Source organism: Camelus bactrianus, chromosome 22 (genome assembly GCF_048773025.1).
Source record: "Camelus bactrianus isolate YW-2024 breed Bactrian camel chromosome 22, ASM4877302v1, whole genome shotgun sequence".
Taxonomy (NCBI): domain Eukaryota; kingdom Metazoa; phylum Chordata; class Mammalia; order Artiodactyla; family Camelidae; genus Camelus; species Camelus bactrianus.
Window position 1 is genome coordinate 27,723,628 of NC_133560.1, and position 122,844 is coordinate 27,846,471.

Genomic DNA, 122,844 nt, shown 5'->3' on the forward strand with positions numbered 1-122,844 from the left:
AGCTCCAATGTCTCACACTCTAAGGTAGAGACAGTCAGATGGAAGCCACAGTGCTTTTTATGACCTAACCTCAGAAGTCACACCCCATGACTTCTGCTTCACACTGTTTTCTTTTTCTTTTTTTCAGAAGCAAGCCACTAGGGTATTGCACTCTCTTTCCTTGTCTACAAGACCAAGACCAACTCATGACCACCACATTTGCATTTCAGTCCATAGGACATAGAGGGCAAGCCTTAAACTGCTTTTGAAGGACTGACCTGGAAGTAACTTATTTACATTCCTATCCCATTGGCTCAACCAGTTCACAAGGTGACAGTGAGCTGCGAGGAAGGCTATGAAACGTAGTCTTTAGTTGAGTAGTCATGTGCCTAGTGTAAACTTGGGGGACACTATTGCTGAAAGGAAAATGTAGAAGGTTAGTAGATAGTCTTTGCCACACTCTTGAAGGAATAAATGAACCCATAGAATAATGGATGGAGTGATGGCTCTACTGATGGCTGGTTGGCTAGTAGGATTAGCAGAACTATAGCTAGACCCTGGGTTAATTACCAGCCTGAAAGGCGTCAGGTGCCTCCCCTGTCTGACAGCCCCTTCCCTACATTTTCCCCTTCTCCAGTTCAGCAATGTCACCTTCCTCATCTTTGGGCCTCTCATGATGTTTCTGATGCACCCGTATGCCCAGGTACGCTCCCACTGGGTTTATATCATCTGCATCCTCTTCATGGCCATAGGTAGGTGGGGGTCTGTGACAGTGGGGCAGGTCAGGGGGCAGGAATGGACGACTCCCTTGACCACCTGCCTTATGTCTCTTGCTTCAGGCCTGTTTTCCATGTATTTCCACGTGACGCTCAGCTTCCTGGGCCAGATCCTGGACGAGATCGCTATCCTGTGGCTGCTGGCCGGCAGCTACGGCATATGGTTGCCCCGCTGCTACTTTCCCGCCTTCCTGGGGCAGAGCAGGTGGGTGGGGCCAGAGCCCACCTATCCTCCGGGTCCCCTCCCCAAGCCTTCTCGTGGTCCCTGGGATCCCTCCCCTGGCCACTCCAGAACTTTCTCCTGACCCTGCCTGACCTAACCAGACTTTCGGGGACCCTTCCTCTGGGGGTACCTAGGATCCCTGGATATCCTCCCCTTATCCTCCCTGCTTATTTGGAATTCCTCCCCTGATCCCACCTGGAAATCTGGGACCTTCTCCAGATCCTGACTGAGCCCATCTTGGGGTCCCAGGATCCCATGCCTAAGGTTACTTGGGGCCCAGAGATCTCTCCTCTGAGCCGATCACCTGGGCCCCCTGAATCTTTCATTGGATCCTTCTGGACCCCTTTTCTGACTCACCTGAACCCTCCAGGACCCCTCTCCTAATAGCCTCTGGGACCCCTGCAATTCCTTTTTTTTTTTTTTTTAACGTAAATTGTTATTTTTTAATGGAGATACTGGGAATTGAACCCAGGACCTTGTGCATGCTAAGCATGTGCTTTGCCATTGAGCTATACATGCTAAGGATCAATTCCTTCTTTAATCCCACCTGGCTCCCCAGAATCCCTTGCCTCAACTCACCTGGGCCCTGGGACCCTCTTCTGATTGGACTAAGCCCCCTTGAGCTTCCCTGAGACCCTTTTACCATCCTACGCATCCCACTACCCTGGGGCCCCCTTCAGACCCTGCTTTGCCCACATGGGTTCCCTGGGAAGTTGTGTTGACCCTCCTGAGTCCCTTGGGATCCTTTCCTAAACTCACCTGGGAGTCTTAAGACCTTTTTCAGAGCCCAGTTTGGCTCCTTGTAGCCCTTTCCCTTTTCTCATCCATCTTTGCCCCAAGATCTCCATGGGACCCTGCCTAAACCCCACAGGAACTCCCCTCCACCGCCCCCAACAGCTGAGCCCTTCTCTCCCCAGGCTGCAGTTCGTCTGCCTGGTCTGTATCACCACCATTGTCAGCACCTTCCTGTCCTTCCTGAAGCCCACGATCAACGCATACGCCCTCAACAGCATTGCCGTGCACGTGTTCTACATCGTGTTCCAGGAGTACAAGAAGTGGGTGGTGGCTGCAGGTGCCCGGGGAGGTGGCTCCCTTCCCCACTCCAACAACCTCCCTTCACCCAGTACTCACCCTGTTCCCAAAATAGTTATTGACTTCAGGCTCATGGGGACAATGTCCTTTCCCCAAGATCATTCACCAACTAAGAGCAGGACCAGGATTTGAACCGAAGGCTGTCTGACTGCAGAGTTCATCCCTTTTGTTGCAAACCCCCCAAACATACATACAAGTAGAGAGCATTGCATCAGAAACCTCCATGTGTGCCACTAACCAGCCCGCACAACCGTTAGCACTTTGCCAACCTGCATTCTGTATTCCCCCCAGATTTCATGTAATGTCACCCATTCGTTGTTCAGGATTTCACTCTCCTGATACAGAATTATTTTTTTTTCATTTTTATTTTTGTTTGTTATTGAAGTGTAGTCAATTTACAATGTTAGTTTCAAGTATACAGCAAAGTGATTCAGTTATACATACATATATATTTTCAGTTTCTTAAAAATGGCTCATTACAGGAATTGAATATAGTTCCCTGTGCTGTATGTAGAATTATCTTTAACCCATGCTAGGTCTTAGCAGGCTAGAGAGGGGACTTTCAAATGGAGCTGTTTGAGGAGAGTTGAATAAAAGGGTTATTTACAAAGGAGAGGGAAGACTGTCGTAAACTCACTAGGGATCCTTTAGAAACCCTGTGCTAATAAGGATGGGTTTCTGTGATCATCAGGAGACCTGAGATGGGAAGCAATGGGAGGGAGTGATTGCACGAATCTGGAAGAAGAGAGCTAGCAGGGAGGGTCTCCTTGGCAAGAGCTGTGACCTCTAGTTGTTGGTTCCCTCCAGCCTGAGCCAACCCCACAGGGAGGTTGTGTGGACCAAACCCAGGGGCCCCCTTGTCCTTGGTCTTCTAGTTGGGTTGACCAGTGGTTTCCAGCTGGGTTAGCCAATGGTTTCCAGTTGGGTTGGCCAATGGTTTCCAGTTGGGTTGGCCAATGAGGAGCCTCAAGTGGGAACCAAAGGGTGAGGGGAGGGAACTGTTAGAATATATATTTCCAAGTCCACATAGCTCACCCGCCCCCCCATCCCCTGAGGTGTGAGGCAGAGTGGAGAAAGGTAGGAAAGGATCCAGACGGGCAAGTGGAAGACCTGGCACACACACGTCTCACAAGGTTAATGATCCTTCCCTAGAATAGCGTCTAATACTCAGTTTGCACTGACCTTTCATCAGTTTCCCAAAGGCATCTTTTTATACCTGGACTTGTTTAAATCAGAATGCAAACACAGTCTTAGATCATCTTTATTTCACAGCATCCTTCCCTCCTTCCCTTCCCCTTTCTTCATGCCTCTGACTTTTTAAAATTGAAGTATAGTCCGTTGCAATGTGTCAATTTCTAGTGTACAGCATAATGTTTCAGTCATACATATATATACATGTATTCGTTTTCATATTCTTTTTCATTATAGGTTACAAGATATTGAATATAGTTTCCTGTGCTATACAGAAGAAATTTGGGTTTTTTAATCTATTCTATATAGTGGTTAATATTTGCAAATCTCAAACTCCCAATTTATCTCTTTCCACCCTCTTTCCCCCTGGTAACCATAGGTTTGTTTTCTATGTCTATGAGTCTGTTTCTGTTTTGTAAGTAAGTCCATGTAGGTCTTTTTTTTTTTTTTTAGATTCCACATATAAGTGATATCATATGGAATTTTTCTTTCTCTTTCTGGCTTACTGAATTCACTTAGAGTGACGATCTCCAAGTCCATCCATGTTGCTGCAAATGGCATTATTTTATTCTTTTTTATGGCTGAGTAATATTCCATTATTTATATATTTATAATTATATATAATTTATATATATATATATATATATGTCAAAGGACATTTATGTTGTTCATGCCTCTGATTTAACCACGGAAACTTGATCATTTGTCTTATAGAACATCCTGCATTCTGGATTTGTTTGGCTGCTTCCTGTGGTGCCTCTCAATGTGTTTCCTTATTTTTTCTTTTATTTTTGATATTTCCTACAAATTAATAGATCTACATTTATGCTTAATTTTTTTTTCATTTTATGCATGGTGCTGAGTTCTGCTTGTTCCACCCCATTAAGATCCTCCCCCCATAATGAGTGATTGTCCCACATTTAGTGCCATTAAGTTTGATTAGTGGATTTGGATGGTGTCATCCAGACCCTTCATTATAGAGTTTTCTACTGACCCTTTCACCTGATGATTCCAGTGGCCATTTCATGCTGCCTCCATCCATGATCTCATTAGAGGGGGCAAAGTGGTGGTTTTCAGATTCTGTTATTCCTTCTGCATTGATTGATGATGATCTGGCTTTCATCTATCCTGACAGAAGGACTGTCACTCATCAACCTTGAAGTACGATTTGGACAGGACATACAGGATAGAGCATTGATTCTTTCCCTTTTAAAACTCAATTTCCAAAGAATATTAAAATGAATATATGCATGTATATGCATGACTGAGACATTATGCTGTACACCAGAAATTAACACATTGTAACTGACTGTACTTCAATTAAAAAAAAAACCCTCTATTTCCAGAGTAAGGGTTTGGTACCTTAGCCATCACTAAGAAGGACCAATGAAGTTGTTTTTTCTTTAAGTAGTATTATGATCTCATGGGTGTTTATCTCTCTGATATGTTTCAATCCATTGCAGTCACTATGCTATATTTTTTACTTTTTCTTTTGAAATGATTACAGGCTCATAGCAAGTTGCAAAAATAACAGAGTCCTGTGTACCCTTCACCCAGAGTTCCCTCACCTTGCCTCCCCCAATGGTAGCATCTTATGTATCCATCGTGCAATCTCAAATAGGGAGAAACTGACAATGTGACGGTACTGTTAACTAGACCACAGACTTTACTCAGATTTCACTAACTCTTACGCCTTCCTCCTCCTCCTTCTCCTTCTGTGTGTGTGTGTGTGTGTGTGTGTGTGTGTGTGTGTGTTCAAACCGTCCCATTTTAGGTTAGTGGGCCGGGCTTGTGCTTTTACCCATAAAAGCGTTACTGCCTCATAAATCCCTGATACACTCTTTCCTAAGGGACAATAGGTTAGCTCTGCTATTGGGGAAACACAGATTCTCATCTTGAGTGGTCCCAAGATGTGGCCTCAGAGAATTCACACACATTCTCATGGACACACAGACGTAAGTCCTCATGCACCAATGTGCAGGTGCACACACACTTACACCCCAAAACACAAACCCAGAAGGGCCTGTCGGTTAAGAATTCTGCATTCCGATAATACTGATGCAGACCCCACTTACTAGCTGTGTAACCTTGGGGTGGGGGCTGGGGCATACTTAATCTCACGCACCTCAGTTTTTTCATCTATAAAATGGGAACAATAGCCTTGTGGTGAGGACTGGGTTTCTACCTTTTAGAACCACACCTGGCATCCTATAAGTACTCAGTGAGTGTTGGCACAGATCAGGCCCCTCCCCCACTGCCCCTTTGATCCTTCCCTCCTCCCAGCCTCATCTCCTTGGATGGAGGAATTTCCCATCAGCCCCCGTCAGGCTCTGCTATCGGAGTCAGGCTCTGATCTCCCTCCCTCCCTCCCTCCTTAGGATGGATAATAAAGAGCTGCGGCATATAATCAAGGTCACCGTGGTCTTATGGGCATTTGCCTTCTCTAGCTGGATCAGCGACCGCTTGCTTTGCAGTTTCTGGCAGTGGATTAATTTCTTCTACTTGCACAGCATCTGGTAAGCACCTGTCCTGTGGTCTGGGGCCCTGGGAGCAGAAAATCTCAGATGCCAGAGCTCAGAGCAGGAGCCTGGGGGCAGGGTGGGGAGGCACAGATACGGGGACTTGCGTGTGTGTGTGTGTGTGTGTGTGTGTGTGTCTGTGGCAGATGGCAGGGGGTGGGGGGCAGTGGCTGCAGTTGGGAGGTCAGGTCTGGAAGGTCCCTTTGGAAGGTCAGGGTCCATGAGAGGTAAGGAGATGACCCAGGTGGGGCTGGGGGCATCAGGCTGGCTGCAGAGGCATCTTGTGCCCTCACCACCCTCTCCCACAGGCATGTGCTTATCAGCATCACCTTCCCCTACGGCATAGTCATCATGGCCTTGGTGGATGCCAGATACGAGATGCCAGACCAAACTCTCAAAGTCCGCTACTGGCCTCAGGACACTTGGCCCGTGGGGCTGCCCTATGTGGAGGTCAGTGGTGACCACAAGAGCTGCTGAGGTCCGCCAGCTCCTTCCTACCCGACCACCTGCGAACCCACCTGTGTCTTGAAGGAGCGTGGCCTGAATCAGGAGACTGAGAGACACTCGAAGTTCCTGTCTCCATCTCCCTTTCCCCATCCTCTTTGTCCTGCGCGGTCCCACCCCAAGGCAGGGGATGGACTTCGTGACCTCTGTGTGCGGTTGCCTGATGACCCGGGGAGCTGCCTGGCAGAGGCTCCCCCCTCCATCGCCTGCCCCTGTTCTCTTTCCTTTTCTCCTCTGTGTCCACCGCTTCCCTGTTGTCACATGACCTGGTTTGGCTGGACCACTCGGTGCTGTGATTACGTGGCACTTACTGGGAATGACCTCAGGCTGGGTTTGGTTCCCCAGGGCACCTTATGAACAGTGGAGGTCGCTACCAGTCTCTTTGGACCTGTCTTTGGCCATGTGATGTCCCTGGTACTTGGGGGGCATCTCAGAGAATGGACGTGTTATCCATCACCTCATTCTACGCTCACACGTGTGTGCAGAGACCTCAAAGATCCTCACATGTGCTCACATGCAGCCCGTGGACTTGTGGGCCTGTCTCACTGGTCGACAGCAGAGCAGTGTGGAGGCCTGGACTGGGTGATTTGGGTGCTGTCCGAGCATGGACATCAGGAGGGGGGCTGGGGTGGCTGGTACAGGCTCTCAAAGTGAGGGAAGAAGGGGAGAATGGTTTCCACGGAGGTTAAGAGCACGGGGCTTGGAGTTTGAACCCTGCTCCACAGCTTCCTACTTGTATAATCTGTGGGGAGTGATTATTCCTGCCCTTGAAGTTCAAAGACCTTGTCTGTAAGATGGAAACATTCCTTCCCTCATGGGATTTCAGTGTATGTAAGAAAAGATAATGTATATAAAGTGCTTAGTATGGAGTCTGGCAAACATTCACCCATCTACTTGTCCTTTTATTCATCCATCCTTCCATTCATCCATCCATCCATCTTTTTAACTCTCTATTGAACCATCCATCTATCCTTTAGGTTACCCATCCGTTAATTTATTCATTCATTCCTTCATCTTGTTTTCTATTATCTATCTTTTTAACTCTCCCTGTTCATTCATTAATGTATCATCCATTCCTTGAACTATTCATTGAACTATCCATGCATCCGTCTACCCCTCCACTTATATATCCATCTGTCCATATATATATTATTCATCTTTTCATCATCTATTATCCTTCCATCCATTTATCCAACTGTAACCCATCCACTTTTCCATCCATCCATCCACCCATCAATCCATCATCTGTATTTAGCCATCATTTATATTCATTTATCCTCAGTCTATCCAGTTATCCAATTATTTATCTATCCCTCATCCATCCATCCATCCATCCATATTTAGCCATCTATTTATTCATTTATCCATTCAAATCATTCAACCATCCTCCCATTCATCTGTTTCCCTACCCATTCATTCGTTCATTCATTCATTTATTTATCTCTTCAATAAATATATATTGAGTTCCTACTGTATGTTTGACACTAACCCTTGAGGATATAAGACAATAAAGATGTGCAAAGTCCCTGCCCTAATGAGGGGACACACGTTAAATAAATAAAAAGACACACAACCAAGGCAATTCCAGTCCCTGATGGGTGCTGCAAAAAAGGTAAAGCATGGTGATGTTCTCAAGACCATGAGTGAAAGGAGCAGCCCTTTCAAGTGGCTGCCCTGTGGGGAGCGCACTTTCTAGCTGAGCCCTCAATGCTGAGAGGAGACCAGCCCCACCAAGAGCTGGGCAGGACCATTCCGGGCAGAGGGAATGGTGGGTGTGAGACTCCCGGGGTGGGAATGAACTGGAGCGACAGAAAGAAGGCTGTTGTTGGAGCTGAGTAAAGGAGGGAGAGTTCCAGGTGGTTGGTTCTTAACCTGGGGCCTGGGATGGGTTTCAGTATCCATGGACCACTTGACATTCTCTGCAGAAGAGGAGTGTCTGGGCACGTTACCTAGGCCTCTGGATTGCATCATTCCAGGAGTAGAAGAAAGCGCGCCTGGCCTGCTGGAGAGATGGGGACATTGAAAGGGGAGGGGCCGCTTATATTTACATGCCCATGACAAGCATCACTGAACCGAATACCCCTCCCACACGCCCTCCAGATAGACGAGAATAGTCTCATTTTATACCTGTGGCTCAGAGAGCAAGCCACTTGCCGAAGACTACGCAGCCTGGACTTGAACCAGGTCTGCCCTTCCCCAGAGTTCCTTGCACCGCTAAGTCAGCAGAAAGACTGTGCTTGGATTTCAGATCCCCTGCTTCTGGGTCCTTCTGAATTTCTTGTTCTAGAAACCAGGTTGTTGTTTTTTTTCACATACAGCCCTAGGATGGATTATGTTGGGGGGCGGGGTGGAGGGGGTTCGAGTTTCTGCAAACTTGTGAATTGTCAGCGAAATGTTGTGTGTCTTGGTGTTTTTGGTGGGGAGAGGAGCTGTGCTTCCATGATACTCTCTGAAGGGCATTTGACACCCTAATAGTTTTAAAATTATTATTATTTTTAGTGGAGGTACAGGAAATTGAACCCAGGACCTCATGCATGCTAAGCACATGCTCTTCCATTGAGCTATACCCACCCCACCCCCAACACTAATAGTTAAGGACCTCAATTCAAAACCTTCTGGTGGGGGGCAGAGAGAAAATATCTGGCTTCTGCCCCCACGCCTCTATCCCAAAGCGCATGGCCATGATTTGTTCCCACATCTGTCTCCTGGCCCCTGCTGATCCCTCCTCATGCCTCCTCTAGCGACATGTAGACAGTGGGTAGGTAGGAAGGACATCCAGGTACTCATGCAGTTTGTAATTCTAACTCACCATGTGACCTTGGTAAGTCCCAGTCTCCATCACAGAGGACTCTTGGTGACAAAGGACAAAATGTTCAGCTCTAGCTGGCTGAAATGACAAAAGGATAATCAGCATATATACTTTTGAAGTTAAGGATCAGGCTGCAGATAAGGCTGGATCCAGGCTTCAAATGACGTCACCAGAGCTAGGCTCCCTCTATCCCTCTGGTCTACTTTCTGAGTGGGAGGTGGCTGCCAGTGGCACTAGGCTCATAGCCTTCCAAGCTGAAAAGTACACACTCCAGGAGGATGTGAAATGGTGCTCAGCATCGTCAGTCATTAGGGAAATGCAAATCAGAACCATGGATACCATCTCACAGCCACTAAATTGGCCATATATATTTTTTAAAGGCAGGGTACAATTGCTGATGAGAATGAAGAGAAATTGGAACCCTTGTGCGTCACTAGGAATATAAAATGGTGCGGCTGTGATGGAAAAGAGTTTGGCGGTTCCTTAACAAGTTAAACATAGAGTCACCATGTGATCCCGCAATTCCACTTCCAGGCACATACCCCAAAGAATTGAAAACAGGTATTCAAGAAAATACTTGTACAGAAATGTTCATTTGCAGCACTATTGATAAGAGCCAAAGGGTGGAGACAACCTAAATGTCCACCAATGGATAAACAAAATGTGGTCCAGCCATACGATGGAATACTGTTCAGCCTTAAAGGGCAGTGAAGCACTGACACACACTGCAGCGTGGATAACCCTGAAAACATGCTACTCAGTGAAAGAAGCCAGACACTAAAGGCCACATATTGTGTGATTTCATTTATATGATACGTCTGGAACAGGCAAATCCATACAGGCAGAAAGCAGATTAGTGGTTGCTGGGGGCTGAGAGGTGGGAATGGGTATAGAATTTCCTTTGGGGGTGAAAAATGTGTCTTGGAAAACTGGACAGAAGTGCTGGCTGCACAACACTGGGAATGTTCTAGAAGCCTCTGAATTGTGCACTTTAATATGGTTAATGGTTAGTTTTATGTTATGTGAAATTTTTTTCAATTAAAATCAAATAAAGCTCCCAGAGTCATTCTTGGCTGGTGTTAGGTCATGACCCCCGCCCCCTGCTACCTCCGGTGACCAATACCAGTAACCAGAGGGATGCAACCCTTTGATTGGCCAGATGTGGGCATGCGCTTCCTCTGCAGAGGGAAGGGAGCCTCGCTTTGACTACAGGTCTGATTCGGGGAGAAGAGGGAGTGAGTGGGGGCTTCTTAAGCCTTGTGCCATGTCTTGAGTTGGCATTCTCTCAGAAGGGCTGCCATTTTAAAATTCACACAGAGGTGACTTACAGGCTCATATTGGCCCTGGGAAGGCAGGGAGGTGGGAAGCCCTCAGATCAGGGACTGTTGTCAGAAAAAAAAAGGGGGGAGGAAAGATGCTAGGAGGGGGAACATTGTAAATGTCCGGTGCACTGCCCTTTTCTGGGGAAATGCCTTGTTGCACAGATTTTGGGTCTGCTCCAAAACCATTCATGGTTCCCCATTGCCTATGGGATAAAGATTGAGTGTCTCAGTGTGCCAGTCGAGGTCAGCTCTGAGTTGAAGTTCATCTGGGGTAGATCTTTGACACCCTACTGGGCTCTGTTTCAGCCTGGTCTTATTCAGTATTGCCATGAGTGGTTGTTTGGATGTTTGAGGCTGGCAGGAAAGTGGGAGGTACAGGGAACAGGATGGAGGCCAGAAAGAGGATTCCAAAAAAAATCCGGAAGGGCTGAACTGTCTACAAGGTGAAAGATAGAGGAATAAATGCAGAGTCCTCCCTTTGGGTGCAAATAAACTGGACCACTAGAGGGCGATAGAGACCTAATGTAGCAGTTCAGTTACAGGCTGAAACTAGACTCCTCAGGCCCAAGATGCTGCTTTCTAGCTGCCGGACTTGTGTTTCAAGTTCATTGTTTGTAACATCAGGATAACATGTATCAATCATGCATTCTGCCCAATGATCAAATTACTATTTGCTTTTTTGGGGGGTGGGGGTCAAGTTGTTTATTTGTCTTTTACATGAAAACAGAAAATTGGGCAGGGAAGGGGGGCAATAGATCTCCTCCCTTTACTCGTATTGATGTGTTTAAACAAGAAACATTGTGTCACTTCAAGAAGTCATTTGTCACAGATCAAGAATAACCATAAGTTTAGATACAGTAACAACAGAAAAAATGTTATTAATTGCAGCTCAGTGATTCTTAATCCAATCTGCACATTAGAATCTCCAGCTGAACTAAAAAAAAAAAGAAAAAATGTTATTTGTATTATGAAGATACAGATAACAAACAAGTGGTTACCAGAGGGAAGGAGAGTGGGGGAAGGGCCAAAGTAGGTGGAGGGGATTAAGAGGTACCAACTACTTGGTATAAAATAAATGTTACTAAACAAATAAGTTACAAGGATATAATGGACAACACAGGGAGTAGGACCAAGGTTTTATCATAATTTCATATGGAGTATAATTGATAAAAATATTGAGTCAGTAGGTTGTACATCTGAAACTAATATAATATTGTAAGTCAACTATATTTCAATTTAAAAAAAGGAGAGGTAGGAGAGGCGGCCCCGTCTCACTCCAGTCTAATGAAACCAGAATCTCTGAAGGTGGGCCCTGGCACTTCTCAAGGGACATCAATGAACAGGCAGGGTCGAGAAGCCCTGTACCAGACAGTCACCTGTCCCAGGCTCTGAACTCTTAGCCTATTCTCTTGTCATTAAGGAAGATTAAAGGGTGCCAGAGAGCAGTTTAAGAAACATGAACACCAAGCCAAGACTATCTTCTTAAAGAATTAGAAAGACTAGAAGAGAAATGATAAGGACTTCTCATGATGTGTTTCAGTATTATTTCCTGCCATGCAACAAACATTGATTGAGCTGCTACTATGTGCCAGGCAGCGTGTTTGGGAAACATTAACGAACAAGACAAAGATCCCTGCCCTCTTGGAGCTTCCATTCTAGCCCGGGGATGTAGGCAATGGATTTAATAAATAAATATGTATGTACTGGGAGGTGACAAGTGCTATGGAAAAAGGAAAACTTAGAGCAGAGAGTGGAGGGCTGGGAGCTGGGGGCAGCAGGATTAAATGAAGTGGTCGGGGTAGGTCTTGTTGAAAAGGTGTAATTTGAGTAAAGACTTGGAGCAGGTGAAGGGGTGAGCCAAGCAGATACCTAGGGGGAGACAGCTCCTGGAAGAGGAAAGAGACACACAAAGATGTGGAGGCGGGAGGGTACCCAGTATGATCGAGAAATAGTAGGGAGCAGAATAAACATGGGAAGATAGTAAGAGGTGGGGTTCTGTGCCTCCCTGCCTTCATTTATGACCTTGTAGCTCATTCTACAAACTCTGGGCTTTATTTAATGGCAAATTAAAGTTTATCATTATCATCTATATAATTACCTAGGATCTGGTTTGCAGACATTGGAATTAATGACCGTGGAAGATGGTGTCTTTTCCAGAATGGCTGCAGCAGTATTTCCCATCCACATGCTCTTCTAACAGTGTGACCTTCAAGCTTCTCTGTAAAGGAGCCCTTAAATATGGGTGGGTTTAGACTATGATGGAAGTGACTCCACGTGACTTCTGAGCTTAGTCCCTCCAAGGCAATGCAGCTGTCTCCCGATTCTCTGGGGACACTCACTCCTAGAACCCAGCCGCCATGCTGCGAGGAAGACCACCCCATGGAGGAGCCCACATGAAGAAGCACCAATGGCCAGCACCAATTTGCTGGTATGGTGAGTGAGCCGTGTTAGAGAGATTCTCCAGCCTCAGCAAGTTCACGTCATGAGGGGAGAAGACAAGCTGCTCCTACCAAGCCCTGCCCAAACTGCAGATTCTTGTAACATCAGGATAACATGTATCAATCCTGCGTTCTGCCAGATGCTCTATTACTAGCTGCTTGATGTTTTCCTTTGAACCTACTCCCTTTGCTCACACTGATGTAAATAGGAAACATTGTGTCACTTCAGCAAGTCATTGATCATAGATCACAAATAACCATAAAACTAGATACAGTAACAACAAAAAGTGTTCTGAACTGCTGCTCAGTAATTCTTAACTCAGTCTGTACATGACAATCCCCAGCTGGATTAAAAATAAGGGTTGGGGGGAGGTGACCCTGACTTACTCCAGATTAATGGAACCAGAATCTCTGAAGGTGGGACGTAGGCACTGGGGCCCAGCAATAAATAGTGTTGTTCTCAGCACTCAGTTTGGCGTTTTGCTAGGCAGCAACATACAACCAGAGCAATGTCCTATACCAACTCACCTACTAACTTACTATCCAAACATTCTACCTCCCTCTGAAAGAAGTCAGAATTCACCCTCAACGACATTCAAGTCTTAGCTTCAATCCCCCCTCACCCCGCTTGCCCATCAGGAAGTCCTCCCTGATTTCCTTGTTCAGGAAACAAGTACAAGATGCTCTCATGGGGAGACACTGCTGGTAGGTGTTCAGTTAAGACACAGTGTGACAGATATGTAGCTCTGGACTCTCAGTGGGTCCCTGGCTCTGCCACATACTCACCATGTAACGTTGGCCAACTCACTTACCTCCTTTGAGCCTCAGTTTCCTCACCAGTAAATGGGGGCAACAAGACCTACCTCTTAGTATTGTGAGGATGAACTGAGTTTGAAATTCATTTTCTGGAGCTTGTGCACAGCACGTGTTGGCTATGACATGGCCACACTAGTGAGAAAATGGGGCAGCCCTCTGTTTACCTCCCAGAGGAAGGAAAACTGTGGTTCTATTCTAGGCAAAGGATGCATTTTAAAAATGTTTGCTTTGTATTATAGAAATTTTACACATACAGGAAAGTAGAGAAACCAGCTTGATGAAACCCCATATGCCCATCACTTAGATTTAACAGCTCTTAACGTTTGCCATTATTTGCATCATCTATTTTTTAAATTAATGTATTTTAAAGGCAATGTTTTTGTTGTTGAAGTATGTTAATTTCTGGTATAAAGCATAATGACTCAGTTACACGTGTACATACTCCTCTTCATATTCTTTTTCATTATAGGTTATCACAAGGTATTGAGCATAGTTCCCTGTGCTCTACAGTAGGACCTTGCTGTTTATCTATTTTATATATAATAGTTAGTATCTGCAAGTCCAGAACTCGCAACTTATCACTCCACCCTCTCCTTTCCCCCTCGGTAACCACAAGTTTGTTTTCTATGTCTGTGAGTCTGTTTCTATTTTGTAAATATGTTCATTTGTATCATTTTTTTTTTAGATTCCACATATAAGCAATATCATATGGTATTTGTCTTGCTCTATCTGACTTGCTTCACTTAGTATGATAATTTCCAGGTCCATCCATGTTGCTGCAAATGGCATTACTTTATTCTTTTTTTATTGGTGAGTAGTATTCCATTGTACATATATTTACACCACAATTTCTTTATCCAGTCATCTGTTGATGGAGGTTTATGTTGCTTCCATGTCTTGGCTATTGTATATAGTGCTGCTGTGAACATTGGGGTGTGTGTATCTTCTCGAGTTAGAGTTTCCTCTGGATATATGCCCAGGGGTGGGATTGCTGGATCATCTGGTAACTCTATTTTTAGTTTTTAAAGGAATCTCCATACTGGTTTCCCTAATGGCTGCATCAAACTACATTCCCACCAACAGCATAGGAGGGTTCCCGTAAAGGCAAGTTAAAGGCGGCATCTCACCCCTATGCATCGCTAAACAATAAGGACATTTTTTCTACACAACTGTAATACCATTATTACACCCAACCAAATACGAATTTCAGTATAATCTAATATAATTTAAGTTCAGATTCCCCCAGTTGACCCAGCTGGTTTGTTCAAACCCCAGCTCCATTGAAGGACCTTACACTGCAATTGGTTGTGACATCATCTCTTTGAACTCTGGGCTGTTCTCATTTCTTTCCGTATATCCCGTTGACCCTGGGAAGCCAGGCTGCTGAGAGTTCCACCTTCTGGATTTGTCTGATTGCTTTCCACAGTGTCTTCTCCCATGGTCCTCTATCCCTTGTGTTCCTGCCATAAACTGGAACTAAAGGTATAATTAGATTAGACTTAAACTTTGGGGGCAAGAACACTTTGTTTTTGGTTTTGTGTGTTTCCCATTACACCCTAGCAGGAGCCCATCATCTGCTTGTCCTACTGCGGTGCCGCTGAAAGGGGTCACCAAACCAAGGGGGCCGTGGTATGATGTTTCCACGGTCAAGTTATTTTGTATCTGGTAGGAAATCTGGGAGGAGATCGTTGGTGGACACAATAGTATCCAGTCCTCTATCAACCTTTCGGTTAATGGCTTGGGCATCCATTGATGACTGGTGTCTGCAACGATTAGTTCATCAGGGGGTATAAAATAGCGACTTCTCTGTTCTCTTTTCAATGTTATTGGCTGGCATCTCTCCATAAGAAGGGCTTTCTTTTCTCATCAACTTGGGCTGGTTTCATGCTGTAAAGGCTTGCTACGCAAGGAGTTCATACAACTGTCACCTTCAAAGGTGAAACATATGCTTTGTTGTTGTTCCAATATCATTATAGACTCATGTATATTTATATGTTCACTGTGTCAAATGACCCACTTTTTTATTGTGGTAAAAAAGTATATAACATTTGCCATTTTAACCATTTTTAAGTGCATAGTTTTGTGGTATGAAGTACATTCACACTGTCAGGCAACCATTTCCACAACGCATCTCCAGGACTTTCTCATCTTCCTAAACTGAAACTCTGTCTCCATTAAACAGGGACTCCCCCTCCCCTCCCCCTCCCCCAGCCCCTGGCCTCACCATCCTACTTTCTGTCTCTATGAATCTGACTCCTCTAGGGACCTCATAGACATGGAATTATATAGCACTTGTCCTTTTGTGTCTGGCTTATTTCAATAAGCATAAGGTCCTCAAGGTTCATCCGTGTTGTAGGTGTCAGAATTTCCTTCCCTTTTAAGGCTGAATACTACTCCTTTGGATGGATGGAACACATTTTTTTATACATACATCCATTTTTGGACACTTAGGTTATTTCCCTATAATTCTCTCTGATGCCCAGAGGGTTACACCTGATCTAGTGGGAGTTCAGGGGATGCAGTTTTGAAAACCCTCAACAATTCAGAATGTAACCTAAGGCTAATTTCCCGTTTAAGTGAGGGGGAGGAGGCTGAGTTCCTGAAGCTCCTCTTCCCAGCAATTGTAGATTTAAAGGGTCTTCATGGAAAGCTTCCTTCAGAGACAAATTGCTGCACCCCTCTTCCCAAGCTGGCCATACACCCGGTTTCTGATTCCGTAGACCAGGAGACCAGAATTCGCATTTCTAACAAAGCTCCTAGAGATGCTGAACCTGCTGTTTCAAGATCCACTTAGAACCGCTGATCTACTTATATCCAGTTATAGGATTAAAAAAAAAAAATGAGGTTGTACTCACATTAGAATTGCTGCTTATTTTCTCAGCATGAGCTCCAATCTCTGCCCACCCCCACCCCCAACCCACGCACCAGCTCGAACCGCCCTAGATGAAAAGGTACCGTGTTGCTCTGTACTGAGACAGCGATCTGGTCTTCAGAGTTTTGTCTGGACTTCTTTCCATTCCAAAGTTACTGATTTTCTAGCGCTGTTCTTCAGAGCAAAGCAACCAGCCACACAACCTAATGAATACTTGGCTGATACTTGCATCAGAAATGGAGGGGGGAAAAAACACCCAGGTAGAAAACCCTAATTTTTAGTTATAAGAAAGGATTTAAAAACAACTACTCAGGGGACCTCAAATCAAAGGCAGAAGTTCCAATGTCCAAGAGACAAGTGGCTTGCAGGATCCTGAAAAAGATGGGGCGATATGTTTACGTCCGATCTAAATACAGTTTACAAGTCGTGGTGAAGTGTATCAACATGAGTAAACTAAAAACCGGTTTTTGGAGGGATTAGCATGATAAATTTCCTGATGGTGAACTTCTTAGTTATGTCAATGTAGATTTCGAATGTGTAGCATTCGGATTAACGTGGACTAGCATCACACCGTACTGTGTTTGTCTCCATTTTACAGATGCAAACCGAGACTCAGGGGAAGAAGGGAGTTGACCGGGCGGGCCATGGTGCAGATCCAGGATTGGAAAAATAATCTGCAGTTCCAGAGCCCAGGGTTCATTCCATCACACAGTAGCAACACGTGGCCAGGAAACAAAAGTGTCCCAGGGGATTCTTCCCTAGAGCTCTAACCCGCCACCTCAGCTCCGGCCCGGGGAGGCGCCCCGGGATGCTCTGACTACTAGGCAGCGCCCCTGTGGGCAGCAATGCGCAGGCGCGGCGCGCCCGTCCCGCCCCCGCCCCCCTCCACGTGCGGCGCACACCTCGCGCTCCCCTCTGCTGGGCTCGCCTCGCGCCTCCCTCCCTCCCTCCTCCCGCCCCTCCCGTCCTGGCCTCCCATTGGCTGCGGGCTTCGTCCCTCCGACCGCAGCCCGGCAGGCCCCCGCCAGATCGGAAGTCTCGCCCCACGAGCGGCCGTCCGCGCCGCCGATTGGCCCAGCCGGCTGGCAGTCGGGGCGGCGGGCCCGAGTCGGTGGCGGGGGCCCGCGGTCGGTGAGCGACCCGGGCTGGCGGTGGTTTCCGGTTCCGCGGGGCGGGCGGCCGGGAGCGGCGGCGGCGGCGGCGGCGCCTGACAGACAATGAGGGCGGCGGAGAGGCGCTGAGCGGCGGCGGCGGCGGCGGCGGCGAGCGACGCGGGGCCCGGGGGCGGGGCGGGGCGCCAGCCATGGACAATCAGGTGAGGAACGGCCGCGCCGCCCCAGCGCAGCCCGCGCCGCACCCCCGGTCCCCTCCCTCCTTCCCTCCCTCCCTTCCCCGCCCGCCCGGCCCGGCCCTCCTCGGTCCGGCCTCCCCGCCTCAGCTCGGCGCCCGCCCGCCCCGCTTTGTGCGCGCCCTTCGCTCCCCGGGCCTTTATGTGGGGCGGGGGCGCCCCTCCCCCATCCGCGACCCCCGCCGGGGCGGAGCGCCGCGGACTTCGCTGGGAATCCCGGCCCCCAGCTGCCCAGAGTCCCCTGGGACGCCCCTTGGAAGCCCGGTCTGGCCCATACCTTCGTGGGACGCCCCTTGTGACCCCACTTCAGCCCAGAGACCCCGTTCGTTTCTTGAGACCCCGGCCGGGCCCAGACCCCCCTGGGACTCCTCTTGTGACTCCAGCCCGACATAGAGCCCCCCGGGACATCCCTCGGGACCCTGGCCTAGTCTTGAGTCCCCGCAGACCCCCCGGGGATCCCTCAGATCCGACCTATACCCCTTTTCCTCTCTAAATCCAGAACCGGTTGGTGTCTCCTTCCCCCTCTGGATCCTTGGCCCTGAGTCTCCTCAAACTCCATGAGCCCTCAGCCTGCCGCCTCTTCTCTACATTTGACCTCTGCTGGGGTTTGAGCTCTCCCAGAACTCCTGGGACCTCAGTCTGAAGCCTCCTCCTCCCACAGACTCAGGCCCACCCTAACCTTTCCCGTCATCCTCTTTCAGGCCTGTGCCCTCTGTTCCCTCTGATCCTGCCTCAACCTGAGCGCCTGTTTCTCCTCAAACCCTGGCGGGGTCCTGGGTCTTTTCCCACCAGGACCCAGGCCTGCGTTGAGCATCCGCCTTTTTGGACCTGGGCCTGGCTTCCTCAGATTCCTTTGACCTACCCTGCTGCCTCAGCCCCCTCTGGTTTCAGCCCTAGCCACTCTCCCGTGGACCCCAGGGCCTCAGGGGGCTGTCTCTTCACCTTCAGACCCTCTCCTCTTTGACCGGGCCCAGGGACAATTTCTGCTCTGCCTTGGAGCCCACACACACTGCAGACACCAAATGCTTCACTCCCTCAACTTGGGCCTTCTTTGCACCCGTGACCCTGGTTTATGCTTCCCCACATTTTCCCACAGTCCAGATTTTCTCAGTCTAGTTCCTTTAACTTCAGTTATCCTCCCTTCAGTGAGGCGCAGTCTCTCCAGAACCCCTATGCCTCTCTCCTTATGTTTAGGATCACCTGCTTCCTCCCAGCATCCCCCAGTCCGATGCTGAGACTGTGACCCACTACCCTCTCCCCTCAACACACCTCATTTTCTCTGCCTTCCCCAGCATCTTGGAGCCTCCATCGAAGTCCTTGCTGCAAACCCAAGATGTTCTCCAGCCTCCGTCAACTCTCCCCACAGCCCCTCTCCCTTTGATCTGGAAACCTGGAGCTAATCCTGGTGAACCTAAGGCTGTTCTGCCCACCCTCCACCCCCGGTCCCTCCTTCACCAGCTCTGTGCTGTTTCCTCTTGGGTCCCCAAGCCCCTTCCCCTCCTGAGGCCCAGGACCATTTTGGCCCCCAAGATTGGATCATTTATTTCTTCATCCTCCCTTGCTGCCTCTGGCTCCCAGGGGCGTGGGGCCAGGAAAGGCGGTATGGGGCTGTGGGGGTGGCAAGTGAAATCCCCACCGTAAGTGAGGGCAGGTTGGGGCGTCCCTGGCTGCTGGCGCCACTCAGGCGGCTCTGTCTGGTAAGGTGCTGTGTGGCAGTCGGGTTTCAGGGGTGGGGGACGGAGACCTCCCCCCTGCCCAGTCCAGCTACCCGTGGATCGCTGAGGCCTGTGCTTGTGGCGCCCTCTTGCCATGATTTCCTTCCCTTTTAGCCTTGGTATTGTACCTTTCTTTTGAGAGGTAAGGAATCGTTTATGACAGTTGAATGGTGGTGTGGTGTGAGTTCATTTCCCTTGAAGGGGCAGAGCTTGTTGCTTCCGATCTGTATTAAGAAAGAAAATGAGATGTACCTTCAGTGTCCACTTTTAACTAAGCCCACCTCTGGGAAAGTCTCATTGGGCACCACGCAGGCCTAGAATGTGGCTCCTGCCTCTCGGCCCACCCTCTGGTCCCCCGGGGACATGTCTTAGGCCCAGGTGTGTCCATCCCTGTTGTGATGTGTTGGGCCCTGGCTCTCTGGGCAGTTGTCATTCCTGTACATGGAGCGGTGAGAAGAGTTGGTGGTCTTGGTCTGGGACAGAGGGAAACGGTGGCCTTGCAGAGGTGGTGAGCACCCAGGGCCAGAGAGCGACCTCGCCGCCACCCGGTGCGACAGCCTCAAGCACTCATGACTGTTTCAACTTAAACGGACCCGAATGAGAAAGTCAGTTCTTCAGTCGCACTGGCCACATTTTAAGGGCCCGGGAGTCACCACTACTGAGGTGCCAGCCACATTATGGGTCAGCGCAGAGAGCGCATTTCTACCGAGGCAGCAGGTCCGCAGGTCAGCGCTGGTCTGGATCTCTGCACACATGTTTGCAAGTGAAACCTGTCCCCAAAGGAAAGTATGTGCCGCCCCATAGTCTGATTCTCCATCCCTGGCTGTGTTTTCATGCAAATTTGGGAGAGGCCCAGGAACTGTGTCCCTTCCTCACAGGGACAGCAGCCCCTGGGGAGACAGGAGAGAATGGTGTCTTTTGTCCCAACAGGTGAGCGGGCTGTAAGTGGTCCAGCGTGACTTCTGGTGTGAGAATAATGCTTTGAATCAGCCTCTCTTTCCTCCCCCGGTGCCCCAAGACTAGAACAGCCTCGGTGTGATGGGGACTAACAGGGCTTTCCCCTGAGGGCCTGCTTGCTTTGGGAGGCTCTGGTTCTCTTTCCCTTCCTGTTATATTCTCTAGAACTTTCAGGTCCAGCTGAGAAGGGGGATTTCGCATTTTGCTCTGGGCTCCCAGGAGAAACTCCTTCTGGTTCCTTTTGCTCTGACCGTACCCCACCTGTTTGAGTCCCCCACCTCTTGAGATTTGTATTTTTTGTGGGGGGGAGGGATGATGTATTTGCAGGGGCAGGTCTTTGCTCACTCAGGGGTCATGACTGGGAGGCATGTGGTTTATCTCTAAAGATGGTGGGGAGGGAATGGGTGTGGTTGCAGACGGAGAAGATGCTGGAAAGATGGGAAAGGAGGATGGGGCAGGGGTCGCCTAAGGAGCTGGAAGTGGTGTCAGCATCTGGGAGGTCCTCTTCCCAAAGGACCAGGGAGTCCTCCCTTCACAGAACCATCGGGCCCGGTTCCCGAGGTGGGCGGCCGACCAGCTGAACCACAGTTGTACTGAGCTTGCTGACTTTTCAGAAGGCTCTCCTAGGTTTGGGTTTGGGGACAGCTCCCTGTGGCCATACTCTGTTGCTCTGGAAGGGAGGCTTGTTTCTAACAGTGAGGGTCCATTTTACAGATGCGGAAATGCGGGCCCAGGAAGGCCCCACGAGGGACTGAGGCCCGGTGGGGTGCTCAGGTAGCTCTCGCTCTTTCCCTGACCTTGCAGAGAGAACATTGGAGGGGTGCAGAGCACCAACATGGGTGACGGGCTCCTCCCCCACCCAGCTCTGCAACTATCACCTGGAAAGTCGAGCCTCCAGGTTTTAAAATTGGAAAGTACGTTGTGAAGTACTTGAGAGTGGGAACCAGAGTCCTGATCTCTTTTATGTCCGTCATAGTTTCTAATGCAAAGGTTTGCACTTGGCCTCACCGACTGTTGGTTAAATAGAAGGAATCACTCCCTCTGTCACCAGGCCCACCTGGCCTGGTGACAGATGCCTTTATTGGGGTTGTTCGTGTTCAAAATCTCCCAAAACTGCTTCCTGGAGATCTGGAGACAGCCTCACGTCAGCTGTGTGTGCATCCGCTGCACATCTGTGGGCGTTCCCTGCATGTTTAGTATACATCCTGTGCCAGACCTGGGGAGGGTCAGGCTTCCCAGCAGCCTGACAGCTCTAAGGACTGTGGGTGGGTGTACATATCCTCATGGGCTATACACTTATCCTTGGAGACTTTCCAGTGACACGTTCATTGAGCCCTTTCTTGTCCCTTTGTCATTAATCTTGTGCCTTGGGTCAAAGGAATGAGGCTGGATGGAGGCAGAAGAGGTTGCAGGGCAGACCACCAGCCCCTGTGTGCTAGCCTTTAGAGGACCAGGGTCTCCTGCCACTGTCATGAGAGGGTCCTGACCCTGGGCAGGCAGTCCTCACTTGAGAGGATTGTCATGGAGGGACATCTGTCCGTTCGCCGTCTTTCTCACATTCTGATTCAGTGGCTGCTCCCCAGGCTGGGTACAGTTGGACTTGGCAGAATCAATTCAGGCTGATGAGGGAAAAGACTTTTCAGTGCTTTCCCCTCCTGGGAGGGGAGGGGAGGGATTGTAGCATCTGAGGGAATTAGATGCAGTAGCCAAATTTCAGGCATAATTATGCCACTTGGTGAAGTGCAAATTCCCAGAGGAAAGGGCATCTGTTGAAGTGAATTCCCACCAGAAGATCTGGGGAAGTCTTACGGATGCACTCACTAGTTAAAGACCTGCCTTCTGGGGCCAGGCTGAGGCCAGGAGCCAGAAGGATCTGAGAAAGAAAGGACTTTGGGGAGGGAGTTGCTGTTGGCCCCAGGCTGGCTTTCTGTCTCCACTCCCCCACCCCCTCCATACCTGGAGGGAGCTGTGCTCCTTCCTGAAGAAGTGGCCGGGAAGCCGCCCTCTGGGGTCCGTTTTCCTGGCTTGCAGGACTTAGGATTCTGGCCCTTGGATTCAAACTGCCTGCTGCCAGCTGGCCTGGAGAGGGGGCAGTGTCCGGCTGGGGCCCTCAGCCGAGACGTAACTGTCCCCAGATGGCCCTTGGAGCCCTCGAGTCTCCGCTTCATCTCTGTTGCAGGTCTTAGGGATGATTTTTCAGAATTAAAATGGTTAACTCTTTCCAGAGCAGGCCTGGAATGTTCCCCTTTGTTCTGGGCGTGGGTGGCGAAGTGGCCCCCAAATGCTGGGATGTGGTGGTGACTGAGGCCGGGCCCTGGGTGCCACTTCCTGCCGTCCACTCTGAAGGTTCTGCCGAGTGCCTCCCAGCAGCACGGGACAGGTGAGACTCATCACTCCAAGACAGCCATGAGCTTACTAACCCAGCCGGCAGTGAGCCTCCCGAGCCAGGCGCCCTTCTGGAGAAACAGCTCGCTGATCTGCTTCAGTCCTTTGGTTCTGATGGACGGAGGAGGAGTCCAGGTGGAGTCAGAAGAAGGGGGGAGAACCCTCAGAGGTGGAATTGGCTGAGCCGTGTAATAAATTACCGGGACTTGACAAGTCAAAATAGTTGGTGGGGGCTCAGCTTTGCTTGCCTCCGGCTCAGTGTAGCTTGAATGTCTTACTGAATCAGTGATTTCTTTTCAAATATAGTGTCCCCAAATCTGTGTTATTCCACCATCTTTAATTCTTAGAAGAGTCTAGCATTTGGGGGAGACTGCCTCTCCTGAGTGCCCCACGGTGTGCAGTTGTTGGCACCTGGGGTCTGGGCGGTGTCAAGGCTGAGCTGGCACCAGCCCCCGGGGCAGAGATGCCGCCTGGGCAGAGCTCTAGGCCCGGCCTGCCGGCTGCAAAGATTACCCATCACACTTCAGAACCTTCCTGTTTACTTTGGCCTCCAGAGCGTCTTTTTGGCGCTTCCATTTTCCCCCTTGGATGGAACTGTGGTCTTCCCTTCTTTCACAATCGCTGCTCTGCCGCTCGTGTGCCCTGGGTAGGAACCCCACGTGATCAGAAATGCCGGGAAGGCGGCTGAGCTGGTGAACAGCAGGATCTGCGGTGACATCTCATCACCTGAGGGTTAACTCTAAAGTACCAGTGTATTGTTGTGATTATGCGTGTCTGATTTTCCACCTGTAACCCTCCCCGCAATCCAGGGATTGTCTCCCGATTCCTCAGTGTGAAAACAGGTCTGAGAGAAGGGCAGACAGAGTTCTTTACACACTTGTAAGTGTATATGGTGATTACAGCCTATTCGGATTTATGTAAATATTGTTTGGGTTTGTTTATCTTGAACGTTGTTCATAAACATCGCTCTGCAGATAGAAGCTTGTGATTGATTGGAACATTACGTGTTTATCCAGACGCTCAGTCCTTCACCTGTAGTTTTTGGTGAGTGTTTCCCCTCAAATGTCCCCATACTCCTCACTCTGCCCACCCGGCCAGCCACCACGAGGCATCCTAGCATCCCAGCTGCCTGGGTCTCCTGGTCTCACCTCCATCCACCCTGAGTCCTCCCAGTACTCCCATTTCGGGCCTCTTTTCCAGCCACTTCCTTTGGTTGCCTCCCAGCGGGCTCGTTGTTGTCTGCCTGTCCTTTTCTGCCTTCAGCCTGGACTGTGCACAATTGCTGGGACACCTTCACTCAGCTGCTGTGTCCTCGAACCCATCACCTGCATGTGCTGGGCTGCAATTTCTGTTGTGTCCAATCTAAGTGCTCCATCCCAGTCCCCACCCCTCCCACCAGTGGACCGGTCCCGGCGATCCCTGTTCTTTTCCCTAGGAGCCTCATGGGGACTGTCATCCTGTGCGGGCAGAGGGGAGCTCTGCCCTGATGTCACAGCTGGCTTGCTAAGTACCCATGGTCTCTTGCCAGCTCTTCCAGATGTAGGGACCACCTTGTCCTTATCTGTCATCTTGGCCCTTCCCTCTTGGAATGCACTGCTTAGAACTCACTGATCTAGGAAGCCTCTTTAGTTAAATTCAGTGTTGCTGATGCCTTGTGCAGCATGGTTCCAGCATAGAGGTTAAAAGGACAGTGAGATGTGGCCCCCGGAGACAGCAGTGGATGGTGAGGTGCAGGGTCGGGATGAAGTGGGCACCATGGAGTTGGTTGTACATTGACTGCTTTGGAGACCCCAGGCCTGGTTGGTTCCCAGTATGGTGATCGGTCAGAAAGGGCTCTGGAGAGAGTAGCACCCAGCCAGGGCTTAAGGGACGAGTGGAATTGCAGTCAGCAAAGACGTCAGCATGGGGCACCCTGGGCTGCAGGGTAGGGGCACGAAGGTGGACGGGAGTGGACGCCCGGGGTGTTCCAGGATGGCTAGCATCTGACTGAGCTGGAGTGGAGGGGTGTGTGTTTCCTGTGCTTCCTCAGTTCTATGCCTGGAAGTCCAGCCACCAACTTAGCAACAGCTTCTCTGTGTGTGAACACACGTGTGTGTGGTGGGGGGCCTTCTGTATGTGACATTTACACAGGCTCTGCAAGATCCTCTCCGATTTCTGGCAAGAGAGTGAAAATGAGCATCTCATACTGGAGGAGACGCAGGTGGGAGACGGCAGGTGTGCTGAGGCCTGGGGAGTTTAGTCTGAGGGAGCAGCAAGCCATCAAAAACTTTGAAGCTGGGCAAGCGATAGGATCTGTCTGCCCTGTGTCCCCGGCGGTGACTGAGCAGCGAGAGGAGGCCGGGCCTGAATGGAGTTTCTGGCTCCACAGAAGAGGCGGGTACTGGTGGGCCTGTGGCCCCAGGGATGCCCGGGGCCAGGTGGTGAGAGGGAGGGTGGAAAGCGCGAGTGGGAGGTTTCTGGTCTGGGAGGTGTGGGATCCACATCGCCGGCCGACTCACTCCTGGTTATCTTAGCACTTAGGAGCAAGTGTCCACTTGGCCTGTGCTTTCTTTGTAACATTGTTGACTTTGATACTAGGTGTCAGGCTGTATCTGTGTGAAGTCTGGGGAGGATTTCACAGACCAGCGTGGGTGTGTGCAGTAGGTCCCTAACAGTGGCTTTGGCCAGCCTCGGTGGTACGGGAGCTTTGAAGTGTTATGGCTGCTTGTGGAGTGGAGTGGGGCTGGCGTGTGCTGCCTCGGATCCACGGGCATAAGGAAAGGAGCCTGGCCGCCCAGGCTGCGGGTCCACAGCCCCTGTCCCCAGGTGGCTTCATGCCTGCCTCCCAGCCTCACTGTGAACCACTATTCTAATTTTAAAACGGAAAGCCAGCGTGTATGCAGATGACTCGGGTGACCCCAAGGCTCTCTGTTCGCCAGAAGACTCTGTGGGACAACGGAGAATGAAAATACTTTAATCACGGACTTGGGTGGGTTGGCCAGGATGGCAGAGTGACTGAGGGAGTGACACACACACCTGGGCTTGGCCCACCCTAGCTGAGCCACCTTGCTGGTGCCGCTGGGCAGCTCCCTCGTGGAGCCTTGGTTTCCTCGCTCATAGAACAAGGTATACAGTCTGCCCTCCATATCTGTGGGTCTGCTTCCTCAGGTTCAATCAACTGTGGATTGAAAATATTCAGGAAGAAAATTCCACAAAGTTCCAAGAAACAAAACTTGAATTTGCTTAAAAGTGTCGCAGCAACTATTTACATAGCACTTACCTGTATTTACTGCTCACCTCGCATTTACATTGTACCAGTTTTATAAGTAACCCAGAGATGATTTAAAGTGTGCAGGAGGGTGTTCGCAGGTTATATGCCAACACTAAGCCATTTATGTAAGGGACTTGAGCACCCGTGGATCTTGGTATCCTCAGGGTCGGGAACTAGTCCCCCAGGGATACTGAGGGACAACCGTAATTGCATTACAGGTCACTCTGTTGTATTCCTGGAGATCATGGTGAGGGTTAATACTCTGCACCAAGAGTCACCTTTGATGCGCCAGCATAAGAGCAGAGCAAGAAAACTATTAGGGGGATGATTTCCGATCGTGGGAAATGCTGAGAAGTCAGCGTGATAAAGAGTGATGAGGGGGTGCTTTCAGACTGGGTGGTCAGTGAAGGCTTCCCTGAGGAGGTGACAGTCAGGCTGAGACCTCAGTGACAGGAAGGAGCCAGCTTTGAGAAGGCCTGGGGGAGATCATCTGAGGCAGAGGAAACCACAGGTGCCAAGGCCCTGAGGCAGGCTGGGGAGGGGCAAGGGGAGGATGATGGAGGAGATGCAGGGACCCAGTGTGGGAAGCCATTCACACAGGCCCCATCCCCCAGGGAGCTCTTCCCATGCTTTGGGTGGGTCTGGGGAGTTCCTGCATTTCCTGTGCTCTGTAGGCCCTGCTCTCGGCTTTGCGCTGACCCCGTGCCTGCTTCTGTCTCCCCCAGTGCACTGTCCAGGTCAAGTTAGAGCTGGGACACCGCGCCCAACTGCGCAAGAAGCCCACCACCGAGGGGTTCACGCACGACTGGATGGTGTTCGTCCGCGGTCCCGAGCAGTGTGAAATCCAGCACTTCGTGGAGAAGGTGGTCTTCCGGCTGCACGACAGCTTCCCCAAGCCCAAGCGCGGTGAGTGCCCCAGCCCCGGCTGGCACCAACCTCTTCCGCTGTCCCCAGAAAGGCCCATGTCACCCTGTCCCCGGGTGCGGCCCCTCAGCACAAGGTGAGAGCCCACCAGCCAGGCTAGCCCTGCTCTGATCCTCCACAGGCCTCTGCCCTCCACCTGCTTCTCAGCCGTGGGTCTTGCCGTGAGGAAACCCAGCAGAGGTGGTGACAGTGTCTGCCACTGTCATTACTTAGACTCGAGGGGCTGAGAAGCATCCAGAGGAGGGAGTGAGTGGGGAGGGTGGCAGACGCCTGCCTGGTGAGTGATCAGGACGTAGCTTACTGGGCCCATGTTTGACGAGAGATGCCTTTTCAAGAAGCTGTGATATGGGGGGCAAAAACTGGAAAAGTCGCTTGTGTTGCTCCTGCCTTCCTTCCCCACTCCCCCCCTCGGACTGCCGTCTGTGAAGCACAGAGCCTTGTTTGTGAGGTCCACAAAGAACTGGGTTCCCTGTGGCCACAGTCTGGCCGGGCAGAGGCGGGAACTTGCCCAGCGGGCGGGGCGGGACAGCCCTGCCTGGGGAAGTTGACGGGGAATTTGGAGTGAAGTCTGTGGCTGTCCTGTGAGCTCTTGGGGGGCCAGGGCATGTCAGCTGTTTTCATCATTCGGGCCCCTCACCTCTTGAAGCCCGGCACCTCACAGGCTCCAATAAATATTTCTTCAGTGGTTGTGTAGATAAAGGAATGAAGGACTGTTTGCCAGAAAAGTGCTTCAGGGCTGGGAGAGCTGCTGCTGGGCCCCTGACCCCTCTACCCATAGTTGGAAGGAGGCCGAGCCAGCGTCTTACCGTTTGACAGGGAGACCCCGAGTGCTACGAAGTAGGAACTCCTGGTTCAGAAGGGAAGGCAGTCAAGATTCCGAAGTGGCTCAGTAGCCATTTCTTTTGCTTTTGGTTTCTTCCATCAGCTTTCAGCTGTTCCTTTCCTTTGTTTCTCCTTTCCTGAATCTTCACCTTCTCCCCTTTTCCGTCTTTCCTCTCTGAGCCCCTTGGAGAGAGCAGATCTGGTTACTGACAATAGCAGATATCTGTAAAGCACCTCTTGGTAACAGTAATACATGCCACTTACCGGGCTTGTCCTGCTAAGAAGCCGTTTTCTTGCTCCCCACAACCCTCTTTTACAGATGGGGAAGCAGGCCCAGGGGCCTTAAGCTGCCTGCGCCTTAAATCCCGTGAGCGCGCTGGGGGTGGAGTCTGCCACGCTGTGGGCGGGGCCTGCCTGTTTTTATTGGCTCTGGGCCACGCCCCTTCGTTCTGGGAGCCTGCAGTTGCAAGTGCCCTGTCCTGGCCCGGGCGCCTGCTTTCTCAGGCAGCTGCCACTCCAGTTCCTTTTCCACCTCCCTCACCCTGCTCTTTCCGGGAGGGCCCAGGATGATGATTCCCACCCACCTGCTTATTTCATCTTCGTCCCCTCCGGCTCCATCACCAAGCAGCTGCTCAAAGTAATACTAATAGCGTCTGTTTGTCCTGTACTCGCTCCGCGCCGTGTACTGTGCTCGTGGCCGCTGTGTGTCACAGGGCCTCCCAGGATCCCAGCCAGGTAGATGTGGAAACTGAGGTCCAGAGAGGCCCAGGCACCTGTTTGTGATCACGTGGAAATGGCACATCCTTCAGTCTCCCAGTATCTGAAAACCGGGTTTTGAGTGGAGCTCACTCTTGTGAAGTGTCAGTTTGCCTTCAGAGTTTAAGTTAGTAGCTGAACCGTGCTTGTTTGCAGTGTGTCCGTGCAGCCTGTACACAGTGGGCAGCTGCTTCGCCTGTCAAATGTAAACGCCTACTCACTGTTGTCAAGGAAAAATGGATCAGGTGAAGGAGCCAGTGAGTTTCTTACAGGACTCTGCTCCAGCCTCTGAAATGATACTTTATGTGCTTAAAAAGTATGTTGTAAATCAGATCTATACCCGTAACACACCCAGCAGAGATGGGCCAGGTGGGACATTTCCACCTCCCATTCCGTCAGCAGTGAAACCGCCCTAGGGCAACCTTTCTAGTCCTTTCTGGGTTATGTCCTGCCTTAACACTTTAAAGCAGTAGAAGCCCATTTGCTTCTTATTTCTAGATTTTTCACATTGAAAGTTTTTTTTTTTATTTACTTATTAACATAGAGGGTTTGACTTTCTCCTAAGCTGGGACCTCTTTCACCCACAGTCTCCTCTCCTCGTGTTAAGTGATAATGTTCTGCGGCCACTGTCTCTGTGACTGAGTGAGGTGAGCCCACCTACCTTCGGGCCTTCCACGGAGGCTCTGTCTCCCTTTCTGGGAGCCCTCACCTGCCCGGCTCGCGTGCCCTGTCTCTGCTCAGTACACACCCACACAGCCGCGTGCTTCTTAGCCTCTGTCTGTTATATTTTTCTCTGCATCGTGCTGAAGTGTCACATGTATTACTTACCTATCTTGTCCATCGCCCCCTCCACCGCCCGTCTTGCCATGCAGTTTGCTGCTGTTTCCCTGACACTGAAAGGAAACAGTAGGTGCTGACTAAATATTTGTTGAGTGAATAAATGGATTCTTCAGCGCTGTCAACTTTGGCCAAGGTCTCCTGACTTTCCACCTGGGAAGAGAAGGGCAGGAGCACCTTGGGCCTTACACCCCTCCTCCTGGGAGCTGCACTTGACATTGTTAAGGTTATTCAATGGAAATCTCGAGGCTTCTGCTCCAGGATTGGAGATTAAGTCTAGAAGTTGGCAGCCAGCAAAGGGCACTGACTATTGACTCTCTCCTCTGTTGGGCTGGTCCGGATCCTCTCTGTGAACTCTGGGCCACTCTAAGGAGAACATTCAAGGTCACGTCAAGGTCAGATGGGCCCTTTGTATCATCCTTGGTTAAAGTTTGGCCCTGTTTACTTTGCTTCATGTTTGGCCCGTGGCTTTGTGAACACCCTTTGCTTCTTCTCCCCGCTTGTGTTGTGTCTTCATCAGAGGTGCTTCGCCTTTTTCCCATCCTCTGCATCATTCCATTTATTCGGTGGAGTTTCTCCCCCTCTGGATATTTCATTCTGGTCTCTTCCTCCTCTAATCAGAGCTGGCTCCTCTCAAGGCTGCTTCTTCAGTCATCTCTGTGGGACTTTACTATTATCCTGGGGGGATTTACCTATTACCCTATGTTTTGGTTTATTTCCTGTCTTACTTGGGTAATTTCTCAGGAAATATCCCAAGAGATTAATTACTGAAGCAGTTTCAAAAGAATGGTATGTGGGGAGTAAACTCTGGCTCTCAATATATCTGAAGTGCTGCTGTCCTGCTCCCACACTTGAATGGAGGTTTAGTTGGGAATAATAGTCTAGTTTGAGAATTACTATCACTTAGAGCTTCCGAAGAACTGCTTCGTTGTCTTTGGAGAAGTCCAGTGCTGTTGGTTTCTCCTTCTGTTGTAGGTGACCTGTTTTTTGTTTGTTTGTTTTTTGATTTTTCTCTGAAAACATACAGGATTTTTTTTTATGACATTGTTTCTGGGATCTTTTTTCTTTATTTGTTCAGCATGTTGGACACTTGGTGTCCTTCATTCTAGCTCTGTAAGTTTTCTTCTTCTATTTCTTTGACAATTTCTTTCCATCTGTTTATTTTCTGTTTTCTCTTCCTAGGATGCTTATTATATAACTTTTCTGCAATTAAATCTTTTCATCTGTAAAGTGGGAACAGTTGCATCTGCCTCATAAGGTTGTTGGAAGGATTACATGAGTTATAGTGTACCAAGTGCTAAGAATACTGCCTGACACACAGTAGGTGTTTTATAAATAGTAGCCACTGTTGATGGTTGTTTCATCTGCTGAGTTTTTTTGCGTGGCTCACCTTTTTAAAAGAATATGTCTTTTTGCTCTACATTCTGGGACATTTCCTCAACTTTATTTTCTGACCTTTCTGTTGAATTAAAAAATTGTAAGTACTATGTTTGTAATATCTAAGAGCCCTTTCTTATTCTTTAGTTTTCCTTTTGAAAAGTATCTTGTTTTCATTTGTTGGGCATGTTGAATCTGAGGACATTGGCTCTATTTTTCGTTCTTTTTCCCAAGTTCTCTTGTGGTCTCTTTCCTCCAGGTGGGATTGCATATCGAGTGCTCTGTTTAGGGCAGGATGGGTTCTGTTTACCAGTGGGCTTCTGGTTAGGGAGGTCGGCCTCCAAACTTCCTGAATGGGGAGGGCTTTACTCTGGGGTCCAGTTTTTACATGATAAGGTTTCGCCTCCTCTAGATGGTTGACTTTTCTCGCAAGACATGGAACCATCTGTATTTCCCAGAGGAAGGATGAAACGGCCTGTGCCAGGGTGGGGGCGATGACGGGAGGGACCCCCAGGACTGTTGTTCCCGCCACTAGTCACCCCCGTCTTCCTCTCCCAGCCCCACGCCACCCTCCACGGGGCCTGTGGATGCCACAGCCCCCACCTGCCAGGGCTCTGGCTCCGGCTAGGCTCCCGCCTGCCCTGCAGCACCCGTGCCGCCGCCTCCTCTTCCTGTTCCTTGCCCGGCACACTCTCACTTACTTCTGCCTTCTAGAAATTTCTTGGCTGCTCACATCACCTCCCTCCCCTCTTTACTCTGCTGGTTATCTTGTATCGTATTGGGATCACTTTGGTTTCCGTGGGCCCTGAGGGGGGACAGCAGGCCAGTGCATCTGCTCAGTCTCCCACGTCTGGAAGCCTGTCCTCTGTCCCATCTCTGAAAGGATGAGATGTTTTTCAGTCTTGGAATGCCTGTCGTGTGATAAGCCTTCAGAGAGATTGAGAAACGCTCAGTAGAGTCCCTTCCTTGAAGGGGTTTGTTGTCAGAGTGATCAAGGTCAGAGGTGACACGTATGCTTGGAAAGATAACTGCCCTCAGCGGGTGTAAGTGACCAGAGGTCAGAGTCCAGGGAAACCAGGTCCTTTCTTGTCAGGAGGTGTGCCCCGATGCGGGCCTTAATGGCTGAGGGATTTAGACTGAGAGTGGGTGGGGAGGAGATGGGTGCAGGGGTGGGGTGTGCGGGCAAGCCCCCTGGCGCCCCCTCGCCTGCGCCCTCTGTTGGGGGTTGTGCAGTGAGCTCAGGCTGCCCTTCCTCCCTGCTCTGCTTCTACTCCTCTTCCCATGTGCAGATTTGTTCAGCAAGTATTCAGGTGCCCGCTGGGTGTGTGGCCTCGTGCTGAGTCTGGACACAGAGGGCAGACTGCAGTGCGCTCACAGTTGGTGGGGTTGGGGAAAGCGTTCATGCAGCGGGAGAGACCCCCTTGCTCAGTCTGCTCAGAGAGGATCAAGAGACCCGGGGAGAGATGGGCCATGACCCGGCCTCCCTGTCCAGATTACTTCTTGTTCCTGGACCTGCCTCTGACTTCAGTAGAGGACCTGACAGAGGCATGACATGTGGCCCTCTCAGCAGTATTTGACAGCTGTTTGTTGAATGTCTCCAAGAGGTCTGGCCCTGGTCCTGGCCCTGGGGAGGTCACACTAAATGAGAAGGAGCTTAGGAAGGATTGAGGAAGATGGACACAGTGAGCAGGAGAAGTCCTGTGAGTGAGACATGCAGGATGCGTGGGGGGCGAGGGGGTGCCCAGAGCAGGGGCTGCTGCTCAGAGATAGGTCCCCGGAGGAGGTGATCTGCGATCTGAGAGTGTGGCTGGGTTTTAGGACCTGAGGCTGGGCGGTTAAGAGATGGGGCTGGAGGTGATGGAGCACTTGCAGGCCCCCTCAGTGGGCTGGAAGTCGGTCCTGAGGGCAGTGGGGAGCCATCAGGAGGCATGGATTTGTGATTCAGAACAATCCTGCCTGCAGAAGATGCCTCGAGTGAGCCTGAAGCAGGCCAGCTGGTGAGGTGCTGGGCAGAGACCCCCGTGAGAGGCACGGCGCCTGGCCTGGAGCGGAGGCACAGGCGCCGGGTGGAGGTGTGGTCCAGAGATGTTTAGAGGAAGACTTTATGGTGCTGGGGACAGCAAGCTGCAGGAGAGGGAGGAACTGAGGTGTCCTGGGGACCTCGGGTGATTGGTGGGCAGCCTGGGTCCAGAGCTGAGGGACACTGGGGAGGTGCAGATTTAAGAGGGAATGAAGAGGCAGTTTGGGGGGACTGCATCTGAGGTGCCCATCCAGCACCCATGGGAGGATGTCTGAGGAGCAGGAGACTGACTAGAATAGAGATTTGGGGCTGAGGTCACCCCCCATGGTGTCTCCAGGTTGCCTGGACAACCTCCTGTGGTCTAACAGGCAGGGCCACGCCTTACTTCAGGTGGGCTGTTGGTCAGACTGAGGGTGACGGAGCTTACTCCTGGGGACTGGAGGTGTCCCCTTGGCCTTTGTCATCATCGAGCACCTGACACTGTCAGATGTGGGTCTCGGAGGGGTGAATGACTGAATGCAGTCATTGCTGGGTTTGGTAGCAACAGTGATTCACATGTAGATCGGGAGGTCAGGTGATGGTGCTCAGCCGGGGTCACTGCTGGCCCCCAGGAGGCTGTGCTTCAGTCAGGCCCGTGGTTGTTTCCCCTGGTGGGGAAGTCAGTCCAGTTGAGCAAGCCTCAAACCCCAGCCACGTGCAAGGCCCTGTCCTTGGGAGCTTTCCCCGCAGCGGGGGCCTGGAGCTGGGACAGCCCCGCCGGAGGCGGGGAGGGGGCTGGAGCCTGGCTGGAGGCAGGTGGCCAGAGGGGGCCCTGAGGGGAGGTTCCTGGAGCCATAGCTGGCTCACACCCGTGTCTGTCCCTGCAGCTCCTGTCTGTGGGGCCAGTGGGGGCTCCAGGAGCCTGAGCTCAAGTCCCCCCAACTCTGCGGTTTGCAGCCTGGGGTCCTGCGTGAGGCTTCCAGCCAGCACTGGCCTTGAGGGTCTCTAGTTATTCTAAACTCACCCTCCGCTCCAGTTTTGTTTGCATAGATATGTGAGATATTTGAGGTTTATGATATTTGAAGTTTCTTTTTTAATCTTACAAGATTTTAATTTTTAAAAAGTCACATTTCATTATATTCCATGCATTATTTTCCAGCAATTTCTGGCCCACTTAAGAATTGCCTGTGTAGTAAGATGTGTGTAAAGGTTTTAACAGTTGGCAGGATGTTTTCCTGTCTCCCAGAAGCGGTTGCCTCTGGAGAGGGAGCAGCGGGGGACGGGGGGGATTTGATCTGTACTGTTCTGATTTTTTTCTTATAAGTGGGAGGACAGTATTTTCACGTTACTGACATCAGCATACGTGTCAAAACAGTGACAGTTCATCCTGGAGTGTGAGACTGCAGGAGGTTACTGTAACCTGTATTTTACTGTTCCTCTTAGTCTCTTTCTTTTTTTCCTTCTTTCTTCCTCTTTTTTTTTCTTATTTTTAAATTTCTGGGGTTAATGAGTCTGTTCTTGTCACTTGGGAATGCTTTTGCTAGGTGCTAAGGTGGAACCCAGGCGAGCCCCAGCTGAGACTGGGGAATCTCTGTCTTCATCTTTCAGGGTCGTGTCCCTGACCCCAGCCGGGGCCTCAATCTCAGTGTTTGAGTGGACGATGGAAGGAGGTGGGTGCAGCAGAGTGCGCTGCCCTGCTGGCAGGCCAGGGCCCCAGGCCTGGCACCTGACCCAGGCCTTGCTCACTGCCGTGAATCTTTTGGACTGGTGCAGCCGTCGGCTCTGGCAGCTCTAGCTCAGCTGCTCTCACTCCCCTTCCTGCTCTCCCACTGTGGCATGGCGGGGTCACCTTTCTCCTGCTCAGCTCCTTCTATCCCCTGTGACCCCTTTGACATGGGATGGGGCCTGAGATTTCCGCTCCCGGGAGCTGGCCTCTGGACCAGCCAGCTCGGCCCCAGAGAGAAGGCAAGGAGGGCAGGTGCTTGCTGCTGCCGGTCACTGACGGTGCACTTTCCCTTTCTTTCTAGTGTGCAAGGAGCCCCCGTACAAAGTGGAGGAGTCAGGCTACGCTGGCTTCATCATGCCCATCGAGGTCTACTTCAAAAACAAGGTAGGGTGCCGGAGTAGCAGCAAGGAGGACGCACAGTCCACGAGAGGCAGCGGGGCCGGCGGGGCATGGGTGATGGGCAGATGTTGGAATCTGTAGCAAAGACATTGCGTTGCATCCATCTCTCCTGTGGTGGCGGGGGGCTGGAAAAAGGGGGGCATGTGGTGGCGGCAGGTGGGGGTGTACGTGAGCGGGGCCTCTCCAGGAGCACTGGGCTGGCCATGTCCGCATTAGTTGTCCTGACGGTAGCACGGTCCCTGGCTCAGCCTCCACATGCTGTGTCAGGGCCAGAGTCAGTGGATGGCCCTAGAGGGGTGGCCACCACGAGGGGAGAGAGGCGAAGGTCTGGGGCTTGCCTAGGGGTCCAACAGCAGGTGCGTTTATGCGTCTTCTGAACGGAATCTTTGATGCCCTTGGGGAGAAGAGTTTTTAGTGTGGTTGAGTGAAAAAAGCAAGTTACATGTATATTATTTGTAGAAAAGAGGAATTATATATATAAAAGACAGTAACAAAGGTAATCTGGATGGTGGGATCACATTTCTCTCCATATATATTTTCTGAACATTTATGGTGAAAAAAAAGTAGGAATAGTCTTCGCTCAGGCTGCTGTGACAAAACAGCACCAGCTGGGAGGCTCAGAAACAATCAGCACTCAAAGCCCAGGGCTCGGGAGGCCGGCCCCGACCCTGGGTCACGGGCGGGTGCGGGCCGCCTCAGGGCTGTTGCCTTCTCGCTGTGCCCTCACGTGGGGAGGTGGTGAGAGGTCCGTGCACTCTTTTTTTCTGAAAGCACTAACCCCGTTCCTGAGGGCTCCGTTCTCACGACCAGATCACTTCCCAGCACCATCACTTGGGGGCGTAGGAGTCGACATACAAATTGGTGGGGACACAGTCAGACTACAGCTTTTTTTTTCTTTTAAGCCCAATAACTAACATTTAAAAATTGCCTTCCTGGCAACCTGCCTCTGCTCCTCCTCCCAGGTGCCACCATGAGGCCAGTGGTGACCTTTCCTGGCTCCCAGGTGGCTTGGCCCCGGTGGGGTGCTCTCATCCGGCTAGACTGACTACAGGCAGCTCTGCCGTCTTTCAGGAGCGACGTCTTTCAGGAGCGACGTCTTCCGGGAGGCCCGCAGGGCCACTGCCCACTTTATGAGTCCCTTGTTTATTCTCAGTTCTGAGAACCACTGCCGGCGTCAGGGGCCTTTGGGAGTGGAGCTCAGGTGTGTGGCCCCCTGGGCATCAAGTAACATTTTAGCTGGTGCCACTCAGTGGTATTTGGCTGTGGGGCCTGAGGGTCAACCCCGCAGCTTTCCGGGCATCAGGACCTGAGAGTCCCGGTGCCTGGCCAGTGCTGGGAGGAGAGCCCGGCCTGTCTGCATGGTCCCAGGCTCCATCTCCTCAGCGGGGGGTGCTGTGCCTGGAACGGGGCAGGGGCGGGCATCAGAAGTCGTGCTGGGGGCGGCAAGGCCAGGCGGGCCTCTGGGTGCTCTGGGGGTGGGGGAAGGGTGTGTGCACCGTGGAGGTAGGACCGGGGCTGGGGCGAGTCCCGGGGTAGGTGTGCACTGGCCTCTCCAGCTCCCATGGGGGACCGTGTGAATGGGGTGATGGCGGAGTCCCCGTGGGTGGCTGGGGAGACAGTAAGGCCACCTGAAGAGCATGCTTGGCCACCGTGCGTGGCTGCTGCTTCCGTCTGCTGGGGCTACCGCGCCGCATGAGCTGGACTGCCACGTTCTTCCTCTCGGTGCAGACGCCATCTGCTCTCGTGTGCCCGCATCCTATTACCCGTGTTCTCTGTTCCTGGTGGTGTTGCCCTCGGGGCTGTAGAGGGCAGCCCAGCACCGAGAGCCCGGGAGGCGAGGCCGCCACGGAAAGGTGCAGGGGTGTGGGTCCCATCAAGGTCCTGTGAGGTGCCAGGCACTCTGCCAAGCAGGTGCTTTCTTAGTGCCCAGACAGGTCCCAAAGGACGGTGATCACTCGTCTGGACGAAGGAGCTCCTGGGTCCCCAGTCACCTGGCCAAGGCTGCACATGATTGGCGGAGCTGGGATTTGAGCCAGCAGAGCGTGTGTTCACTTGTGTTCACATGTGCTCACGTGTGCCCATTGCTTAAATACCCCAGACAGCCATGACCCAGAATGACAGCCATTCGTGGATTCTGGGTTTTGCTTGCTTCTGGGTGACAGGGACAGTATTATTTTATGTATCATGTTCTTCTACAAATGTTGTCTGAACGTGGGTCCCTGTGGAAGTTCTGTGATGGTCACTACGGAAGCAGCTCCTCCATATGTGGGTTGCCGTGTGCACTGGGGCCAACATGAACCGATCTGCTGATGACTTTTCTGCCCTGATGTAGGGAAGGGCTCCGGGGGGGGTTTAGCCACAGCTTTTCACCTGTTGGGGAGGTGAGTTGAGCTTTGCCATGGTGAGCAGAGGGGAAGCGACTGTGGCTAGGTCTCTTCTCTGGACCCCGGTTCCTCTGTCCACCAGAAGGGTGCCTCGTCGCATCTGCTGCTCAGGGCCTGTGGGAAGATTGGGAGAGACGGGGCCTAGCGCCCGGCCCGGAGTGAGCGTTTCCCGCGCGTGTTTGTTGTTGTCACCGCTGACGTGGTGTTGCCTTGTCCCAGCGAGTTGGGTGAGCGGGGTCAGTGCAGCCAGCGGCCTGTGCGGCCCTTGGGCCTGGGGGGTCCAGGCTGTACCCAGGGCAGAAAGGGCGCTTTCTCAGATGCGGGACGTTTTCTTGTGTGAGCGTGAGGCATTTTTAGCCACACTTGACTCTGGATGTAGTGCTGGTTGTGAAATGAAGAGGTTCTGTTTCACGTGGTGTTTGGTGCTGGAACTTATCTGAGGCCACATCCTGTTTGGCCTGCTGGCAGGATGTGCCTCTACAGATAAGTCACTCCTTTCCCCTAGAGGAGAAAGAAAGTGCGGAGAAGGAGGGTCGTCTGACTGTAAAGGTAAAAGCCGTGTGTCGTGGGGCTCTTCACTCACACCGCTGCTGACGCCGGGCGCGCAGTGTCTTTCCCGACACCGCTCCTCTGGCTCTGATTCTGCACATGCTGTCGGGGTGTCCAGGGGTTCAGTTCAGTTCTGCCACCAGCTGCTCGAGTCAGCGCAGACCCTACAGGTTAAGGGCTCAGCCCCACGGGTCTGTCCCCCGTTCAGACGACAGTCACAAGTCTGGGCTTCCTGCACCTCTGACAGCCCGGCTGTGAATCAGGGATTCCCACGCCCCCCCTCAGGTTCCATAATTTGCTAGAACAACTCACAAAACTCTGATAAGCACTTAGTTACTGTTATGAGTTTGTTGTATGGGATACAATTCAGACAGCCAGGTGGGAGAGGTGCAGGGGATGTGGCATGGGGTGGGTGGAGCTCCCATGCCGGCTCCTCTCAGCACCTCCGTACTCACATGCTCTGAAGCTCTCCAAACTCTGTGTTCACATGTCTTATGGAGGCTTCATTATGTCAACATGGTCAAATCATTGGCCACTGTTGATCAAGTCAATCTCTAGCACCCCTCCCACACCAAGAGGTGGGAGGTCAGGAGCGGGATGAAAGTTCTGAACTTTTAATCAAGACTGTGTCTTTCTGGGTACCAGCCCCATCCTGAGGCTGTCTGGAGGCCAAAAGTTGCCCCATTAGAACAAAAGGCGCTCCCACCACCCCTTCACTCAGGAAGTTCCAGGGGTTTTAGGAGATCTGTGCCAGGAATTCGGAACAAAGGCCAAGTTCTTTCTATGATACCACAATTGTGAAATAAAATTTTTATTAAGGTGAAATTCATATAACGTATAATGAAGCATTTTGGTGTACAGTTCAGTGACATTTAGTGAATTCCTAATGTCAGCGCTCTCCTTTCAGATTTTTCATCCCCTCCCCCCCATCTTCTGGCAACCTCTAATCTGCTTTCTATGAATTTAGACATTTCATACAAAAAGAATCATCCAATATGTGTCCCTTTGTGTCTGACTGCATTCACTTAGCATATGTTTTCAAAGTTCATCCACGTTGTGGTGAGTATCAGTGCTTCACTCCTTTTTTATGGCTGAATGAGATGCTCCATTGTGTGAAGACATACACGACGTGCAGTCAGTTCTCGTTACCTGAAATAGTTATGTTCTGTCGGGTCACCCTGAACATTGAATTAGTGGAGACTGAACCATTGCTACAAGGGGACTAACGGGTTAAGTTCCCGCAAGCCGCGGGGCACATTTTTGTCAATCAGTGATACATAATTTTGTTTCATGGGTGCTTCTGTTTGAAGACTCCTTATTTACTGTACATTGTTGATTCATTAACATTGAGCTCACAGCCAACAGCACCATCATTCATGCCTGAACAAAGCTTGTCTAATGGACGTGTTTTCTTTGTAAAGCACATCACAGCCTTCTTGCACTTAAGAACCCTGGACAGCATTTCAACCCTGGGCTTGGGGCCATTTCAGATAGCAGAAGCACAAACATTCGGTAAAAATGGCACTGGGAGGAGGACATCTGTTTAGTGTGAGAATCGCACAAGAAGGCCAAGCAGCTGGAGACGAGGGTGCGGGCAGCTCGCCTTTCACAACTCCACATGTGTCTGCGAGTGGATGTGAGAGCCACAAGTACTGATTTGGGGTTTATAAGTGAATTTTAGTGAATAGAGGAAGATGAAAACATGGAATGTGCAAGTAGTGACGACCAGCTGGACCACAGCCCATGTACCTGTTTCTCTCTTGGCAGACATCTGGGCTGTTTCTATCTCCTTGCTGCCATGACCCCTGCTGCTGAGAATGTGCTTGGACATGTGTGTTTGAGTTCCCGCCTTCAGTTCTTTGGGGTATATGCCTAGGAGTGGAATTGCTGGGTCATGTGGTAATTCGGTGTTTAACTTTTCCGAGGATCTGCCAAACTGTTTTCTGCATTGGCTGTAGCATTTTATATTCCCGCCAGCAACATAGGAGGGTTCCTGTCTCTCCATCCTAATCAGTGCTTGTCGCTTTCCATCGCTCTTTGTTTTGCTATAGCCATCCTAGTGGGTGGTGTCCCACTGAGGTTTAGATTTGCATTTCCTTGATGATCAGTGATGCTGAACATCTCACGTGCTGTTGGCCATTTATATATCTTCTTTGGAGAAATGGCTGTATACCTCTTTTGCCCATTTTTTAATTGAGTTTTTGTCTTTTAGTTGTTGAGTTGTAAGAGTTTTTAATGTATTCTAGGTATTAAACTCTTACCAGATGTGTGACACGCAAATATTTTCCCCCTCCTGGGGTCTGTTTTATTATATTCCAGTAATATCCTCTGATGCATGAAAGTTTATTTTAATGTTTATAAAGTTCAGTTTATCTTTTTTTTTTTCTTCTGTTACACTTGTGGTGTCAAATCTCAGACTCAGTTGCCAAATCTGAGATCATGAAGATTTACTCCTATGTTTACTTGTACTAGTTTTATAGTTTTAGTTCTTGTATTTAGATAGGTGATCCATTTTGAGTTAATTTTTGTTACGTGGGCTGAGGCAGGGTCTAACTTCATTCTTCTGCGTGTGATTGTTCAGTTGTCCCAGCACCATTTATTGAGGAGACTGTTCTTTCCCTATTGAGTGGTTTTAGCACCTTTATTGAAAATCAGTTGGCCACAGATATTTGGTTTTATTTCTGGACTATCTCAGTTCTTTTTTTTTTTTTTAACTTTTTTTTTTATTGAGTAATAGTCATTTTACAATGTTGTGTCAAATCTCAGTTTAGAGCACAATGTTTCAATTATACATGAACATACATATATTCATTGTCACATTTTTTTTTTGCGCTGTGAGCTACCACAAGCTCTTGTATATATTTCCCTGTGCTATACAGTATAATCTTGTTTATCTATTCTACATTTTGAAATCTCAGTCTGTCCCTTCCCACCCCCCGCCCCCTGGACTATCTCTGTTCTATTCCATTGGTCTTTATGTCTATTTTTATACTAGTACCATACTGTATTGATTACTGTCGTTTTGTAGGAAGTTTTGAAATCAGGAGATTTGAGTCCTCCAACTTTGTGGGGGGATTTATTTGTTTTTTAACATAGTTTTGGTTGTTGTAGTCCTCTTGGGATTACATATGAATTTGATGTTTGACTTTTCTATATTTGCCAAAGGCCACTGGAATTTTGGTAGGGACTGCGTTGAATCTGTAAGTACTTTGGAGATACTAACCATCTTAACAATATTGAAATCTTCCAACCCATGAACACGGATGCCTTTCCACTTAATTAGGTCTTCTTTAATTTCTTTCAGAAGTGTTTTGTATTTTTCAGCGTAGAAGTCTTTTACTTTCTTAGCTAAATTTATTCCCATGTATTTTATTCTGTTGCATGCTGCTGTGAGTGGAATTGTTTTCTTAATTTCCTTTCAGAATGTTCATTGCTGGTATATAGGAACATAACTGATTTGTGTGTGTGTTGATCTTGTACCTGCACCTTTACTGAATCTGTTTATTATCTTTAGTAATTTTTTATGGGTTTTTGGGGATTTTCTACATTAAAGATATCATCTGCAAATGGAGATAATTTACTTTTTTTCTTTCCAATTTGGATGCCCTTTTTTTTTTTTTTTTTTTTTTTTTTCTTTTTCTTGCCTCATTGCTCTGGCTAGGACTTCAGTACAATGTTGAATAGTAATGATGAAGGTAGTCTTTCATGTCTTGTTCCTGATCTTAGGGAAAATTTTTCAGTCTTTTACCACTGAGTATGATGTTAGCAGTGAGTTTTTCATAAATGCCCTTTATCAGGTTAAGGAAGTCCTCTTTTATCCCTAGTTTACTGAATTTTTTAATAAAAGGATATTACATTTCTTTAAACACTTTTTCTGCCTCTGTTGAGATAATCATGTGGGTTTTCCCCCTTTATTTTATTAATGTGGTGTATTACATTGGTTGAACCATCCTTGCATTCCTGGGACAAATCCCACTTGGTTATATGTGTAATCTTTTATATGTGCTATTGGATTTGGTTTGCTAGTATATTTTTGAGAATATTATATTCACAAGGAATTTGGTCTGTAATTTGTTTTCTTGTGGTATTTTTGTCTGGTTTTGGTATCAGGATAATACTGGTTTCATAGAATGTGTTAGGAAGTATTCTTTCCTCTCCTGTTTTTGGAAGAGTTTGAGTAGAATGTGTGTTAATTCTTTGAATATTTGGTAGAGTTTACCAGTGAAACCATCTGATTCTGGACTTTTCCCTAATGACTTACGGCTTTGAGCATGTTTTCATATGCTTATTTGCCTTTCTATCTTCTTTGATGAGGTTCCTGTTCAAAGTGGCCATTTTTTCAAATTTGAGATGTCTGTTTTCTTATTATTGAGTTTTTAAGAGTTCTCTATGTTTCTGGATATCAGTCTTTTATAACACCTTCACTTTGTAGATATTTTCTTCATCTATGGCTTGTCTTTTCAATCTCTTAATCTCTTAGTGTCCTGCACAGAGTCAGCTTAGTGTCCTGATTTTGATGAAGTTCAGTTTATTGATTTTGTCATTTGTAGTTTGTGCTGTATATGTGTGTCTAACATATTTATCATTTTAGCCATTTCAAAACGTACAATTTAGTGGCATTAAGAATATGCACAATGTTGTGCAACCATCACTACTATCTGTTTGCAGAACTTTTTGTTTATCCCAAGTAAAACTGTACCAATTAAATAATAATCTCTCCTGCCCTCAACCCCTGGTGCCCCTTATTCAGCTTTCTGTCTGTATGAACTTGTCTATTACAGATATCACATGTAAGTAGAACCATACAATATTTGTCCTTTGTATTAGGCTTACTTCACTGAGCATAATGTTTTCAAGGTTCATCCACGTTGTAGTGTATGTCAGTGTTTCATTCCTTTTTAAGTCTGAACAATATTCTGTTGTATGGATAGACCACATTTTGCTTATCCATTTATCCATCTATGGGCACTTGGGTTGCCTCCACGTTTTAGCTACTGAGGATAATGCTACTATGAATATGAGTGTGCAAATATCTCCTTGAGACCCTGCTTTCAATTCTTTGGGATATATACCCAGAAGTAGAATTGCTGGATTATATAGTAAATCTATTTTAATTTTTTTCAGGACCCACAAAGCTGTTTTCCACAGCAGCTGGACCATTTTATATTCTCACCACCCAAGGGTTCTGGTTTCTCCATCTCCTTGTCAACACCTGTTGCTTTCTCCTTTTTTGGATAGTATCCATAATAAAGAGTTTGAGGTGGTGTCTCCTTATGATTTGGATTTGATTTCTCTAATGATTAGTGATGTTGAGTGTCTTCTAATGTGCCTGTTGGGTATTTGTATACCTTCTTTAGGAAAATATCTATTTGAGTCCTTTGCCTGTTTTTGAATTGGGTTTTGTTGTTGAGTTTTAGGAGTTCTCTATATATTTTGGGTATTAATTCCTTATCAGATACCTGATTTGTAAATATTTTCTCCCATTCTGTGTGTTGCCTTTTTACTATGTTGGTCATGTACTTTGATGCATAAAAGTTATGAATTTTCATGAAGTCCAATGTGTCTATTTTTCCTTTTCTTGCCTGCACATTTGGTGTCATATCCAAGAAATCATTATCAAACCAAGTGTTGTGAAGCTTTTGCCATATCTTTTCTTCTAAGAATTTTATAGGTTTGGCTCTTATATTTAGGTGTTTCATCCCTTTGGAGTTAATTTTTGGATATGATATTAGGTAAGGGTCAAGTTTCATTCTTTAGGATGTGGATATCCACTTTTCTCAGTACCATTTGTTGAGAAGATTGTCCTTTTCCTATTGAATGACCTTGATGCCCTTGTTGAAAATTATCTGACCATGTATATGAGGGTTTATTTCTGGACTTTCTTGTCTTTTCCATTGGTCTGTATATCTATCTTTATGCCCAGTTTCACACTGTTTTAATTACCATAGCTTTGTAATAAGTTTTTAATTTTTTAAAAACATTCAAGTATAGTTGGTGTACAATATTATATGTTACAAGTGTACAACATAGTGATCATAATTTTTAAAGGTAATACTCTATTTAAAATATTGGCTATGTTCCTTGTGCTATACAATATATCCTTGTCACTTATTACACATAATAGTTTGTACCTCTTAATCCCCTACACCTATCTTGCCCCCCCTTCCCTTTTCCCACTGGTTACTGCTAGTTTGTTCTCAATATCTGTGATTCTGTTTCCTTTTTGTTTTGTTCACTGGTTTGTTTTATTTTTTAGATTCCACATATCTTAACTGTGTTTGTCTTTCTCTGACTTATTTCACTTAGCGTAGTACTCTCCAAGTCCATCCATGTTGTCCTAAATAACAAACTTTTGTTCTTTTTATGGTTGAGTAGTATTCCAGTGTGTGTGTGTGTGTGTGTGTGTGTACACCACATTTTCTTTATCCATTCCTTTGTTGATGATTACTTAGGTTGCTTCCATATCTTGGCAATTGTAAATAATGCTTTACGTTATTTACGCAAGCATTGGGGTGCATGTATCTTTTCAAATACGTGGTTTTTGTTTCTTTTTTTTTCAGTTATATATCCAGGATGGAATTGCTGGGTCATACAGTAGTTCTATTTTTAGTATTTTAGAGGAACCTTCTTACTGTTTTCCACAGTGGCTGCAGCAGTTTACATCCCCACCAACAGTGTACAAGGGTTCCGTTTTCTCTGTATGTTTGCCGGCATTTGTTATTTGTGTTTTTTTTTGTTTGTTTTTTTTTTTTTGACGATAGCTATTCTGAGCCCATTTAGAGGTGTGAAGTGCTATCTCATTGTGGTTTTAACTTGCATTTCTTTCATGATTAACATTGTTGAGCATCTTTTCATGTGACTGTTGGCCATCTGAATGTCCCTTTTGGAAAATGTCTGTTCAGGTCTTCTGTCCATTTTTTTACTGAGTTTTTTTTTTTTTTTTTTTTTCCTGATGTTGGGTTGTATGAGCTGTTTATATATTTTGGATATTAATCCCTTATTGGTCATGTCATCTGCAAATGTTTTCTCTTATTCAGTGGATTATCTTTTCATTTTGTCAATGGTTTCCTTTGCTGTGCAAAAGCTTTTAAGTAATTAGGTCTCACTTGTTTATTTTTGGTTTAATTTCCTTTGGTTTAGGAGACAGGTCCAAAAAAATATTGCTAACATTTATATCAAAGAGCTCTGCCTAAGCTTTCCTTTAGGAGTTTTATGGTTCACGGTCTTACATTTAGGTCTTTAATCCATTTTGAGTTTAGTTTTGTATATGATGTTAGAGAATGTTCTAATTTCATTCTTTCACTTGTAGCTGTTCAGTTTTCCTAGCACCACTTATTGAAGAGGCTCTCTTTTCTGCATTGAATATTCTTGCCTCCTTTGTTGTAAATCAATTGACCACAAGTGCGTGGGTTTATTTCTGGGCTCTCTATTCTGTTCTGTAGTAAGTTTTGAAGTCAGGAAGTGTGAGTTTTCCAAGTTTATTCTTACTTTTCAGGATTGTTTTGGTTATTTGAGGTCTCTTGAGATTCCATATGAATTTTGGGGTAGATTTTTCTATTTGGAAAAAAAAAAAGTCGTGGAATTTTGATAGAGATTGCATTAATCCCTGGATCACTTTGGGTAGTGTTGACATTTTAACAATATGAAGTCTTCTTAATTCATGAACATGTAATATTTTTTCATTCATGTTTTTAATTTCTTTCAACCATATTTTATACATTTTCATTGTGCAAATCTTTACTTCCTTGGTTAACCTCGAATTATTTTATTCTTTTCGATGCTATTATAAGTGGAATTGTTTCCTTAGTTTCCTTTTCACATTGTTCATTGTTAGTGTGTAGACTTGCAGTTAATTTTTTTGTGTGTTGATTTTATATCTTATAACTTTGCTAATTCATTTATTCTAACAGGTGTGTGTGTGTGTGTGTGTGTGTGTGTGTGTGTGTGTAATGTAGGATTTTCTACATATAAGATTTTATCATCTGCCATCAGAGATAATTTTACTTCTTCCTTTCCAATTTGGATGCCTCCCCCCCTCCACCTTTTTTTTCCCCTAATGCTCTGTGTATGACTTCCTGTATGTTGTATAAAAGTGGTGAAAACAGGCCACCTTGCCTTATTCCTGATTTTAGAGGGAAGACTTTGAGTCTTTCACAATTGAGTGTGATGTTTGCTGTGGGCTTTTCATATATGGCTTCTGTTTTGTTGAGTGTTTTTATCACAAATGGGTGTTGACTTTTTATTGGAGAAGGGTATTTAAAAACCAAGCTCTAGGAGCACTGCTCCTGGGGTGTCACTGCTCTTAGGCCCCCTCATATGACAGATCTGGGAAATATATGCGTGTATACTAGCCACCCCTGCCTGTGTTTACCCCATGTCTGTCTGTCTGTATATGCATCAAAATAAACATCAGTTTGCGCAGTGCCTCCAACTCCAGTCCAGCACCACTGAGTTCGTTCTGGCACCCCCGCCTCTTTCTTATTTTAACTTCTTTCTCTGAAGGGAGAAACATGGCTTGCCTTACCTGCAGTATATTTGGTTACCTGTTTAATCTCAGTATATCTGGAAAGTAGTTTTAGAATCTCCAACCAGTATTCCTGTGAGAGGTGAATTTACGGTGTCTGTGTGCAGTTCCGGTACCCAGGTGCAGCGCTGCCCTGCAGGGTTACCTGTGGCAGCTCTTTTCCTCCATCTTTGTTGGTGGCTGGGCTGTACATTTGGAGTACAGTCAGTTTCATCAGTCCTTATCCGTGCTCCTTCTTGGGCTCCCTTCCCCCGCTCATCTGGTCATTATTATCATCATCATTTTAGTTTGTCTTCAGTGAAATTTGTTCTGGTCTTTGACAGGCAGAGTCACTCATCCATCATGACAGCACTGCAGAGGAGAGTCCCGTCCTCCCCAGGTCCCCTCATACTGTCCCTTTGAAGTCGGCACCTCTCCCTACCCTGTCTCTCGAAAAAACTCATCTGTTTTCCATACTTACAGTTTTGCCTTTTCCAGAATGTCATATAAATAGACCGATACAACATGTAGCCCTTTGTGTCTGGTTTCTTTCACTGTAGCAAAATGCACTTAAGATTCATCCACATTGTTGCATGAATGAATAGCTCATTCCTTTTTATTGTGTGGATAATCCTGCATTTGTTTATCCATTTTTTGGTTGAAGGATATCTAGGTTGTTTCTAGTTTTTGGTGATTCTGGGTAAAGTTGCTTTACACTTGCAGGCAGGTTGCTGTGTGCATGTGTGTTCCTTTCCCTTGCATAAACAGCCAGGAGTGGTATTGCTGGGTATTACAGTTCAGGTGTGTTTAACAGCACAAGAAACTGCCCACCGCAGGCTGAGGTGGCTGCCGCTGAGCACCCTCACCAGCAGAGGCGGCTCCTTGCTGCTCTGCGTTCTTGCTGGCACTTGGTAAGGTCTGTTGCTTCTTTTTGCTTTTCTAATGGGTGAGTAGTGGTATCTCTTTCTTTTTAAATTAGGTTTATTGAGATACAATTTAAATACCATGTAATTCATCCATTTAAAGTGTATCATTTCATTGCTTTTTAGTATCAGTCACCACTAATTCTAGAACATTTCCATTACTCCAAAAAGAAACCCCGGCCCTTAGTAGTCCATTCCCCCTCCTCCAGCCCCTGGCAACCACAAACCCACTCTCAGATTTGCCTGTTCTGGACGTTTCCTATCAGTGGATTCATACACTCTGGCCTTTTGTGTCTGGCTGCTTTTATTTAGTGTAATGTTTCAGGGTTCGTCCACATTGTAGCAGGTGTCAGTGCTTCATTCCTTTTTATGTCTCAATATATTCCATTCAGACTGGACTGCATCTTGTGTATCCATTCATCAGTTGAAGGGCATTTGGGTTGTTTCCACCTATTAGCTACTTTGTGTACAAGTGTTTTTGTGCACATTGTGTTTCATTCCTCTTGGGCATTTGCCTAAAGATGGAGTTGCTGGGTCTTTCAGTAATCTTGTGTTTAACTTTTTGAGTAACTGCCAAACTGTTTTCCACAGTGGCTGCACTGTTTTACATTCCAGCCAGCCACATCTGGGGGTTCCAGTTCCTCCGCATCCTGGTCCACACTTTCTGTCTCTGATGATAGCTGTGCTGGTGGCTGTGAAGGGTGTCTCATTAGGTTTTGATTTGCATTTCCCTGATGACACTGAGCATCTTTCCTGTCTTAATTTGCAACTCATCTATTTTCTTTGGAAAAGTGACTATTCAGAATTTTTGCCTTTTTTTTTTTTTTAAAGTTGTGTCAGTTGTTTTCTTTGTCTTTTTCTTTTTCTTTCTCTTTTTCTTTTTATTTATTTTTAAGAAAGAGAAAGGATAAAAAAGGGATAGAGGAAAGAAAGGAAGGGAGGAAGGTGAGATGGTGGAGGAGAGAAGTAGAGGAAAGGAAGGGAGAGAAGGAATCTTAATTTGTTTTCTTTTGATTTTGAATAGTTCTTCATATACTCTGGATACAAGTTCTTTATCCGGTGTATGATTTGAGAATATTTTTTCCAATAATTTTTCCATTCTCGTAACAGTGTCTTTTGCCCAGCAAAAGTTTTACATTTTGACAGTCGAGTTTACCATTGTTTTTGTCATTTCTGGATTGTGCTTTGGGTTTGGCAAAAGGAATCTAAAAACCCATGAGTTTGTTTTTTCAGCCCACCCACTGGCAGTGTGCTCTGAAACAGCTGTTTAAAGAGGCAGAAGGAAATGGCCTGTAGGAAGATGGTATCTAGTAGGGGATGCCATTCTCATTTATTCTTTGCAGTTGAGGGTTTTTAGAAAAATGTATTTATTTACAGTGAGAAGGGGGAATTGTTTTTCTCCCGTTTTTTTCCCCCTTCTTGGCTTCAGTTTCATTGATATATTCGTGCAGCAGGTATTTACTGAGTCTAGACACAGTGAGGATCCAAGTGGATCCGGTCCCTCATCTCATGGAGCCCCCAGACCGGCAGAGCAAGGTGCTGAACAAGCAGTGACAAGGCTGGCAGCACCAGAGCAAGCCATCAGTGCCCTGCAGTGGAGGCGCAGCCGCTGCCCGGGCTACAGGGCTGCCCTTGGAAGGGGGGTGGTGCCGGGAAAGGTTTTCCTTAGGAAGAGAGGCTTACTCTCGACTCAGGGTCAGTCCGTGTCAGCCGGACAGAGAGGACGGGAAGGCACCCTTCCTGGTGAGTGGCAGAGGCTTGCAGGTCAGGGACATCTGGGTTCAGAAAGGAGGCCACGGGTAGGAGGAGACGTTCAATGGGGCTGTGTGTGATCACACGTGCTCTATAAAATGACGTCTCAGACCTGTGTGTAGCAAGTGGGTGTGCTGTGAGATCCTCAGTGAAGTGTTGATCCCTCCGACCCCTCTGGGCTCATCTGCCTCTTTGGCCGTGAGATCTTGTGGCCTTGGCTTCAGAATCCTGGCAAGGCGCCTGCCTCGTGCCTGTCCCAGATTGTTCTGTGGTAGCGCGCCCCGTCACCAGGCAGACCTGGTCTCACCTTTCCTGGGGCTAGTTCAGTGGCCGCCATACAGGAAGGACTTGTCCGTGCCCTGGGAAAGCAGGGTTGGTGTCCAGGAGCCAGGGGGCCCTGAAGTGTCCGTGTGAGAGTGTGGCTTGGTGGCTTGGTTTCAGCTTGAGCAGGTGCCGGGGAGCTGACCTATCTCACTTTTTTCCTTTTCAAGTTGAAGCTGGTGGCCCCCTAGTCCTGAGTCTCAGGCTTGGAGTGATTGGTGAGATCAGGAGAGAATTAATCGTAGGATGGAGACGAGAGGTTGTGTGCGTGCAAAGAAACCTGCACCATCATTTCCCACGTCCACATCAGGGTGGCAGCCCCCTCCTTGCCCTGCGGACACTTGCTGGGGAGTGAATGCCGGCCCCTCAGCTGGGGCCATTTGGGGTGTGGGTGCAGAAACTCCCCCGAAGCTGCCCTTGACCTTGTGGCTTCCTGTGGTCCCTGCCCCTGCGCTGTGAGATGCACCGACAGTAACAGCACACTTCAGAGGAGGAGGAGCAGCCCATCGAGGGTGCTTGCTGACTTCAAGAGACAGCCTGAATGTCAGAAACAGAAAATGCGAAAAAGCTTATTTTGGTTGTTTTCTGCTAATAGTAGACATCCTCCCTGCCCTCCAGCCCCGCTCCCCACAGTGAGCTATTATTGGACAATGAGCCCTAACCATCACGAACTTTCCATGACTTTTCTCAAATGCCATTAGCTGAAGTCACAGAAAGGGCATCTTGTACATTTTACTGGGAAGTATGCGTGGCTTTATTCAGAAAGGGTTTTTTTGCTTTTTGTTTTGTTTTAAAGTAAGGCCAGCTTCCAAGCCAGACGCTCTCAGAGGCATCTTCTTGGAAATGTCCGTGTGTTGGGGAGACAGTGACGTAGGCAGTGTGGCAGGACTGGCAACGTGTTGTGGGGGTGCCGGGGCCTCCAGATCCTGAGTGGAGGTGGCCTTGGGCTGCCCAGCTGGCTTTCACCACTTGCCCTCAGTTTAAATTATGACTCGGCAGGGGAGAGCAGTGCTGAGTGGTTAAGCAGAGAACCCAGACCCTTGGGGTTCAGCACATCTCCTCCCCTTGCCCTCACCCTATGGGCTGGTGGAGGGACTGCCCGCCCTGCGCACTCCCTGGGCTCACGGGCTCCCTGGGGCTTTGCAGAGTTCGGGAGGCGGGCAGCCCTCTGTGGAGCGGCTGCTCTGTGCCAGGGACAATTGCTGGTTGAGGCAGCAAGGGGGCCGGCCTCACTGCTGGATTGCCGGGGAGCCGGAACAGAGAGGGCATTGTGTGAGGGGACCCCGGGGAAGGCCGGGGGCTGCGAGTTGTGACAAGCCGCATGGATGCTGGCCATCTGTGCCGCCCAGTAGTCTTCTTTCCCTGTAGCATCTTTCTCTTCCTCTGTGGGGGACCCCAGTTGCATCTGCATTTCCTATAGGGCGGTGTGGAGCCTGGGAGAAGTCTCGAAAGAACTAATGTGGGAGAGAAGAGGCGCAGCCCGACCCTGCTTGTGTAACTGAGGCATATCGCCCCCCGGAGTGACTCAGGGTTCCCCTTCAGCCCCAGGTGCTCATAGGCTCATCCTAGGAAGCCTGGTTTTTTCTTTTTTTTTGTCTGTTTTGTCCCAAATTTCTTTGTCAAATTGCCAGTTTACATGTGTGTTCATGTTGTGGGTTCCTCTCTAACCCTTTTTGGTATTAGACTGGGGACAGATCGTTAAGTTAGGGCTCCAGATAATAGAAGCTAACTTTAAGCATAAAAATATTTGTTTCCGTTCGAAGCTCTTTAAATTGTAGTGTTTGCTCTTCTACCTTGGTTTAATTTTTCATTGTTTATCGATGCATGGATATATTCAGGGTATCAAAAATTCAGATAATAGTGACACATGCAGAGTAAAAAAAAGCTGAAATTCTTCCCTTGCCATCCCTCTGTCCCTTAGTGTTTTGCTCTTTCTAGGGGTGAGGGTGGTGTGTCTTGTCTGTCTGCGGACCATTTCCCTGTGGGTTTTACATTCATATGTAAGTAGGGCTTTACTGTGGAGCAGCGGGCTCCCTCCTGCTCACGGTTTTGCTCTCCTCCCTCCACGGGCAGCATGACTTGGAGCTTTTCCGTGTCCAAGTGTAATGATGACCAGTGTTTCCGAGCGCTCGTCTGTGGTGGGTCTGTGACTCCATTTCACAGGTGAGGAAGCTGAGGCAAGACCTGGCAGCGTGACCTGCTCGGTGTCACCCAGCAAGTGCAGGAGCCGGCTGCACTCCAGAGTCAGTCCGCTGCCACCTGGTTTTGTCTGAGTACCCTCAGTGGGAGTGCACCACTGTGTTCAGAATTCAAAGGTCCAGAAGCAAAGTGTCCCTTGCACTTCTGGCCTCCAGGCACGGCCCCTTCCTGGCGAGCAGCTTGGAGGCTTGCCTCTGGCTGTTGGCAACAGCTTGGCAGTGTCCGGTCTTCCCACGAGGCCCGGCCGCCCGCCAGAGTCACTGCCTTTTCTCCCACCTTCCTTGTGCACGCAGCACCCTGGGGTTTCGTTTCCTCCTCTCACTGAGGCCCAGAGGGGCAGGGTGACAGGCCCGGGGTCACACAGCACGATGGCGGCAGAGCTGCTTCGGCGTCCGTGGGGTCTCAGGCCCCACAGCCTGCAGTGTTCAGCCCACGTTGCACTGCTTTCCTTAACACGTTAAAACATTTTTTCTTACTTCTGACTACACAGGTGATATATGTTGCAGGGAATTGAGGTCCTCGCTCCAGCCTACTTCCTTGAAGTAACCACTATAAGTAACCTTCCAGAAACCACATTTTTTTCTGTGTGTATGTGTGTGAGAGAGGGAGGGAGGGGAAGAGAGAGAGACACAATTTTCAACTAAATGTCCGTGGACTGTCCCGCGTCAGTACATGTAATCCACCGAGTTCTTCGTGAAGACCACGCAGCGCGCCCGGGCCAGTGCATTGCCCAGTTTGGTTTTTGTGAGTGTGAGAAACCGCTCCAAGAGCCAGGGGTTCCAGAGAACACCACCTGCCCGGAGTGAGTCCTGGCTCACTGCTGGCCAGCCTCGTGGCACCGGGCATGTTACCTGCTTCTGTTTCAGTTTCTTCATCTGTGAAATGGGGGCAGTGGGCAGTAAGAGCGCCCATGGTTCCGGCCATGAAGCACTCATATTAGGTGCTTGGAAAAGTGCCTGGCAGCGGTGATGCCCCAGAGTTCTGGTAGAGTCCAGTCGGTGTCACGTCATTAGCGCTGCTGCCCTGAGGGCTTCCTGAGCGTAGAGACCCCTCCTCGGCCCCAGTCCTGCTGTGAACACATGGCAGGCAGCCATCAGGTTTCTGTTCTGATGTCAGGACAGACAGGTGTGTAGGTGCATTCAGCAGACATGGGTGTTAGCTCAGTGCTGCCCCATAGGAACAAAAGGCATCCCTTTGTCAGTGGAGTGGGTGGACAGAAAACAGACATCTGTCCTGCGGATGGTGGCCAGTGCTGTGATGGGGGATAATGGTAGACAAGGCTCTTGGAGGGAAGCATTTGGCAGGTTTTAAAGGAGTGGGTTGGGGATGAGCCATGAGCCAGTTTAAACTCCATGGGTTGAAGCAGCTGTGTGGCTCGGGGGGGGCGAAGGGTCTGGAGGAGATGAGGAGGGGCTGGCTGAGGAGTGGGGCGGGGGTGGGGTGGGGAACAGGCAGGGGGCGTGGCTGGACCTGACTTGGGGCTGCACCACCAGGCTGTGGCTGTGGGTAGGGGTCACCCAGAGAAGGTGGAGACAGGAGGAAGGTCTGGTTCTGAGCTCTGGCACCCGAGTTTGGCAGTGAATGGAGCTGAGGAACGTCCCTGTGAGCCCCCGTCCTTGCCCGGGGAGTGCTGTGGCTGCGATCCTGCGTCTCCACGTGCCCTCAGGCCTCGCCTTGATCTCTTCCTGGTGAAGACAGCAGTCCCCGTTTCCTGACGGCTCCAAGCTGAGCGCTGTGGTGGTGTTATCTCACCTTCCCCATGTCATTGCAGGCGAGGAGGACGAGGCTCAGGAGGGCAGGCCCTGTCCACTGAGAGGGGCCCAGGCCCAGCTGAACCCTGTGCTCTACGAGGGGGTCACTGGGTGTCCAGCTGCCTGCCAGCTGGCCCCCGCTGACACATGCCCTTAGCTGAGCACCTCCTCCTAGCCTGCAGCCTCGCCACCCTGTGTCCACTCAGAAGGTGATGGGGAAGGTCTGAAGCACCTGCAGGAGTAGGTGGGGTGATGGAACAAGCCCCTGGTAGCCATCACCCAGTTCCCGCCATTGACACATCCAGCCATGCTTAGCCCGTCTCAAACACACTGCTCCTCCGTGGGGGTCACGCTGGAGCAAATCCCAGACATTGTTTCACGTGTCAAGTGTTTCAGAATGTGTCTTTAAAAAAATAAGAATTGCTTTTTAATAGTATAACAGTTCTAGTGTCACGCCTACAAATTAATAGTTCCTTGATCTCAAGGCAGGTGTTTAAGGATCTTCTGTCTGAATCAGGGTCTAGATTAGACCCGTACACTGTGATTCAGGGGTTTGTCTCTTAAGTCTCTTCGAATCTATAGATTTTCCTTCTGCAGTCTCTTTTCTTTGCAATTTATCTGTTGAAGAAGCTGTGCCATGTGTCCCGTGGACAGATGTTGTTTGGTTTCTTCTGGCTTGTTGCCTCTTTTGTCCCTGTGATGTCTGTATGGAGCCCAGTCCTCCACTGGTGTCTTCCCTCACCATTTGAACTTGCATCCGGAGGTGAGATCTTGCTGGGAAGGTGGCACATGGGTCTTTGATGTCTGTGCTCATGATGCTGGCAGAGTTAACAGACAGCGCCTCGATTACCGACCTGTCAGGAGTCACGTATCGGGATCACCTCATTCCTTCTTCACATACTGGCCGGAATCCATTTGTGCCGTTCACCCCTCTTATCTTCTGCGTGCTTACCTACTGGGAAGCAGGGCAAGTACTCCATCCCTCCACCCCCTCTGTTGGTTTCAAGCCCTGCTCCCAGTCTGAACTTGCCGCCAGCCAGAGGGTGTTCGTTTCCTGGGACTCAGATCTGGGCTTGCTCTTGCTGAGCCCCAGCCGCCCCTCCCAGTGGCAGCCAAGGCTCTTCTCTCTGGGTCCCCTGCCGCCACTGCTGTCCACCCTCGTCTTCCAGCTGCAGCCCCGTAGACTCTCGGGGTACCTGGAGAGGACACTGTGGCCTGTGCCACTTCTCCCCACCCCTCACCCTTCCTGGCTTGGCTTCAGCGACTCTTAGCCGCTGTTCTCCAAGCCTGTCACAGCCTCCAGGGGGCCTTACTGGCCCCCTTCCATCCCCGCTGTTGGGTCAGGCTCTTCTCAGTCCTCCCATTTCATTCTCTTGGCAAATATGGAGCGCCTCCCTAGACCAGCACCTGCCGGAGCGCAGGACAGGATACCCACAGCCCCTGCCTCCAAGGGGACACACGCCCACTGTGACGAGTGCCTCCACACATGTGGACGGGCATGGGGCGGGGCGCTGGCTGCACTTAGGGTGTGACTTACCACGGGAGTCGCCTTCTCTTCCTTCACCGGAAGTGGGAGGCAGCTGGCTTGTGGCCTTGGGGCAGCGGCTCGTGGAGCCAGAGCTGCCCTCCTAAGGTGTTGGGCTTCCCCAACGCTTGTCCCAGGGCTGATGCTGGCCAACAGGCGTTGCGTCTCAGTAAGGCAGGAAGACTGAGACTTTCTCCTCACACTTCTGTTTTTGATTTGGGAAGGAAAGCTCTCCCTGGGCCGACCTCACCTATCTCATCACCCCAGACTAGGACACAAGTCCACAATCGGACAAGGGGACCGACTTCCAAGTCCAGTGTAGGTGGACTGGGGTAGAAACCCCTCTTCCTAAGGCCGGGGGCCACTGGGGGAGGGGCCAGGCCAGTGTCGCCTCACCAGCTGGCAGTGGCTCCGGAAGGCCTGCTGACTTGTTTTCTCCGAGGAGGGCAGGGCCTGCAGCTCTTCCACGTGGCAGGCGCACCTTCTACCTTTGTGCCCCGAACGAGGGGCCAGAGTCATCCAAGTGCAGCTGCAGGACCTCGCTCTTGTCCCCTTTGTTCAGAAGCGGGCACGTGGCTGGCCAGGGCCCCAGCTTTGCTGTAGCAGGAGGAAGGCAGGAGCAGCCCCGTCTGCTGCCCGCACTTTCCCCAGGGTGTGGGAGGAAGGGGGAAGAGAAGGGAGCCTGGGAAATGCCAGCGTAAGGGCTCAGCAGCCCTGCCCACCTCCCCACCCTGGCTGACCTGTTTCCTCTGAACTGCTGGGAAACCTCCACTAGCTCTTGTCTCCTAACCTTTTCTCTCCTGTGGATGGCATTTTTAAAAATTGGGGTATATAACTCACATATCAGAAAGTTCACCCCTTTAAAACACATGGCTTTGGTGGGTTTTAGTGTGTTCACATTCAAAGTGTTGTGCAGTCGTCTCAGTTTTCTAGTTCAGAACATTCTCATCATTCCAGAAACAAACCTCGTCCACATTAGCAGTCAGTTTCCATATTCCCCTCCCAGCCCCTGCCAGCCACGAAGCCGCTCTGTCTCTGTGGGTGTGCCTGCTCTGGACGCTTCATGTAAATGGAGTCACACACTCTGTGGCTTTTGTAGCTGGCTTCTCTCACTGAGCATCGTGCTTTGAAGGTCATCCGTGTTGTGACGTATGTCAGTGACGCTCCTTTTTATGACTGGTAACACTCCCTTGCGTGGATGGACCACAGTGGACCAGGATGTGTGTCCACTCACCTGTTGGAGGACACTTGGGTTGTTTCCACTGTCTGACTGTTGTGAATAATCCTGCTGTGGACATAGGTGTGCAAGGTTTTACGTGACTGTGTATTTTCATTTCTCTTGGGTCTGTGTCCGGGGAGACATACGGGTCACATAGTTACTCTGTAACATTTTGAGGAATTCTCATGCAGTCTTCCAGAGGGGCTGCCGTTTTACAGTCCTGCTGGCAGTGCACAAGGATTCTGGTTTCTCCCCATCCTTGCTAATGCTTGTTATTTTCCTTTTTTTAAATAGTTGACATCCTAGTGGGTGTGAGGCAGTATTTTGTGGTTTTGATTTGTATTTCTCTAGTGGCCAGTGGTGTTAAGCATCTTTTTGTGTACTTATTGGCCACTTGTATGTCTTTGGAGAAATTTCTCTGGAGGTTGAGGCTTCTGACCCTGGGGTCAGCTCTCAGCATTGTCACGGAAAGCAGCTGCGTGCCTTCTGTTGGCCGAGAACCATGAGGATTGCGGGACGGGGATTTGGGGAAATGTTTGCATGGGGCTGCACACATCGTTGGCAGGGCCACTTCACTAACGTCTGAGAACATGGTTCTCAGTGGCCTTCATTTCCCTTGTGGAGCCTGCTTTGCCAGGTTCTCTGCAAATAGTAAGTTCATTTCTTTGGGTGACCAGATGGATGAGGAGACAGGCACAGAGAAGCAGGTGAGGGTCCAAGGGGAGAGAAGCAGCGGCCAAGCAAAGCCGGGAGGGGCAGGGCCGGCCGTGGGGCACGTGTCCGCCTGTCCCGTGGCTGCCCCTGCAGCCTCCTGCCCGCCCCTCTGAACCGACTTCCTTGTTTTCTTTGTTTAAGGAGGAGCCGAGGAAGGTTTGCTTCACCTATGACCTGTTCCTGAACCTGGAGGGCAACCCGCCCGTGAACCACCTGCGCTGTGAGAAGCTCACCTTCAACAACCCCACCATCGAGTTCCGGTACAAGCTCCTGATGGCCGGCGGGGTGAGTGCGCCGCGCGCGGGTGGGCAGGCAGCTCCGACATGGCCCTGGCGCTGTGCAGCTTTGGTGCTGGTGGCGCCTTGGACTCCCTGGGGCGCGTCTCCCCAGAATGTGGTCGGGCGCCCGCGACCCTGAGGGCAGGGTGCATGGGCAGCAGCTGGCAGCTTTGGATGGGGCCCAGGTGTCCCGAGTCTGTGCTAGGGTGTGGTCAGCTGTGAATGACTGACTAGTCTCTGGTTATCCCCGGCTTCCTGTTGGCTGTGGTTAATTAGCATCTTCCTCCATGAAGGTGGGGTTGGGGCAGTAATGGGCACGAGGCCAGAGGCTGGTCTGTCAGCGTGGCGAGGTGCTGGAGCCGGTTTTTAACCGGACTGGTGAGGCCGTGCTCAGCCGGCCATCTGGGGAGGCAGCCGCGGCTCTCTGTGGGGCTCCCTGATGATGCGCACTGCTGCATTGCAGTTTTGTCATGTGACACAAGCCAGATTAAAGTGTCGGCTCTCAGAGCTTAGGTCTCCATTGCGAGTTGTGTGGCTGGCAGTCCTGGTGTGGGGGCAGAGTGCTGGGAGCGCGTGGTGGGGCCCGTGGGGGGTGTGGTGGGGTGCTTTGTGTGGATGGGATGCTTGGTCATGGAGGAGCAGGGGCGCAGACTGGACTGTGCCGAGGGAGGTGCAGGCCGAGCAACAAGACACCCCAGAGTCTGAGTGTTTGCCGCAGTACCAGCTGGTGCCTGGGGCAGAGGAGTTGGGCCAGGGGCGTGAGATTGAGTGCGCGCATGCAAGTGTGCGCGCATGTGTGTGTGTGTTGGGGCCAGGTCCACCTCCCCAGTGCATACAGGGAGTTTGAGTTGGATTTCTTTGGCTCTGGGGAGCAATCATTTCCTGTTCATTTAATTCAGTTGAGACTTTTATAAACTTTTAAAAAAAATATGAAAGCAATCATTTATTCATTGCAGAACATTTGATTAAGTTCGCTGCATTCAGAAGATTAGTGTGTGATTCTAATCTAGCATGTGATGGCTGATGGAGTCCAGGAGCAGAACAGGGAGGTGCTGGAATTTACGTAGATACTTGCGCAGGGGTTCCAGAAGAGCTGAGGAAGCGGGGCGGGGCCGCGGGGCTCAGCGCTTCCTCCCACCAGCTCTGCTTCTCTGCTTTAAGTTTGCTGCCAGACCTTTTCCAGAGTATTTCCAGAGGTGTTCCTGGATGTCCCCCAAAGGTTTCATAGTCACTTTTCTTCGGGAGACAGACACCCAGACAGTTTTCCATAGGCCTCTCATGCTCCAGGACCAAAGGACTGACCCCTCCATTCCCCACGTAAAGATGTTTTCCTTGCTCTGAGGAGATGAAGGCTCAGTGTGCATCATCTAAACACATAAAAACTGGAGGGGCGGGGAAGGAGGAGGAGGCGAGGGAGAGAAGTTGGGAGGGCAGGTGCAGCTTGCAGTTTGGGAAGGGCCGGTCCGGCTCCTGCGCAGTGGTCTCTGCTGGGTGCTTTCCTCCCAGTGTGGGGGCGCCCAGAGAGCTGGTTGACTGGTTGGGAACTTTCTCACCCTTTGGGGCTGTGGGCCTTCAGGGCTAGCCCCGGGCCGAGGGCAGAGCCACACGCTGTGGTCTCAGGAGCTGCCCAGGTCGGCTATGGGACGGGGGCTCTCGGTCCCAGTGGGGCTGCCTTTGCCATCCGGTGGCAGATGGCCCCTGGATGTCAATGCTGGAGGAGCCAGAGGAGCAGGCCGTGCTGTAAGTCTAGAGAATTGCTTTCTGTGCAGCCCCTTCGCCAAGGTCACCAGAGTTCTGTTGCTCCTCACATGAGGCCCACACACGCTCAGCAGTGACCGGAGCCGCTTCCCCACTGTACCCGGCGATCAGAGGCCGGCCCTGGGCAGGTGGTTGCCAGGCCCCTCAGCATTGTGTGCTGTCAGCCATTGAACTGCACAGAAATAGAGGCTCCTTCAGTGGCTGAGGATCTGTATTTCTGTCAAGTGGGTCGGGTCCTCGCAAAGCCCGGTGGTGGTGGTGGAGGTGGAGGTGAGGCCACACACTCCAAAGGCTGCCATGGAGAGGAGGAGAGACAAAGGCGTGCACTGTCCTGAAAGTGTCAGTTTAGGGTGTTCATTCGAAGGGAGAGAGGAGAACTTGCTGTGAAAGGAGGAGAAGGTCTGCAGGTGGACGAACCAGGGCCTCCCGGGCTGGGCTCTCAGTCACCTCCTTGCTGGCTGTGGGGTGTGTGGTTCCCCGACAGCATGGTTCTCGGGCACCTGGCAGGTTGTGTGCCTGGTTAAGAGTGTTGTGGTCACACCGGCTCTGATGAGACGGCCTCGGCCTCCACTGCCTTGGAGCCGTGGGGCCCCGGGAGTGAGGGGCTCCACCGCCCTCCTTCCCGCCCGGCATCCCCGTGGCCGGGAATGACCTCAGCCTCCTCAGATGAAAGCTCTGGTTCATTGGGGAGTTCCGCGTTCTCAGGGTTATTAATGGTGCCTGTTCTACCAAGCTAAATGCGTTCTTCTTTTCTTCTTTTTTTCCGTGCGCTTTATTCTTCTGTTCTGTCTCGCCGGGCTGGAAGGCCCCTCCTGAGTGGCTGCCCGCTAGTACTGCTCACTAGCAGTGGTCGCAGCGCCAGCATTTCAAGAGCTTGCGCCCAGCCTTCTCCCCGTCAGTGGGCACCACGGGGGCCTGGCTTGGACCCTGCAGGTGGCCCAGGGATCACCTCCTGGCAGGACCCCCGGCCTTCCTTCTCCAGTCCCTCCCCCGTGCCCACCCCATGCAGTTCTCTCCAGCTGGCTGCTGCGCCGTGCTCCCTGTTTGTGCACCTCACCTGCCCGAGAGTGGACATGGGCTGGTCCCCCAGGATACAGGTGACCCAGTGAAGTCATGTGTGCAGCTCATACAAGTTGCTCACTCTGCCACTCAGCTGCCTGGTTGGGTGTCTGGCTGGCCCCTCGCCTTACCAGCCTGAGCTTCTGGTCTGTGAAGCGCGGTCAGCCCTGGCCCCGGCTCCTCCTTATGCTTCTTGGCCCGCTCTGCATCTTCTCGGCCGGCCCAGCCATCCTGGGACCTGGCTGCTCTTGGCTCTGCACCGCGACCTGCTTCGCTCCAGCACTCAGCACCCAGCCCCTCGTGGAGGGAACACCTTGGATTCTTTTGAGAACATGACGCTCGAGCTCTCCTCTGCTCTCTCCCCCTGAAGGAAGCGAGGCTGGCCTCTGACCAGGCTCCTGCAGGCGGACTTCCTCTTGATGATCGGATTTCCAGCCTGCCTCCTTGCTCGTTGATAACATCTGTCTCTTCTTTATCACTAGGTGATGGTAATGCCCGAAGGAGCAGAAACGGTGTCCAGGCCCAGCCCTGACTACCCCATGTTACCCACAATTCCACTCTCTGCCTTCTCTGACCCCAAGAAGACCAAACCATCCCACGGCTCCAAGGTTAGTGAGGCGGAAGGCCCAGTCCCATGGGAGCTCGGGGGCCCAGTGGAGGGTCCTGGGCTCAGGGCACCCCCTGCAGGCCCCCTCGTTATCCTCCTCTTGGAGCACAGCTCTGTGCTCCGCCCGGCAGTTCTCCGCCGCCGCTTAGTCAGGAGGCTCGCCCTGCTGAGCTGCACGGACCACCAGGTCATTGCAGGCACTTCATCCCCTTCCTCTTGAGGCAGAGAGCCTGCTCCATTCTCCCTCCACTGAGACAGAGGCCCCGAGGACCACTCAGATACAGTCCGAGGGGCTTGCATGGTTGAGGCCGTGGGCAGAGCATTTCTGCCACAGCCAAGATGCCCCATTTGTCACAGCCCGGTGCTCTCTTCTGCTCCAGGCTTGGCTTCCTTCTTTGGCAGCCGCTCTCGGAGGAGAGAGCTTACTTGGGGGAAGGGCCAGGAGGAATGACATGGGTGAACGAGCTGTTTCACCCCAAGAAGAAGCATCTCACTGTCTTGTCTCAGCCTTGGCAGGCCGACGGCACTCTGCGCCCCGAGACCTCCCTCTCAGCTGTCCCAGAGTGGCCTCCAGAGCCCTTGGGATGGTGTCGCAGGGGACATAGAGGCTTATGAGCCTGCATCCTGTTCCCTGCAGCCGTCTACACTGCTCTGAGTCCTGGAGGCCGAGCCCCATCTGGCTTCCAGGGCAGCTGCCCTGTCGTCTGCCACCCACCCTGCCAGTTTATCCACTTCTCATCTTTGTAGTTTTCTTGTTTCACCTGCTATTGGATGTTAAGGGCCTAGGGCACCCTCACTGGGACAGGTTGACCTCTTGGGCTGCCTGATAGCCTTATGCTCATCAGCCACCTTGGAGGAGTGCCACGTCACCCAGGCAGAATCTTTCTGGCACTTTTCACGAGGCCACTAGCTCTCTGAAATCCTCAGACTTCTCTGACTTCAGCCCTCTGGACGTGTGAGGCCAGAGTCTTCAAGTACAGTGTGCAGCTCCAGGGTCTTCCCCATGCCGGCCTTCTGGGCATGTCTTTCCCTGAGTCTCGTGAAAGTTAAACGGGAGAAAAATTCTTACTAGCGATCTTGGCAGCTTCTCTATCGGCCACCCACGGTTTTTGGCATTCCGTGCAAAATAGGAAGAGTGGGAATTGCTGTCTCTTCTGCACACGTCACTTGCACGCCACTTAAGAGATGCCCTCCCTGGTGGCGAGGACACTCCAGTGGCTGCTCTGGCATCTCTTGCTGAAGGTCTTTGAGACCCCTGGGGGCCCCCAAGCTGGTGGACATGTCTGCCAGGCTTGGGAGGCCTGCAGGCAGGGTCCTCCGTCTCCATCCTCCCCGTCCAGCATCTTTCCGCAGCTCCCTGGGCGCTGTGACGTAGGGGCCCTGCGCAGGTTTCTCAGGTGGCACAAGCAGGTCCTGCTCTGCCGACAGCTCTCTAGCAAGCCTTCTCTGCCTGCTGTTAAGTCCTGCCCTCTGAGTCATCAGCCCTTTCCTCCCGGTGAGGGCCTTCCTTTGGGCACTGGCTCCTTCCCTTTGATGGGTTCTCCGCTGCCTAGACCTGAGGAGTCTGACTGGCCGGGCCACGTGCTCCAGGCAGGAGGGCGGGGAGGGAAAGGCTGGGTCCTGGCAGGGCCTCGCCCAACGTGATCCCCGGGGCCCAGGGGCTGCTGGAGTGCCTGGCTGCTCTGGCCTGAGTTGGACCCATCCCTGGTGGTTCTGTCCCCGCCCCACAGCCCCCTTGGAGGGTAGTGTGGCAGGCAGGAATTGGAACCTCCTAGGAGAAGAGGGACCCCTGGAGGCTCAGTGTGAAGGTGGCTGTCCTGCAGCCCCTGGACTCATGCACCTGTAGCCTCAGAGAGCCCTGCTTATTCTTGTCTTACATGAGCCAGTGGCCTGGTGGACCTTTTTCCAACACTGGTTCTTAGCCATTTTGGGTCATTGACAGCTTCGAGAATGTGACTGAACATCTACATTGTGCTTGAAACTTAGTATGTGACTTGAGAGAGCCCTGCTCCAAGGCTCCTGCTTTGGGCAGGCCCTGGGCAGCGGCGGCAGCTCGGTGACCGGGGCTGGGGGCCCAGTGGGAGCTGCGCTGGGGGCTGTGGGCGGACGTGCCCCTCGGGGTGCTCCCGCTCCACCTCTTGGGACTGGGGTCAGCTTTTGAGGCCTAGGAGGCCCGTGGGCCCTGTGAGAAGAGGCCAGAATTGCCTGGGGTGGGGGGGTCTCTGCTTTTGGCCTACCTCCTTGGGAGAGCAGCTTTCTGGGGAATGGAGCCCCCAGAGGCTGGCCCCATTCCACACGCCCGCCCCCGGGCTGTGCCCTTCTGGGAAGGGTTGCTGGGGGCTCGCGGCATAAGCAGCCTTCCCACTGCCGTGGTGATGTGAGAGCCACGTGGGGCTGTCCTGGCACCCTGGCGCTGGTGGGGCTGTGGACTTGCAGGGTGACTGGGATTGAGCAGAGCAGAGGGAGGGTGCTGGCTGTGCTGTCATTCCCTGTGGCTCTTCACCGGGTGGGTCTGTTGCTGGACCCTCTGGGAGCTGCAAGCAGGAAGCAGAGGCCCACGTGCTGGGTGCTCTCCTGGCTCGCCCGCCCCACTGGCACTGGGGCTGAGCTGGTAGAATGATGCTGCTTCAGGGGAGCCCCTGGCCAGCACTCCCCTCATGGGCCACCTCTGCGTCTGGCTTCTGTTGGTTCCCTGGTGAGCTTTAATCTGGGGAGCCTCTGGGCCCAGCCGTGCGCCGTCCGGTACATTTGGGGGCAGAGTCCTTGGCAGCTGACAGCAGCAGGCAACTGTCAGTGGCCCTGGGTGTGCGGCGGGGTAGTGGTGCGTCGTTGATGGAGATGAGGCCCATGAGGTAGGGGCAGGGGGAGAGTGGCCACCACCCGCCTCGATTGCGCGCTCGCTGTGTGCCAGCCTTGCACCATCGCCTGGTGAGGTGGGTGCTCTTTCTCTGTTCAGAGGAAGCATAGGTGCACAGGGTTGGAGCCCCCAGACTGGCCTTCCTGGCAGCTGGAGCAGGGCTGCCTGCTGCCTCTGTCCCCAGTGGGAGCTCCACGACCTGGCTCACCATCAGCACCAGAGTCCGGGTTCCTCAACCCTCTGAATTTCCGAGACAGAGATCCTGGAATCGTGCACGTTTTAGAACAGCTGCCCAGGCAGCTTCAGTTTCAAGATGTCTAGGAGCCATTTGTCCTATGCAGTGCCTGGGACTCCAGCAGGCGCTCAATAAATGCTGACTGTGGATATCAAAGAACTGCAGTGTCCTGGTGTGTGTTGGGGCCTGGCCAGAGCCAGGCCATCCAGGCTGGGTGGGGGCCACCTGGCGAGGCACCAGGCTTTGGTGGGGATAGAAGAGGGGGCCTGCCTGCCAGCACTCCCAGTCCCCAGTGCCATGGCAGCCCCCCATTCCCCGGGCCCCGCGGGAAACTGCGAGGCGTTGGAGTGGGAGTGGGTAGACGTGGCTTGCCTGTCTCATATCTGACTCACCGTGTGCTCTTCTTGAATCCCTCAGGGAATGTCAGTTCAATTCAGAGGGGAATCTTAGCCTGCAGTCGCCTGGGACCTGCTGACACTTCCTAGTAGTTTAAAGGGACAGCTCCATTTAAAACTCTCACCTGCTGCCTTACTTTTTCGCTTTATGGAAGATTTTCTCTAGCTGAGTCTGAATCAGGTGGATTATACTTTGTAGGGGTCGGGGGAGGCGGAGCAGGGTCGCCGCGAGATGCCATTTGACCGTGTCCCCCTCCCACCCCGGCATTTCAGGACGCCAGCAGGGAGAGCAGCAAGGCCTGCAAGGCCCACAAGACGACCAAGGAGCACCGGGAGCGGCCGCGCAAGGACTCGGAGAGCAGAGGCCCCTCCAAGGAGCCGGAGCGCGAGCAGGCCAGGAGTGCCAAGGATGCCGCACGGAAGCTGGGCGAGGGCCGGCCGCCCAAGGAGGAGAAGGCCCCTCCGCCCAAGGCCGCATTCAAGGAGCCCAAGATGGCCCTGAAGGAGACCAAACTGGAGAGCATGTCCCCCAAGGGTGGCCCCCCGCCACCACCCCCGCCCAAGTCTTCCAGCAAGCGGCCAGCTGCCGCTGACTCACCCAAGCCCAGCGCCAAAAAGCAGAAGAAGAGCAGCTCCAAGGGATCCAGGAGTGCCCCCAGCACCTCACCCCGCACCTCGTCTTCCTCCTTCTCAGACAAAAAGCCGGCCAAGGACAAGGGCAGCGCCAAGGGGGAGAAGGTCAAGGCCGAGAGCGAGCCCAGGGAGATCAAAAAGCCCCCAGAGGTAGAGGAGTCCAACTCAGAGGACGAGGCCTCCTTCAAGACCGAGGTGAGGTGGCGCCTCCCCCACTTGCCCTCTCCCCCACCCGCCCTCATCCTCCCTCTTCAGGCCCTGGGCTCCCAACTGCTCTGCGTGGCTTTGGACAAGCCTCTGCTGCTTGCTCAGCCTCAGTTTCCCATTCTGTCAGGTGTGACGAAGCTGCCTCATGAGAACTCTGGGGACGGTGCTTGGGGTAGAGCATGATAGTTAGGGCCCTGGGTTCAGAGCTCTCTTCCTTGGGCAGTGCCCTGCATGGGCCAGGGTCTCACTGGCCGCATGGGGGTTGGAGTGGGTGATGGTGTCTCACTGTCAGCCCCTTCCCTGGCCACCGCAGGTTCCATCAGGGCACCCCCTCCCTACACGAGTAGGGTGCCCCTGTGCATTGTCATCCCACTCTCCATGTCAGGGAGCCAGAGGCCCTAGGCCCCTCCTGCAGCAACATTTCCACATGGCTCTGAAGTTTGCCATCAGGGTTGGCTTGAGCTACAGAGGAGTCAGTAGCCAGGTTGTTGACTGACTCAGGCACCAGCAGGATGCCTGGTAGCCAGACCTCACTGGGCCATGCATGGCCATGTTATCTCTTGAGTGCTGTGTTTGGCTTCTGGTGGTCGGAGAACAGGGACCTGGACAGATGGATGGATGGATGGGTGGGTGGATGGATAGGTGGTTAGATAAATGGATGGATGGGTGGGTGGATGGATGGATGGGTGAATGATTGATTCCCCTCACCTGTATCATAAACCCCTGCTCTCAGTGGCCTTTTATGGTTCCCAAACTCATTCACTCTCCAAGGCAAAAGCTCCCAGCATTGCTGCTCAGAGCTCGGAGACTTTGAAAGTGGTTCCCAGAGATGAAGCCAGAGGTGGTTTGGGTCAATAGCACTGATGTTTTGAGTGTGTGGCTTCCAGGGGACCCTTGTTGGAGGTGGCTGGGGGGTGAGAGTTTGGTCATGGGTAAACAGTGCATCCTCACTGGCTTAGAGACATACACGGGGCTGGCAACGCCACACACTCAGTGTTTCTCGCAGCCAGGAAATGCTGTCTGCTGTGAACCTGGAGACGGCAGGACCCCAGGACGTCTCTCTTATTTGGAAGACCCACAGTTAGTCCAGGGCCATCTCAGCCACCCACTTGGCTGCTGGAAGTTCGTTGAGTGCTGGATAGTGCCCTGTCTGGCATCCTTCTCTCTCTGCTCAGACCCGGAGCTCTGGGCAGGTGCCCTTCCCTCCTGTCCACCTCAGGCGCTTCCAGTTGAGGCGTTTCTGCGCCCAGGTCTGATGCACCTGCATTGGGAAGAGGTGGAGGCCTCCCTGCGGCCCCCCCAGCTGAGCGGCGGCGCACCAGCCATTGGGCGCTGCTGCTCAGAGTGGGCTGGCTGCGGGTCCAGTGTCTGTGGCCTTGCGCGCTGCTGTTCTGGGATCACTCGAGGAAGACTAGGGTTTTCTCCTGAATGTGGGGGTGCATCCTGTGCACAGAGAGACTTCTGAACGGTGAGCCTCAGCCACTTGAGCCCTGCAGCTGGCAGACCCGGGCACCAGCAGGGTGCCTGGGTTCTCTAGGGCTGCTGGACGGTGCCTCGCATTTCCTAACCCTGGAACCTCGGCAAGGCACAGACGTCTGCGGTGAAGGAGGCAAGACAGCCTTCCAGACCTGGGCCTCCCCTGCCCTCTTGGCTGCCTGAGGCCATGCCACGCTGGAGGCCAAGTGGGGCACACCGCCGGAAACCTCTGCCCTCTGTGTGGAACTGGGGTCTCCTCCTCCCCCTCAGCCCTTGGAGGGGCTAGGCAGCTCCTCGTCTGAGTCCCTGGACTGAGCCCCCCAGCTCCTCCCACTGCTTCTCCTTGGCCCGTGGGGTTTCTGACAGTTGATCCTTTTCAGTCACGGGCCCAGGAGAGCTGCCTCATGTGACCTGAGCACTGGCCCACGTCAGGGACCATTTCCAGATTCCCTCCCCTCACCGTGCACCTTGGATCTGTGTGGAAGGAAAGGGGACACGTGTAGCTGCGAAGCCCACCTGGCCTGACCTGTGCCATCTAGGACGGCGCTGGTACTCCTGCCCTAGGCCTTCCGGAGTCTGCTGGCCTGAGCCTGCATGCCTGGCGGCCTCCCCAGCGAGTGAGAGCCCTCATGCAGACGCCGGGCAGGATGAGCCTGGGCTTCTGTCCGAATTCTGTCCCAGAGGCTGGGGGCATGATTGGCACCGCCCTCTGTGGGCCAGCGGCTGATTCACACCTGCACTTAGCAGAGGCTGGCAGTTTACAGTTGGGAAAACTGAGGCTTCAAAACCAGGGACTGCTTTAACCAGTCGGTGAGAAAGTCAGGGTCAGAACCCAGGACCCCTGAGCCAGAATAAGAATGTGGATGTGCCTGCAGCAGTGGCAGTGTGGCTCCAGGCCCCACCAGGCACATAGTTGGGGGTGAGGGTCACGCTGGTCTGTGTGGACCCCCACGTGGACGTGGTTGATGGCAGTCTAGGCCAGTTTCCTGGGCAAGGCTTCCCAGGGAGCACCATTTGCCATGTGAAGGTAGCAAGTAGGGGATGCCAGCAGGGGTGCGTGGAGGGGCCTGGACCGGGTCTGGTTAGGCTGCAGTAAACCCGAGAAAAGCAGCGCTCTGTCCGCAGGCAGCCTGACCCTTTGCTGGGCCTACTGAGTGAGGGGAGACCTGGGCCTTCTTAGCCCTCTTTCTGGTGGCCGGGGCTGCCCTCGGCCCGTAGACCCTCAGGAGCAGCTGTCTCGAGCCCCAGTGGATCAGGGGCCCCTGTGCTGGGGTCTTCTCATGTGGCATGTGCCGGGACTGAGCAGACGCTGCTGGGTGCCTCTGCCTGTCTCCTGGCCTTTCCATCCAGCCTTCCCCAGGTGCTCGAGCAGCCTGGCTCCCCCAGCGGTCCCCGAGACCAGGGCTCGGACAGTGCCTGGGTACACTGGGCCAGCAGGCTCTCTGAACTGACACCCATGTCCTTCTGCCCATCGGAGCCCATTCTTCCCCGGCCCCAGGCCCTTGGCTTACTCTGCTGCACGTGCCTTTGCCAGAGCCTGTTGGTGTCTGCCAAAGCCTGGGAGCAGAGGCCGCCCTGTTCTGGCTCAGCTCTGGACGGTGAAGCTAGAGGCCTCTTCCCCGTGCAGGCCTCTGAAGTGGGAGCTGCCGCCCCAGGCATCTTACCCCCTGTATTAAGGCCTGGGGTCCTAGTTTGGGCTTTTACTGCCCCCTGGTGGCTGAGTCAGGGTGGCCGGCTGTAGGCAGGGAGGGAGATGGGACCCGCCCTGGGCACAGTAGGGTGGGGCAGGGAGTCCACCCTGTCCTGTAGTGCTTGTCATGTGCACATACACCTGATACCACCTCAGGGGCACCCGGTGGCAGGAGACAGCTTTTTGTCACAGCTGTCCCAGCCTCAGGACAAACTGAGGCAGAATGAGAAGCCAAGTGTCTGTACCCACCTTTCCTGTGTAGACCCTCCAGCTGCTCACTGCCCACACTGCTCTCATGGCAGGAAGGCCGGGGCCAGAGGCCTAGAGCAGCAACAGACACGCTGCCCGCTCCTTGAACGGGCAGAGGTGTGGACTAGAGATTCAAGTCCCTTGGGAGGGAAAAAAGGTCATCAGTTGGCGATTTGACCACAAACCAGCTGTGCCCTGAGGGTGGGGGCAGAGGTGGACTGGGGATCGGGGTCTGAGGGGCACTGCCTTGGCCTGCGGTGCTGGGTTCTGGCGTTCCAGTGACCTCTTGGGTGCGCACCTGGGGTGTCCTGCCTGGTGGTCCCTGCTGCCAGAGGGCATTTGTTGTCCACTCCTTTTTCTGTGGACTGAAAGATGATTGTTGTCCTCTCTCCCTGCTGCCCTGTTGTGGGGTGAAGTCCGCCCAGTCCAGCCCATCCAACTCCAGCTCCAGCTCTGACTCCAGTTCGGATTCTGACTTTGAGCCGTCCCAGAACCACAGTCAAGGTGCGTACGGAGAGAGGCAAGGACAGGGTTTGTTTTAAGCGTACCGGGAGTTTCTTGTGGAAAGGCTCTCCCACCCTGGAGGCTAGCGAGCTACTGGGGAAGTCAGGGGTTAGTGGGGAATTTCCTGAAAGAAAAGCCTGAGCCTGCCCAGACTGGGCCTCCGACATCCGTGTCCAAAGGTTTGTGTTTAGAAGCGAACTGGGCACAGGTCACGTGACAGCCACCCTGTTGTGCAAAGTCCCGCTCCGTCCGGTGGTCTTTGGTGTCCATCCCCGGAGCCCTCAGCTTTGCCCTGTCTGTATGACAGGGGCTTTGAGCTGGGCTTTGTGGGTCTGTGGAGAAGGCCCCCCGTCTGACTTGGGCCCTGAACGTGGCCAGACCCCTCCTCTCCGCTCCTCTTGGACAGAGGCCCATCTGGCCAGCACAACACCCTTTTCTCGGCTGCCCCACCCCAGCCCGGCCCAGCACTGCTCTCTGTGGATGGGCTGGAAGTGCTCTGCTCCTGCGGCTCCAGCCCAGGTCCCCGGCAGCCTCCATTACTGCTTTTTAATCTCCAGGCCGTCTGGGGTGCTTGTGGCAAGGGGTCACAAGGCCCACTTGGCTGCCCCAGAGCAGGGAGGGCTTTCTTCTGGTGCAGTGTGGGCCTGGACACTTCCAGCCTGTTGGATGCCGGTTTGAGAGGGCACCTGGGCCCCCAGCCTAACCGACCCCTGCCCACCCTCAAACCAGAAGCACTTCTTTGAGTGGATTGGACTGAGAGTTTCTTCCATGGCCTAGAATCCCTTTTCAGGGGTTGGGGAGAGCTGGGGGAGGCGAGCATGTTGGGGACAGGAGTGTCTGGCCTGAAAGAAAGACACACAGTCCTGAGGGCGGCTGGGGGATGGGGTGCTCCAAGCCCACACTCTCTCCAAGGGTTCTTATCTGTGAGGAAGGGAGGGGGAACCTGCAGTGAGGGATCACGTGACCCAGGTAATTGAGGGCTTTGTGTCCCTCTGTTGCCTTGGTAACAAGAATATAAACCAAGATGCCGTCTGTAGGGGACTGGAACTGAGTGCCTCTGGAGAAAGGGGAGGACGGTGGGCCGTGAGCAGCAGAGGGGGCTGCCAAGGGGCTGGGCAGGCCCAAGGAGGGGCACAGGTTGGCGGGGGTGGGTTCTGTGGCCCACGGTTCGGGCCACCTTGCCCTTCTTGGCCGGGGCTGGTTCGTCCTGGCTACAGGCAGAACTCTGACCCCAGCACTTGGAGCAGAGGAGGGCTGCTCCTTCCCTTTGCAATGGAGGGGCCCTGTGTTCCTGTCTCAGGCCAGGGGCTGGAGGCCTGCGAGCAGGGCCAGGAAGGTAGGAGCAGGGGAGCCAGGTGTCCTTTAAGAAGGGGGGTAGTGCGGGGGCAGTGCTTGGAGGTGGGCGGCAGGCCCCACCTGGCCAGAGGGACCTCTGTGGTGAGTTTGCATGGGTGAGTTTTGGGGGTTGTGATGACAAGAAGCACCACGTGGCTCGGGGGTAGAGGGGCTGTTGGGCTCAGGCAGAGCCCTGACCCACTCCTTTTCCCTCCTCCCTGTCGCCCTCCCCAGGACCCCTGCGTTCCATGGTGGAGGACCTGCAGTCCGAGGAGTCTGATGAGGACGACTCTTCGTCAGGCGAAGAGGCCGCTGGCAAGACGAACGCAGGGAGGGACTCCAGGTGCCTGGGCTGGTGGGGCGCGAGCGGGTGTCGGGGCACTGGGGCGGCTCTGCCCAGCCCTGTTGTGATTGATTGTGGGGTTGCCAGGAGGCCAGGACAGGGAGTCCCCGCGGTGATGGGGAGCATTGGAGCCCACCAGGTGGTGCTCTGCCTGGGTATTGAGGTGGGTCTAGGGGCCTGGTCCTCTCCTGTTTGGGATGTTGAGGGGGCTGGTCCCTCTGCTCTTGGGCCAGGAGTCCTTTCCCTCTTCCCCACGTGTGTGGCGTGGGGCAAGGACAGACTGAGAACTGTCCTTAGACCCGTAGACATCCCCTGTGGGGAGCAGTGGTGGCCACCCGCTGGCCTAGGGCAGGCGCCATGTGGCCTTCCCCCGGAGTGAGGTGAGCGGAGGCACCTCCGTTGGACACCCCCAGACCTTCAGAGTGAGCCCACTTCAGGGATGGCTGTGCTTTCTCAGCCTCCAGCCCAGAGCAAACGCTGCAGAAGGGCAGGCCTGGGTCAGCCAGCCGGTCCGGGTCCAGCCCCTCCTCCCCATGGGGCGGAGCCCCCTGCGGCCCAGAGTCTCTTTTAAGATGGGCTGGTCACTGGGTCTGCTCCCAGCGCGCAGGGAAGGCACTCACTGTGGGGAGGCATGGGGCAGTGACTCTGAGGCTGGAGACCTTGAGCATGGTCCTGCTGGATGTTTGGCACAGGGAGCTGAGGGGCTGGCCAGCCTGCATCCTGTTCTCCACATGGTGGTAAGGGGCCGAACATCCCAGGACCCTTAGCCCCTGTTCTAGGGGTGGATGTGGGCCTGGGAGGGGCCGCTGGGGGGGGGGGGGCGGCGGCACATCCATCGTCAGGGAAGGGGCCACATGGGCCCTGACGCTGGCGCCACAGCTCCTCGGATGCAGGGGCCTGGGTCCGCCATCACCCCCAGCTGCTGCCTGGCAGATGCAGGGCAGTCTGGCTACTCCTGGGCCTGGCTGACGCAGTAGTGTCGCCTGGGCAACAAGGAGACCGACTGCCTGCCTTTGCGCCGATGCTCTGCAGCCCAGGGGAGGGCTGTTCGTGGGGAGAGCAGAGGCCCCGCAGCCCATCACATTGTGAGGGAAGTTTACTAAGGAAACGGTCAATCTCGGGGGTACATAAGACAGGGAGTCCCTCAGGACCGAGGCTTCCCGGCACTGCCTTCACGATGAAGCCTGTTTCAGGCGGAAGGAGGGAGCAGCGGGCGGGATTCGCCACATTGTGGTGAGGTGACAGCTGTCGGGCTCCCCTTACCGGAGTGAGGAATGAGGGGTCCTGGGCAGAGACCCTGCCTGAGGGCGCTGCTTGTGGCTCCCCAGGAGTTGGGTTGGGGGGCAGCTGGGGAAGTGCTCCCTCTGTGCCCCCCTCGCTGAGCTGCGAGACGTTCTGGAAAAGCTGAAAGGAATGGACCAGCATGTCTTGTCTGGGTGGAGGGCAACATGACCAGGGAGGAGCGGCTTTTAGATTCCGGCTAGCTGGGGAATCTGAGCATCCAGCGGCTGTACCTTCCTTCCTGCGGGGGTGGCACCCCGGGCGCTGCCAGAACCCCGCGGATGCTTCCCAAGACCGTGAGCCTCGCAGCCGCCGCAACTGGTGTAGCTCTTGGTGTTGGTGGCGCGTGTTCAGTAGAGAACTTTGAAGGCCCAAGTGGAGAGGGTTCCGGGTGAACAGCAGTGGGATATGGGTCCTGAGGTCCTGAGAGGCGGACGAGCACCATCCAAAGGGACGGGTGGTGGCCTGCACTGCCTTCAGCCAGTCGAAAGCAGGTGGCGGAGGTGGACACCGCGAAGCACGCAGTGTGTGGTGCAGCTGATCCCGAGAAGCCGGCGGGAGCCCCAGGGAGCTCCCTTTCCTTTGTGAAGGGCAGGCGCGCTGGAACGGGTTCACCCCGAGAGAGGGGCCCGCGCCTCGGAGAGTGATGACTGTGAGTGGCCCTCCCTGTCCACTCCTCTCAGAGAGGAAGTCCAGGCGGAGACGAAGACCCAGCCTGGGCCCTGCGCCACCAGGAGGCGTGGAGTGAGCCAACCCCAGACACACCGGTTCCGGGTCCGGGCCCGGGCCCTGCTGCGCCCCATGGCGTTGGGCTCCGGTGCTCGAGTGACTGTCCTGCAGGCCGCTCTACCCACGCAGCAGTAAGCTCGGGACCCCAAGCCGATCTGGCTTGCAGTGGCCCAGGAGAGCACACCAGGGCTGCAGGGAGCCCCACGGGCCCCGGGCCTGTCAGGGCACGAGTGCTGCTCTTTGGGCTCTTTGCCCTTGAAGGCGCCTCAGGCGTGTTCTTTCCTTTTTTCTGAGGTTGGCAGAGCTGAGTGCAGTTGGTCTCCAAAGCTGTAGGGGGAGTGCTGGGCATATGCTTGGCCCAGGGAGGGGGCAGGCACTGAGTGTTATTTTGGAGAGCCCCTGACCCAAAGCCCTGGAGTGGTGTTTGCTGGGTGGGGGCTGCTGGATGTCCCCAGAGCAGAGGGCGGAGGAGGTCTGACGAAGTCCTCGTGTCTGCGTTCAGGCTGAGCTTCAGTGACAGTGAGAGCGATAACAGCGCAGACTCATGCCTGCCCGGCCGGGAGCCCCCTCCACCCAAGAAGCCGCCCCCGCCCAACAGCAAGGTAACACCCTGGAGGCAGGGCTGAGGGCGGGGCCTGGGGTTCTCCAAGGATCCGAGGGTGAGGTGGGTGGGCGCAGGGGGAGGTCAGTTCTGCGCCGTCAGCCGGGGGCTAGAGGGAGGGGCGCGGAGGTGCGCTCATGAAGACCTGGTTCACTAGCAGGCGTCAGGCCGCCGGAGCCCGGAGCCCTGCAGCAAGCCTGAGAAGATCCTCAAGAGGGGCGCCTACGACAAGGTGGGGGCTCAGGCCGTCATGGGCACAGGGTGCGGGGTGAGGGGAGGGTGTTCTGGAGGGCGGGGCCCACCGAGGGGCTGAGGCTGCCCTCTGAGCACCCATCTGCCACCCAGGCCTACACGGACGAGCTGGTGGAGCTGCACCGGAGGCTGATGGCGCTGCGGGAACGCAACGTGCTGCAGCAGGTACTGGCTGGAGCCCGCCCGCGGCCCCGCTGAGGGCACAGCATCCCAGAGAAGTCCCAGGCGGGGTGCCCCTGAGGCCAGGGGCTGCCAGACCCCCTTTGGCAGCCCCAAGGAGCCACCCTCCCTTCTTTTTGAGGGCCTGGTCAGGGCGGGGCCGCCCCAGCGCATTACCCTGTCCCCTGAAGTCACTCTGCCACCACCTTCCAGATCGTGAACCTGATTGAGGAGACCGGCCACTTCAACGTCACCAACACCACCTTCGACTTTGACCTCTTCTCTCTGGACGAGACCACAGTGCGCAAGCTGCAGAGCTGCCTGGAGGCTGTGGCCACATGACCCTGGGCTGGGTGCCGAGCCCCCGTCCCCGGGGTCCTGGGAGGCTGTGTCCGGGCCCCGCCTTCCCTCCTCTCTCGACTCGCCCACCCGCAGCACTGCCTTAGTGACCGCCCTGTCCTCGGCCCACACGGCCAGCTGCACTTTCCTTGTCGGGAGCCCGGGGGCCGAGGGGGGCTGGGCCGGCGCTGCTGCCCCCTGACACTCAGGGGCCATCACCTGGGCCCCCCCTTGGAAGTGGCTTGTGTTGAAGGCAGCATCAGGCCTCACTCCCAAAGGGGAAGGAACACGCCCTCCAGTGGGGGGCCTTGCTCTGCCATGGGGCGTGGGGCACAGCCTCACTGCCCAGGCCCCGCTGAGTGGCTGGGGCACTGCTTCCAGTCTCCCCAAACGGTTCAGAACACACCCACCGCGCCCCAGGACCGGCCCGGCTCGCCCTCTGTGCAAGCCGGACACAGTCCCCTGTTGGCTCACTGTGCTGGGACTCCGTGCTGTGTAGCTCTCTCTCTATTATATATATGTGTGTGCACTGTAGGTACCAGAGCGGGTTCCGGGTGTGCGTTTCCGTGGCAGCAGTGCACGTGGGGGGTGGGGGGGTGTAAGGTGGGACTTTAGGTTAAGATGTCTCCACTGGTCTTGTCATTGGGCTGAAGGCTGGGCCGGAGCGCCAGCGGGCCCTCTCCAGGTGCAGGGAGGAATCCTCCCTAGGTGGCTCCAAGGACACTCCTCCTCCCGGGCCAGTGAGCACGACGACGGGGCGGCAGGGTCCCAAGCGCCCCAGCCTGCGCTGTCGGCCGCCTGGTCAGACCGGCGCTGTGTGCAGGAGCAGGCCTCCGGGCTCCAGCCAGCCGCAGGCCGTGACTGTGTTGGTGTCCGGGTCTCCTCCTCCTCCTCCTCCTTCCATAGGATCCTCTTCCTCCTGTTGACTGAGTCTTCGAACTTTGAAAAAAAAACGAGCTTTTGCCAAATAAGACGGGATAGTTTGTGGAGTTTTTTGAGGAGCGTCAGGACTCAGAGCCAGCCCCTCGTGCCTGGGCCCTGGCCGATGGCAGGCCCTCCCACCCCTGTGGTTCACGCCGGTCTGGGCCAGACCCAACTCCTCGCACGCCTGAGACTCTCCAAGGGCCAAGCCAGCTCCTCCGCCCTTCCGGCCAGAACCCCTCCGCGGAGTCAGCCCGCCTTGCGTGGGGCTCCTGAGGGCTGGGGACCTGTTTGCTCAGCCTCTGTTCCTGCAGACCTCGACTCAAGGCTCCTTTGGTCCCCACTGGCTCCGGGAGAGGAGGACGGCCCGGAACTGGGTTCACCTTCCCTCCCGCCCACTGCCAGACAGCCCCTCCCCTCAGTTCGTGAGTTCCCACATGAGGAGCACCCAGCTCCCCTCCCCTGTGGTCCCTGACTGTTGTTCCTGCTCCGATTCCGATTCCGTCTGTCAGGCAGACCTTGAACACTCCCTCGGAAGCCCCGCCTCCAAGGCTTCCCCGAACGCCAGCCTTCCTGGTGAGGTCCCGGGACTTGGGGAAGGCCGAGAACCTTCAGAGGAAACCACCGTGACTCCTCACCGGATCTGCTCTGATTCTCTCCCAGCCCTGCTGCCTTGAGGTATTAGGAAGAGGGCAGGCCTGTGTGGCCGGCTCCGTGCTGCCACCGTCCCCTTCCCCAGGCAGGCCAACAATACTCCAAAGTGGGGCACTTTTCTTCTCTGGAAACTAAGACATTGGACAGAAAGGACTGGCCTGAGGGCAGCAGCTGCCTGGCCCCCTATGCACAGAGGCCGCTGGGGATCCCAGGCGGGAGCCTCAGCCCAGGGGCGCTGGTCTTTGTCCTTCCCAAGGACCTCCTGGGAAGGCTGTAGGCCTTCCCGTCTTGGTGGCTCAAGCAGCACTCTGCTCAGGAGCCAGGCTCTCCCCTGGAGGCAGCTAGAGGAAGGCCCAGCTCTCGGGCCTGCCCTTCGCAACAGCAGCAGCAGCAGTATCTGGCCCTTCCTGCTGTTTCCAGGGCCTTCGGAAGCACCGACCCACTTCTGTTACCTCCTCTGGCCAGAAGGCCCCAGCGCTGTCCTCCAGAGCTCCTCTGGGCCCAGCACTGGCCCTGTGACCACCTGATGGATGTGCCAGGCAGCCAGGGCCCCGACCGCGGCATTCCCAGCTGCTCCCCCACCCCACCCCCAGCTGCCCGGCAGCTGGGCCCACCAGGGCTCTGGGGACGCTTCCATAGGAAGGGGCCAGCACTCTGTGATGGCCGCGTGTTTAGTGTTAAGCCCCTGCCCCCAGTGCAAATCCCTGTGTTTCGCTATCTCCTGAACAAGATGTAAACCGACGCCTGAAAGCGAAAGGTATCGAATACCTTTCTTACCCATAAGGGTTTTTACAAAGAATGTGTCTCACTAGGAACTAGGACACTCACCGGCCCGAGACCAACTCCTGGGTAAAAGGAATAAAGGAGAATCGTGTTTGTAATATGTCACAGGATTGTTTCTGTCCTGGATTTTAAACTTTTTGTTAAATTGTGAAATTATGGAGGAGTTTTATAGAAAAAAGTGAAATAAAGTCAGATGGGGAAGCAGACTTATGTGTCAAGCTTTGTGTATCCGCTTGGCCCCCCTTCCTCCTGTTGTGGAGTTAATGGGTGGAGGCACGAGGTACCATGGGGCCCCTGGTCTTCTCTCCCTGTCCCAGTGCTTCCAGACCAACCACCAGGAAGACAAAGGAGGGTTGGGACCAGGCCAGTTGGGGATTAGGAGTGGGGACGGGGAGGGTGAGCAAGGTTGGCACCCTGCAGGAATAGAGAAGGCACCACCAGAAATCTAAGGGGGGCAAGATGGCAGAGAATTCAGTATCTGGTCCTGCTTCTGATGGTGTGATCTTCCCTTGCAAGCAGGTGGCGAAGTTTGGGTTGAAGAGGAAGCCTGACTTCACAATATGGGTGGAAGGGTGGATGAGGGGTTGGGATGGATGGGGAGATAGAGGGATGGGAGGATGGGTGTGTGGATGGAAGGCTGGATAGGTGGGTAGGTGGATAGGATGGATAGGTGGGTAGACAGCCAGATAGCTAGAAAATGTGAGCAAAGAGATCCTTTGCCAGGAGCCAGGGTGCTTGTCTGCCAGTTTGTCCATGATTAGGTTTTGCTCTGGACTTGGTATGGCAGAGCTGAGTGGACCCCAAGGAGACAGCTTTCTCAGGTCCACTCTCTGGGCTCCAGGCCCAAGAGAGGAGCAGAAGTTTCATTCCTGAGTGGTCAACATCGCAGGCCTGTACCCTGTGGCCACTCTGCCCACAACAGCTGCAGCTGACTAAGATCACTTTTGTCAACTGGCAGCTCCTTTGGAGAGATGGCTGGCCACCCCAGGGCACTCAGAGCATTTCTCTCTTCTAGTCAGTAGCCAGAATTTCCATTTCTAGCATCAGGGCCATGGGCTCCCTGCCCCATCTTTCTTACCAGAGTAAGATTCTGCAGGCCTTTTGGGACAGTTTTTCATCTGAGCTCCTTAATTAGTGAGTGGAAGAGGGTCCAGAGTGATCCCCACAGTTCCCAAATCCCCACCACACAGTGAAGGACGACTGATAGGTACAAATATGGTAGGGCTCACTGCAAGCCAGGCGCTGGGCTACTAGTTACCTCACAGATTCTACAGCCACTCGATGAAGTAGGTGCTGCCGTCAGAATCCCCGCCGACAGGTGAAGAGACAGCCTCCAGGAGCTGACCCGCCTACAACGAGACAGCTAGTAGGCACGTTCCTGAGACTCAAGACCAGGTATGTGTTCATTTTGTTGTTCACAAGCGGTCAGTATTTCCTTGTATTTACCCACATGATCACTGCCAGGGGTGCTCTCATTTCTGTGTTTCCACCTGGAATCATCTTCCTTAAGCCTGAAGAATCTTCTCTAGCGTTTCATTTAGTGCTGTGATAGATTCTCTCAGCTCTTGTTCGTCTATCAACATCTTCATTTCATCTTGATTCTGTAAGGATATGTTTGCTGGATATAGAATCCCAGATTGGCAGTTGTGTCTTTCCCCCACTTTTGACCTTCTGCTCCATCGTCTCTTGGCATCTGTGGTTTCTGTGGAGAAGTCAGCCGTCAAGGCTCAGTGTTGCCCCTTTGGGGATCATGTGGCTTTCATCTGATGCCTTTGAGGCTTTTTTTTTTTTTTTTTTTTTTTTTTTGGTCTTTTAGTTGGAAACAGCTTCATATATTTTAGTGATTTGTTTCTTTTATCAAGATGACATCTCTGTTCCTTTTAAATATTTTTGGCTTGAATATTCTCAATTTTTTTTCCTCCAAATTTCAAAGTTATATTTTGGTGATGCAGGCACAACACGAAGTTTCCAAGGGCACGTGCACACAGTGAGCAGTGGCCCCCTTTCCTGTTTCTTTTCCTTATCCATTTCTTATGTAACTCTTGGGAGCCATCTGTGTGTGAACAAGACATAGTTCCCTTATAAGTGGTAGCAAACGTGCATCTTTTTTTTTTTTAATTTTTTTAATCTTTTAATGTATTTTGATTGAAATACAGTCAGTTTACAATGTTGTGTCAATTTTTGGTGTACAGCACAGTACTTCAGTCATATAGGAACATACGTATATTCATTTTCATATCATCCTTTTTTTAATGCGTCTTAAGAGTTTGTTCCAAATTAGTGTGTTGTGTAAATGCACCAAAGTTTCTGTAACTAGTCCTGCTGGTGGGCCTTTAGACCGTCCTCCCTCATTTACTTCTGTAACTACACAACTGCATGCATGCAGGTGGGTGACTGCGTCTCTGATAACAGCTTTGGCAGTGGACCTGCCTGTTTTCTACCAGGTTTCTTGGTGCTTGTGTCTGCAGGCTTGTGTGTCTCTGTATTTTTAGGAGCTTCTTGTAGGATATGAGATGTAGGCCTTTGTGGTGTGTTCTGTCTGCACCCCCCAGTCTGCCCATAGGTTTTGCTTATGCCACTTCCCATCATGCTGTAATCTTTTCTTTTGATGGCTTTTAGTTTATTTCTTGTCTAGAATTTTTTTTTAAGTCCTCTCATGTTTTCTTCCCTCCCTCTCTCTCTCTCTTTTTTTTTTTTTTTTTCATCTCACCTTTGAGTTTGTTCTATCTGGGATTTGTTTTGCTGTGAGGTAGGGCCCCATTGGTAACATTGCTGAATTCCTGCATATATTTGTGTCTGTCCCTGGCTTTCTTCTGTGTGCCTGTTTCTGCCCCATCACTGAGCTCTTAATTACTGCCACTTTGTAATTTCTTTAATATCTGGTAGGGCTAGTTGGCCTTCATCAATATTCTTCTTAAAGAAATTTCCCAGATATTTTTGTATGTTTGTTTTTCCACATAACCTAATCAGCCGAAGTTTTAGAATATTTTCTTTGATCTTGTTGTCCTGAAGTTTCACGTTAACATTGTTTTTGTTTCTGACTTTTAAAAATGTGCATCAGTTGGAGCCTCTGGGACTCACCTTTCAGATCGCTAACCAACTCCCGTTATGTGTATGTTACACCTTTTTAAATTGTGCCCCAGTCCTTGGATATCCTGTTCCTTCTTTCCTTTTTCTTTTTCTATTTCAGTCTTTTTTTCTCTTCGCTTTCCAGTTTAGGAAGTTCCTATTGACATATCTTCAAGCTCCCTGATTTTTTCCACAGCTGTGTCCCGGCTACTGTCAAGACACTCAAAGGCATTCTTTGTTTCCATTCTAGTTCTTGATTTCTAGCATTTCCTTTTGATTCTGTCTTAGCGTTTCCATCTCTGCTTACATGACTCATCTGTCCTTGCACGTTCCCCACTAGGGCCCACGGCATGCTCTTCACAGTCATCAGAGTTGTCTTAAGTTCACTGTCTGAAAACTTCAAAATCTCTGCCACACTGGAGTCTGGTTCTCACCCTTGCTCCATCTTTTCAGACTGTGGGTTTTTTGGTTTGGTTTTTTTTTTTTTTTTTTTTTTTTTTTTTTGCCCTTTAGCCTGTCTTGTAGTTTTCTGTTGAAAGCTGGGCATGGCATCCTGGGTGTAAGGAACTGAGGTGAACAGCCCTTGAGGGCGAGGTTTTATGTTCCTCTGGCTAGGAGCTAGTCTGAATTTGCTGTTTGCTGTAGCTGTAGGTGTCCTTGACTTTGTCTCCCCTGTCATCATGGTTTTGCTGGTGACTCCTTTTACAACAGAATCTGCACCTTGCAGTCCTTCCATCTGTAATCCCCTGTTATTACACAGGAGCCCAGTTGGTGCTGTGGTAGGAAGTGTCCTGTGGTGTCCACCTTTCAGTGAGCTTGTGCCCTCGGACTGTGACCTTCACAAGTGCTCCTCAGCTTTTGGTTTTGTTTTTTATATCCTTAGGTGATAGGAAGTCTAGAGAGGGCTGGAGTTGTGTAATTCCCTTCCTCCAGGTCAGTTAAACCATAGTGTAAGCCATTTTGGTCAGGCTCTGGTAAAACAGTTTCCCAGGAGGGCAGGCCTTTGTTAAGGAGAACAGGATGCTTTCTTCCTCCGCTTCCTGCAGGAAACACTGGAGATTTTTTTTTTGTTTTCTTTTTGTTTTTTCTTTTCAAATCTTCACTATGAGAACCTGGTGGGGTTCCTGGAGGTGAAATCATGATGGGCGACCCCTACCCCCACCCCAAGGCCGGGTCCCCAGGCATTCTCACCTCTCAAGCTAGTCCCCCTCTGTCTCCAGCAACGAGCCAGCTATCCCTCATATTCCCACCGGATGCTGGCCCAGGCCATGGTTTCTGCTCCAGGTAAGCTGAGTGTATCCCCCCCTCTCCTGTTTTCAGGGTAGCAGTTTGCTGTGTGACCTCAGCTCACTGAGAGATCCAGGAAGAGTGGTTGATTCCCAGTTTCTCAGCATTTTCTTTGAGAAGCAATGACCTCCAAGTCCTTTATCAAGTGGCTCGCTTTCACCAACTCCCCATGTTAGTCTCTTAGACACAAGTTCCCAGCTCCTTCATGGGAACAGCTCTGCTTCCTCGGGTGTCAGCTCTTCTGCATACCACCTCTGGCTCCTGGTGTCAGCCTCCCCCGACAGTTCCTGCTTCTTGTTTGTGAGCACGATTCTTGAAGGGGGTTCCATCAAGCCTCTCCTGGGCCAGGACAGCCTCATCAGCCCACTCTGAGCTTTGCTTTCAGCTGTGCCCCCCGCCCTGGTCTGAGTCTGAGGCCCATCTGTGCAGCATGATCTTGCCTATTGGTTAGTTCTTACCTCTTTCCTATGGGTGGGGTGCAGGGTGTGAACCCCTGACCCCAGCCGGGCCCCCTTGGTATATAAACAGGAGCTGGCCTCAGGGCATCCCTTCCTCAGACGCACCTCAGGGTGACCGTGAGTGGCCAGGAGGTGTTCCTGCGCCGTCTCTCAAGAGGATGACAGGCTGGCGCGGCAGCCCCTGTGCGTCTCACTGAAAGAGCACAAGTGTTTTTCAAGGTAAAGAAATCCACGAGCTTAACCATGTTGGGTTTTGTCTCTTTCAGAGCCCTCAACGTGAAACTCTTCCTCCAGAGCTCTTGGCACTCTTCACCTCAGCCTCTAATGATGTTTCCACCAGAGGACGGCTGTGAGCACCTGAGTCAGGTCCCTGCCTGAGCTGCCCACAGCCCTCCAAGATGAGGGTAGCCAGGGGAAGCCCCAGGTCCTCCCCGGAGCCCACAAGACTGCACCCCCCACCCTGTTCCCTCCCTGCTCTCACCTCCTACTCCCCCCACCCCTCACTTTGCTCCAGCCACTTGGGCCTCCTCTCTGTTCCTCCAATTTGCTAGACACGTTCCTGCCCCAGGGCCTTAGCACTGCCTGTTACCTCTGCCTAGAATACTTTCCCCCAGATACTCACAGTAGCTCCTTCCCCCACCTCATTTAAGTCTTTGTTGAAATCTCTTTCTCAGAGAGGCTCTCTGTGTTAAATTTCAGCCCCAGTCCTGGCTAGTCTACCTCCTTACATGTGTAAATTTTTTCCTGATCTCTGTCTAATTTGTTTATGAAGTTGACCTGACAAGCCCCTTGGGGTCTCTTATTTCCCTTTTCCCAGTCCGAAAAGTGGGTGTTCATTCACTGAGCACATGCCCGAGGGCCTGTGCCGTCCTAAAGCATGGGGACCCATGTAGCACGAGCTATTACTGACTGGGGTTCTTGGACTCTTTAATCAGTAGAAATTGATAAGAGGCCAGATGAGAATTTCAGGCAAGGCTTTACTGGGACTCATGCTACAGCAGAAGGGAGTGAAAACAACAGGTCCCTTTGCTCATTCCCTGAGGTGTGGGGGGCAAGCTGGTCCCTTAAATAGGGTGAGGGTAGGGGAAGATGGGTAGGTGAGGCTGGAGGGATAGCTTAGGGGTCTACCCACCCTCTTGGTGGTCCTGTGTGCAGGGATCACGCACAGTACCCTACTTTTGCTCTGGACACTTCAGAAGTAGCAGTTGGGTTTTGATCTTTTTGTATTTATTTTTAGTTCCTTATGGTTTCTCTGTATTCTGTTGTTTGAGGAGACATTTGTCCGGGTGCAAGCACTACAACACAGGGTCCTGGGTCCTGGGTCCCAGCCTGTCTCAAAGGTAGGCCAACCCCTGGTCCTCATGGAATTGACTAACTAAACAAATAAATGATAAACCATGGTAGCAGGGAACCAATAGAGTTGGGCAGAACATTTTAAACGGGTGTGTGATAGAAAGCAGCAGCTGGGTGGTGAGTTTGGAGAGTCAGCGTGATCAAGACCTCTTGAAGGAAATGGGACTCACTGGAGAAGAGACACCATGAATAGCAGCAACTGTAAGAATAACAGCTAATGATGCAGGGCTTAGTGTATGCCAGGAGCTGTTTGATATGTACAAACTCACTGAAGCCTTGTAGCAAGTCTATTTCATTTTATATATTTATGTGAAAAGGCCAATATAAAAATACATTTTAATTTTAATATAAAATAAACAAAAGTGGATATGTTCATGTTTAAATTTTTTAATTTGACTTATGGCTATATATAACCCCTATTTAAAATTTGTTTAATTTTTTATGAAGAGTAGTTGATTTACAATGTTAGTTTCAGGTGTGCAGCAAAGCAATTCAGTTATACATATGCATACATATACGTATTTTCTTTTCAGATTCTTTTCCATTATGTTATTATGAGAAATTGAATATAGTATCCTGTGCTATACAATAGGTCCTTGTTACCTGTTTTATATATAGTAATGTATATCTATCTGTACACCCCCCCATTTTAAAGATGGGGAAACTGAGGCACAGTCAAGCCAATCTTTTTTTTTTACAAAAAATCTCACGCATTTAATGTATACATCTTGATGAATGAGGCTAAGGAATCTGAGCAAAAACACGCGGGTAAGGTCGAGGTGAGATTTGAATCCGCGAACTCAGGCTGCCTCGAAGAAACCCGCCAAACTACGATGCAAAGGCAACGTGGGCCCCGTGCAGGAAGGAGGAAACAGCGCAGGCGCAGCAGGGGAAGAGTGGCGTGACGGGGTGTGAAGCGCAGGCGCAGGAGGGGCAAGGGCCAGTGCGCAGGCGCGGAGGGGAAGGGGCCGGTGCGCAGGCTCAGGAGGCACGCCGTACCTTGAGGAAGGCCTTGGCGGCACGTCGGTGCGAGTACTCCGTGTGAGTGAGCAGGTGCCGGCCGTTCCTGTGCTGGGAGCCGAGCGCGTTGTAGTTGCCGTACCTGATGACCGTGTCCCAGATCGTCTCGTGCAGGGAAGTGTTGGGCGCCTCTCTAGTGGGGGAGGCCTCCTGCCGCAGGCGCACCTCGCCGTCACGCCTTGTCCAGTAGCGGTGACCTGCGGACAGGCCGAGACCCCAGGTAGGTGGGGAGGGGGAGGAGGGGCACCGAGGTGGGGGTGCGGCACTGAGGGGGCAGAGAAAGTCACGGGAGAGTGGGGGCGGGGGGAGAGGCAGGAGGGATAGAGAAAGACGGGGTCACTGAGAAGAAAGGTAGAGACCAACAGGGAGACACAGAAAAGGACTCAAGGACAGGTGGACAGACAGATGTACTGGCCCACAGGGCAGAGGACAGCAGCAGACCCCCCAGCAAGCAGGCAGCTCAATCCCACTGCCCCTCCTCTGGACACCGCCCCGCCTCTGCCCCCGGCTCAGGTGCCTCTGACAACAGGTGACCACCTGCACACACAGGTACCCCCAGCCCAGCATCCAGCCACAGGGACAGTGTTCCTTTCCCTCCCAAAAAACGGTCCTGACTGGACCTCAAGGATCCCAGCACAGTTTCAGACACCCTTGGTCATCCCTGAACAGCCAGCCCCACCCTCAAACTGGCCTCTCTGGGAGCCCTACCAACCCCAGCCAGGGCCCAAGGAGCCCCCAGCCTCTGGCTTTCATTTCTACAGGATGAAGTCTCTCCTTCACTGAACTCAGTATCTGGGAGCGGGGATGTGGTGTCCCAAGTACTTTCACTGATGTTCTCACTTGTCCAAGGGGCACTTGGTCTCCCAGCACTGGACAGACAGATGTTCATATAAACAAAGTCACAGCCGAGTAGAGGGCAGGGAGTGTCCAGCAGTGTGGAGGCACAGGGCTCCCACCTAGTCACCAGGTGGTCAGGGAGGGCGTCTCTGAACAATGGGTAGGAGTTGACCAGTCTAAGAAGAGAGGGAGAAGCATCTGAGAAGGAAGAAACGTGATGTAGGCTGCCGGGGCTGGAAGATAAGGAAAAGGGGGCGGGGGGCGCAGAAGGAGATGAAACAAGACAGGTGGGGAGGGGCAGATCACATGGATCCTGCTGGCCATGTTAGTAAAGAATAGTTTTTCAGCACTTTCTGTGCCCATCCCCCACCCACGTGCAGAGATTCATCCCTGGTAGAAGCTGAAATGTCTGGGCACCCAGCCCCTGCCTTCCACCCACAACACATTTTCACCCTTCTCTGTCATCAGCAAGACATGGCCTACTCCTGTCTCTGGTTTCTTTCCTTCAGTTTTGGTCACAAACAGCCCTCCCTGCCCCAGCTCTAGCCACAGGGGGGCAGCAGTCTCCACCCTGGATATCCAGAACACTCCTGCCTGTGGCCATCCCTTAAGACGTCACTGTGGATTCCGCAGTCCGGAACCATCATGGCAACACAGCCTGCTGTGCCTTTCCAGAGGCCAGTGTTAGGGGGCTGGCATCCACCCGAGAAGGCCCTTCACCCTGTGCGCCTACAGCCCCTGGTTCCCAAGGTGACAGTCCCCAGGGAGGAGCCAGCAGCAAAGTCTTGTGTACAGGTGTGACAGCTGGAGGGATTGCAGAGGCACTGCTCAGCATTCATTGTTGGCCTTCAGAGGAGGAGTTCCCAAGGGAATCTGAAAAAGAGTAGTGAGATGGTGGAGGCAGGCGCAGAACGTGTGATGTCATGGGGGCCAAGGAAGCAGAGGGTTTCAAAAAGCAAGGCAGGGTCAGCAGAACCCGGGGCTCCCAAAAGGTCAAGGATTTAAGTTGTTTTGCCTGGGGGTTCATGAATTCATTTGCCTACCAGGCATGGTCTCTAGATAGAATGGTCTGCCAGATGTGTGGACAACTGCATTTTCAAATATTGTTGAATGCTGTTGCGGTTAATAAACTGAGAAATCATTTAAAAGCCTCTCTGGCTACTCAAAAAATTAAGCATAGAATTACCCTATTACGCAGTAATCTCGTTTCTGGGTGTATATGCAAGAGAATTGACAGCAGGGACCACACCCAGGTTCACAGCAGCATTATTCACAGTCGCCAAAAGGAAGCAATCCATTGTCCACCAAGGGAAGAATGGATAAACAAAATGTGGTCCAGGGGAATGTCAGCCTTCAAAAGAAGGGAAATTCTGACACACATTACGTCATGGATGGACCTTGAGGACATTATGCTCAGTGAAATAAGCCAGCCACAAAAAGATAAATATTCTTACAGTTCCACTCATATTAGGTAATTAAATTAGTTGGATTCATTGAGACAGAAAGTAGAATGGTGGTTGCCAGGGGAGACGGGGCACGGGGAGTTGTTCAATGTGCACAGAGTTCCAGGCATACGGCAAGCACAGTGATGTCACTTAATGCCGCTGAGCTATTTGTTTAAAAATGAAAAAAAAAATTTTTTTAAATGACTAAAATGTTCAGTTAACATAAAATGGTAAGTTTTGTTTACCAATTTTTAAAATAATTTTTTAAAAAAGCCTTTCTGAACTTAGGAGCCTCTTTTCATTTCTCAAAGAACAGCTCTTAAGAGAACAGTGAGGCCAGGATGAGAACCACTGAGAAAGTACATATATTTCTCTGCTGAGTTGGAGCATTTTTAAGGACAGTATAATCAGCTATATTTCTTGCCTTGATGAGGGGTAAATATTGAAAAGGAAGTGAAGAAATATTGCTGAAGATAATATTCATCTATGTAAAAAGCCTATATGTTTTGAGAAATAGGTTGGTAGTGAAGTATCTAGATATAATACTAACATACAGAAACCCCAGGTTTCCCGTATATCAGCATTAACCACCTAGAAAAGGGGAAAATCACATTCCACCACAGAAACACAAACTATAAACTAGAATTAGACGAGATAGTTATAGATAAAATTATAGATGAAATTATCAAGGTTTACTAAAGAAAAGGCATAAATAAACTGGAAAAGACATCATGTTAATGAATGAGGAGGCTCAGTATTGCAGTCATCATTCTTTCACAAATTAATGAATATAAATGCAATTTCAGTCAAAATCCCAACAGGAATTTTTACAGAACTTAGGTTGGCTTTAAAGTTTACATAGATAGTAAAGTGCAGGGAAAAAAAAAATTAAGGAGGCCTTATTCTGCCAAAATCAAAACATCTTATAAAGGTATAGTCACTAAAACAGCACAAAGGACTTGGAAGCAGAATATATAAAGAACTACTGTAACTCAGCAATAAAAAGACAAAGAACTCAGTTCAAAAACGGGTGATGAAGAATTTGAATGGACATCTCTCCAGAGAGGATCCACATATGGATATATATGGTACGTTCAGATACAGAATATGACTCAGCCATAAAAACGAGCTGTTGATACACACAGATGAACTTATGCCACGTGGCAGAAGCCAGGGGACAGCCCCTACTGGCCTGGCGGATGACGGATCCCAACCCCAGTCCAACAAGTGGAACCTAGAAAGCTAAAAACTGGATTCCCCAGAAGCCATGCAGGGGAGGGTCTGGGCATAACTTTGGTTCCACTAACCATGACTGAGTTGGAAGTGACACAGGTGAGGGCGAGGGCCAGGCTGGCTCCTGGCAGAAACCAGGTGGCTCTGGGGCCAGCAGTGGTGACCTCAGCTCTCTGCCTTGGCCGGTAGTTTCCTGACTCAGCGGCTTGGGGCACACGCAGTTTCCCCAGTCACAGCTGAGTCAGCTGCCATAGAGACGACAGAGCTTTCTGGACTGGCGGACTGAGGGTGGTGCCTGGAATGTGCCCTTCCAGCCCCACCAATGATTCTTCCCTCCAGGTTCTTTTGAGCCATGATTTACAAACCTTAAAATCACCTCTTGTAACAGTACAACAGTTTCAGAATAAATTCATACAGCATGAAACCACCACCACAGTCTAGTTCAGGGACACCTCCGTCACCTTCAGAAGTTCCCTTGTGCCTGTATGAAATCCATTCTGCTCCTACTCCCAGCCCCAGGGAACCACTCATCAGCATTCTGTCAGCATAGTTTTGCCTTTGCTAGAAATTTCACATAAATGGGATAATACAACATTGAGTCTTTCGTGTCTGGCTTCTTCCACTTAGCATCAGTTCATCCGCATGTATCCATAGTTCATTCATAGTATCATGTTATTTGGATGTACCAACCAATTCATCAGCTGATGGACATTTGGACTTTTCCTGAGCATTTGGTGATTATAAATCACGGTGCTATGAACATTCACGTAAAAGTTTTTGTTTAGGAATGTTTTCCTTTCTCTCAGGCATGTATATAGATATACCTAGGCGTTGATCTCCTGAGTCACATAGTAACTCCATGTTAGACATTTTAAAAACTTCTAAGCTGCTTTTGAAAGTAGCTGTACAGTGTTACACTCCCACGGGTGATGTCTCCACACCCCCAGCCACACTCGATAGTCTCAGGTTTTTTGTGTTAGCTGTCCTGGTGGGTGTGATGCGGTATCTCGTGATTTTACTCTGCATTTCCCTGATGGCTAAAGATGTTGAGCATCTCTCCGTGTGCTTGTTGGCCATTTGCATATCTTTAGAGAAATGTTCATTCAAATCCTTTGCTCATCTGTAAGTTGAATCATTTGTCTTTTTATTGTCGAATGGTAAGAGTTCGTTGTACTTTTTGACTATAAGTCCTTTAGCACATAGATGATTCTTAAATATTTTTGTCTACATTTTCAAAGTTGACACTTGCTTGATAATATCTTTTGAAGGTCAAGAATTTTGAATCTTGATGAAGTTCAGTGTTGTCATTTCTTTCATTTGTAGTTTGTCCTTTGGTGTCACGTCTAAGAAAACTTTACCTGGTCCAAGGGCACAGAAATTTCCTCCTATGTTTTTCTTTCCCCCAGCAATTTTATAGTTTTGGCTTTTACATTTTAGGTGTCTGATACATTTTGAGTTAATTTTTGTATATGATGTGAAGTAAAGTTCTAAGTTCTCTAAGTTATTTAATTTGTTTGCATATATCTAGCATTATTTGTTGAAAAGCTGTCTTTTTTGCATTGAACTGCCTTGGCAACATTTTTTAAAAATTGAAGTATAGTTGATTTATAATGTTGTGTTAGTTTCTGGTGTACAGCAAAGTGTTTCAGTTTTGTATATGTGTGTGTGTGTGTGTGTGTAAATACATATATTCTTTTTCAGATTCTTTTCCATTATAGTTTATTACAGGATATTGAATATAGTTCTACATTCTATACAATAAATCCGTGTTGTTTACCTGTGTTGTATGTGGTAGGGTGCATCTGTAAATCCCATACTCCCAGTTTATCCCTCCCCCACACCTTCCCCTTTGGTACCCATAAGTTTGGTTTCTGTGTCTGTGAGTCAGTTTCTGTTTTGTAAATAAATTCATGTGTATCATATTTTTATATTCAACATATAAGTGATATCATTTGACATTTATCTTTGTCTGTCTGTCTTACTTCACTTAGTATGGTAATCTCTGGGTCCATCCATGTTGCTGCCAATGGCATTATTTCATTCCTTTTTATGGCTGAGTAGTATTCCTCTATCAATCTATCTCTCTATCTCTCTATCTATCTATCTATCTACCACATTTTCTTTATCTGGTCATCTGTAGATGGACACTTAGGTTGCCTTCATGTCTTGGCCATTGTAAATAGTGCTGCTACGAACATTGGGGTGCATGTATCTTTTTGAGTTAGAGTTTTCTCGGGAGATATGACCTTGGCAACTTTTATCAAAAAATCAGTTGACCATAAACATGAGTTTTCATTTCTGGACTCTTTGTTTTGTTTTATTGATTAATGTGTCTGTCTTTACACCAGTGCCTCACTGTCTTGATCACAAAGCTTTATTCGTTCAATTGAAAGTCTTCCATCTCTGTTCTTTAATTAAAGGCAGGGATCTGGTAGACTGAGGGGCAGGAAGAGTAGGTCATTATGGGAGACTCTGGAATTACAGGGACTTTTGAGGAGACAGGCTGTTTATGAGAGCGGGTAAGAGTGGGGACTGAAAAAATGACAGGCCCTGAGTTCAAGCTCTCACCTCAGAGCATGTTCAGGGAATCTGTTTCCGTGGCTGCCTTCAGGGACCTCTTCCCTCTTCCAGCTGCAGGCTGCTGAATTGTCATGTGGAGTGAATTCACAGCTTTGCCAGGTCTTTGTGTGAAAGTTTCGGCATTATGTGAGACAAGAGGCACCTTGAGAACTGGAATGGTATGATCTGGGAGAACATGGGTGACTTCAGTGTCCTGGACTCAGCCATCCCTACTCAGCCTCCCTCCAGCAAAAGCAACCTGTCCTGCCATCAAATGAGCTGTTTACCTTGCAAATCGGGGCCAGTTTTCCTCTCTCACCCTCTCCCCCTACCCCCTGCTTCCACACCTAAAGTGGAATCAAGTCTCAGGTGCTCCGGGAGGCCACTTGCAAAGTCAGACCTTGGAGACTTGCGAATGACTTACAAGATTTGGCTAATGTTTACTGGGCAGAAAACCTGGGGATGGTATATGGGATTGGATTCTGAAGGTGGTTATCTTCATTCTTTTTTTCTTTTTTCTCTTCTGTGGCATTGATTTACACTAGTCTGTCTTCTGGCTTACTGGCCTGTTCTTCTGCCTCACTCAGTCTACTATTGGTTCTTCCTAGTTTATTTTTCATCTCAGTTACTGTATTCTTCATTCTGTTTGGTTCTTTATATTTTCTAACTCTTCGTAAACTAACTCTTGGTCTGTGCATCCATTCTCCTCCCACGTCCTCTGACCATCTTTATGATCATCACTTGGAACTCTTTCTCAGGAAGATTGCCTTCTCCACATCACTTTGTTCTTCCTTGGGGATTTTATCTTGTTTCTTTGTCTGGAACGTATTTCTCTGCCACTTCATTTTGTCTAAATTTCTATTTGTATTTTTATGTATGTGGTGGGTTAGTTACGTTTCTTGACCTTGGAGAAGTGGCCCTCTGTAGGTGACGTCCTCTGTGTCCCAGCAGTGCACTCCTCTCTTGTCAGCCAATGGCCAGGGCTGGCTGGTCCCAGGGTCAAGTCTAGCCTGTGTTTGTGGACTCGTTCCACGGACTGTGGCTCGTAGTCTTCTTGCTTCTGGTGTCTGAGGCTAGTCGTGAGGCTGGTCTAGAGGCTTGTTTGTGCTTCCTGGTGGGAGGGGTTGGTTCCCCCCCAGCGGTGGGTGGAGCTGGATCCTGCCCCTCTGGTGGGCAGGGCTGTGCCTGGGGGCGTGTCTGGAGGTGGCTGTGGGCTCAGGAAGTCTTCAGGTGGCTTGTCTGCTGGTGGGTGAGGCTCTGTTCCCACCTAGTTAGTTGTTTGGCCTGAGGCATCCCAGCACTGGAACCTACAGACTGTTGAGTGGGGCCAGGTCCAGGTGCCAGCGACCCCAGCAAGATGTCAGCCTCGAGAGTTCCTGCCCGTGCATGAATGTTGACAAGTGTAATATCTTTTTCTTGTACTGATCCCTTTATGATCGTATGCTGTTCTTCTTGTCATTCTCCATGGACTTTATTTTACAGTCTGTTTTGTCTGGTTTCAGTGTTGCTGCCCCCGCTTTCTTCTTGTTCCCCACTTGCATGAAATGTTTTTCCCGTCCCCTCGCTTTCAGTCCGTGCTGTCTTCCGCCCTTCAGTGAGCCTCTTACAGGTAGCGTGTTGTAGGTTCTGGTTTTTGAATGCAGTCTGCCGCTCTGTATCTTTTGATCAGAGCATGTCGTTCATTGACATTTGAAGTAGTCATTGATAGGGGTTTACTTACTTCCATTTTAAGCCTTGCTTTCCAGTTGTTTTTGTAGTTCTTCGTTTCTTTTTTTTTTTCTCTCCTTTTGTGGTTTGATAGTGTTCTTTTGTAGTTTGCTGGGGTTCCTTTTTCTGTGTGAGTCTGTTGTATGTTTTGATTTGTGATTACCCTGGATTTCAAGTATGTTGACTCAAAACTATATCTTCTTGCTTTAAACTGATAGTCATTCAAGTTCAAACATATTCTAAAAGATGTACATTTTTATACTCCCCATACACACATTTTGTGATTTTGATGTCCTGTTTTACATCTTCATGCTTATCCTTCTGCTGTTAATTGTAGTTATAATTGTATAATTATATAATTTATTATTTTTAATCGATTACTGGCTTATTTAGTGATCTTCAACCCTCTTACATATTTGCCTTTCCAATTATCATTCTCTTTCCTATAGATTCTTGCTTCTCTTCTATTTAGAGAAGACCTTTCAGTATTTTTTTAATGTTAGGTTTAGTATTGCTGAATTCTTTTAGTTTGCTTGGCTGGGAAGTCCTTTATCTCTCCTTCTACTCTAAGTGATAATCTTGTTGGGCACCTTATCCTATGTTGCAGGTTTGCCTCTTTCAGGACCTGGAATATATCATGCACTCCCTTCTGGCCTGCAGAGTTTCTGTAGAGAATTCAATGATAGCCCTCCAGGGGTTCTCTTGTAACTGGCAGTTTGTTTTTCTCTTGTTACCTGTACAATCTTCTCTTTATATTTAACTTTTGCTGTTTTAATTATGACAGTTTTCAGTATGAGTCTATTTGGGTGCATCTTGTTTGGGACCCTCTGTGCTTCCTGTACCTGGATATGTGTTTCCTTGTTTAGGTTTGGGAAGTTTTCAGCCACAATTTCTTCTAATACTTTTCGAATCCCTTCTCTCTCTCTTCTGCTTCTGGAACCCCCATTATGTGCAGGTTGGCACGCTTTAAATTATCCCGTAGATCTCTTATGTTGCTTTTTTTTCCTTTTTTTTTTTAATTTGTCTTTCGTCTGCTCTTCTGAGTGGGTGGGTGATTTCCATTTTGTATATTCCAGGTCACTTATTTGTTCTTCTGTGTCATTCAGTCTGCTGTTAATTGCTTCTAGATTGGCTTTTAATCTCAGCAGTTAAATTGTCTAATTTTGATTGGTTCATCTTTATAGTTTCTGCTTCCTCGTTACAGTGATCTGTATTCCTGTCACTGGCCTTTCTTCATTCTGGTAGCATTTTTATTACCTCTTTTTTGAGCTCAGGGTCTAGTGCACTGCTGAGGTCTGTTTCACTATTTGTTTTTTCAGGATATTTCTCTTGTTCTTTTAACTGGGAGTACTTCCCCTGCTTTTTTATTCTACTTAGCTTTCTCTGTCTCTATGAATTTAAGAGAAACAGTTATCTACTGTGATCTTGAAGGGGTGTTTTTATGTGGGAGTGTCCCTGGGTAGACCTGTGAGTTCAGTATTTTTGGAGTGAGGGCTACGTTTGGTATGGATGCTAGCAGCGTCTTTCCTCAGGGTGTGTGGGCTGTTATCCCCTTCATGGGGGATGTCCAGAGCCTGTGCTGGGTGTTTGTCAGGGCCTCTTCTTTCTCCATGGCTGTCACCCACCTGTCAGGGTGGGGTCTGCTCCCTGGCTGTTGGACTAGAAGCCCTGAGGGTCAGGTTCGATCAGGCTTTATTGCCCTGAATGTACACCCTGCCCCAGAGGAGGTGACCACTGAAGCAGGTGAGGCCCGTGTGGTCACCGTGAACCTATGTGCTGCCCGTGCAGGTGCCTGCAGTTCCACCCAGAAGCAGCCTACAGTTGTGTCCCTTTCTCTGTTGTGTTCGTCCCTGACCTAGTGCTAGGCTGTGATGTGGAGTAGGCTGGGACTAGGGGCCGCGGTGCTGTCCGCCCCAGATGCGGCTCCCAGCTGCGTGCAGGGCGGGCGGGCGGGCTGGGGCTCTCCCGGGAAGTGTGCTCCTGCCCGGGGCGTGTCCGCCTGAGACTCAGCGCCCAGCTGCCGTGCGTCTCCGTGGCGCCATTCGATGCTGACAGTAGGCTCCGCGGTTCCCCCCACACCCCAGGCTTTCGGGCTGTCTCTGCACGGCTGGGTCAAGTCCCTCCCAGGGCCTGTCTGTCTGAGACTCAGCACTTAGCCACTGCGTGCTCCCGTGGCCCAGTGCGTGTACTGAGCGCATCACACCCCAGACACCCATTCTGTCTCTGCGCAGCTAGACCGGTCTCTGCCCTGATCTCACACCAGGCTGCAGTGTGGACCTGGGGGGGCTGGGCATCCGCCCCTTTGGATTAGAAGTTGCAGGGGGGCAGCCACCAGAGCTGGTCTCTCTCCGCCCTGATTATTAGCAAGCTGCAGTGTGTACTTTTCATGAGTAGGGTCCAGGCTTCTCCAGCCCCTGTCTGTCCCAGCGGGCTTCCCTGCAGGTATGGGACTCCCTAGGGCGAGTCTGCCCGGATGGACCTTCGCTGCCTTACAGATCCCTCAAGGGTCCTGATGCCTTTTTTTCCCATCCTACCTGGGTACGTGGAGATCTTGCAGCATTGGTTGTAGGAGAGATCTGCCACTTGCCAGTCAATTTCCTGTGAGAATTGTTCCACGCTGAGATGTATTTTTGATGTGTTCGTGGGTGGAGGTGATCTCCACATGCTCCTACTCCACGCTTGTTCCCCTCTCCCTGTCAACGTTTTTATCCACTGATCAGTGTGTACCTTGTGTTCTGTGTGTTTCTGTTCAGGGACACCTTATTCAGTGTATGTTGATGATTCTTTAGTGGTGAACTCATGGCCAACAGCATATAATTCATGCCTCAAGGGAGGCACGTCGCAGCCTTGTTGCACTCATGAGTGTTAGTCAGCACTTCAGCACTGTACTTGAGGGCCGTTTCAACAGCAAAATCACCAACAAAAATGCGAAAAACACAGCACTAAATAGACCCCCAGGGAGACACGCGATCACAGTCTGCACTGAAGCCAGAAGGCAGAGCAGCAGCTCGTTGGACATCCAGCTGGGAACGTGCACGATGGCGATTAAAAATTTCACTGTTCCGTGCATTTCCAGAGATGGCTACAAAACTGCCAGAAGCATATTTGGGCGGTTACAATTGATTTTTGTGAGCAGACAAACTTGTAAAGATGGAATCTGCAAATAAAGAGGATTGACTATACTTGCATATAAAGAACTTACCAAGTAGATGAGGAGAGCCACCAAGTAACGGCTTTAGCCTTATCTGCATCAAGTCCTTTTTGCAAGGAGAATGTCTCCATACATTTCTGATCTATTTATAATTTTATTGTATTTTTTTTATTGAAGTACTGTCGATTTATGATGTGGTGTTAATTTCTGGTGTATATAATTTTACATTTTAAAAAGGCAGTTAAAGGAAAAGGGGTCCGTCTGGCTGTCTAGAACCTTTGGGGACACTGGAAGTTTGCTTCCTCTTGTCCTGATGGGCTGTCCCCCTCTGCGCTAGGAGATGTCCCCCTACCCTGGCTCCCCCCAAGCTATATTCTTTCAGGGATGTACACTGGATATGCCCTGTCAGCTTTGATCTGTCTTTGCATGGACTGTCGGACAAGAAACTTCTATCATCTTGCAAACTTCTGCTGTTTCAGACCCTGTGACAATAGCAAACTCATCTTTCCCAAAAGACAGAGGCCATTGAGAACCCTAGCTCTCAGCCAGGACTGACATGGCGCTTCGATGAAAACCGTGAACACGTGTGGGGGCCGAGAGGCATCAGACACTGCTCCCCATTTGTCATCTCGATGCACCTTCACAGCCACCCTGTGAGATGGGGGTCTACTTTTACAGATAAAACCCACCCCACCCCCCAAATCAGAAGGTTGAACCCACACGGACAGTCAGAATTTGAACCCAGAACTGATCTCAGAGTCTGAGCTTCTCAACAAAGGCCAAGATGTTTGCATCTGGCCAAAAACCAGGGCATGGAATGCTGAAGCGCTTTATTGTTGGAACTTATTGGACAGCTTTCCAGGTTGCTTCCAGGAAGGCGAGTGGGTTTGGGGGCCCAGTTCTTCTTCAGACCTGTGGATGCTTTTCTTCTCTGATGTCTCAGTCAACCCTCTGGGGAGGAAAAACATCTGGTTGGAACCTATAAGGTCAGATCTTCTAAACAGGCAGTTCTTCAGACACCTCCCTGTGAGCTTCCCCGGGATCACACCCTGATGCTTCATAGTAACTCAAAGATCTGTGACTGGCCTGTTGCTGCTGAAGGCGGGGCAGGTCAGGAAGGGCGTGCCTCTTCCTCAGGGGGACGAGGAGGAGTGACCCGAGGGAATCTGGCTTCTCAGAAATAAGGGAGACTCCAGTCCCCACCCAGAGCAGCAGATCACATCGCGATGGCATCTTCCTGTTGGAGGCTGGAGAGCAGAAAAAGGCAGGTTATCACCTGGGAATCCTTGATGCATGTGTGTTCATTCCCTGGGTCCCCACAAGTCACTGTAAAATGGAAATATTCCTGAATGAACAGATCCACTTAGAAATTACAAAAGAAATGGAATCCCTCCCTGATGAACTTTATTTTTGTTTGTTTATTTTTTGGGGGAGGGGTAATTAGGTTTACATATATATATATATATATATATATTTTTTTTTTTTTTTTAAATGGATGTACTGGGAATTGAACCCAGGACCTCATGCATGATAAGCACACACTCCACCACTGAGCCATCGCCCCCTCCCGTGAACTTTAGAGTGTGGTGCCTTCCAGGAGAACTGTCACATGAGCCACCTGTGTAACCACACAAAAAAGGACCTGGTAAAATTGAGCTAGGTACTATATTTACTGTAACCCAGTATGTCCAAAATAGCGTCATTCCAACATTCATTCGATATTTTTAAATATTAATGAGATAATTTACTTTATCTCTTACCCCAGTGTGTGTACACGCACATCACACCTCAACCCAGCTGGGCCACATCGTGGCCAGTGGCTGCTGTAGTGGACAGCACAGGTACGGAGGGCCCGTCTGCCCCCCAGCACCAGTGTGGGGTGGTCTCTTACCCAGCTGCAAAGTGAAACTGGGAGTCTTGCAAAAGATGCAGAATAATGAATGTGGTGTGTTTAACTGCTGGGCTCACCCACGAGACTTGGACAAATGAAGGTGCTGAGGAGTTAAATCAGTTAATGATGAAGAACAGAAAACGAGTATGGTGGTGTTCTGGGCTGAATTATGCCCCCCTCGCAAATTCATATGTTGATGTCCTGACACCCAGGACCTTAGCATGTGAGTGTATTTGGAGATGGGGTCGTTAGAGAGGTGATGAGGTTGAAAGCAGGTCATTACGGTGAGCCCTAATCCAATACAACAGGTGTCCCTGGAAGAAGGGGAAATTCAGACCCAGAAGCACAGGGAGAAGGCAGCCGTCTGCAGGCCAAGGAGGGGCTTCAGAAACACCCTGATCTTGGTGTCTTCCAGCCTCCAGAGCCTTGAGAAAATAAATTCCTGTTGTTTAAGCCGCGTGCTCTGTGGTACTTTGTTCTGTGGCAGTCCTGGTAAACTGACACAGGTGTGTTGGCTTGGGGCATCTGAAGGGGATGACTGGATCATGAGAGGGTTACAGGTGGCCCTTGAGACAACTGAAGATGTTTTCTGCTCTCTGCCTGCGCCGTACTTCTAGCTGGCTTCCCACAATCCTATCAGTGACTCCTGGCATCACGTGGGCTCTCTGTGACCCAGATTTTGGGGGAAGCACAAGGAGGGGTGGAAGGAGCTCAGGCTTCCATCCGTCACCCCCTGGGATGGGCTGACACACCTCATTCCTTGGTTCCCAGCAGGTGGATCTTCCCCCACCAAAGTTTCTGACTGAAGGCCTTCGCCAAATAAGCCGCAAGGAAACATTTGGGCATTTGGCAAAAAAACAGAAACAGCAGCTCTGGTCCTAGGTGGGAAGATTGCCCTGCTCCCTCTATGAGATGAGTGAAAACGCAGCCAGCAGTGTTGGTAGCCAGCCAGGAAGCAGTCCGCGTGCCCTGCCAGCCCTGGCAGAATGCGAGTGGAGGGCAGACACTATCCAGAACCCACAGCAGCCGAACGCGTGTGCACGTGACCTCGCAGACCCGCCTGCCACTCGGGGGGCCCCCTCTGCTGGACCCGTTTGAGGCACAGCCCAGCAAAGCCAGTCTTACCATCGGGGCAGCCCGGAGCAGCTTTGCCAAAGAAGTCAGTGGTAGAGGTTTTCGATCTGCCTTTTATATTTCTGGATTATAAAATGTCTTTTCATCTTTGTCGTGGGACCTGTCAGAAGAGGAGAGACCAGTTCAGTCGAGGGGAAGAAATAAGAGTCCACAAGCCCTGCCTGTGACCGGGCAGCAGGGCCTCGTGGCTGGGGCTGGGCTGTGGCCGGCTTTGCCGTCGACCTCCGGGATGCACCGCCTTCGCCATCAGTGGGGCTGACAGAGCCCCACTTTGTGCTTGGGCTGTGGGGAGGATTCCGAGCCGGGAGGTGGAGGGCATGCCGAAGTCTCCCTGCTGAGGACCATGTACCCAACGAGGGGGGCCCCTACCCCCCGATTTAATAGGTGAGGCTCAGAGAGGGCCAGTCGCTCTGAAGTCACCCAGCAAGTCCACGGCGGGGTGAACACGTGACCTCGGGAGTCGTTCCCCAGGCTCCGGTTACCAGGGGGTTTGGGCTTCCCTCAAGGTGTCCTGGACCACCCCGCGAGGATGGCGTTTACAACTTGGAGATAAAAAGATTGAGGCACGTGTGTGTGTGTGGTCTGGGGGACCCGGGCATTAGTCAGCTGGAGGTGGCATCCCCTCCTGCTCCATGGCTGGTCCCCTCTGACTCCCAGAAGAAGACACATCTCCTCAGAGCCCACATGCCACTAGACACTAACAAGGAACCGGCTTCCAAGGGCCAAGGCCACTGGCTCCCAGGCCACTCACCTAGCTCTCCTCCACCGATGGAAAAATCCTTCTCCAGGATGACCCACTTCTGAATCTTTTGTGCGTTGGAGATGGCTTGCTGATTCACAGCGTTTATGCCTTTCTGGATGGCCATGTAGACCAGGGGGTCTTGCAGCTCCACGATCTCGGTCACGGTGCTTGCCTGGCTGCCCACGTCCCGGCAGAACTTGATGGCCTCCCAGGTCAGGTTGTCCAGCGGCTCCCCGCTTGTCTTGTCGACCTCACACTGCTCCAAGACACCCCGTCACGACACCCAGCATCCCCACCCACTGCCCGGCCAGTTCTGAGGACCAGGCAGCGGGCCCTCGCCCCTGCCCAGACACCCACATCACCTTCAGCGTCAGCAGGACGCTCAGGAACTTGGCCTTGTCTCCCACCAGCATGGCGTTACTGATGATGGGGAGCTTCTCCTTAACGAGGTTCTCGATGGGGATGGGGGCCACGTTCTCGCCGCCGGCAGTGATGATAATTTCTGGAATAAAGCGCAGCTGGTGGTGGGCTCAACCAAGGCAGTACCAAAGCCCTGCCCCTCTGAGGGTCACAGAGGGGCACAAGCAACCACTCACCTAGAAAACTCCGGAAGCAGAGGAGGGCCCCTGCCCATGGCCAGGACTCTCACTGTGTCCTGCTCCAAGCCTCAGAGCCAAAGTCACTCTGCCCCTGCTCCTCCAGTTGCTTCAAATTTCCATCAAGAATTCCACTTGGACAGGGTCTTATTAACTCACTGCCCATTTCTTGGTCCCCCATTCCCTGTTCCAGACTCTCCAGTGTGTCTTGCTTGGAGGATCGTCAGATGCTTCTGACCATGCCCTGCCTCTCTGTCTCCTGCTGTTTCCTTCATTTGACGATCCCCGGAGAACCTCTGTCCAGCCTTACCCTGGGAGCGCCTGTAGCACTCCTCATTTTGGCAAGCTCCAAACGAAGTGTGTTACTTTTTCCCCCTGCCTCTAAAATTCTCCCAGAGCTCCTCCTCCTGCCCCAGATACATTCTTTACTTGTTCTTTCCTCCCAGGATGTTTGCTGCCTCCTGTCCCACCACTCGGACGCTCTCCATCTCCTCCCACGATCTCGCAGTCGCCCTTACTGAGGTCGTTGTAGCACTAGTGATAATCGATATGATCATGTGATGGACATCTCTGGCATTTTTCTGCCCAGGAGGTTGACTCCTCCGCAGGGTTTATTTAGGGACCCACTGCCCATATTTATGTGGTTTGGGTGGGGTGGACTGCAGGACTGAGCATGGGACCAGGTCTGACCAGTCAGCATCTTCCATCCTCTACAGTGATTCCTTCTGAGTCGGGGTACTGACCCCAGAAGATCCAGTGAGAATTAGGCCAAAAACTTGCTGAAACTCTTGGGAATAATACTTTTTTTGTCCCCTGGGGGTCAGGATGAGACTAGACAGTTGGCAGCCAACTTGTCACCAAATTAGAAAAGCCTCTTCAAGGATGGCATCAACCCAGAGGCCAGCTTGGTAACAGAAGAACACAGAGATTCCTTGTGATGTCATTTGGGCACCTGGATCCAGCCATGCCTGAGACAAGACCTTTTGGACTTTTCTGATTTTGAGCCAATAGCTTCCCTTTTTAACTCAAACCTGTTTTAAGAAGGGGTTTCTGTTGCTTATCATGGAAATGATGCTGACATTACTATACATGGGAATAATGTAGCTACTGCCTACATCAGGCTCCGTGCCCAGTGCTCTACATTACAGGTTGGCAGACTGCAGCCTTCTGTAGGGCTAAATCTAGCCTTCTGCCTGCCTTTTTTTTTTTTTTTTTTTTTTGGTATGGCCGGGGCTAAAAATGGTTTTTCCATTTTTAAATGGTCAGAAGGAAATCCAAAGAAGAATACTGTTTGTGACACATGAAAATCATATGAAATTTGTACGGGCACGCGGCCAGGTCCATTGGTGGGCATACTGTCCAGGCTGCTTTTGTACTGCGGTAGCTGAGTGGAGCAGCTAAGACAGAGACCCATGTCCTCCAAATCCAAAAACATGGTTATGACTGGGCCTTTTATGGGAAAAGTCGGCTGATCCCTGTTCTGCATAATTTCATTTACTCCTCATTTAATCACTATAGCTCTGTAGCAGTTATTATCCCTGAATTACAGGGGAGGGAACAGAGGTTTCAGGGCAGTGTTGGGCATCTTTCCCAGGTCCATCCTGCCGAGAGTCAAGTGCTGGGCCCAGGGACAGAGCTGGAGGTGGAGTGTGGACTGGGCTGTCTTTGTACGTCTGTGCAAGGTCTCCCATGGAAGGTGGAGGCTGGGAGCCTTAAAGGTTCAGGGTGGGCCTGCTTACAGGAGGCCCTCGCAGAGCCAAGCCCCAGTACCTTTGATGCGGCCTGTAATGTAGAGGAAACCCTTGTTGTCCACGCGGCCCAAGTCCCCGGAGTGTAGCCAGCCCTCCTTGTCGATGGCCTCTGTGGTCGCGTCCTCGCTTCCCAGGTAGCCCATGAAGACGTGCCGGCCCCAGAGGCAGACTTCCCCAATGCCTTCCTTGTTCTGCTGGTACAGCATGTTCTTACACCCAGTCATGACTTTGCCGGAACTGCCAGGGGAGGGGAAGGAGGCACTGAGGCTCGGAGAGACGAGGTCACCCACCCAAGTCAGCCTGGGTCTGCGGCCCGGGCACCTAACACCCTGCTCAGCTGGCCTGGGTGGGTCTGCTTTCTCACCCTCTCCTGGACCCGGTGGGCACAAGGGGGTGTTTGCCGAATGAAGGAGGGAGGGCCTGTTCAATCAAGTGAGGCAAAGTCTCGATCACTGGGAAACCCAGCTGAGTTGTAGATTGCTCTTATCTTCACATAAACGGGAGAAGGACAGAGTACTCCTGGCTTAAAAACAGCAGCAGAACCCCCTCATCTTTCAGAAAGCAGATATGTCATCCTGTACCCTGTGACCAGCTGAATTAAGTAAAACAACCAACCAGAATCTCTCTAGAGGTTAAAGTTCCTTCCACAGGACGGAACAGCGCAACCCAAGATCTGGCTTTAAAATTGCTTCTGCTAGAGAGAACGCTTAGGAGGCTGGCAGAAAAGGAAGTATTTTCTTACTGCCTTGCTGAGATCTCTTTTACTGGCAGTGAGAAGGGTCAGTGGTTTTAGGGTTAAGTGTGGGGATTCTCTTAGCAGGAAAAAAGAAGGCAGGCCTGAGAAGTTTAAAATTTACTAAGAGCCTCCTTACAACAAAGAGCTTTTCAAGGAATGTAGAAAAACTCAGAATCTATGAAAGTTTGACATATTCAACCAGGTAAAGATAAAAAAAAATCTGGACAGCAAAGAACTCCTTAACTAAAACCAAAATACCAATGACAAACCTAGGGGTGAAATATCTGCCACTTATAGCAAAGACAATGAGGGCTGAGTTTCCTAAGACATAAAGAGTGCCAACAAACCAATAATAAAAGGACTGAGAGTCCAGTGTTTAACTTGGGCAGATGACATGGCCATAGTTCAGAGAACATTAAATAAAAATGGCCTTTATATTAGGAAACAATTTTTTCAGCTTCACTCATGATACAAGGAATATCAATGAAAGTGACGTTGAGATACCATTTTTTACTAATTGATTTAGCAAAATATTTGGTGCATATACAAAGCATTCACTTTAGCATCAGCCACAGTGACGGTTGGTTGGGGGAAAAGTCCTAAGTATCCACAAGTAAGAGGCCTAGTTAAATAAAATCGTAGTACATCCATCTAGTGGAATACAGCGCGGCTGTTTAAAATGAGGCAGCACTGCATTGTTACGCAACATTCCCTACAAGATACGAATCCCTTAGTAACTAAATCCATTTGGTTCCTGAGCTTGGATAGCGTGAGTTAGGACTGAGTGGAATTTTGTGTTACTAATCCAGATAGTCAAGGTTACCATGCTATTTGAGTGCGTTTGGTTCTTGAGCTCCAGACAGCAAGCAATAGTTCAGAAAGGGAGAGTTCGTGTCCATTTTTATGTGGAAAATGTTTCCATGTGGGATAGAAGTACGTGTGTGTGTAAAGCGATGCTCCGCTTAGGCCAGGCTAACTCAAAAGAGCATGCTGTGGTTGCTGTGCCCCTGGGAGGGCGTCGTGGGTTGAACTGTGTCTGCTCCTCCCGTTCCCCACCCCCCACCCAGTTCCTGTGTTGAAGTCCTAATCCCCAGTACCTCAGAATGTAACCTTATTGGAAATAGAGTTGTTGTGGGAGGTCACACCAGAATAGGGTGGCCCCAAATCCAGTATGACTGGTGTCCTTATAAAAGAGGACATTTGGACTCTGACACACATGGGGAGAAGGCCACATGACAATGAAGGCAGTTAACTAGGACGATGCTTCTGCTAGCCAAGGCATGCCAGAGCTTGCCAGCACACCACCAGAAGCTGGGAGAGAGGCTTGGAATAGATTCTCCCTGACAGGTTTCAGAAAGAACCAGCCCTGCCAACACCTTGATCTCGGACTTCTAGTCTCTGTTGTGGGAGTTGGTGGAACTTCCATACAGCAGCCCTAGCAAGCTCACAGGAAGTGAACTGGAGCTGTGGGGTGGGAGGGAGGGCACCTTTCACTCTTAGCATTTCATACCTTCTGATCTGTATATTTTTGACATATGCATGTATTCCTTGTTGGGAAAAAGATAATTGAAGATAGAGGCTGAAATGTGTACTTTTCCTCCAGGATTGGGACAGTGTCTCTTCTCTTTAACGAAGGACCACTCTTTGGTTCTGGAAAAACTCCAGTGGGCATTTGGGTTCTGCAGAAAACACCCAGATAAGGTTATGGAGCGGAGGGGGAGAGACTGATGTGCAGAGTAAAAATAAGGGGCAGGAGGTGGTTTTGCCGGACTAGGAAGACTGAGCCCCGTTTTTGCTAAGTTCAGAGGCAGCCGGAACCTGGCCAAGCAGGAGGGGAGAGTGAGACTTGTGGTGTGGCCGCAGGGCGGGGTCAGGGAGGGACACAACCAGAAGGTCCTGGGAGGAAACACGGCTCTCAGACTCAGAGTGGACCTGCCTTTGGTAGTCTTACTGTGTCAGTGTCACGGGGCGCAGTCCTGCAGCCTGAGGTGAGCCGAGCTTGGAAGAAAGCCAGAAAGGGCCTGAGGATGCTTTTGAGATAAAGCATCATGGAGATGAAGGGTCCTGCAGCCTCAGGAGGCGAGCTTGGGGTGGGCAGTCTGGAGACAGAGCCCGCAAGTGACAAATAGGGGAGAGTCCACAGAACATTCTGAGAGCCCTTCCCCTTGTCCATGGGCTCTGGGACAAACTGGGGCTTCCCACGGCCATGAAGATTGGGGCCTTGGAGGCTGGAGAACAGGGGTCATTCTGGAGACACCAAGTCAGGATTCGTCTTAGCCCAGAGGCCCACCGCCCGCCCCGCCCGCCGTCTTCATCCCTTTGACCCGGTGTTGCTGGAGGAGCGGGAATCCGCCCGGGAGGCAGGTACCTGAGAATCCTGTAGTTCTCCGGGGTGGACATGGAATGGGGCCCCGTGCTTTCGCTCAAGCCATACACCTCGCCTATCGGTATGTCCAGGCTCAGAAAGAACTCCGATGTCTCTTGGTTGAGGGGCGCGGCCCCACTGATAAAAATGTGGCAGTGATCCAGGCCCAGGCTGCTCTTGACTTTGCTGAACACAAGGGCCTTGGCCATGCGGTAGCTCATGGGCGTGTCATGAGCCCTGTGAACACGAATGCCAGGGAGCGCTCTGCAGCCATGGAGAGCTGGGGAAGGCTGAGCGCACCCCAGTGCCCCCCACGCCTGGCCCCACTGGATCCATCTCTTACCCCAGCATCCTTTTTGTGTTGATCTTTAAACCAACATTTCTTGCCCATGAAAACACCTTTTTCCTCAAGCTTGAAGATTTGGAAGCAGCTTCCTTTATCTTCTCATGCATCTTCTCCCAAATTCGGGGCACCCCCATGAAGGCAGTAGGCTTTACCTCCTGCAGAGTGTTGACCAAGGTGCCCTGCAGGGGACAGAGCTGGGTTAGCCACACCTGCACCGCAGATGTCCCTCTCTTCTCAGCCACTTCAGCTCATCCCAGGAGAACCTTCTCTTGGTTGATTAGACCAGGTCCAGGCTCCCTTATCTCAAACCTTTGGGGCCAGGTGTATTTTGGAATTTAGAGTTATCTGGCCTTCAGAAAGGTAACATGGTGCATATTTCATGTGTTGCATGAATCCCACAGTGGTGTCTGGGCAAGCTGGCTGACATCCATCATGTTAATATTTCTGCAGAGACGCAGATTCCCAATTAAGTGGGATAAAATGAAGACTACAGACAGCTCCACATCAGTCATGGTGAGATTTAACTGACAAAAGCATTTGGTTGGGGAGTTTTCTGCAGTTGGGAATACTGACTTTAAACAAACAAAGAAAACTACACACGCATACACATTCTGCCTTCAGTACCATTCACATCTTACTCTTAGATTGTTCGGTGTACAGTCTGCACAGCCATACATGGGTACTGTGACTTGGATGAAGACGAACACTAAAATAAAGCGGTCAGTGGTTTCAGATGCTGCTAACTGGGAGCACGAGGTGAGGCTAGAGAAGGAGCCCTAGGCCTGGGGCTTGACAGAACCAGCCACCCATCCACGTGGCCCTTAACCTTAATACCTTGAGTGCGTCTGGTTGAGCAAAGTAGATGGAAGCCCCGACTTTCATGGGTATCCAGACGTCCATCATCTGAGCTGCAATGTGGCTGAGCGGAAGGTAGCTGACCACCACCTCCTGCTTTTTGGGAGCTAAAGACAGGTTGCACTCCATTGCCGCCGCCCCTGCCATCCATGTGATCTGGAACACAAGTCAGGCTTATGACCCAGGGCGCCTCGTCCTCGCTGGAAGGGCGTGAAGACGCAGTTATTGAACAAACACAAAGCCCCTCCTGCATGCTGGGCACTGCTCTGGTGCATTATAAAGACTGAGTCAGCCGGTCCCCGTCTGAATGCACTACGGTGGGTGACCGCAGTTCTCTCCATGTTACGGACGGGGAGCTGGACGCACGGAGCAGTTAACTGGCTTGCCTGAGGGTTCGTGGGAAGCTGTGAAATTCAGGAATTACCAGATGCCCTAGGATCCAACAGCAGAACCCTAGAGTCGGAATGTCTACCCAGAAAGTCAGAAAATCTGATAGATTCAGTCTGTGTCCCAGAATTGAATCCTGACTCCACCGTTTGCCAGCTGAGTGACCCTGGGCTATTGGCTTAAAATCCCTTGCAGCTGCTATTCGCTCATCTGTGAAATGAGCACAGAGGCTCCTCTTGTCCAACATAACACTATGAAACAAACATCGTCCCACAAACAAAAAGGGCACCCATAATCCCGTCATGTAAACACCCCAACAATTAGCCTATCAGTGTTTTTCTTTCTCCAGTGCACACCTTGAAGTAAACTCTTAGCATATTTATCATTTTACAATCTCTATTTTCTTACTGGTATCATAAATCACTGGCGAATAGTTACCTGGTTAATCCAGCCACACGGGCCACTGCACTGTTCCTCCAAACACATCAGGCAAGTTCCTGCCTCAGGGCCTTTGCACTGGCTGTTCCCTCCACCTGGGATGTTATTCCTCCAACCCTCTCCACAGCTGCCTCCTTGGATGCTAAATTTCAGCTTAAACACTGCCTCTTTAGAGAGGCTGTCTCACACCACCCAGACTGATGTTTCCAGCATCTGTCTAACCCCCCGGGTACTGCTCGCCACAACCTGAGGGGTTTTATTTGTTCCTTCCCTTTCTGTCTTCCCGAGGGCCGTGATGGGGTCTGTTTTGTCCAAAGCTGCTTTCCCAGCACATAGCAGGTGCCCAATAAACTTCTGTTGAATGAATGAATGAGGAAATCAAAGGGACGTTTAAGTGCAATGAAGCATGCAAGGCACATGGCCCGTAGTAACTGGCCCTCAAGGTTCGTTCCCCCTCTTTCTCTGGGCCTCAGGAAGGAAGAATTTTACTTCTGCCCCCATAAGCACTGTCACTCTCTGTGGTCCGTGGAACCCAGTACCCATCTGCTGAGAAAAGGGGCTGGGTGTGTGGAGACCCTAATTTACAGTGGTTCAGACACTCGTGCGTTCAGATCCTGGCTTAGGTCTTTCTCTGCTCTCTGACCTTGAGCAAGTCATTTCCCATCTCTGAGCCTCAGTTTCCCCACCTGTAAAAGGGGTTCATGACTCGGCTCACCTCGTGGGGTTTCTGGGAGGGGTTAATGTGTTTATCTCAGCTTGGCACAGTGCCTATACATGGGAGAAACCTTGTGCTGTGGACATGTGTTGAGAATATGGGACTAGCTTTAACTTGCTGGAAAGGTGGTGATGGTGATTTTTAAATAATAGCAGCTGAGATCTTTGCAGCTTGCTGCGTGCCAGCCATTGTTCTGAGCTCCTCATGTGTATGGGGGAGGTTTAAGTAAGCTGCAAACTCCCTGCCAGCCCTCCTGTCCGAAGCTGGAGTCTGTTTCCCTTCACAGGGCTGGTCTTGTGACTTGTTTTCACCAACGGAGTGGAGCTCGGTGACACCAGGTCACTTCTGATGTTGAGCCCTTGTAGACTGCAGCTCCTGCCTTCGGGTCAAGGCATGTTCGCCCTCAGGAGAGCCAGTGCCGTGTTGAGAAGTTCAGCACCCTTGATGCCTCCGTGCAGTGAGAAAGCCCAGGCCACGTGAGACAAGTGAGAGAAGCCCTTCTGGGATCTTCCAGCCCAGCCTGGGTGCCCGCTGAATCCAGCCAAGTGACCCCAGCTGACACTTGGTGGGGCAGATAAGACCCTCTGCCGAGCCCTGCCCAAATTCCAGACCCAGACATAGCAGGCTGCTGGTGTCTTCTGTCACTGAGTTCTAGAATGGTTTGTTACACAGCCAGCGCTAATTGACACACTTTAGGAAACCTTCACAGCAACTCTATGAGAGGCAGCAGCCACTCACACATGGGGAACCAAAGCCAGAGAAGTTAGGGAAATCTCAGGTCACAGAGGTAGCAGATGGGAGGGCCAGGGTTCAGATCCAGGCAGCCTCCCTCCAGGGGCTCTGCCTCTGTCCCTCCTACGCAAGGGGAGCATCTCACCAGACACAAAGCCACTGGGAGCGTGGATACTGGCCATGATGGGGCAGGGCCTAGTCAGCTCCTTTTCATTCAGTCATTCTGCAAAATGGATTGTGTCACCCTGTACACCGAGCACTGGAGACCCAGCGGTGAACAAGACAGACAGCCCCTGCCCTCAAGGCGCTGACGTTCATGATAAACAAGTGACTATATAACATGTCAGTGTAAGAAAAATAGCCAAAGAGGGGTCAGGGACTCATGGGGTGTTTTATTCTTGTTTGCTATTCTAAACGTGGAAGTCAGGGAGGGCTTCCCAGAGGCAGTAACGTTTGAGCTGGGACCCGGAGGAAGTGAAGGAGCAGGCCATGTAGTCTCTGAGAAAGAGGATTCCATGCAGAGGAGACAGCCAGTGCAAAGTCCAGTGTGTGATGCCAACTATTAAGCTAGGCTGGTGGGGAAGGCTCTTACAAAATAGAAATGCTTCTTTTCAACTAGCGGTCTTGGCGGAGAGAATAGCTCAGTAGTAGAGCACGTGCTTACATACACAAGGTCCTGGGTTCAGTCTCCAGTACCTCCATTAAAAAATAAATAAACTTAATTACAAAACTCCACCAACCAACAAACCAGCAGCATTTCTGACTCAGAGCGGAGCGTGTTGGGCGCACGTCCCACTGGACGCTTTCCTGCTTTGAAACCTCACACCGTGCACACTGCTCACTGCCATTTTTCAGTTTTTAACAAAAACCTCACTGGGCTCTGCGTAGTGTTCATCCACCAGCTTTAACGTGTTTAACATCCCCTCTCTGGATATTAATTCATTTACTCTTCAAAACAACCCATGAGGCAGGGACTGTTACATCACACCCATTTTACAGATGAGGAAACTGAGGCTTGGGGGCAAAAGGGTAGAGCTGGGTCTGCTCTGGCATCTTTGATCTCAACCCCTGTGCCGTGCCGTCCCCTGGGAGCTGTTTGCATGACTCTACAGCCCACGGGCTCTGGACCTACTGCGTGCTGGGCCCCTAAATGCCACTGTGTCCCTGTGGGGCAGGAATGAAAGCAGCCTGAAGGCCACTGCTCCAGAGTGAAGGGCCTCAGGGAGCTGCCCAGTTCATCCCTGTCGCCGGAGACAGCACTTACGTTGTCGTGGCTCAGCATCGCTCCCTTGGGGTGGCCCGTGGTCCCAGAAGTGTAGATGATGACAGCACACTGGTTGGCCTTCTGGCTCCCTATGATCTGGTCCAGCTGGGAATCAGGGATGCTGTTGCCAAGTTCCATGAAATCGTCCCACTGTGGAAAGAAAAGACAAGCAAGACAAGGGTGTCAGGGTGAGGGTACCCTGGGGGTGTGGGAGCGACCTCAGCACCCTGGGAGCTCCCCTTCCCCAGGCCCATCTGGCCCCAGCAGCCCTTCCTGAAGCATGGTTCTCAGCAGGAGGAAAGGCTTGGGCTGCGCCAGTCCTGGTACCTCTCACAAAAGCCCTAAGATGTTTGCTTCTGCTCCTCCACTTCCCAGGCCAGGCTACTTAAGCTCCCCGAGCCTCAGTTTCCTCATTTGTAAAATGGGAATGATGTCAGAACCCAACTCCTTGGGTGGTTCTAAGCAGTAAGTGAGTTAATATAAGTAAAGTGCTCAGAACAGTGGAGTTCAGTATTGTCTGTTCTCTGCCTTCCCAGATTCCACTCGGCACCTCCAATTCCTTCGTTACCAGACTGATGCGGCTGAAGGCAACCCTGATTGGTTTAACCCAAAGAGTCCCATCTGCCTCGGTCTGGGCTTGTGACCTTGGGTGGTGCAGTCACAGTGAAGGCCAGGGCTTTTCCAGGAAGTGCTAGGACACAAATGAATCATCTGAACATGAAGGTGTGACCCCCAGGGGCTGCCGGACCATCTCAGGACTATAAGGCTGGGGTGGAACCAGGATACCAGGAGAGGAGACTGGAGCTTCAGTCACATTAGTCGAGCCTCTGGTTCTAGCCGTGCCTGAAATCCACACCCTGGGTTGTAGTTACATGAGCCAACAAGTAATCTTGTAAGCTTAAGCCATTTGGGGGTCAGGCTTTTGTCATTTGCAACCAAAGGCACCCTTTCTGGTAGTAGATACATCCTCTCCCTGTGGCACATGAAGGAGCTGAGGCTCAGAGGTAGTAAGTTACTTGCCCAGGGTCACAGAGCAAGTAGAGGAACTAGCATTCTAACCCAAGGTGGTCTGACTCCAGAGCCTTTGCTCTTAATTACCTGAGAATTTGGTGCCTCGGAAGGAACTGCTGGACTGTGTGAACCGTTTACCCTGGGCCCTGCAAAAATTCTACCTCTGAGCCGCCCCATGAGGCTCTGGAGGGTAATGTCCTGTCTGCAAGATAGAGGGCAGTCCAGGTCCTCTGGAAACGGCCAGCACGGCCTGCAGCCTGCTCAGGGCAATGCTGGCCCCTCTGAAAGCGCATCTCTGATGGGGAGGGCAGTGGTGAGAGCAGCACACACAGGCCTTCGGAGGGACCCTGTCCTTCCTCTGAGAGGTGCCCCAAGCCCTCCCCACAAAGAGTGCTCCCCGGTGGCTTGTGTAGAACCCCGCCCTCCCATGGCCACACATGATGGATTGGGTAGACCCCAGACCCAGTCTCGTCCAGTCCAATCCTCTCTCTTGAAAACTGGTCACAAGTCCAGTCCCAGGCATCACAACCCACCCAGTTAATTGTCTTATCTGCCGTCCCTCTGCCCCCAAACTTCACCTTTTACCTCCTCAGGCTCTTTCTTCTTCTCTGACTTGTAATGAATGTTTTTCTAGATTGAATCAAAATATGGTGAGTTCTACTTACCCTTGCAGAGAAGTGGATACTATTCTGTGTCACAAAACTCCCCTATAAATCATCGTCCTCAACCAGGGGCGATATTGTCCCCCCCCCCCAGGGGACATTAGGCAACGTCTGAGATAGCTGTGATTGTTTCAGCTGGGAGCTGCCGCTGGCGTCTGGTAGGTGGAGGCCCGGGACGCTGCTCAACATCTTGCAACGCACGGGACAGCCCCCCACAAAGAGTCTTCCAGCCAGTTGCCCGCGAGGTTGAGAACCCCTGCTGTAACTACTGTTTCTGACAAATGAGTTATTTATGTTATCCCGGCTTAAGGTATGCTGCTGTGATGGTCATTTTAACCTCTAAAAAGTCTACAATTCTGATCAGTTGCCTTACTTGATTAGTCATCGTTCTGGTCTTAATATTCAAATATTTTCTGAAATGTGTGAAAGCTGGTGAGTGCTTTGGCCAGAAAGGATCACTGACAAGTTTCCTCCCACTTGCGCAGAGGGCAAACCAGATAAACTCCAGGACATTTTAGGGCTTCTGATTTGGGTAGTGGGTTTCATGGCCCAGTAACCTCATGGAAATTAACCGGAGCTTGTCTTGGCCCGTCACAGGCCTCCTGCCCTGGCTTCTGTGAATTAACTCATTGTATCCTTAAAAAACAAAAACAAAAAACCCTCCCTTTGTCATAAGTGGGCCTCTGTTGCTTGCACCCAAACATCTTCTGACTGTTGAAGACCCTGAGGCAGAGTGAATTTTCAAAAAGTTGACTGTGACAGCATTTATGGTGTCACGCACTCTTCAGAAGCCTTGTCCCTCCCTTGGTGAGAGGTGGACTCTGTGTCCATGGGTTGGCCTTGATGGGCCATATTCTACTTCCAAGAATAGGTCATTAAAGGCAGGACAGCTTCCCCCTGGATATTTCTCTCCCTCAAAACATCCTCTCTGGAGATCTGAGCCACTAAATGAGTCCAGAGGTCCTAAAGTCATCCTACTGGAGACATCGCATGGAGACACCACAAAGAGACCCAGAAACGTGCTGGAGGAGCCCCAACAGCAGTGTCGGGACCAGAGTGAGGACCAGGGGCTTCCTGGGTGCAAAACTGGGGGGGATGCCAAAAAGACGCCTGGCAATCAAGATAAATATTTTAATGCAATATTTTTAAAGTCACTGTCAAAGCAAAGCAAATCCGTGGTGGACAAAACATCGTAATTTTAAATAAAGACAGGCTCCAACAGGGCTGTTTGTCCAAGCCATAGCAGAAATGTGCACCCCTATATACATATTTGTATATATTAAAAATGGCTAATGGTTTTAATAAAAAAATAACTTTGTGTCTATTAAAGCCAGGAAAATAAATTTATAATAAATTCTGGTTTGAATATAAATTAAATATTTGAACTTAAAATAATGTGAATTTTAACACGCCTGATATGTTACACAGCAATAAATAACCAGAAAACACACCTTCCCACAAGTAAGACCCTTAATGCCAGGAAAAATCCTCTCGACAGCCTCACCCACTTCCTTTGTATGGCCCCGCCCTCTTCCTTGCTCCCCCTCTCCCCTTTGAGTCCCCGCCCATGTCCCTTCAGTGGCCCCGCCCTCTCCCTTTCTCACCACCCACTTCCTTTTGAGTCCCCGCCCACTTCCATTTCAAGGCCCCGCCCTCACCTTTGCTCAGTGCCCCCTCCCACACTTACAGAGTACAGGTCGTAATTTTTGGTCTCCTTCACCGGCAGTCTGTACTGGATGATTGCTTTTAGGGTCTGTATCCTGTTCTTCGGAATCTAAAAGAAAGTTCTGCGTGGATCTAATTGGCAACCCAGCCCTGGGAGAGCAGGTCCTGAGCGCTCTCTCACAGGGACCCCAGCCTCTCTCCTCTCCCTTGCACACTGAAACGTTGCTCTTTGTCTTGACTGACACTAAGCAACCTGCTCTTAGAACCACTGGGTTCTTTGTGGTCGGTGTCAGTAGACTGCAGCTGTTAAAGATGGATGAGGACAACAGCGCCCTGAATTCAGCTACACCGTGTGGGTCTTGGTTGGTGAAGTGAAGGATGTCCCTCCCAGCTCTTCCTCACCTGGCACCTTGCACTACGCGGCCAAGATCCAGCTAACCTTCTAGTTGGAGTCAGGCCATGAAAATCCTCCATGAAGGTGGCTGAACCCGGGGCAGGTTCAGAACTCTACTTAAACCTAGAACTGTGAGCTTCAAGTGGCCAGGCCTGTGGGATTCTTGTACCCTGTTCATACAAAGGAAGGAGAGTTGCGTCTGTGACATCTCTAGCCAATCCAATGAAAAAGTGAGTCTAGCTGGATTTCATCAAGTCTGGAAAATCTACTTGCATTCCAGAGAAGTTAAAATGTGGGAAAACACACGGCCAACAGTGTTAGGATGCCACAGATGGCAAGACACATCTCAACTCCAAGGATGTTAAAAAGTGGAGAAATGTTAACTCAGAAGAGATGGAGTATGGTATTAAAGAAACTGTCACAGTGGCTCTTAGGCCAAGCAAGGAGTCTGGTCATCTAGGCTCACCCCTTCCCAGGACCCCCTGCCCCTTAGGGTCCTTCTGCCAAAAGCTGGTTCAGGCAGCTGCAGCTCATTCAAACACAAGTAATCAGAAACATTGCTACAATATCCATACAAAGATACTGCAAGGGGAAAAAAAGGAATGAGGAGGAGTCACATTTCACTGGACACCAAGGAAAGTCACCCCGAAGCAAAGAAAAATTACCACCCAGTATTGCAACATAAAATGTAAGATGTAATGAGGTAAACGCAGCTGGTTAGGAAGAACACAAAGCAAACATACAAGTACCCTGGGGGAGAGCCAGACGTCAGAAGTAAAATGGAGTGGTAGAACTTAGGAAAGAAATGGAAGAGAAAGACAAAAACATTTCAGAAATGCGGACAGTTGTAAGAGATGAAGATTATAAGGATTGCAAAGCTTCAAAGATATACATTTCTAAAAGAAAAATAATAAACAGTGGACTGTATATAGAATAATACACAGACACCTTTTTTAAATGGAAGCCGAGTAGGAAATTAATATGAATTGGAAATTAAGCTTGTCCACTCCACCCTACTCCCCTACAAAGTGGCTTTGCCAGTTATTCCAAAAGTGGTCGTGTGGGGATTGGTACTGAACCTGTGCTTGGGGCAAGTCCCACCATCCCATCTGATCGTTATCATCTCCCTGGAAGCTACAGGGCACCTGGTCAGAGCCCTGAGGTTCGCCCCTCCCCACCCCCAGGTGACTGGCAGGCAGCACTGGGTAGAGGGTTTACCGAAAAGATTTTCTGCAACTGTAGCTCATTCTCAACCACCAGGATGTTCACTTTGGAGTGAGCAATGGCATACTGACAAGCGTCCGCAGAGTTGGTGGCATAAATACCAACACAAAGGCCCCTGGGAAGAGAAAACACGTGCATGTGCACACACACCTTGAGCATGTCCAGGGAGGGGGGGGGGGAAGAGTCTGCAGGCAAATTCTGAGTCTACAGCCTTGGCACCAGCTTCCCTCCCTCCACAACTTGACAGTAATGATGTCAACAAAAATGACAGTGATGGTGAGAGTGTCGACTCCCGTAAGGTCACTGTTACATCCATCATGGAACCCTCACAGCACCCCATTTTAAAGATGTGGAAACTGAGGCTCTCGGGGCAGGGCGGTCACTTTTTCAGGGTCCCAAAGCAAATAAGAGGTGGGATTTGGACTTTACCCCAACCCCAGCCACCTGTCCCCTTCATTCACAGCCTTTTGTTCTTGCTCTTAACCATTCTGTTGTGGTTTTAATTTGCATCTCCCTGCTGGCTAAGGACCTCAAGGATCTTTTCAAGTGCTTATTGGCTACTTCCTTTCATGATGTTTCTGATCAAGTCTTTTGCCCATTTAAAATCCTTTTGTATTTTCATTCCTGAGCTGAAGAAGTACCTTATGCATTTGAGGTCCTTTGACTGGTGTGTGTCTATCTTGCCTGCTGGCCCGGGGCTGTGTCTGAAATCCCTGTCCGCAGCTCAGGGGGAACCAGCCCAGGGCTGCCGGGCCCGGAGCAGCAGCTACCCAGCGTTCACAGGGAACCGAGCGCACGGTCTTACCCCGCTAAGATGGCACCAAGAGCAGCAATAAACCACTCGACGGAGTTAAACCCAAGGATGCCGACTGAGTGGAAAGGCTCCAAGCCCAGCTGGGAAGTCAGAAAAACAGACAGACAAACGGAAAACAGAAACACAGAGGCGGTTTGCTTCTGGGTGGGTGGGAGCAGACCCCAGAGCCCATGGGGTCACGTAGGGAAAACCCAGTGTTGACGCTCAAATCTGGAGCATGATATTTTCTGTGACTCTTGCGAGGCTGGTTTACTTCCCTCTACGTGATGCCCCATTTATTTATTCTAATTTTATGCATTTTATTTTTAATGATTTAAGTGTACGATTCAGTAGCATTAAGCACATTCAGTTTGTTGTGCAGCCATCCCCACCGTCTGTCTCCAGAACTTTCTCATCTTCCCATATCAAAACTCTGTCCCCATGAAACACTGACCCTTCATCCCCCTCTCCCAGCCCTGGGCCCCGACTGTCTACTTTCTGTCTCTGTGGATTTGACTCCTCTGGGGACCTTTTATAAGTGGAATCATATATTCATCTTTTGTATCTGGCTTCTTTCACTTAGTATAATGTTCCCAGTTCATCCATGTTTAGCATGAGTCAGAACTTCACCCCATTTTAAGGCTAACATTCCATTATATGAACAGACCATATTTTGTTTATTCATCCATCTATGGGCACTTGGGTTGCTTCCATCTTTTGGCTCTTGTGAACATTGTTGCTATTAACATGAGTGTCCAAATATCTATTTGAGTTCCTATTTTCCATTCTTTGGGGTATGTACCAGGAAGTGGAATTGCTGGATCATATATGGTAATTCTGAGCTGAATTTTGTGAGACTGTTACAAAATTACCCGGACTGTCTTGCAGGGTCCCACCAATAGTGCATGAGGGCTCCAGTGTCTCCGTATCCTCACCAGCACTTGTTATTTTGTTCTTTTTTTTTTTAAGGCCTCGTATTGAATTCATTTTTATTTTGAATAATAGTACTCAAAGAATGATACCCTATAGTGGTGACAAGTTACTTTTAAAGGTATAGCCTTGATCTGAACGTGGTTGAGGATGAACTGGGGAGCCTGGACATGCAGGTGATCGTCGGGGGTGAGGGCCCCCTTCTGTCCTGGAAATTCCAATTTGGTTGGCTCTTTCAGTCATCCGGGGTGAGGCTGGCAGTGGCCTGCTGTTCTCAGGAAAAACATAGGCATTTGGAAGGCATCTGCCTGCTGATGCTTCAGAACACAATGCCAAGTGTTTCTGCTTAGTGGCATAGAGGCTGTCTTCATTGTAGACAGAGTGTCAACAGAGTGTCTTTACTAACGTGCAGATAGACTTATTTCTGATTGGATCTCCAAGGTTTAGGAGAGCAAGGGCCCTGGAACTCCAGAACTAAGGGCAGAGCTAAAGAGGGTTGTCTTTCAGGAGAGGTGAACTAACCAGGGCACTAGGGCATTGGGGTGGGGCAGCCAAGAAGAAACCCAGCCCAAGCAGATGGTTCTTAATTCTGACCTCTCACAGTCCTTCAGTGAAGACCCATGAGCATCAGAGGAGGGGAGAGAGAAACTCAGGTGTTGGTCAAAATGTGATCAGATTTCTTATAAATCAAAACCAGCAGGAGATACCCTTTTACAGTATGAGATGCCTGTTATATTCATCATCTGTGACTGCATAACACTTCACCACAGATAGAGCAGCTTAAAGCATCACACGTTTGTTGTCTCAGTTTCTTCAGGGCCAGGAGCCTAGGGGCAGAATAACTGGGTTCTCTGCCTCTCCCAAAGCTGCAGTCGGGGTATCAGTGGGGACTGTGATCTCCTCTGAAGCTTGGGGGCCCCTGCAACCTGAAGCTTGCAGGTTGCCTGTGGAATTCATTTCCCAGTGATGGAATGGCTAAAGTCCTGTCCTCTTGCTAGTCGTCAGCTGAAGACTGCTTTCAGCTCCTGGAGGCTGTATGCCTCCCCTGTTACCTGGCCTGCTCCGTGACATGGCAGTGTGCTTCAAGGACAACAGGAAAATTTCTCTTAATGGATCGCCTGATTAGGTCAGGTCCACCCAGAGCACCTGCCCTTTCTGATGAACTTGAAGTCAACTGATTAGAGACCTCAATTACATCTGCAGAAGTCTCTTCGCCTTTGCCACCACAGGAGGGAGATCCCATCATAGTCACAAGTCCTGCCCACAGTCACAGGGAGAGGATTGTACAGCATAAACACACCAAGGGGTGGGAATCTTAGAGGAGTCACCTGAGAATTCCGCCTAGTACGCCTGTCAGATTGGCCCAGGTGAACATTTGACAATGATGATGTTGGTAAGAATATAGGTAAGGAGATGCTCACACATGTTGTCAGTGACCATAAAGGGGCACTCTTTTGTAGGATTTCACTGTACAAAGGAGGTCCACTGTGGCACCATGTATGGTAGTCACTACTGTTACACATGTGTTTGCAGTTGAAAAGAATATGGATTAAAAAAAGTAAGTCAATATGGAAGGATCTCCGAATGTGGCAGCCAGCCTCCAGGATGGCCCCCAGTGAGTCTCGTCTCCTGGTATTTGTGTCCTTGTACAATCCCTTCCTGTGCTGTGTCAAGGTCTGTGTAACCAATAGAATGTGGATGAAGTGACAGATGTCATTGCTGAGGTTTGATTGTAAAAGATATCACAGTTCCCATTTGGCTCACCCTCTTTTTGGATCACTCGTTCTGGGGAACGCAGGCTGCCATATTTTGAGGACACTCAAGCAACCCTCTGAAGAAGGCCATAGAACAAGGAACTGAGTCCTCCTGCCAAGAGCTGTCTGTAAAGAAGCTTAGAAGCAGACCCTCCTGCCCCAGTCAAGCCTTCAGATGATGCAGCCCCAAATGACAACTTGACTACAACTTCATGAGAGCTCTGGAACCTGAAACATCCAACAGCATCACTCTTGGATTCCTGACTCGTAGAAATCAAGAGATAATAAATCTGTGTCCTTTTGAGTCACTAAGTTTTGGAGCAATTGTTATGCAGCAGTAGCTAACTAATACATACATATACTATGCTAGTGGGGGAAAAAAGCGAGATGCAGATCCATGGGTATAGTATGCTACTGTGGATGTAAAAATGTGCATATACAGAATTATGTAATATATATGCATAACTTATTCCCCAAAGGAACATACAAACACTGCAAATGGTGTCTGCCTCCATAAAAGAGGGGTCAAAGATTAGAAGGAAATTTTTCACCAGTTAACCTTTGGGTTGCCTGGTGCATTTTGTCCCATTTGTACGTATGTGTAGATGAATGACTTAATACAGGATGAACGAGCGAATAAAGGAAGGAAGGAATGACTCATTTACCTTGATCATGGCTTTCGCAGCCTTCCGAGAAGCCTCATAGTACTGATTGAAACTCAGGATTTCCCACTTTCCATCCTTCTTTGATGCGAGGGCTGGATAAATCCCAAATCGGTTTACTGACTCCTGAAAAAACTCAGGGATGGTCATGGGGATCTCATGGCCTGGCCCATGTTTCGATAGCCTCAGAAGGACTTCTCCGTCTCGATGAATGGTCCATAGCCTTAGAGTAACTGCAAACAGGGTCAGGTGACCGACGCTTCTGTTAATTTAACAACCTTGGTGGGGGGCTGTCCTGAAAGAACCCCACTCCTCAAGTGACACAGTCACATGGTCAGCGCTGGTCTATGCAAGCTCCCCCTCTCCTATTTACCCCTTCCTTACCCCCTCAACAATTGACTATGAAAATTCTCAAGCACACAAAAAGTTGGATTGCATAGCAAACGCCCTCGCACTCAGCATCAGATCCACACCTGCCAGCATTTTGCTGTATGTGCCTTAACACATCTCCACCCAGCCATCCGTCTGTGTATCCAACCTTCACAGCGTGGTCCTTTTGATACATTTCAAAGTAAGCTGCCTCTGTCCATCCATCCCACTCTTCAACACGTGGATCATTTGATTTGAATCAACGTTTAGCATTTGAATTGTTAACTAGAATTCCATATTGTTTATATTATGTTTATTTTATATATACATGTATCTGTATTACATATATCATTACATCTGCCCCAACGTATATACAGTTACATCTGCACCATATATAACTATTTCTGTGCCGTATGTATAATTGCATCTACACCATGAATGTGTATAATTAGACTTGCACTATATAGATACGATTTTCACTGTATATATCATATCTGCAGTACGTTAACTGTTACATATTGCTGTGTCTGCCACATACATATGCACACACACTGCATCTGCACTATATATAATATATGATATGTAACATATACTGCTACGTATGTACGTGCTTTACCCACACAGGCTCCCCATCCTAATAGGGAGGTGCTGTTATCAGTGTCCCCCACCCCCAGCCAGTGATACAGACGTGGCTTGGAAAGAGCAAGTGACTCGCCCACTGTCACCCGGCTAGCGGAGCTCCGTTCTGAACGACATGGCCAGCTGTCTCCCACTTGCTCTTGCCACCTCCACTCCCCACTGAGTGTAGAGACTTGGCCCCCGAGGGCAGGGAGTGGCTGGACTCTCTGGGCCCAGACTCCTTCATAAAAAGCTGTGGCTGAGTCAGCGCACCTTTCTCTCCCACACACAACTTACCTGGTTCTTGGCTTATGTCTACTTCCATGTCCTCAGCTTCCTCGTCTTGACTCATCAGGGTTTCAGCCCCTCTGGGTCCACAGAGGCCATTCTTCATGGTCCTGCAAGGCTCAAAGTAGGGAACTTAGCAGGACTGGCCAAGGGGTTGCAGGTTTGAAGCCAACTCCCATGTCTACCTAGATACCCGGGGATTGATTAGTCATGCCTGTCCTTGGCCTAGGAGGAGACGAGAGTGGTTTGTATGTCAGATCATAGAGCAGTTGTAAAATCCAGAGTAGTCTGTGAGTTTCTGAAGGAGACTCTTAAACAGCTCGAATATAGGGGCCAAGTGTATACGGGCCCATTCGGATGAGAAAACGTTTTGAAGTCTCCTGCAGGAAAGCAACTCTCACAGGAGAATTCTGCTCTGGTTGGCTGCCGTAAAGATGGTACATCATGAACACCCAAAGGGCATAAAAGAGAAACAGAGTAAATCTTGCTACATAAAAAGTTTTTAGTTTTCCTCATAGCAAAGAACACCAATCTAAAGATCAACAGTGAACTGAAAAAAAAAAAAAACGACAACATATCTATTAAATAAAAGCCTGATGTCCTTAATATGTAAAGACCTCCAATGAATCAATAATAAAAAGACTAATAACCCATGAGAAAATGGGCAAAGGGCTTGAAATAGGCAGTTCTCTGAAAACAAATTTTAAAACGGCTTTTAAAAACAGGAAAACATGCTCCCTCTCAGTCAAGAGCGAAATGCCGTAGAAAATATGACACAATTTCCACCTGTCCGATTCAGTAAGACCAAAAAGGTTGAAGAAGACCTTATATTAGTAAGGATGTGGGGAAACAGGTGCTCTCATATATTGTGGTCAGAATTAGTGCAGCCACATTACAGGACATTCATCAATAATCAGACTTTAGGTCACATGGTCATTAGCCCAATGGTAGAGGGCAGTGCAGATTCCAGAGGCTGCCCGGGGCCCATACACACTCATGAACTGCCTGAAGCCTTTTGTGTACAGCGAAGGACAACCACCCCTCCTTAACCTTGCTTGACTTTCAATGTGTTCATCCTTAAATCTATTAAACAGCTTTCTCCTAGACATTTGCATAACATAAGTCAATAGTTATTTTCATGGACTGAATTGTGTTCCCCCAGATCTGTATGTTGGGGCCCAAATCCCCAGTGTGATTGTATTTGGAGACGGAGGCTTGAGGGTGGTAGTCGGGGTTCGATGAGGTCATAAGGGTGGGGCCCTAATCCTATAGGATTGAAGTCCTGAGAAGAGGAGAAAACCAGCTCTCTGTCTCCACACAGGAGGGCACAGCGCAAAGCCAGCCATCTGAAAGAGAGGCCTCTGGGAAACCAGCTTCCTGACACCTCCATCTCCAAATTTCAGCACTTTGCAACTGAGCAAAAACAAGTCTCTATTAAGCTACCTGTTCTGTGGCATTTTGTTACGGCGGACCAAGCAGACTAACTGAGTTGCATAAACATCTAAAAGAGTGATGCTGAATGAGCCTGTGAATTTAACGAATCAGAATTTCCCAAACATAAAAACACTGGCCACACATGTTTCCTTAATCAGATCCCCCTTAAGCATGTAATTTAACTCACAAATCCAACATATCAATTTGTTTGAATCGAAAGATGTCTCCAGACACCTTCCACTGTCCATTTGGGGAGCAAAAGAGCTGGTTGACATTGATTGCAAGTGACATTTCGGTGGTTTCCGTGGAGGAAAACTGTATTATTTTGTTCATGATCAACAAGGTGCTGGATACAAGAATCAAGCAGTTGTTCTAAATTCTAGATTTGTGATCAGTGTTCTCCCAACTCCAAGTGTTTCCACCAGAACCAGGGATACAGCAGGCAAACACCTGGCGAGTGGCGCCCCAGGACCTGCACCCAGTTCCACGCCAGCAGATGCCAGCTTTGTAGTTCAGTGGAAGCACGTAGCTAGGAAAAGGTGCATCATAAAATGAACCCAAATGAGGCCCCGGGGATTGTCAGTCAAGGGTGGGGCCCAACATCTGTGCCCTGTGTAGGTGCCGGCTGGATCCTAATGCAAACAAGATGTTTGTGAGGCAGTGGGGGACCTGAACACTGCCTGGATCTCGGGTGACATGAAGAAGGGATGCTTTTTAGAGTGGGACAGTGGCTCTGGGACTCAGTTAGAGAAGGGAATCCTTGTCGCTAAGGCATTGAAGCCTGGAGTAATGTGCTGGGTAGGGTTGGCTTTAAAGCATCCAGCAGGGGTGTGAAGGCATGGAAATAAACAAGGTCAACTCCACGTTGACAGTTGTTTTTTAAAAAATTTTTGGACGGGTAATTAGGATTATTTATTTATTTTTAATGGAGGAACTAGGGATTGAAGCCAGGACCTCGTGCATGCTAAGCACTCGCTCTACCACTGAGCTCCACCCTCCCCCACGCTGACAGTTACTGGACCCAGGCAGTGGGTGCGTTGTGGGCTGGGGGTGGCTCATGACACTGCCAGCTCTATTTTTTTGTGTGTTTGAAACATCCCATAATAAAAACTGTAAAAAATAAGAATAAAGTGAAATGTTGGTCTGACCGCGACCCTCCTCTGCCCACAGCCCTCCAGGGCTCCCAGCTCCCTCAGGGCAGAAGCCCATGTCCTCCCCATCGCCCACAAGGCCCAGCCTGACCTGCCCCGTCCGTTCCCCGTGGTACATCCACACAACAAAACTCAGCTGCAGAGAGGAGCAAACTACTGATGCAACAATTTGAGTGAGTCTCAGAGGTATGACGCAGAGTGCAAGCAGCCAGAGGCAAAGCCCACCTACTCTGTCATTCCACTTACGTGACTTTCTGGAAAAGGCAAAACTGTCGTGACACAGAGCAGATCTGTGATTGCCAGGGGCTGAAGTGGGAAGTGGAGTTGATGGGGGCACATGAAGGAATTTGGGGAGTGGGAATGGGAAACGGCCTGTGTTGTCGGTTTTATGAGTCTAAGCATTTGTCAAAATTCATAGAACTGTCTACCAAAAAAAAAAAAAGAATTCTACAATATGTGAAAAAAAAGTGTACTACATTTTAAATAGAGAATTTAAAAATACTTTCTGGCTAATCCATGGGGCCTTCAGGTATTGCTGGAGGTAAAATATAAGGAGAAAATAACATGACCTGTAACATCTCATTTTCGATACAGACTCACGTCTTGTGCGTAATATGTCAGTTACATGTTAATTGTTGGAAAGTCTTCATCACTTTTCCAAATGCGTGTTACCTGGCGAGAGCATTTTTACAGTCAGCTATATTTTTATTCTATCAGCCTAGAGAAAATGTCATTGGTGGGAATGTAAATTGGTGCAGCTACTGTGGAGGACAGGGTGGAGATTCCTTTAAAAAACTAAAAATAAACTTACCATGTGATCCAGCAATCCCACTCCTGGGCATATATCCGGAGAAAACTCTGATTTAAAAAGATACATGCACCCCAGTGTTCATAGCAGCACTATGTACAATAGCCAAGACATGGAAACAGCCCAGATGTCCATCGTCAGATGACTGGATAAAGTTGTGGTATATTTATACAATGGAATACTACTCAGCCATAGAAGAGAATGAAATAATGCCACTTACAACAACACAGATAGACCTAGAGATTATCATATTAAGTGAAATAAGTCAGATAGAGAAAGACAAATATCATATGATCTTGCTTATGTGTGGAATCTAAAAAAAAACACAAATTTTATTTACAAACCAGAAATAGACTCACGGACATAGAAAACAAACTGGTTACCGAGGGGGACAGTGGGGGGAGTGATAGATTGGGAGTCTGGGATTAACAGACATATGTTACTATATATAAAATTGACAAGGGCCTACTGTATAACACAGGGACTATACTCAGTTTCTTGTAATGAACCATAATGGATAAGAAACTGAAAAAATACATATATATGCATGTAGACATATAACTGAATCACGTTGCTGTATATCTGAAACTAACATTGTAAATCGATTACAGTTCAATAAAAAACAAGAATAAAAAAAGAGGAAAAAAGAGAAAAATTTCCTCTGCTCAATTAATGTTTTATAAATAAAGGTTTCCTTTGGCATACTGAAAAAGAAAAGGTGTACTGTGTACCAGAATTGTATATCCCTACTCCAAAGTGAAATTTATGATAAAATATAAAAAATTAACA

At 50.6% G+C, this 122,844-nt stretch overlaps 3 protein-coding genes and 1 long non-coding RNA gene across 6 annotated transcripts in view; 2 read left to right on the forward strand and 2 right to left on the reverse strand.

Annotated features, from left to right (window-relative positions):
- The window catches only part of ACER1 (alkaline ceramidase 1), a 23,435-nt gene extending 13,291 nt beyond the window's left edge, over positions 1-10,144 (forward strand). Inside the window, exons 2-6 of the mRNA XM_010966769.3 lie at positions 617-731; positions 819-960; positions 1,896-2,033; positions 5,640-5,777; positions 6,089-10,144. Coding sequence (XP_010965071.1) covers positions 617-731; positions 819-960; positions 1,896-2,033; positions 5,640-5,777; positions 6,089-6,257 — 702 coding nt within the window. The 3' untranslated portion in view covers positions 6,258-10,144. The remainder of the gene's footprint in view (positions 1-616; positions 732-818; positions 961-1,895; positions 2,034-5,639; positions 5,778-6,088) is intronic.
- A 7,533-nt stretch (positions 10,145-17,677) lies between these two features.
- On the forward strand, positions 17,678-74,542 carry MLLT1 (MLLT1 super elongation complex subunit). Of its 3 annotated transcripts, none has more exons than XM_074350970.1 (12): positions 17,679-17,856; positions 26,922-27,102; positions 34,939-35,021; positions 57,018-57,161; positions 60,454-60,579; positions 64,339-64,893; positions 68,737-68,824; positions 70,394-70,502; positions 73,015-73,114; positions 73,271-73,345; positions 73,459-73,530; positions 73,738-74,542. In XM_074350970.1, exons 1-12 carry the CDS (start codon positions 17,845-17,847, stop codon positions 73,864-73,866), a joined length of 1,674 nt encoding a protein of 557 aa, XP_074207071.1. In that variant the 5' UTR covers positions 17,679-17,844; the 3' UTR covers positions 73,867-74,542. The 3 variants fall into 3 exon arrangements, with proteins under 3 accessions (XP_074207073.1, XP_074207071.1, XP_074207072.1); XM_074350971.1 differs by having other exon boundaries at positions 73,274-73,345; XM_074350972.1 differs by lacking the exon at positions 60,454-60,579 and having other exon boundaries at positions 17,678-17,856.
- LOC123611768 (uncharacterized) lies at positions 24,543-32,033 on the reverse strand. Its single transcript, XR_006718860.2, has 3 exons — positions 28,207-32,033; positions 27,927-28,125; positions 24,543-26,103 (listed from the first exon to the last, which is right to left on the reverse strand). It is a non-coding gene; the product is annotated as an uncharacterized LOC123611768 (long non-coding RNA).
- A 19,956-nt stretch (positions 74,543-94,498) lies between the features above and the next one.
- ACSBG2 (acyl-CoA synthetase bubblegum family member 2) lies at positions 94,499-117,537 on the reverse strand. Its single transcript, XM_010966767.3, has 13 exons — positions 117,391-117,537; positions 114,054-114,142; positions 113,243-113,363; positions 111,653-111,739; positions 108,293-108,442; positions 104,736-104,912; positions 103,899-104,080; positions 103,559-103,792; positions 100,474-100,691; positions 98,470-98,609; positions 98,117-98,363; positions 97,357-97,465; positions 94,499-95,587 (listed from the first exon to the last, which is right to left on the reverse strand). The coding sequence occupies exons 1-12, from the start codon at positions 117,535-117,537 to the stop codon at positions 97,392-97,394; spliced, it is 1,866 nt and encodes a 621-aa protein (XP_010965069.2). The 3' UTR covers positions 94,499-95,587; positions 97,357-97,391.
- Between the last annotated feature and the right edge of the window lie 5,307 nt (positions 117,538-122,844).

Coding starts and splice junctions, on each gene's coding strand:
- MLLT1 (XM_074350970.1), top strand. Junction 68,825..70,393: donor GTCCCAGAACCACAGTCAAG/GTGCGTACGGAG, acceptor CGCCCTCCCCAG/GACCCCTGCGTTCCATGGTG. Junction 73,115..73,270: donor CGCCCCCGCCCAACAGCAAG/GTAACACCCTGG, acceptor CTGGTTCACTAG/CAGGCGTCAGGCCGCCGGAG.
- ACSBG2 (XM_010966767.3), bottom strand. CDS start 117,537: ATGACCATCCCTGAGTTTTTTCAGGAGTCAGTAAACCGATTTGGGATT. Junction 104,081..104,735: donor CTCAACCAGACGCACTCAAG/GTATTAAGGTTA, acceptor TGTCCCCTGCAG/GGCACCTTGGTCAACACTCT. Junction 97,466..98,116: donor CATCGGTGGAGGAGAGCTAG/GTGAGTGGCCTG, acceptor CTCTTCTGACAG/GTCCCACGACAAAGATGAAA.